General features: G+C 44.2%; 6 protein-coding genes across 19 annotated transcripts; 1 reads left to right on the top strand and 5 right to left on the bottom strand.

Annotated features, from left to right (window-relative positions):
- Positions 1-16,218: 16,218 nt before the first annotated feature.
- On the bottom strand, positions 16,219-22,906 carry LOC124126763 (stress response protein NST1-like). 7 transcript variants are annotated; one of them, XM_048381491.1, is made up of 4 exons: positions 21,005-22,906; positions 17,776-17,811; positions 17,249-17,542; positions 16,219-16,885 (listed from the first exon to the last, which is right to left on the bottom strand). In XM_048381491.1, the coding sequence occupies exons 3-4, from the start codon at positions 17,348-17,350 to the stop codon at positions 16,538-16,540; spliced, it is 450 nt and encodes a 149-aa protein (XP_048237448.1). In that variant the 5' UTR covers positions 17,351-17,542; positions 17,776-17,811; positions 21,005-22,906; the 3' UTR covers positions 16,219-16,537. The 7 variants fall into 7 exon arrangements, with proteins under 7 accessions (XP_048237448.1, XP_048237450.1, XP_048237447.1 ...); XM_048381493.1 differs by lacking the exon at positions 21,005-22,906 and adding an exon at positions 18,100-18,863; XM_048381490.1 differs by having other exon boundaries at positions 17,249-18,690.
- An 8,468-nt stretch (positions 22,907-31,374) lies between these two features.
- LOC125372217 (extensin-like) lies at positions 31,375-33,227 on the bottom strand (the record flags this gene model as incomplete). The annotated part of the gene is made up of 1 exon (XM_048381439.1): positions 31,375-33,227. A coding segment is annotated over one exon (1,770 nt), but the record flags the coding sequence as incomplete, so codon positions are not given.
- Positions 33,228-41,262: 8,035 nt separating this feature from the next.
- Positions 41,263-42,429, bottom strand: LOC124124166 (stress response protein NST1-like). Its single transcript, XM_046487259.2, has 2 exons — positions 42,179-42,429; positions 41,263-41,815 (listed from the first exon to the last, which is right to left on the bottom strand). Exons 1-2 carry the CDS (start codon positions 42,278-42,280, stop codon positions 41,468-41,470), a joined length of 450 nt encoding a protein of 149 aa, XP_046343215.2. The 5' UTR covers positions 42,281-42,429; the 3' UTR covers positions 41,263-41,467.
- A 14,728-nt stretch (positions 42,430-57,157) lies between these two features.
- On the bottom strand, positions 57,158-62,178 carry LOC124124165 (stress response protein NST1-like). 7 transcript variants are annotated; one of them, XM_048381420.1, is made up of 5 exons: positions 61,555-62,177; positions 58,868-58,945; positions 58,558-58,593; positions 58,031-58,324; positions 57,158-57,667 (listed from the first exon to the last, which is right to left on the bottom strand). In XM_048381420.1, exons 4-5 carry the CDS (start codon positions 58,130-58,132, stop codon positions 57,320-57,322), a joined length of 450 nt encoding a protein of 149 aa, XP_048237377.1. In that variant the 5' UTR covers positions 58,133-58,324; positions 58,558-58,593; positions 58,868-58,945; positions 61,555-62,177; the 3' UTR covers positions 57,158-57,319. The 7 variants fall into 7 exon arrangements, with proteins under 7 accessions (XP_048237377.1, XP_048237379.1, XP_048237375.1 ...); XM_048381422.1 differs by lacking the exon at positions 58,558-58,593 and having other exon boundaries at positions 61,555-62,178; XM_048381418.1 differs by lacking the exon at positions 58,868-58,945 and having other exon boundaries at positions 61,555-62,173.
- Positions 62,179-66,820: 4,642 nt separating this feature from the next.
- LOC124124155 (MMS19 nucleotide excision repair protein homolog) lies at positions 66,821-120,713 on the bottom strand. Its single transcript, XM_048381475.1, has 26 exons — positions 120,616-120,713; positions 116,088-116,136; positions 115,172-115,275; positions 113,756-113,841; positions 112,446-112,590; positions 102,837-102,962; positions 98,160-98,221; positions 96,110-96,271; positions 94,422-94,499; positions 94,107-94,196; positions 92,750-92,798; positions 89,765-89,919; positions 89,291-89,369; positions 85,622-85,829; positions 84,884-84,981; positions 84,446-84,586; positions 82,018-82,288; positions 80,379-80,484; positions 79,972-80,043; positions 77,127-77,253; positions 75,396-75,562; positions 74,055-74,241; positions 73,392-73,474; positions 71,179-71,346; positions 70,156-70,316; positions 66,821-69,063 (listed from the first exon to the last, which is right to left on the bottom strand). Exons 1-26 carry the CDS (start codon positions 120,695-120,697, stop codon positions 69,036-69,038), a joined length of 3,084 nt encoding a protein of 1,027 aa, XP_048237432.1. The 5' UTR covers positions 120,698-120,713; the 3' UTR covers positions 66,821-69,035.
- A 173-nt stretch (positions 120,714-120,886) lies between these two features.
- LOC124124156 (ubiquitin domain-containing protein 2-like) lies at positions 120,887-130,304 on the top strand. Of its 2 annotated transcripts, none has more exons than XM_046487246.2 (3): positions 120,887-121,059; positions 127,713-127,949; positions 128,552-130,304. In XM_046487246.2, exons 1-3 carry the CDS (start codon positions 120,993-120,995, stop codon positions 128,932-128,934), a joined length of 687 nt encoding a protein of 228 aa, XP_046343202.1. In that variant the 5' UTR covers positions 120,887-120,992; the 3' UTR covers positions 128,935-130,304. The 2 variants fall into 2 exon arrangements, with proteins under 2 accessions (XP_046343202.1, XP_046343201.1); XM_046487245.2 differs by having other exon boundaries at positions 120,887-121,074.
- Positions 130,305-144,179: the final 13,875 nt, after the last annotated feature.

Below are 144,179 nucleotides of genomic sequence, written 5' to 3'. Positions count from 1 at the left end.
GTAGGAGGAAGGGATAGGTATGGTAGAAAAGGGTGAAGGGATGGGTATGGAAGCAGGAAGGAATGGGTATGGTAGAAGGGGCGAAGGGATTTCTTTGGAAGAGGAACAGGAAGGGATGAGATGGTAGAGGAGGAGGAAGAAGGTATGGGTATGGTAGAGGAGGAAGGGATAGGTATGGTAAAGGAGATGGAGCAGGAAGGAATGGGTATGGTAGAAGGGGGTGAAGGGGTTGTTATGGAAGAGGAAAAGGAAGGGATGGGTATGGTAGAGGAGGTTGAAGGGATGGGTATGGAAGAGGAGGAAGGGATGGATATGGTAGAGGAGGTAGAAGGGATGGGTATGGTAGAGGAGATGGAGCAGGAAGGAATGGGGTGAAGGGATTGCTATCGAAGAGGAACAAGAAGGGATGGGTATAGTAGAGGAGGAGGAGGATGAAGGAATGGGTATGGTGAATGAGGAAGGAATGGGTATGGTAGAGGAGGAGGAAGTGATGGATATGGTAACGGATGAGGAAGGGATGGTATGATAGATGGAGCAGGAAGGGATGGGTATGTTAGTTGAAGAGGAAGGGGTGTGTAAGGTAGAGGAGGAGGAAGTGATGGGTAGGGTGGAGGAGGGTGAAGGGATGGGTATGGAAGAGGAGGAGGAAGGGATAGGTGTGGTATAGGATGAGGAAGGGACGGGTGTGGAAGAGGAAGAGAAAGGGATGGGTATGGCAGAGGAGGTTGAAGGGATTGGTATTGTATAGGAGGAGGAGGAAGGGATCGGTATGGTCGAGAAGGAGGAAATGATGGGTATGGTATAGGTGGAGGAGGCGGAAGGGATGGGTATGTAATAGGAAGAGGAGGATGGGCATGGTAGTGGAGGAGGGGATGGATATGGATGAGGAGGGTGTAGGGATGGGTATGGTAGAGGAGGAGGAAGGGATTGGTATGGTAGAGGAGGTGGAGGAAGGGATGGGTATGGTAGAAGACGGTGAAGGGATGGGTATAGAAGCAGGAAGGAATGGGTATGGTAGAAGGGGGTGAAGGGATTTCTATGGAAGAGGAACAGGGTGTAGGGATGGGTATGGTAGAGGAGGAGGAGGAAGGGATGGGTATGGTAGAGGAGGAGGAGGAAGGGATGGGTAAGGTAGAGGAGGAAGGGATGGGTATGGTAGAGGAGGAGGAGGAAAGGATGGGTAAGTTAGAGGATGAGGAGGAGGAGGAAGGGATGGGTATGATAGAGGAGATGGAGTAGGATGAATGGGTATGGTAGAAGGGGGTGAAGGACTTGGTATGGAAGAGGAAGAGGAAGGGATGGATATGGTAGAGGATGGCAAAGTGATGGGTATGCAAGAGGAGGAGGAAGGGATGGGTATGGTAAAGGAGGAGGAGGAAAGGATGGGTAAGTTAGAGGAGGAAGGGATGGGTATGGTAGAGGAGGAGGAGGAAAGGATGGGTAAGTTAGAGGAGGAGGAGGAGGAAGGGATGGGTATGATAGAGGATGGCAAAGTGATGGGTATGGAAGAGGAGGAGGAAGGGATGGGTATGGTAGAGGAGGATGAGGGAATGGGTAAGGTAGAGGAGGATGAAGGGTTGGGTATGGTGGAGACGGGTGAAGGGATGGGTATGGTGGAAGCGGGTGAAGGGATGGGTATGGTGGAGGCGGGTGAAGGGATGGGTATGGGAGAAGAGAAGGGATGGGTATGGTATAGGAGGGGGAAGGGATGGGTATCGAAGAGGAGGGGGAAGGGATGGGTATGTAATAGGAAGAGGAGGATGGGTATGGTATAGGGGAGGAAGGTATGCGTATGGAAGAGGATGATGAAGGGATGGGTATCGAAGTGGAAGAGGAAGGTATGGATGTCGAAGAGGAGGAAGAGGGGATTGGTATGGTAGATGAGGAGGAAGGGATTTCTTATGGTAGAGGAGGAGGAGGAGGAAGGGATGGGTATGGTAGAAGAGGGTTAAGGGATGGGTATTGAAGCAAGAAGGAATGGGTATGGTACAAGGGGGTGAAGGGGTTGTTATGGAATAGGAAAAAGAAGGGATGGGTATGGTAGAGGAGGTAGAAGGGATGGGTATGGTAGAGGAGATGGAGCAGGAAGGAATGGGTATGGTAGAAGGGGGTGAAGGGATTGCTATGGAAGAGGAACAAGAAGGGATGGGTATAGTAGAGGAGGAGGAGGAGGAAGGGATGGGTATGGTGAATGAGGAAGGGATGGGTATGGTAGAGGAGGAAGTGATGGATATGGCAGCGGAGGAGGAAAGGATTGGTATGGTAGAGGGGAGGAAGAGGGAGGGATGGGTATTTAATAGGAAGAGGAGGATAGGTATGGTATAGAAGGAGGAAGGGATGGGTATGGAAGAGGAACAAGAAGGGATGGGTATGGTAGAGGAGGAGGAGGAGGAAGTGATGGGTATGGTAGGGGAGGATGAAGGGATGGGTATGGAAGAGGAGGGGGAAGGGATGGGTATGTAATAGGAAGAGGATGGGTATGGTATAGGGGAGGAAGGTATGCGTATGGTAAAGGATGATGAAGGGATGGGTATCGAAGTGGAAGAGGAAGGGATGGATGTCGAAGAGGAGGAAGAGGGGATTGGTATGGTAGATGAGGAGGAAGGGATTTCTTATGGTAGAGGAGGATGAGGAGGAAGGAATGGGTAAGGTAGAGGAGGATGAAGGGATGGGTATGGTGGAGACGGGGGAAGGGATGGGTATGGTGGAGGCGGGTGAAGGGATGGGTATGGTGGAGGCGGGTGAAGGGATGGGTATGGTGGAGGCGGGTGAAGGGATGGGTATGGGAGAAGAAGAAGGGATGGGTATGGTATAGGAGGGGGAAGGGATGGGTATCGAAGAGGAGGATGAAGGGATGGGTATGGAAGAGGAAGAGGAAGGGGTGGATGTGGAAGAGGAGGGTGTAGGGATGGGTATTGTAGAGGAGGAGGAGGGAATGGGTATGGAGTAGGAGGAAATTACGGGTATGGTAGAGATGGAGCAGGAAGGAATGGGAATGGAAGAATGGGGTGAAGGGATTGTTATGGAAGAGGAATAGGGAGGGATGGGTATGGTAGAGGAGGTTGAAGGAATGGGTATGGAAGAGGAGGGGGAAGGGATGGGTATGGAAGAGGAGGAGGAAAGGATGGGTATGGTTTAGGAGGAGGAGGGGATGGGTATGGTATATGAGAAGGAGAGGAAGGGTTTCGAAGAGGAAGAGAAAGGGATTGGTATGTCAGAGGAAGTTGAAGGCAGGGATGGGTATGGTCGAGGAGGAGGAAAGGATGGGTATGGTAGAGGGGGAGGAGGAGGAAGGGATGGGTATGGTCGAGGAGAAGGAAGGAATGGGTATGGTAGAGGGGGAAGAGGAGGAATGTATGGGTATGGTAGAGGAGGCGAAGGCAGGGATGGGTATGGTCGAGGGGGAGGAGGAGGAAGGGATGGGTATGGTCGAGGAGGAGGAAGGAATGGGTACGGTAGAAGGGGAAGAGGAGGAATGGATGGGTATGGTAGAGAAAAAGTAAGGAATGGGTATGGAAGAGGAGGAGGAAGTGGTGGGTATGGTAGAGATGGAGCAGGAAGGAATGGGTATGGTAGAAGGGGGTGAAGGGGTTTTTATGGAAGAGGAAAAGGAAGGGATGGGTATGGTAGAGGAGGTTGAAGGGATGGGAGGTTGAAGGGATGGGTATGGAATAGGAGGAGGAAGGGATGGGTATGGTAGAGTAGGTAGAAGGGATGGGTATGGTAGAGGAGAAGGAGCAGTACGGAATTGGTATGGTAGAAGGGGGTAAAGGGATTGTTATGGAAGAGGAACAAGAAGGGATGGGTATGGTAGAGGAGGAGGAGGAGGAAGTGATGGGTATGGTAGGGGAGAATGAAGAGATGGGTATGGAAGAGGAGGGGGAAGGGATGGGTATGGAAGAGGAGGGGGAAGGGATGGGTATGGTATAGGGGGAGGAGGAGGAAAGAATGGGTATGTAATAGGAAGAGGAGGATGGGTATGGTATAGGGGAGGAAGGTATGCGTATGGAAGAGGATGATGAAGGGATGGGTATCGAAGTGGAAGAGGAAGGTATGGATGTCGAAGAGGAGGAAGAGGGGATTGGTATGGTAGATGAGGAGGAAGGGATTTCTTATGGTAGAGGAGGAGGAGGAGGAAGGGATGGGTATGGTAGAAGAGGGTTAAGGGATGGGTATTGAAGCAGGAAGGAATGGGTATGGTAGAAGGGGGTGAAGGGGTTGTTATGGAATAGGAAAAAGAAGGGATGGGTATGGTAGAGGAGGTAGAAGGGATGGGTATGGTAGAGGAGATGGAGCAGGAAGCAATGGGTATGGTAGAAGGGGGTGAAGGGATTGCTATGGAAGAGGAACAAGAAGGGATGGGTATAGTAGAGGAGGAGGAGGAGGAAGGGATGGGTATGGTGAATGAGGAAGGGATGGGTATGGTAGAGGAGGAAGTGATGGATATGGCAGCGGAGGAGGAAAGGATTGGTATGGTAGAGGGGAGGAAGAGGGAGGGATGGGTATTTAATAGGAAGAGGAGGATAGGTATGGTATAGAAGGAGGAAGGGATGGGTATGGAAGAGGAACAAGAAGGGATGGGTATGGTAGAGGAGGAGGAGGAGGAAGTGATGGGTATGGTGAGGAGGATGAAGGGATGGGTATGGAAGAGGAGGGGGAAGGTATGGGTATGTAATAGGAAGAGGAGGATGGGTATGGTATAGGGGAGGAAGGTATGTGTATGGTAGAGGATGATGAAGGGATGGGTATCGAAGTGGAAGAGGAAGGGATGGATGTCGAAGAGGAGGAAGAGGGGATTGGTATGGTAGATGAGGAGGAAGGGATTTCTTATGGTAGAGGAGGATGAGGAGGAAGGGATGGGTATGGTAGAAGAGGGTTAAGGGATGGGTATTGAAGCAGGAAGGAATGGGTATGGTAGAAGGGGGTGAAGGGGTTGTTATGGAATAGGAAAAAGAAGGGATGGGTATGGTAGAGGAGGTAGAAGGGATGGGTATGGTAGAGGAGATGGAGCAGGAAGGAATGGGTATGGTAGAAGGGGGTGAAGGGATTGCTATGGAAGAGGAACAAGAAGGGATGGGTATAGCAGAGGAGGAGGAGGAGGAAGGGATGGGTATGGTGAATGAGGAAGGGATGGGTATGGTAGAGGAGGAGGAAGTGATGGATATGGCAGCGGAGGAGGAAAGGATTGGTATGGTAGAGGGGAGGAGGAGGGAGGGATGGGTATTTAATAGGAAGAGGAGGATGGGTATGGAAAAGGAGGAGGAAGGGATGGGTATGGAAGAGGAGGATCAAGGGATGGGTATCGAAGTGGAAGAGGAAGGGATGGATGTGGAAAGGGAGGAGGAAGGGATTGGTGTGGTAGAGGAGGAGGAAGGGATTGGTATGGTAGAGGAGATGGTGAATGAAGGAATGGGTATGGTAGACGGGGTTGAAGGGATTGCTATGGGAGAGGAACAGGAAGGATGGGTATGGTACAGGAGAAGGAGGAAGGGACGGGTATGGTAGAGGAAGTTGAAGGGATGGGTATCGAAGAGGAAGAGGAAGGGATGGACGTGGAAGAGGAGGAGGAAGGGATTGGTGTGGTAGAGGAGGAGGAAGGGATTGGTATGGTAGAGGAGATGGTGAATGAAGGAATGGGTATGGTAGACGGGGTTGAAGGGATTGCTATGGGAGAGGAACAGGAAGGGATGGGTATGGTACAGGAGAAGGAGGAAGGGACGGGTATGGTAGAGGAAGTTGAAGGGATGGGTATCGAAGAGGAGGAGGAAGGGATGGGTATGGTAGAGGAGATGGAGCAGGAAGGAATGGGTATGGTAGAAGGGGGAGAAGAGGTTGTTATGGAAGAGGAACAAGAACGGATGGGTATAGTAGAGGAGGAGGAGGAGGAAGGGATGGGTATGGTTAATGAGGAAGGGATGGGTATGGTAGAGGAGGAGGAGGAAGTGATGGATATGGTAGCGGAGGAGGAAAGGATTGGTATGTTGAGGGGGAGTAGGTGGAAGGGATGGGTATGTAATAGGAAGAGGAGGATAGGTATGGTATAGAAGGAGGAAGGGATGGGTATGGAAGAGGAACAAGAAGGGATGGGTATGGTAGAGGAGGAGGAGGAGGAAGTGATGGGTATGGTAGGGGAGGATGAAGGGATGTGTATGGAAGAGGAGGGGGAAGGGATGGGTATGGAAGAGGAGGAGGAAAGGATGGGTATGGTAGAGGAGGAGGAAAGGATGGATATGGTAGCGGAGGAGGAAAGGATTGGTATGGTAGAGGGGGAGGAGGAGGGAGGGATGGGTATTTTATAGGAAGAGGAGGATGGGTATGGAAAAGGAGGAGGAAGGGATGGGTATGGAAGAGGAGGATGAAGGGATGGGTATCGAAGAGGAAGAGGAAGGGATTGGTGTGGTAGAGGAGGAGGAAGGGATTGGTATGGTAGAGGAGATGGTGGAGGAAGGAATCGGTATGGTAGACGGGGTTGAAGGGATTGCTATGGGAGAGGAACAGGAAGGGATGGGTATGGTACAGGAGGAGGAGGAAGGACGGGTATGGTAGAGGAAGTTGAAGGGATGGGTATCGAAGAGGAGGAGGAAGGGATTGGTATGGTAGAGGAGATGGAGCAGGAAGGAATGGGTATGGTAGAAGGGGTAGAAGGGGTTGTTATGGAAGAGGAACAAGAATGGATGGGTATGGTAAATGAGGTTGGTTGGTTTGATGTTTAACGCCGCACTCAGCAAAATTCCAGCTATATGACGGCGGTCTGTAAATAATCGAGTCTGGACCAGACAATCCAGTGATTGACAACATGAGCATCGATCCACGCAATTAGGATGGATGACATGCATCAACCAAGTCAGCGAGCCTGACCACCCGATCCCGTAAGTCGCCTTTTACGACAAGCAGTCGTCTTTTACGGCAAGCATGGGTTGCTGAAGACCTATTCTACCCCGGATCTTCACGGGTAGAGGAGGAGGAGGAAGTGATGGATATGGTAGCGGAGGAGGAAAAGATTGGTATGTTTATGGGGAGTAGGTGGAAGGGATGGGTATGTAATAGGAAGAGGAGGATAGGTATGGTATAGGAGGAAGAAGGGATGGGTATGGAAGAGGAGGATGAAGGGATGGGTATCGAAGAGGAAGAGGAAGGGATTGGTGTGGTAGAGGAGGAGGAAGGGATTGGTATGGTAGAGGAGTAGGAGGAAGGGATGGGTATGGTAGAAAAGGGTGAAGGGATGGGTATGGAAGCAGGAAGGAATGGGTATGGTCGAAGGGGCGAAGGGATTTCTTTGGAAGAGGAAAAGGAATGGATGAGATGGTAGAGGAGGAGGAAGAAGGTATGGGTATGGTAGAGGGGGAAGGGATAGCTCTGGTAGAGGAGGGTGTAGGGATGGGTATGGTAGAGGAGGAAGAAGGGATTGGTATGGTAGAGGAGGAGGAGGAAGGAATGGGTATGGAACAGGAGGAAGTGATGGGTATGGTAGAGATGGAGCAGGAAGGAATGGGTATGGTAGAAGGGGGTAAAGAGATTGTTATGGAAGAGGAAGGGATGGGTATGGTACAGGGGATTGAAGGGGTGGGTATGGATTAGGAGGATGAAGGGATGGGTATGGTAGAGGAGATGGGGGAGGAAGGAATGGGTATGGTAGAAGGTGGTGAAGGGATTGCTATGGAAGAGGAACAGGAAGGGATGGTTATGGTAGATTAGGAGGAGGAAGGGATGGGTATGGTTGAGGAGGAAGAGATGGGTATGGGAGACGTGGAGGAAGTGAAGGATATGGTAGCGGAATAGGAAGTGATGGGTATGTAAGTGAAGGAGGAAGGGTTGGGTATGATAGAGGAGATGGGACAGGAAGGAATGGGTATGGTAGAAGGGGTCGAAGGAATTATTATGGAAGAAGAACAGGAAGGGATGGGTATGGTTGAGGAGGAAGGGATGGGTATGGTAGACGAGGAGGAAGTGAAGGATATGGTAGAAGAGGAGGAAGGGATGGGTATGGTAGAAGGGGGAAGGGATTTCTATGGAAGAGGAACAGGAAGGGATGGGTATGGTAGAGGAGGGGGGGGGGGGGAAGGGATGGGTATGGTAGAGGAGGTAGAAGGAATGGGTATGGTAGAGGAGATGGAGGAGGAAGGTATGGGTATGGTCGAAGGGGGTGAAGGGGTTGTTATGGAAGAGGAAAAGGAAGGGATGGGTATGGTAGAGGAGATGGAGCAGGAAGGAATGGGTATGGTAGAAGGGGGTAAAGGGATTGCTATAGAAGAGGAAGAAGAAGGGATGGGTATAGTAGAGGAGGAGGAGGAGGAAGGGATGGGTATGGTAGAGGAGGAGGAAGTGATGGATATGGTAGCGGAGGAGGAATGGATGGGTATGGTATAGGGGAAGGAGGACGAAGGGATGGGTATGTAATAGGAAGAGGAGGATGGGTATGGTGGAGGAGGAGGAAGGGATGGGTATGGTAGAGGAGGAGGAAGGGATGGGTATGGAAGAGGGAGAAGGAAGGGAATGGCCTTGAAGAAGGAGAAGGAAGGGAAGGGCATTGTAGAGGGAGAAGGAAGGGGAGGCATTGTAGAGGGAGAAGGAAGGGAATGGCCTTGAAGAAGGAGAAGGAAGGGAAGGGCATTGTAGAGGGAGAAGGAAGGGTATTGTAGAGGGAGAAGGAAGAGCATTGTAGGGGGAGAAGGAAGGAAAGGGCCTTGTAGAGGGAGAAGGAAGGGCATTGTAGAGAAAGCAGGAAGGGAAATGCATTGTAGAGGGAGAAGGGAGTGAATGGCATTGGAGAGGAAGAAGGAAGGGAAGGGCATTGTAGAGGGAGAAGGAAGGGAATGGCATTGTAGAGGGAGAAGGGAGAAAATGGCATTGTAGAGGGAGAAGGAAGGGAAGGGCATTGTAGAGAAAGAAGGAAGGGAATTGCATTGTAGAGGGAGAAGGGAGTGAATGGCATTGGAGAGGAAGAAGGAAGGGAAGGGCATTGTAGAGGGAGAAGGAAGGGAATGGCATTGTAGAGGGAGAAGGAAGGAAAAGGCATTGTAGGGGAGAAGGAAAGGAATGTCATTGTAGAGGAAGAAGGAAGGGAAGGGTATTGTAGATGGAAAGGGAAGGATATTTTAGAGGGAGAAGGGAAGGGAATGGCCTAGTAGAGGGAGAAGGAAGGAAATGGCATTGTAGAGGGAGAAGGAAGGGAAGGGCATTGTAGAGGGAGAAGGAAGGGAAGGGCATTGTAGAGGGAGAAGGAAGGATGTTGTAGAGGGAGAAGGAAGGGAAGGGCATTGTAGAGGGAGAAGGAAGGGAAGGGCATTGTAGAGGGAGAAGGAAGGGAAGGGCATTGTAGAGGGAGAAGGAAGGGAAGGGCATTGTAGAGAGAAAAGGAAGGGAAGGGCATTGTAGAGGGAGAAGGAAGGGAATGGCATTGTAGAGGGAGAAGGATGAAAATGGCATTGTAGAGGGAGAAGGAAGGGAAAGGCATTGTAGAGGGAGAAGGAAGGGAAAGGCATTGTAGAGGGAGAAGGAAGGGAAGGGTATTGTAGAGGGAGAAGGAACGGAAGGACATTGTAGAGGGAGAAGGATGGAAATAGCATTGTAGAGAGAAAAGGAAGGGAAAGGTATTGTAGAGGGAGAAGGAAGGGAAGGGCATTGTAGAGGAAGAAAGAAGGGAAGGGCATTGTAGAGGGAGAAGGAAAGAAAGATGGTGAAGGTATGAAATATTCAGCATGGGAGGTAAAATATTAGATACTGGTTACATGTTCAATAAGTGTCATGCATATTTGTGAATTGTGAAACTAAAGTGGCTTCAGTCTGTTGAAATTCAGCCAGACTAATAGCTACCCTTATTGGTAGGAATATGTTTTTTAAATATGCAAGCCAGCAGAAAAACACCTTCAAAAGAAAACTATTGCAAAGGTTCGTTGAGTTTTATCTTGCATCTATGTCAGAATGATGAGATCTGATTGGTTCATGTGATTTTGACAAAATATTTTATCATACCTCCATGCCAGAATGACGAGATCTGATTGGTTCATGTGACCTTGATAAAATACAATGTATCCCGCCTTGTATGGAAATAAATTTCTCAGCGGGCGAATAAATCCCTTATACATCGCCAAGAGCAAGTCATGGTGCACGTGGCTTTCTGAGATTCAGAATAAATCCCTTATACCTTGCTTCTAAGCAAAAGGCAGCACGCTTTTTCCGAGTCAATGAAAGCCATGTGATATAGCACAAGCTAACCTCCGCTCAATCAAATATTAATTTTGAATCTGTTTTAATTTTTTGACAATGTCTCACCCAAAGAAATCAGGCTGCACTTGGATTTCTGAGTAGGAGAATTTATCCCAAACACCCAGCTAAGAGGAAACCCGGCTGCACATGGATTTCTGAGAGGGAGAATAAATCCCATATACCCAGCTACGAGGAAAACAGGCTGCACATGGATTTCTGAGAGGGAGAATAAATCCCTTATACCCAGCTACAAGGAAACCAGGCTGCACATGGATTTCTGAGAGGGAGAATAAATTCCAGAAACCCAGCTACAAGGAAAACAGGCTGCACATGGGTTTCTGAGAGGGAGAATAAATCCCTTATACCCAGCTAAGAGGAAAACAGGCTGCACATGGATTTCTGAGAGGGTGAATAAATCCCTTATACCCAGCTACGAGGAAAACAGGCTGCACATGGATTTCTGAGAGGGAGAATAAATCCCTCATACCCAGCTACGAGGAAAACAGGCTGCACATGGATTTCTGAGAGGGAGAATAAATCCCTTATACCCAGCTACAAGGAAAACAGGCTGCACATGGATTTCTGAGAGGGAGAATACATCACTCATACCCCGTTACAAATAAAAAATCTGCAAGAAGTCAAAGAAAGTCATGTGACACAGCACAAGTTATAATTCAGCTCACTTGAACAGCTCCTTTCTGTAGATTTTCAATTTATTTAATACTTTTACAAAGGCAGAATGAAACACGTCAGCAAGATAAATTTGTTGTCACGGTATCATGAGGGGTATAATGTGCATCCTGCATTAGGTTTTATAAATCAAGCCGGAGGAATGGTAGAGGGAGACTGTGTTAACAGAAATTGAAGATGTCTCAGATGCAGCCCACAGGATATCAGATGAGCCATATATATGTGAATAATGACATATATATTGGGTGAACGTAATGATAACAACATTTACGTCAAAGGACCACAGATCCGATTACACTTGTGTTTGCACATATTCATCCCAGCCCTTTGAGCTGGATGATTTCATAACAGAACAGAAAAGTGTTTTTTAAGGAAATCTTGTTTATTCTGTTTTAGATCTCAGATCCTAAAAGATGACATTACTGTTTATATCATTCTACTTCCAATTGTACATTAATATTTACAGCAAAGGTTACAATTTAGAGACATTCATAAACCTAAGTGAGGCAGGAGAGAGGGAGAAGACCTTTATGAAGAGACAATCATCAGTCCATCTACCCAACCATCCACTAAACCAACCTAACTTGAGCCGCTCATCCAAACTCTTACGATTGAAAGTTACCTGCACAGACACCATTCCGCAGCTTAACCACTAAATAGATCCATTCACCCAACTACTAAACATAGCACTGCTAACCCAACTGCTAATGCCAACTGAATAATTATTCCATTCACCTACTTGTCTGAATCATCAACCACCTTAATCTAACTATATAGAATCATGAATCCACCTAGTTTTTACACTGACAACGAAACTCCTTCATGGGGAAACCAATCTAAGCATTGTCATATATATGTCAACCATCAACTAATCCAATGAATCTGAATACTTTGTTTTGACTTCCTAAATATCAATGCTAAATGTAGTCACTGTACCATTAAGGTACCATTAAGGTCAGACAGCAGGCAAGAGATACACAGTAATACATGCAACTTAACCCACCTACATAAAACCACCACTCCACCTACGTAACCCACCTACATAAAACCACTACTCAACCCACCTACATAAAACCACCACTCCACCCACTTAAGCCACCTACATAAAACCACCCTTCCTTCCACTTAACCCACCTGCATAAAAACACCACTCCATCCACTTAACCCACCTACATAAAGCCACCACTCCACCAACCTACATAAAACCACCACTCCACCTACTTAACTCACCTACATAAAACCACCACTCCACCTACTTTACCCACCTACATAAAACACCACGTCACCCACCTTCATAAAACCACCACTCCACCCACTTAACCCATCTACATAAAACACCACTCCACCTATTTAACCCACCTACATAAAACCACCATTCCACCCACTTAACCCACCTACATACTTTCACCACTCCACCTACTTAACCCACCTACATAAAACCACCACTCCACCCACTTAACCCACCTACATAAAACCACCACTCCACCCACTTAAGCCACCTACATAAAACCACCCTTCCTTCCACTTAACCCACCTGCATAAAAACACCACTCCATCCACTTAACCCACCTACATAAAGCCACCACTCCACCAACCTACATAAAACCACCACTCCACCTACTTAACTCACCTACATAAAACCACCACTCCACCTACTTTACCCACCTACATAAAACCACCACGTCACCCACCTTCATAAAACCACCACTCCACCCACTTAACCCATCTACATAAAACACCACTCCACCTATTTAACCCACCTACATAAAACCACCATTCAACCCACTTAACCCACCTACATACTTTCACCACTCCACCTACTTAACCCACCTACATAAAACCACCACTCCACCCACTTAACCCACCTACATAAAACCACCACTCCACCCACTTACATAAAGCCACCATTCCACCCACTTACATAAAACCACCACATCACCCACTTAACCCACCTACATAAAACCACCACTCCACCCACTTAACCCACCTACATAAAACCACCACTACACCCACTTAACCCACCTACATACTTTCACCACTCCACCCACTTAACCCACCTACATAAAACCACCACTTCACCCACTTAACCAACCTACATAAAACCACCACTCTACCCACCTACATACTTTCACCACTCCACCCACTTAACCCACCTACATAAAACCACCACTCCACCCACTTAACCAACCTACATAAACCCACCACTCCACCCACTTAACCCACCTACATACTTTCACCACTCCACCCACTTAACCCACCTACATAAAACCACCACTTCACCCACTTAACCAACCTACATAAAACCACCACTCCACCCACTTAACCAACCTACATACTTTCACCACTCCACCCACTTAACCCACCTACATAAAACCACCACACCACCCACTTAACCAACCTACATAAAACCACCACTCCACCCACTTAACCCACCTACATAAAACCACCACACCACCCACTTAACCAACCTACATAAAACCACCACTCCACCAACTTAACCCACCTACATACTTTCACCACTCCACCCACTTAACCCACCTACATAAAACCACCACTTCACCCACTTAACCCACCTACATAAAACCACATCTCCACCCACTTAACCCACCTACATACTTTCACCACTCCACCCACTTAACCCACCTACATAAAACCACCACTCCACCCACTTAACCAACCTACATAAAACCACCACTCCACCCACTTAACCCACCTACATAAAACCACCACACCACCCACTTAACCAACCTACATAAAACCACCACTCCACCAACTTAACCCACCTACATACTTTCACCACTCCACCCACTTAACCCACCTACATAAAACCACCACTTCACCCACTTAACCCACCTACATAAAACCACATCTCCACCCACTTAACCCACCTACATACTTTCACCACTCCACCCACTTAACCCACCTACATAAAACCACCACTCCACCCACTTAACCCACCTACATAAAACCACCACTTCCCCCACTTAACCAACCTACATAAAACCACCACTCCACCCACTTAACCCACCTACATACTTTCACCACTCCACCCACTTAACCCACCTACATAAAACCACCACTCCACCCACTTAACCCACCTACATAAAACCACCACTCCACCCTCTTAAGCCACCTTCATAAAACCACCACAACACATGCATTAAGGCACCTACATAAAACCACCACTTAACCCACCTACATAAAGCAGCCACTCCACCCACTTAACCCACCTACATAAAACCACCGCTCCACCCACTTAACCGACCTACATAAAGCCACCACTCCATCCACTAACATAAAACCACCACTCCACCCACTTAACCCACCTACATAAAACCACCACTCCACCCACTTAACCAACCTACATAAAACCACCACTCCACCCACTTAACCCACCTACATAAAACCACCACACCACCCACTTAACCAACCTACATAAAACCACCACTCCACCAACTTAACCCACCTACATACTTTCACCACTCCACCCACTTAACCCACCTACATAAAACCACCACTTCACCCACTTAACCCACCTACATAAAACCACATCTCCACCCACTTAACCCACCTACATACTTTCACCACTCCACCCACTTAACCCACCTACATAAAACCACCACTCCACCCACTTAACCCACCTACATAAAACCACCACTTCCCCCACTTAACCAACCTACATAAAACCACCACTCCACCCACTTAACCCACCTACATACTTTCACCACTCCACCCACTTAACCCACCTACATAAAACCACCACTCCACCCACTTAACCCACCTACATAAAACCACCACTCCACCCTCTTAAGCCACCTTCATAAAACCACCACAACACATGCATTAAGGCACCTACATAAAACCACCACTTAACCCACCTACATAAAGCAGCCACTCCACCCACTTAACCCACCTACATAAAACCACCGCTCCACCCACTTAACCGACCTACATAAAGCCACCACTCCATCCACTAACATAAAACCACCACTCCATCCACTTAACCCACCTACATAAAACCACCACTCCACCCACTTAACCAACCTACATAAAACCACCACTCCACCCACTTAACCCACCTACATAAAACCACCACACCACCCACTTAACCAACCTACATAAAACCACCACTCCACCAACTTAACCCACCTACATACTTTCACCACTCCACCCACTTAACCCACCTACATAAAACCACCACTTCACCCACTTAACCCACCTACATAAAACCACATCTCCACCCACTTAACCCACCTACATACTTTCACCACTCCACCCACTTAACCCACCTACATAAAACCACCACTCCACCCACTTAACCCACCTACATAAAACCACCACTTCCCCCACTTAACCAACCTACATAAAACCACCACTCCACCCACTTAACCCACCTACATACTTTCACCACTCCACCCACTTAACCCACCTACATAAAACCACCACTCCACCCACTTAACCCACCTACATAAAACCACCACTCCACCCTCTTAAGCCACCTTCATAAAACCACCACAACACATGCATTAAGGCACCTACATAAAACCACCACTTAACCCACCTACATAAAGCAGCCACTCCACCCACTTAACCCACCTACATAAAACCACCGCTCCACCCACTTAACCGACCTACATAAAGCCACCACTCCATCCACTAACATAAAACCACCACTCCATCCACTTAACCCACCTACATAAAACCACCACTCCACCCACCTACATAAAACCACCACTCCTCCCACTTAACCCACCTACATACTTTCAACAGTCCACCCACTTAACCCACCTACATAAAACAACCACTCCAACCACTTAACCCACCTACATAAAACCACCACTCCACCCACCTACATAAAACCACCACTCCACCCACTTAACCCACTTACATAAAACCACCACTCCAACTACTTAACCCTCCTACATAAAACCACCACTCCACCCACTTAATCCATCTACATAAAACCACCACTCCACCTACTTAACCCACCTACATAAAACCACCACTCCACTTACTTAACCCACCTACATAAAACCACCACTCCACCCACTTAACCCACCTACATAAAGCAACCACTTCACCTACTTAACCCACCTACATAAAACCACTACTCCACCCACTTAGCCCCCCTACATAAAACCACCACTCCACCCACTTAACCCATCTACATACTTTCACCACTCCACCCACTTAACCCTCCTACATAAAACCACCCTTCCACCTTCTTAACCCACCTACATAAAACCACCACTCCACCCACTTATCACAGCTACATAAAACCACTACTCCACCCACTTAACCCACCTACATAAAACCACCACTCCACCCACTTAACCCACCTACATAAAACCACCACTCCACCTACGTTACCCACCTACATAAAACCACTACTTCACCCACTTAACCCACCTACATAAAACCACCCTTCCACCCACTTTCTACATCCAACCAAGCGTACCACCATAAAAAACTCATCTACTCAACCTGAGACATACAAATTCTCACTCACCCACAATTTCTAATTTCACCCAACCATAAATAGAACCATCCACTCTACTACGTACAGACACCTACTTGTATACCTATCCATCTTTCAACAATATTAATGCTAACATGCACACTCCAACTTACCACTGAAGTGTCACTGCGAGGCTGCCTCGGTGCTCCCTGAATGATGGGAGTTGTCAGGCAGTCTCTTTAGTGGGCGTGGCTGGGTGGACGTCTTCTGTGCAGAGGAGTTGCCTTGCTTTCTCCTCCACACCTTGCGTCGGCCACTCTGTGTATCCATGGTAACCTGGAAGGCTGCCCTCTCCTTCCTCTCCCTCTCCTTCACCTCCTGTTTCAGCTCCACCATCTCCTGTCTCAGCTCCTTCAGCTTCCTGTCAATGATGGCCTGGAGTTCCTGACGGGAGGCTTCCACCTTGCGCTGCTTGTTGCTCAACTCCTGCTTCAGATCACCGAGCTTCCTCTTGCGAGAACACTCCTGGGCCTACAACAGACAACATAGCTTTCATCATGGCAGAACAGCAGACTCTCAAATCAGTCTCCTCAAAATTCAGCAATTTCAATATTACAGAAAAAATAGCTTTCATCGTAGCAGGACAGCAGAGTCAAACACACATCTCTATAATTTTGGCCTCTCAATAAACTTGCTGTAAATGATGGTCACTACAGTTCCTATCAATATTCCCAGGTTGTTGTCGAAACTAACAGATAAGCTTCAGTGCTCACATCCCCCCAAATTGCTAAATCTTGAGTACCATTACATTCATTAATGTGATGATTAGATGCAAGACATTTCCATTTGGACACACACAAGTGAGACTCAAATCTAAATCAAACAACTACTGACTTTCTGTGTAGAAGCCTCCTGATTCTCTGAAGCAACATCAGCAGCAGCAGCAGCAGAAGCAGAAGCAGAAGCATCAGACCTGGAGACCTCCTCCAGACTCATCCGGGCAAAGACTGGAACCAGCTGGTTCTCGATGCGGTGGTCTGTCTTTCGCTTGGTGTGGCGGCTCCTCCTTGAGGGAGGAGGCAGATGAGGAGAGTGATCATCTTCCGGAACCAGACTGTCCTCAGCCTGGTGCTCCTTGGGACGGCTATTCCTGCTCGAGGGATGCAGGCGTGGAGAGTCCTTGTCATCCTAGAATGGGCAGAACATCTGGTGATGAGGGCTGAGCTGAGCATATGTATCCAACCCGTGACAAGTCTGTTGTATTGTATTAGAACCATAAGGGGCAACATGTAGATGGGGAATTGCAATTTACCCAAAGCTAATGTGAAGTTAGAGAGGCTTCATATTACAATACATAAATACTGAAGCAAAGACTTCTCATAAAGCCATAGCTAATGCCTTGCATTAATGACAGTACTAACCTTGTCTTCATCATACCAAACCTGGAGACCCCTTTCCTAAAATATATTAAAAAAATTGTGAGAAAATACAGTGAAAGAAAAACACAAAATTCCATTGACCCCAATAAACCCAATGACAGTAATAACCTTGAAGTAAGAAAAACCTTGAAGTAAGAAAAACGCAAACTGCCTCCAACAGGATAAGGTTTTGCAATGACTTATGTTGAAAATAATATTATTAGTTATTGTTGATGTTGATGTTTGAGGCCACAGTGTCATTAATGGAGGTCCTACACTATGGGGAACGACATTCTGAGGTCACAGCACCCATGACTGAGGTCCTACCTGTGGACGTTTAAAGCTGGGTTTGCTGTAGTCCAAGGTGTGAGGGCGGCCAGCAGATTTCTTGACAGAGGGACACTTCTAGGTCATGACAATATCAAAAATTAAATTTAATTATTTACACAATGTAGTTTGGCCTTTTGCTCAGTTGATTTACAGTGTTCTGGTCAAAAGGATAAAGGTCACAAGTGGATTTTTAAGACCTATTTTCGTGAAGGAATTACCAGAAGAAACAGGATCCTTGTGGTATAGAACCGCTACTGTGAGTGTTTAGATAGATTTTACTGATGATTGATTACGTTTTCAGATGATAAAGCCCGGCAGTTTGATAGATTCCATCTTTTCTCTCTAAAACTGATTTCACTGATGCCATATACTGGGTCATCATTTTCCGGAATAATTTCAGTACCTTCACAGCCTTAGGCTTGTGTTTCTGGGTCAGGTCTCTCTGGCAGTTCAGGGAGATTTTACGCTGGGGCTTGGGGATAGGGCGGTTGAGGGGGGAGACGCCTCCTCTAGGCTGACGCTTGTTGGAGGATCGAACATGGGGAGGGAGGTAGTGGTAAGATCTGGGTGTCCCAGAGGGACGCGATCCTGGGGAAGGAGGGATTGTCAGTAGGTATGGGAAGGTGTAGAAAATCAGTTATCAAGTGGAGAGTGTGGAAGGGGATGAGGGCGATGAAAATAATTTAAATATAATCTTATTTTAATATTTAGACGAGATTGAAATTGGTAGATGCTGACTCAGTGACTGCAGTCGTTGTCAATATGGCTTACTTTTGCTTCATGGAAAAGAATAATGATTTTATCACACTTATACAGGGATGTGCACAGGTTTTGCCGAAAAAAGAGGAAAAGTCTAGGGGGGTCTGGGGGTATGCCCCCCCCCCCCCCCAGAAATTTTTAAAACATTTGATTGCATTTTAAGCAATTTCATGCAGTTTGGACAACATTCACACCAAGAAATGTAATAAGTCAAAGGCAAAAGTCAATAAGTAAAATAAACAAGATGGCAGATGCAGTAAAATTTCGAAGTTAAATCAGTACTTTAAAAAAATCGGGCATAGCTTTCGCGCACCTGGCTACCCGCCAGGTCTGGGAGCAATACTGCCATAAACATCAACCCCCATCCCCCAGACACAAGGACAACTGTCACAAGCGTGCAATGTCTGACCCTTTCCCCATGTTGAAGCATATTGAAAAAAACTTACCTTGTACTTACCTTTTGATGAAAAAAACAAAACTCCATTGCAAACATAAGACATTAATACAATATATATCCCAATGTTATGGGGTTTTGGACGCTGAAGAAACATTCATAAATTTCTCGCTTATCACATGAACAACTGTAAAACATCTCATTCACTTACAGGCTAAAAGACAACTTTATCTTAAAAACAAGCCATCAGCTGACTCTGAGTATTTACAATTTCTGTGTGACGCCACACCTCACGTTATAGTGCAAGTATTCGTGACAGAAAACGTATGATGTCCGAAAACCTATGCTGTGAAAGCTCCGATCGAAAACAGGAAAATCCGTGCCAATTGTCCAGTTTTCGAACATATTTTTCGGAGTGTTTTTTTTTATAAATTTTTAATAATTTTTTTCCGCGGAAGATGATTTTTTCCGAGGACTACTGTTTTAAAAAACGCGATTTTCCGCGTTTCCGCGGAGATTTCACATCCCTGCTTATAATCCAATCCTCATATCAAGTATGCATGTTCCAGCTGTGCTTTTTTTCATGCAGATAATGCATTCCGTCATCACTTATTGCTGGAATATTGCTAAACGGGGCATAGAACCATACTCACTCACTAGTCACTCTCCCAAGGAATATGATTTTCACACAATATCTTACAGGTTATGGATACACCTTGTTGCAGTTTATGAGAGGGAAATTCAGTGTAGCTATACTTAAAGGAGGTAAACTTCAGTAATGGATTTGGGCCTAACTAATGAACCAGTGTTTTTGGAAGAAATGCAAAACGTGCAAAACTTATCAGCGATCCTGTCAAATTAACACACAAGGAAAGAATGATTAATTTGTTAATCATAGATCTATGTATCTTATGAGAAAAGTAAATGTGCTATGGAAAAATCAAACATAAACATAAACTAAAAGTAAGGCTCGTTATTAACCATTAAGATTATTTACAACAAGTTATTGGGTTACAATAACTTTATACAAATTAAAAGAAAATCCTACGTTTTATCTCAAGGAATACTTAATTTGGAAGGTTCTCCGTGCGGAATTTCTAGGCCTAACAGGCTTTGGTTTTCATTATAAGTTTATATATGCGGTAAATTTGACTTGATGAGACACGTTCATCCACTGAACATTCCGTCATCGTACAAACAAGATAGGCAAAAAGTATAAAAATTAGATCTACCCTCACTAATAAAATATGGAAAAGGATGACGTTTTTCCACGCCCGACCTAATACATAGGTGGTGAATGAACACGACATAACTTAGTCTAACATTTGTTCGCTGGAAAGCACCAGCACCTCGAAATTATTATAGGCCTAACGGTAACATTTACATTGTTCGAAAGCTAACCAACCAATGTAAAATAAGGGGTAACCACAGTCCAGTTATCCTATATTAAGAAAGAGAGCGAATACCTCTCTCACGGGACTGCTAAAAAAAGAGTGGCGGAACAATCAACTTCTCTACCATGTCTACAATTTCCTTCCATCGATTGTCATCAAAACAAAGATTAACGGAAATACATTCGTTCGATTCTGGTTCGAAAATCTAAATCGTATTTAACATGTTTAATATGTATCCAGCAGGTAGATCTAGCGTGATTAGACTATCTGGTGAAACTAAGAATATTTGAATATGTAAATGTAGATCTAGATCTAAAGGATGATAAATTTTTTTTTTAAAAATATAAAAACTTACCTGAGACAAGTCTCCGAGACATCAGGAAGAATTCAGCAGACAGCTCAGGAATATGTGGTCACAGCGTAGGATTTTTCGAGAGATTACTTCGATGTTTCTCTGACGAGATACAGTGAAGAAGAAGCCGTTGTGCGTCTGTTACGTAATTTATAGAGGATGTGCGGACGGTCGAGAAAGCGATTAGCAACGATATGTGGGTAACTAAGGGCAAGTCCACTTTTCTCATAAGATGGGGTGTAAGGTTGGGTCAGTCCAATTTATAAAATAACTGTCAAGTTCATTCGGTACCTCTCGTTTCTTTCCGTGATACGCGATTCGACTTGATCCGTCACCACTCGCCCCTTTCCGTAACTTAATTGTATGCATCGCATGATGGATACTCATAGACGACTTACACACATCTTGGTTATACATAGAGGCTATTTTATGCATTTTGTAAAATGAGAAGCACAGATTCTATCCGCGGGAATCTGTGCACAAATCTGATTCAAATCGTTCAAACATCACCTTACTTGAGCTTTATGCAAAATTTACAAATGTTAGTCGGATCCATGCATGAAGCAGAGTTTTCTTTAAGGTTTTATTGAAAGACATTATTTTTGTTTGTGTATTTTAAAACTTCCACCTATTCGTCAGGTCGCATGACTTGCAGCAAAATTTATTATGATGAATGAATTTTGCTAAAATGTCTTGCAGTCAGACAGGTCTAAACTTCTAAGTCATGGTTGAGCGTCAAGGAAGTTCTTCTGACATCAGGAATATGTTATCTCCAACTTAAACACAAAATCTACATTTTCACCTTTAAAAGAACTCTGTAGCCATGGATAATAGCCAGTTTTCGGCGAGGAAAATATCCGCCGCCGCCGCTGTAGCGTTACTATAGTGGCGGCGCCATTTTGCTTATCAAACAAGGGACATAACTCCGCCTGTCTCATCTATTAGAGGTGTTTCAGCCGTTCACAGCATGAGCTCTGAAGTTCAATCCCTAAACGGAAATGTCTTTAAATATCGAAATTATCTCTACATGCATGTCTTTCAAGTCAACATTCGAAAAATGAACAAAAAGACGTTCTGTTGTTTTTCATTTTGAAAGGAATCGAAATAAATTAGATACATTAAAATGTCATGTAAGTTATCACAGCACTGAAAATATATCTTTAAAGATATCTTTATTCAAACATAAATTATGTCCCTACATTTATTACGAGCTTTGTTTTCCCATTAAGACCCACACATCCCCATTCCTCCATACGCATATTTCGCGCCGCTGCTGTTTAAAGAAACTCGCAGATTTTTTATTATCTTGATATATTTTCTAAAATAATACAGATTACAGAAGAATAAAAATTCACACCTTAAGCTGTGCTGGAATTCCTTGAGTCGTCAAACCTTAAGAGTGAACCTGATACAGGCCAAGAATCTACCTTGAAACACAGCATTCCACATACATGTAGAAGGTATGTGTTTTATGACTGCAGCTAGTGTATTGTGACCAATACAGACATAGTGATTCAGAACTTACCGTTCTTCTATGACGTACACCACAATAAATGTAGTCATTGCACCAAGGTATTCAATAAACATCGCGGATGGATCGGCGATATAAAAGGACATTTGTGAAAAACGTGATTTGACATGGATGAGGAAAAGCGATTGACAGTGGTGTAAGCCGGTCCAGTCAGTGATCATGATACGCTGTCAGCCAGATGATGCCCTGGAGATCCCACCGCCTCCGTGGTCTAGTGGTAGAGTGTCTGCCCGGAGAGCGGAAGGTCGGAGTTCGATCCCCGACCGTGTCATACCAAAAGACGTTTAAAGATGGCACTTGTTGTTACCCTACCTGGCGCTCGGCCTTATTTGGCTGAACCAAGAACTGGTTGGCTCGGATTCAGTATACTGAGTTGGGTATTCATGTTAAACAGCGGCATGGTATCTCAGCGAGCACTATAACATCGGCATTAGTTCGGACTAGTACAAGCAGTCTCTCTCTCTCTCTTTCTCTCTCTCACACACACACACGAACACGCACACGCATACACGTACAAGCAGTCTCTCTCTCTCTCTCTCTCTCTCTCTCAAACACACACGCACACACACGCACGCATACACACGTACAAGGAGTGTCACACAAACACGCAAGCACGTATAAGTGCAAGAATCTTGAACGCGACATGGATAATTGCATGTCCCCGAACCCCCTGTCGTGTCTGGTCCACACGCAAATATTTAAATGCCGTGGTAGCTGCTGGCCATGTCCTGATAGCGGCGTTAAACAGCATTGTATTCACTCACTCAACAAGAGACGTCATATTGACGAGAGCTACGTCAAGGGGTTACAGAGAAAAGGACACAATGCAAAAATACTTTACAGAAAATGACCCAAGATTTTGGAGACACGAAAATAACAAAATCCATCTCTTCGCTGATCTTTGTGTCACGTGGTCACAAGTTCTCCATCTCCATAGGTATGATAGATGGAGAAGGAAGGGATGGGTGTGGTAGAGGAGATGGAAGGGGTTAGTATCGAAGAGGAGGAGAAAGGGATGGGTATGGTATAGGAGGAGGAAGGGATGGGTATGGTATAGGAGGATGAAGGGATGGGTATGGAAGAAGAGGATGAAGGGATGAGTATGGAATAGGAAGAGGAAGGGATTTGTGTGGAAGAGGACAGTGTAGGGATGGGTATGGTAGAGGAGGAGGAGGAAGGGATAGGTATGGTCGAGGAGTAGGAAGGGATGGGTATGGTAGAAGAGGGTGAAAAGATGGGTATGGGAGAAGAAGAAGGAATTGGTATGGTAGAGGAGGGTGAAGGGATGGGTAGGGGAAGAGGAGGAGGAAGGGATGGGTATGGTAGAGGAGGAGGAGGAAGGGATGGGTATGGCATTGGAGGAGGAGGAAGGGATGGGTATTGAAGAGGAGGGTGAAGGGATGGGTATGGTAGAGGAGGAGGAAGGTATGGGTATGGCATTGGAGGAGGAGGAAGAGGGTGATTGGATGGGTATGGTCGAGGAGGAGGAAGAGATGGGTGAAGGGATGGGTATGGTCGAGGAGGAGGAGAAAGGAAGAAGGAAGGGAATGGCATTGTAGAGGGAGAAGGAAGGGATTGGCATTATAGAGGGAGAAGGATTGAAATGGCATTGAAGAGGGAGAAGGAAGGGAATGGCATTGTAGAGGAGGAGGAGGAAGGGATAGGTATGGTCGAGGAGTAGGAAGGGATGGGTATGGTAGAAGAGGGTGAAAGGATGGGTATGGGAGAAGAAGAAGAAGGGATTGGTATGGTAGAGGAGGGTAAAGGGATGGGTATGGTAGAGGAGGAGGAGGAGGAAGGGATGGGTATGGCATTGGAGGAGGAGGAAGGGATGGGTATTGAAGAGGAGGGTGAAGGGATGGGTATGGTAGAGGAGGAGGAAGGGATGGGTATTGAATAGGAAGAGGAAGGGTTTGGTGTGGAAGAGGAGGGTGAAGGGATGGGTATGGTAGAGGAGGAGGAAGGTATGGGTATGGCATTAGAGGAGGAGGAAGGGGGTGATGGGATGGGTATGGTCGAGGAGGAGGAGGAAGAGATGGGTGAAGGGATGGGTATGGTCTAGGAGGAGGAGAAAGAGATGGGTATGGCAGAGGAGGAAGGGATGGGTATGGAAGAGGAAGAGATCAGTATTGTAGAGGAGGAGGAAGGGATGGGTATGGTCGAGGAGGAGGAAGAGATGGGTATGGTAGAGGAAGAGGAGGAAAAGATGGGTACGGTCGAGGAGGAGGAGGAAGAGATGGGTATGGTCGAGGAGGAGGAAGGGATGGGTATGGTAGGGGAAGAGGAGGAGGAAGGGATGGGTATGGTAGAGGAGGAGGAGTAAGTGATTGGTATGGTCGAGGAGGAAGGGTGGGTATGGTGGAGGAGGAGGAGGAGGAGGAAGGGGTGGTTATGGTAGAGGAGGAGGAAGGGATGGGCATGATAGATGGAGAAGGAAGGGAAGGACATTGTAGAGGGAGAAGGAAGGGAAGGGCATTGTAGAGGAAGAAGGAATGAAATGGCATTGTAGAGGGAGAAGGTAATGTTATGGCATTTGAGGAGGAGGAAGGGATGTGTATGGAAGAGGAGGGTGGAGAGGTGGTATGGTCGAGGAGTAGGAAGGGATGGGTATGGTAGAAGAGGGTGAAAAGATGGGTATGGGAGAAGAAGAAGGAATTGGTATGGTAGAGGAGGGTGAAGGGATGGGTATGGAAGAGGAGGAGGAAGGGATGGGTATGGTAGAGGAGGAGGAAGGGATGGGTATGGCATTGGAGGAGGAGGAAGGGATGGGTATTGAAGAGGAGGGTGAAGGGATGGGTATGGTAGAGGAGGAGGAAGGTATGGGTATGGCATTGGAGGAGGAGGAAGGGGGTGATGGGATGGGTATGGTCGAGGAGGAGAAAGAGATGGGTGAAGGGATGGGTATGGTCGAGGAGGAGGAGAAAGGAAGAAGGAAGGGAATGGTATTGTAGAGGGAGAAGGAAGGGATTGGCATTATAGAGGGAGAAGGATTGAAATGGCATTGAAGAGGGAGAAGGAAGGGAATGGCATGGTAGAGGAGGAGGAGGAAGGGATAGGTAAGGTCGAGGAGTAGGAAGGGATGGGTATGGTAGAAGAGGGTGAAAGGATGGGTATGGGAGAAGAAGAAGAAGGGATTGGTATGGTAGAGGAGGGTAAAGGGATGGGTATGGTAGAGGAGGAGGAGGAGGAAGGGATGGGTATGGCATTGGAGGAGGAGGAAGGGATGGGTATTGAAGAGGAGGGTGAAGGGATGGGTATGGTAGAGGAGGAGGAAGGGATGGGTATTGAATAGGAAGAGGAAGGGTTTGGTGTGGAAGAGGAGGGTGAAGGGATGGGTATGGTAGAGGAGGAGGAAGGTATGGGTATGGCATTAGAGGAGGATGAAGGGGGTGATGGGATGGGTATGGTCGAGGAGGAGGAGGAAGAGATGGGTGAAGGGATGGGTATGGTCTAGGAGGAGAAAGAGATAGGTATGGCAGAGGAGGAAGGGATGGGTATGGAAGAGGAAGAGATCGGTATTGTAGAGGAGGAGGAAGGGATGGGTATGGTCGAGGAGGAGGAAGAGATGGGTACGATCGAGGAGGAGGAAGGGATGGGTATGGTCGAGGAGGAGGAGGAGGAAGAGATGGGTATGGTCGAGGAGGAGGAAGGGATGGGTATGGTAGGGGAAGAGGAGGAAGGGATGGGTATGGTAGAGGAGGAGGAGTAAGTGATTGGTATGGTCGAGGAGGAAGGGTGGGTGTGGTAGAGGAGGAGGAGGAGGAGGAAGGGGTGGTTATGGTAGAGGAGGAGGAAGGGATGGGCATGATAGATGGAGAAGGAAGGGAAGGACATTGTAGAGGAAGAAGGAAGGAAATGGCATTGTAGAGGGAGAAGGAAGGGATTGACATTATAGGGGGAGAAGGATTGAAATGGCATTGTAGAGGGAGAAGGAAGGGAATGGCATTGTACAGGGAGAAGGATGGGAATAGCATTGCAGAGGGAGAAGGAAGGGAATGGTATTGTAGAGGGAGAAGGAAGGGAGTGGCATTGTAGAGGAAGAAGGAAGGGAAGGGCATTGTAGAGGGAAAAGAAAGGGAATGCCATTGTAGAGGGAGAAGGAAGGGAAGGGCAATGTAGAGGGAGAAGGAAGGGATGGGCATTGTAGAGGGAAAAGAAAGGGAATGCCATTGTAGAGGGAGAAGGAAGGGAAGGGCAATGTAGAGGGAGAAGGAAGGGAAGGGCATTGTAGGGGGAGAAGGAAGGGGAGGGCATTGTAGAGGGAGAAGGAAGGGAATGCCATTGTAGAGGAAGAAGAAAGGGAATGGCCTTGTAGAGGAAGAAGGAAGGGAAGGGGATTGTAGAGGGAGAAGGAAGGGAAGGGCATTGTAGAGGAAGAAGGATGGGAAGGGCATTGTAGAGGGAGAAGGAAGGGCATTGTAGAGGGAGAAGGAAGGGAAGGGTATTATAGAGGGAAAAGAAAGGGAATGGCATTGGAGATGGAGAAGGAAGGGAATGCCATTGTAGAGGAAGAAGAAAGGGAATGGCCTTGTCGAGGGAGAAGGAAGGGTATTGTAGAGGGAGTAGGAAGGGAAAGGCATTATAGAGGGAAAAGAAAGGGAATGGCATTGTAGAGGGAGAAGGAAGGGAATGCTATTGTAGAGGAAGAAGAAAGGGAATGGCCTTGTAGAGGGAGAAGGAAGGGCATTGTAGAGGGAGAAGGAAGGGAAGGGCATTATAGAGGGAGAAGGAAGGAAAGGTCATTGTAGAGGGAGAAGGAAGGGATTGACATTTTAGGGGGAGAAGGATTAAAATGGCATTGTAGAGGGAGAAGGAAGGGAATGACATTGTACAGGGAGAAGGATGGGAATAGCATTGCAAAGGGAGAAGAAGGGAATGGCATTGTAGAGGGAAAAGGAAGGGAGTGGCATTGTAGAGGAAGAAGAAAGGGAATGGCATTGTAGAGGAAGAAGGAAGGGAAGGGGATTGTAGAGGGAGAAGGAAGGGAAGGGCATTGTAGAGGAAGAAGGACGGGAAGGGCATTGTAGAGGGAGAAGGAAGGGCATCGTAGAGGGAGAAGGAAGGGAAGGGTATTATAGAGGGAGAAGGAAGGGAATGCCATTGTAGAGGAAGAAGAAAGGGAATGGCCTTGTAGAGGGAGAAGGAAGGGCATTGTAGAGGGAGAAGGAAGGGAAGGGCATTATAGAGGGCGAAGGAAGGAAAGGGCATTGTAGAGGGAGAAGGTATGGGTTTGGTAGAGGAGGAGGAAATTATGGATATTGTAGAGGAGAATGAAGGGATGGGTGTGGAAGAGGAGGTACAAGGTATGGTTATGGCATTGGAGGAGGAGGAAGGGATGTGTATGGAAGAGGAGGGTGAAGAGGTGGTATGGTAGAGGAGGAGGAAGGGTTGGTTTGGCAGAGGAGGAGGAGGAAGGGATGGGTATTGTAAAGGAGGTGGAAATATGGGTATGGCATTGGAGGAGGTGGGACAGGTATGGTAGAGGAGGAGTAAAGGATGGATATTGCAGAGGAGGGTGAAGGGGTGGGTTTTGTAGAGGAGGAGGAAGGGATGGATATTGTAGAGGGGGTTGAAGGGATGGGTATGGAAGAGAAGGATGAAGGGATGGGTATGGCATTGGAGGAGGAGAAACGGATGGGTTTGGAAAAGGAGGATGAAGGGATGGGTATGGAATAGGAAAAGGAAGGGATTGGTGTGGAAGAGTAGTGTGAAGGGATGAGTATGGTAGAGGAGGAGGAAGGGATGGGTATGGTAGAGGAGGAGGAAGGTATGGGTATGGCATTGGAGGAGGTGGAAGGGATGGGTATGGAAGCGGGGGAGGAAGGGATGGGTATGGTAGAGGGGGTTGAAGGAATTGGTATGGTAGAGGAGGAGGAAGGGATGGGTATGGTAGAGGAGGAGGAAATTATGGATATTGTAGAGGAGAATGAAGGGATGGGTTTGGAAGAGGAGGTAGAAGGTAATGTTATGGCATTGGAGGAGGAGGAAGGGATGTGTATGGAAGAGGAGGGTGGAGAGGTGGTATGGTAGAGGAGGAGTAAGGGATGGGTTTGGCAGAGGAGGAGGAAGGGATGGGTATGGTAGAGGAGGAGGAAGGGATGGGTATGGTAGAGGAGGAGGAAGGTATGGGTACGGCCTTGGAGGAGGGTGGGTGGGTATGGCATTGGAGGAGGAGTAAATGATGGATATTGAAGAGGGGGGTGAAGGGATGGGTTTGGTAGAGGAGGAGGAAGGGATGGATATTGTAGAGGGGGTGAAGGGATGGGTATGGAAGAGAAGGATGAAGGGATGGGTATGGCATTGGAGGAGGAGGAAGGGTTTGGTATGGAAGAGGAGGGTGAAGGGATGGTATGGAAGAGGGGGAGGAAGGGATGGGTATGGTAGAGGGGGTTGAAGGAATGGGTATGGTAGAGGAGGAGGAAGGGATGGGTAAGGTAGAGGAGGAAGGTATGGGTTTGGTAGAGGAGGAGGAAATTATGGATATTGTAGAGGAGAATGAAGGGATGGGTATGGAAGAGGAGGTAGAAGGTAATGTTATGGCATTTGAGGAGGAGGAAGGGATGTGTATGGAAGAGGGTGGAGAGGTGGTATGGTAGAGGAGGAGTAAGGGATGGGTTTGGAAGAGGAGGAGGAAGGGATGGGTATGGTAGAGGAGGAGGAAGGGATGGGTATGGTAGAGGAGGAGGAAGGTATGGATATGGCATTGGAGGAGGGTGGGTGGGTATGGTAGTGGAGGAGGAGTAAATGATGGATATTGTAGAGGGGGGTGAAGGGATGGGTATGGAAGAGAAGGATGAAGGGATGAGTATGGCATTGGAGGAGGAGAAACGGATGGGTTTGGAAGAGGAGGATGAAGGGATTGGTATGGAATAGGAAGAGGAAGGGATTGGTGTGGAAGAGTATGGTGAAGGGATGGGTTTGGTAGAGGAGGAAGGTACAGGTATGGCATTGGAGGAGGAGGTAAGGATGGGTATGGAAGAGGAGGGTGAAGGGATGGTATGGTAGAGGAGGAGGAATGGGTGGGTTTGGAAGAGGAGGAGGAAGGGATGGGTATGGTAGGGGAAGAGGAATGGTTGGTTTGGTAGAGGAGGAGGAGGAGGAAGGGATGGGTATGATAGAGGAGGTAGGAATGGGTTTGGTAGAGGAGGAGGAAAGGGATGGGTTTGGTAGAGGGGGGTGAAGGGATGGGAATGGAAGTGGAGGAGGAAGGGATTGGTATGGTAGGGGAGGAGGAATAGTTGGTTTGGTAGAGGAGGTGGAGGAGGAAGGGATGGGTATGGTAGAGGAGGAGGAGGAAGGGATAGATTTGGTAGAGGAGGAGGAAGGTATGGATATTGTAGAGGGGGTGAAGGGATGGGTATGATAGGGGAGGAGGAATGGTTGGTTTGATAGAGGAGGAGGAGGAGGAAGATACAGGTATGGCATTGTAGGAGGAGGAAGGGATGGGTTTGGTTAAGGAGGAGGAAGGGATAGATATGGTAGGGGAGGAGGAATGGTTTGTTTGGTAGAGGAGGAGGAGGAGGAGGAGGAAGGGATGGGTATGTTGGAGGAGGAAGGGATAGGTTTGGTAGAGGAGGAGGAAGGGATGGATATTGTAGAGGGGGGTGAAGGGATGGGTATGGAAGTGCAGGAGGAAGGTATGGGTATGACATTGGAGGAGGAGGAAGGGATGGGTATGGTAGAGGAGGAGGAAGGGATGGGTATGGTAGAGGGGGTTGAAGGGATGGGTATTTTTGAGGAGGAGGAAGGTATGGTTATGGCATTGGAGGAGGAGGCAGGGATGTGTGTGGAAGAGGAGGAGGAGGAGGAGGAAGGGATGCGTATTGTAGAGGGGGTGAAGGGATGGGTTTGGTAGAGGAGGAAGGGATGGATATTGTAGAGGGGAGTGAAGGGACAGGTTGGAAGAGGAGTATGAAGGGATGGGTATGGAATAGGAAAAGGAATGGATTGGTGTGGAAGAGTAGGGTGAAGGGATGAGTATGGTAGAGGAGGAGGAAGGTACAGGTAAGGCATTGGAGGAGGAGGAAGGGATGGGTATGGATGAAGAGGGTGATGGGATGGTATGGTAGAGGAGGAGGAAAGGTTGGGTTTGGAAGAGGTGGAGGAAGGGATGGGTATGGTAGGGGGAAGTAATGGTTGGTTTGGTAGAGGATGAGGAGGAGGAAGGGATGGGTATGGTAGAGGAGTAAGGTATGGGTATGGAAGAGGAGGAGGAAGAGATGGGTAGGGTAGAAGAGGGTGAAGGGATTGGTATGGAAGAGAAGAGGAAGGGAAAGGTATGGTAGAGGAGGAGGAAGGGATGGATATGGTAGAGAAGGGTGAAGCGATGGGTATGGAAGAGGAGGAGGAAGGGATGGGTATGGTAGAGGAGGGTGAAGGGATGGGTATGGAAGAGGAGGAGGAAGGGATGGGTATGGTCGAGGAGGAGGAAGAGATGGGTAGGGTAGAAGAGGGTGAAGGGATGGGTATGGAAGAGGAAGAGGAAGGGACGGGCATGGTAGAGGAGGTTGAAGGGATGGGTATGGGGGAGGAGGAGGAGGAGGAGGAAGGTTGGTATGGTCTAGGAGGTTGAAGGGATGGGTATGGTGGAGGAGGACGAGGAGGAAGTAATGGGTATGGTAGGGGGAGGAGGAGGAAGGGATGGGCCTGGTAGAGGAGGAGGAAGGAATGGGTATGGAAGAGAAGGGATGGGTATGATTTGTGTGTTTGTTTGTTTGTTTGTTTGTTGCCGGACTCAGGAATATTCCAGCTATATGATGGCGGTCTGTAAAATAATCGAGTCTGGACCAGAGAACCCAGCGATTGACCTCATGAGCATTCATCCATGCATTGGGGTCGATGACATGTATCAAACACCTGATCCCGGTAGAGGAGGAGGAGGAGGAAGGGATGGGTATGGTATAGGAGGATGAAGGGGTGGTTATGTTAGAGGATGATGAAGGGATGGGTATGGTAGAGGTGGAGGAAGGGATGGGTATGGTAGAGGAGGAGGAGGAGGAGTAAGGGAAGGGTATGGTGGAGGGGGATGAAGGGATAGGTATGGCAGAGGAGGATGAAGGGATGGGTATAGTAGAGGAGGAAGGGATGGGTATGGAAGAGAAGGATGAAGGGATGGGTATGGCATTGGAGGAGGAGGAACGGATGGGTTTGGAAGAGGAGGATGAAGGGATGGGTATGGAATAGGAAAAGAAATGGATTGGTGTGGAAGAGTAGTGTGAAGGGATGAGTATGGTTGAGGAGGAGGAAGGGATGGGTATGGTAGAGGAGGAGGAAGGTATGGGTATGGCATTGGAGGAGGTGGAAGGGATGGGTATGGAAGTGGGGGAGGAAGGGATGGGTATGGTAGAGGGGGTTGAAGGAATTGGTATGGTAGAGGAGGAGGAAGGGATGGGTATGGTAGAGGAGGAAGGTGTGGGTTTGGTAGAGGAGGAGGAAATTATGGATATTGTAGAGGAGAATGAAGGGGTTGGGTTTGGAAGAGGAGGTAGAAGGTAATGTTATGGCATTGGAGGAGGAGGAAGGGATGTGTATGGAAGAGGAGGGTGGAGAGGTGGTATGGTAGAGGAGGAGTAAGGGATGGGTTTGGAAGAGGAGGAGGAAGGGATGGGTATGGTAGAGGAGGAGGAAGGGATGGGTATGGTAGAGGAGGAGGAAGGTATGGGTACGGCCTTGGAGGAGGGTGGGTGGGTATGGCATTGGAGGAGGAGTAAATGATGGATATTGTAGAGGGGGGTGAAGGGATGGATTTGGTAGAGGAGGAGGAAGGGATGGATATTGTAGAGGGGGTGAAGGGATGGGTATGGAAGAGAAGGATGAAGGGATGGGTATGGCATTGGAGGAGGAGGAAGGGTTTGGTATGGAAGAGGAGGGTGAAGGGATGGTATGGAAGAGGGGGAGGAAGGGATGGGTATGGTAGAGGGGGTTGAAGGAATGGGTATGGTAGAGGAGGAGGAAGGGATGGGTATGGTAGAGGAGGAAGGTATGGGTTTGGTAGAGGAGGAGGAAGTTATGGATATTGTAGAGGAGATTGAAGGGATGGGTATGGAAGAGGAGGTAGAAGGTAATGTTATGGCATTTGAGGAGGAGGAAGGGATGTGTATGGAAGAGGAGGGTGGAGAGGTGGTATGGTAGAGGAGGAGTAAGGGATGGGTTTGGAAGAGGAGGAGGAAGGGATGGGTATGGTAGAGGAGGAGGAAGGGATGGGTATGGTAGAGGAGGAGGAAGGTATGGATATGGCATTGGAGGAGGGTGGGTGGGTATGGTAGTGGAGGAGGAGGAAATGATGGATATTGTAGAGGGGGGTGAAGGGATGGGTTTGGTAGAGGAGGAGGAAGGGATGGATATTGTAGAGGGGTGAAGGGATGGGTATGGAAGAGAAGGATGAAGGGATGAGTATGGCATTGGAGGAGGAGAAACGGATGGGTTTGGAAGAGGAGGATGAAGGGATGGGTATGGAATAGGAAGAGGAAGGGATTGGTGTGGAAGAGTAGGGTGAAGGGATGGGTTTGGTAGAGGAGGAAGGTACAGGTATGGCATTGGAGGAGGAGGTAAGGATGGGTATGGAAGAGGAGGGTGAAGGGATGGTATGGTAGAGGAGGAGGAATGGGTGGGTTTGGAAGAGGAGGAGGAAGGGATGGGTATGGTAGGGGAAGAGGAATGGTTGGTTTGGTAGAGGAGAAGGAGGAGGAAGGAATGGGTTTGGTAGAGGAGGAGGAAAGGGATGGGTTTGGTAGAGGGGGGTGAAGGGATTGGAATGGAAGTGGAGGAGGAAGGGATTGGTATGGTAGGGGAGGAGGAATAGTTGGTTTGGTAGAGGAGGTGGAGGAGGAAGGGATGGGTATGGTAGAGGAGGAGGAGGAAGGGATAGATTTGGTAGAGGAGGAGGAAGGTATGAATATTGTAGAGGGGGTGAAGGGATGGGTATGATAGGGGAGGAGGAATGGTTGGTTTGATAGAGGAGGAGGAGGAGGAAGATACAGGTATGGCATTGTAGGAGGAGGAAGGGATGGGTTTGGTTGAGGAGGAGGAAGGGATAGATATGGTAGGGGAGGAGGAATGGTTTGTTTGGTAGAGGAGGAGGAGGAAGGGATGGGTATGTTGGAGGAGGAAGGGATAGGTTTGGTAGAGGAGGAGGAAGGGATGGATATTGTAGAGGGTGTGAAGGGATGGGTATGGAAGTGCAGGAGGAAGGTATGGGTATGGCATTGCAGGAGGAGGAAGGGATGGGTATGGTAGAGGAGGAGGAAGGGATGGGTATGGTAGAGGGGGTTGAAGGGATGGGTATTTTTGAGGAGGAGGAAGGTATGGTTATGGCATTGGAGGAGGAGGCAGGGATGTGTGTGGAAGAGGAGGAGGAGGAGGAGGAAGGGATGCGTATTGTAGAGGGGGTGAAGGGATGGGTTTGGTAGAGGAGGAAGGGATGGATATTGTAGAGGGGAGTGAAGGGACAGGTTGGAAGAGGAGTATGAAGGGATGGGTATGGAATAGGAAAAGGAATGGATTGGTGTGGAAGAGTAGGGTGAAGGGATGAGTATGGTAGAGGAGGAGGAAGGTACAGGTAAGGCATTGGAGGAGGAGGAAGGGATGGGTATGGATGAAGAGGGTGATGGGATGGTATGGTAGAGGAGGAGGAAAGGTTGGGTTTGGAAGAGGTGGAGGAAGGGATGGGTATGGTAGGGGGAAGTAATGGTTGGTTTGGTAGAGGATGAGGAGGAGGAAGGGATGGGTATGGTAGAGGAGTAAGGTATGGGTATGGAAGAGGAGGAGGAAGAGATGGGTAGGGTAGAAGAGGGTGAAGGGATTGGTATGGAAGAGAAGAGGAAGGGAAAGGTATGGTAGAGGAGGAGGAAGGGATGGATATGGTAGAGAAGGGTGAAGCGATGGGTATGGAAGAGGAGGAGGAAGGGATGGGTATGGTAGAGGAGGGTGAAGGGAAGGGTATGGAAGAGGAGGAGGAAGGGATGGGTATGGTCGAGGAGGAGGAAGAGATGGGTAGGGTAGAAGAGGGTGAAGGGATGGGTATGGAAGAGGAAGAGGAAGGGACGGGCATGGTAGAGGAGGTTGAAGGGATGGGTATGGGGGAGGAGGAGGAGGAGGAGGAAGGTTGGTATGGTCTAGGAGGTTGAAGGGATGGGTATGGTGGAGGAGGACGAGGAGGAAGTAATGGGTATGGTAGGGGGAGGAGGAGGAAGGGATGGGCCTGGTAGAGGAGGAGGAAGGAATGGGTATGGAAGAGAAGGGATGGGTATGATTTGTGTGTTTGTTTGTTTGTTTGTTTGTTGCCGGACTCAGGAATATTCCAGCTATATGATGGCGGTCTGTAAAATAATCGAGTCTGGACCAGAGAACCCAGCGATTGACCTCATGAGCATTCATCCATGCAATTGGGGTCGATGACATGTATCAAACACCTGATCCCGGTAGAGGAGGAGGAGGAGGAAGGGATGGGTATGGTATAGGAGGATGAAGGGGTGGTTATGTTAGAGGATGATGAAGGGATGGGTATGGTAGAGGTGGAGGAAGGGATGGGTATGGTAGAGGAGGAGGAGGAGGAGTAAGGGAAGGGTATGGTGGAGGGGGATGAAGGGATAGGTATGGCAGAGGAGGATGAAGGGATGGGTATAGTAGAGGAGGAAGGGATGGGTATGGAAGAGGAGGAGGGAGGAATGGGTATGTAAGAGTGGTGGAATGGGTATGGTGGAGGAGGAGGAGGAAGGGATGGGTATGGTAGAGGGGGAGGAAGGAATGGGTATGATAGATGGAGAAGGAAGGGATTGGTATGGTAGAGGGAGAAGGAAGGGAAGGGCATTGTAGAGGGAGAAGGAAGGGAAGGGCAGTGTAGAGGGAGAAGGAAGGGAAGGGCATTGTAGATGGAGAAGGAAGGGAAGGGCATTGTAGAGAGAGAAGGAAGGGAATGGCATTGTAGAGGAAGAAGGAAGGGAAAGGCAATGTAGAGGAAGAAGGAAGGGAAGGGCATTGTAGAGGGAGAAGGAAGGGAAGGGCATTGTAGAGGGAGAAGGAAGGGAAAGGGCATTGTCGAGGGAGAAGGAAGGGAAAGGCAATGTAGAGGGAGAAGGAAGGAAATGGCCTTGTAGAGGAAGAAGGAAGGGAAGGGCATTGTAGAGGGAGAAGGAAGGGAAGGGCATTGTAGAGGGAGAAGGAAGGGAAGGGCATTGTAGAGGGAGAAGGAAGGGAATGGCATTGTAGAGGGAGAAGGAATGGAAGGGCATTGTAGAGGGAGAAGGAAGGAAATGGTATTGTAGAGGGAGAAGGAAGGGAAGGGCATTGTAGAGGGAGAAGGAAGGGAAGGGCATTGTAGAGGGAGAAGGAAGGGAATGGCATTGTAGAGGGAGAAGGAAGGGAATGGCATTGTAGAGGACGAAGGAAGGGAATGGGATTGTAGGGGGAGAAGGAAGGAAAGAGAGTGAAGGTATGAAATGTTCAGCATGGGAGGTAAAATGTTAGATACTGGTTACATGTTCAATAAGTGTCATGCATATTTGTGAATTTTGAAACTAAAGTGGTTTCAGTCTGTTGAAATTCAGGCAGACTAATAGCTACCCTTATTGGTAGGAATATGTTTTTTAAATATGCAAGCCAGCAGAAAAACACCTTCAAAAGAAAACTATTGCAAAGGTTCGTTGAGTTTTATCTTGCATCTATGTCAGAAAGATGAGATCTGATTGGTTCATGTGATTTTGACAAAATATTTTATCATACCTCCATGTCAGAATGACGAGATCTGATTGGTTCATGTGACCTTGATAAATTACAATGTATCCCGCCTTGTATGGAAATAAATTTCTCAGCGGGGGAATAAATCCCTTATACCTCGCCAAGAGCAAGTCATGGTGCACGTGGCTTTCTGAGATTCAGAATAAATCCCTCATACCTTGCTTCTAAGCAAAAGGCAGCACGCTTTTTCCGAGTCAATGAAAGCGACGTGATATAGCACAAGCTAACCTCTGCTCAATCAAATAGCTGTTTATATATTAATTTTGAATCTGTTTAATTTTTTTGACAATGTCTCACCCAAAGAAAACAGGCTGCACATGGATTTCTGAGATGGAGACTAAATCCCATATACCCAGCTACGAGGAAAACAGGCTGCACATGGGTTTCTGAGAGGGAGAATAAATCCCTCATACCCAGCTACGAGGAAAACAGGCTGCACATGGATTTCTGAGAGGGAGAATAAATCCCTTATACCCAGCTACGAGGAAACCAGCCTGCACATGGATTTCTGAGCGGGAGAAAAAATCCCTTATACCCAGCTACGAGGAAAACAGGCTGCACATAGATTTCTGAGAGGGAGAATAAATCCCATATACCCAGCTACGAGAAAACCAGCCTGCAAATGGATTTCTGAGAGGGAGAAAAAATCCCTTATACCCAGCTACGAGGAAAACAGGCTGCACATGGATTTCTGAGAGGGAGAATAAATCCCTCATACCCAGCTACGAGGAAAACAGGCTGCACATGGATTTCTGAGAGGGAGAATAAATCCCTTATACCCAGCTACGAGGAAACCAGCCTGCACATGGATTTCTGAGCGGGAGAAAAAATCCCTTATACCCAGCTACGAGGAAAACAGGCTGCACATGGATTTCTGAGAGGGAGAATAAATCCCTTATACCCAGCTACGAGAAAACCAGCCTGCAAATGGATTTCTGAGAGGGAGAAAAAATCCCTTATACCCAGCTACGAGGAAAACAGGCTGCACATGGATTTCTGAGAGGGAGAATAAATCCCTCATACCCAGCTATGAGGAAAACAGGCTGCACATGGATTTCTGAGAGGGAGAATAAATCCCTTATACCCAGCTACAAGGAAAACAGGCTGCACATGGATTTCTGAGAGGGAAAATACATCACTCATACCCTGTTACAAATAAAAAATCTGCAAGCTGTCGAGAAGTCAAAGAAAGTCATGTGACACAGCACAAGTTATAATTCAGCTCACTTGAACAGCTCCTTTCTGTAGATTTTCAATTTATTTAATACTTTTACAAAGGCAGAATGAAACACGTCAGCAAGATAAATTTGTTGTCACGGTATCATGAGGGGTATAATGTGCATCCTGCATTAGGTTTTATAAATCAAGCCGGAGGAATGGTAGAGGGAGACTGTGTTAACAGAAATTGAAGATGTCTCAGATGCAGCTCACAGGATATCAGATGACTTCATCAATTGCAAATATATGAGCCATATATATGTGAATAATGACATATATATATTGGGTGAACGTAATGATACCAACATTTACGTCAAAGGACCATGGATCCGAATACACTTGTGTTAGCACATATTCATCCCAGCCCTTTGAGCTGGATGATTTCATAACAGAACAGAAAAGTGTTTTTTAAGGAAATCTTGTTTATTCTGTTTTAGATCTCAGATCCTAAAAGATGACATTACTGTTTATATCATTCTACTTCCAATTGTACATTAATATTTACAGCAAAGGTTACAATTTAGAGACATTCATAAACCTAAGTGAGGCAGGAGAGAGGGAGAAGACCTTTATGAAGAGACAATCATCAGTCCATCTACCCAACCATCCACTAAACCAACCTAACTTGAGCCGCTCATCCAAACTCTTACGATTGAAAGTTACCTGCACAGACACCATTCCGCAGCTTAACCCACTAAATAGATCCATTCACCCAACTACTAAACATAGCACTGCTAACCCAACTGCTAATGCCAACTGAATAATTATTCCATTCACCTACTTGTCTGAATCATCAACCACCTTAATCTAACTATATAGAATCATGAATCCACCTAGTTTTAACACTGACAACGAAACTCCTTCATGGGGAAACCAATCTAAGCATTGTCATATATATGTCAACCATCAACTAATCCAATGAATCTGAATACTTTGTTTTGACTTCCTTAATATAAGGTACCATTAAGGTCAGACAGAAGGCAAGAGATACACAGTAATACATGCAACTTAACCCACCTACATAAAACCACCACTCCACCTACGTAACCCACCTACATAAAACCACTACTCAACCCACCTACATAAAACCACCACTCCACCCACTTAAGCCACCTACATAAAACCACCCTTCCTTCCACTTAACCCACCTGCATAAAAACACCACTCCATCCACTTAACCCACCTACATAAAGCCACCACTCCACCAACCTACATAAAACCACCACTCCACCTACTTAACTCACCTACATAAAACCACCACTCCACCTACTTTACCCACCTACATAAAACACCACGTCACCCACCTTCATAAAACCACCACTCCACCCACTTAACCCACCTACATAAAACCACCACTCCACCCACTTAAGCCACCTTCATAAAACCACCACAACACCCGCTTAAGGCACCTACATAAAACCACCACTCCACCCACTTAACCCACCTACATAAAGCAACCACTTCACCCGCTTAACCCACCTACATAAAACCACTACTCCACGCACTTAGCCCACCTACATAAAACCACCACTCCACCTACTTAACCCACCTACATTAAACCACTCCTCCACTCACTTAGCCCACCTACATAAAACCACCACTCCACCCACTTAACCCATCTACATAAAAGAACCACTCCACCCACTTAACCCACCTACATAAAACCACCCTTCCACCTACTTAACCCACCTACATAAAACCACCACTCCACCCACTTATCCCAGCTACATAAAACCACTACTCCACCCACTTAACCCTCCTACATAAAACCACCACTCCACCCACTTAACCCACCTACATAAAACCACCATTTCACCCACCTACATAAAACCATCCTTCCACCATCTTAACCCACCTACATACTTTCACTACTCCACCCACTTAACCCACCTTCATAAAACCACCACTCCACCCACTTAACCCACGTACATACTTTCACCACTCCACCCACTTAATCCACCTACATAAAGCCACCACTCAACCCACTTACATAAAACCACCACTTCACCCACCTACATAAAACCACCACTCCACCCACTTAACCCACCTACATAAAACCACCACTCCACCCACTTAACCCACCAACATACTTTCACTACTCCACCCACTTAACCCACCTACATAAAACCACCACACCACTTACTTAACCCACCTACATAAAACCACCACTGCACCCACTTAACCCACCTACAGAAAACCACCACTCCACTCACTTAAGCCACCTTCATAAAACCACAACAAAACACGCTTAAGGCACCTACATAAAACCACCACTTAACCCACCTACATAAAGCAGCCACTCCACCCACTTAACCCACCTACACAAAACCACCACTCCACCCACTTAACCCACCTACATACTTTCACCACTCCACCCACTTAACCCACCTACATAAAGCCACCACTCCATCCACTAACATAAAACCACCACTCCACCCACTTAACCCACCTACATAAAACCACCACTCCACCCACCTACATAAAACCACCACTGCACCCACTTAACCCACCTACATACTTTCACCACTCCACCCACTTAACCCACCTACATAAAACCACCACTCCACCAACTTAACCCACCTACATAAAACTGCCCTTCCACCCACCTACATAAAACCACCAGTCCACCTTCTCAACCAACCTACATAAAACCACCACTCCAACTACTTAACCCACCTACATAAAACCACCACTCCACCAACTTAACCCACCTACATAAAACCACCACACCACTTACTTAACCCACCTACATAAAACCACCACTGCACCCACTTAACCCACCTACAGAAAACCACCACTCCACTCACTTAAGCCACCTTCATAAAACCACAACAAAACACGCTTAAGGCACCTACATAAAACCACCACTTAACCCACCTACATAAAGCAGCCACTCCACCCACTTAACCCACCTACACAAAACCACCACTCCACCCACTTAACCCACCTACATACTTTCACCACTCCACCCACTTAACCCACCTACATAAAGCCACCACTCCATCCACTAACATAAAACCACCACTCCACCCACTTAACCCACCTACATAAAACCACCACTCCACCCACCTACATAAAACCACCACTGCACCCACTTAACCCACCTACATACTTTCACCACTCCACCCACTTAACCCACCTACATAAAACCACCACTCCACCAACTTAACCCACCTACATAAAACTGCCCTTCCACCCACCTACATAAAACCACCAGTCCACCTTCTCAACCAACCTACATAAAACCACCACTCCAACTACTTAACCCACCTACATAAAACCACCACTCCACCAACTTAACCCACCTGCATAAAACCGCCCTTCCACCCACCTACATAAAACCACCAGTCCACCCACTTAACCCACCTACATAAAACCACCACTCCACTTACTTAACCCACCTACATAAAACCACCACTGCACCCACTTAACCCACCTACATAAAACCACCACTCCACCCACTTAAGGCACCTACATAAAACCACCACTCCACCCACTTAACCCATCTACATAAAAGAACCACTCCACCCACTTAACCCTCCTACATAAAACCACCCTTCCACCTTCTTAACCCACCTACATAAAACCACCACTCCACCCACTTATCACAGCTACATAAAACCACTACTCCACCCACTTAACCCACCTACATAAAACCACCACTCCACCCACTTAACCCACCTACATAAAACCACCACTCCACCTACGTTACCCACCTACATAAAACCACTACTTCACCCACTTAACCCACCTACATAAAACCACCCTTCCACCCACTTTCTACATCCAACCAAGCGTACCACCATAAAAAACTCATCTACTCAACCTGAGACATACAAATTCTCACTCACCCACAATTTCTAATTTCACCCAACCATAAATAGAACCATCCACTCTACTACGTACAGACACCTACTTGTATACCTATCCATCTTTCAACAATATTAATGCTAACATGCACACTCCAACTTACCACTGAAGTGTCACTGCGAGGCTGCCTCGGTGCTCCCTGAATGATGGGAGTTGTCAGGCAGTCTCTTTAGTGGGCGTGGCTGGGTGGACGTCTTCTGTGCAGAGGAGTTGCCTTGCTTTCTCCTCCACACCTTGCGTCGGCCACTCTGTGTATCCATGGTAACCTGGAAGGCTGCCCTCTCCTTCCTCTCCCTCTCCTTCACCTCCTGTTTCAGCTCCACCATCTCCTGTCTCAGCTCCTTCAGCTTCCTGTCAATGATGGCCTGGAGTTCCTGACGGGAGGCTTCCACCTTGCGCTGCTTGTTGCTCAACTCCTGCTTCAGATCACCGAGCTTCCTCTTGCGAGAACACTCCTGGGCCTACAACAGACAACATAGCTTTCATCATGGCAGAACAGCAGACTCTCAAATCAGTCTCCTCAAAATTCAGCAATTTCAATATTACAGAAAAAATAGCTTTCATCGTAGCAGGACAGCAGAGTCAAACACACATCTCTATAATTTTGGCCTCTCAATAAACTTGCTGTAAATGATGGTCACTACAGTTCCTATCAATATTCCCAGGTTGTTGTCGAAGCTAACAGATAAGCTTCAGTGCTCACATCCCCCCAAATTGCTAAATCTTGAGTACCATTACATTCATTAATGTGATGATTAGATGCAAGACATTTCCATTTGGACACACACAAGTGAGACTCAAATCTAAATCAAACAACTACTGACTTTCTGTGTAGAAGCCTCCTGATTCTCTGAAGCAACATCAGCAGCAGCAGCAGCAGAAGCAGAAGCAGAAGCATCAGACCTGGAGACCTCCTCCAGACTCATCCGGGCAAAGACTGGAACCAGCTGGTTCTCGATGCGGTGGTCTGTCTTTCGCTTGGTGTGGCGGCTCCTCCTTGAGGGAGGAGGCAGATGAGGAGAGTGATCATCTTCCGGAACCAGACTGTCCTCAGCCTGGTGCTCCTTGGGACGGCTATTCCCGCTCGAGGGATGCAGGCGTGGAGAGTCCTTGTCATCCTAGAATGGGCAGAACATCTGGTGATGAGGGCTGAGCTGAGCATATGTATCCAACCCGTGACAAGTCTGTTGTATTGTATTAGAACCATAAGGGGCAACATGTAGATGGGGAATTGCAATTTACCCAAAGCTAATGTGAAGTTAGAGAGGCTTCATATTACAATACATAAATACTGAAGCAAAGACTTCTCATAAAGCCATAGCTAATGCCTTGCATTAATGACAGTACTAACCTTGTCTTCATCATACCAAACCTGGAGACCCCTTTCCTAAAATATATTTAAAAAATTGTGAGAAAATACAGTGAAAGAAAAACACAAAATTCCATTGACCCCAATAAACCCAATGACAGTAATAACCTTGAAGTAAGAAAAACCTTGAAGTAAGAAAAACGCAAACTGCCTCCAACAGGATAAGGTTTTGCAATGACTTATTATTAGTTAATGTTGATGTTGATGTTTGAGGCCACAGTGTCATTTATGGAGATCCTACACTATGGGGAAGGATATTCTGAGGTCACAGCACCCATGACTGAGGTCCTACCTGTGGACGTTTAAAGCTGGGTTTGCTGTAGTCCAAGGGGTGAGGGCGGCCAGCAGATTTCTTGACAGAGGGACACTTCTAGGTCATGACAATATCAAAAATCAAATTTAATTATTTACACAATGTAGTTTGGCCTTTTGCTCAGTTGATTTACAGTGTTCTGGTCAAAAGGATAAAGGTCACAAGTGGATTTTTAAGCCCTATTTTCGTGAAGGAACTACCAGAAGAAACAGGATCCTTGTGGTATAGAACGGCTACTGTGAGTGTTTAGATAGATTTTACTGATGATTGATTACGTTTTCAGATGATAAAGGCCAGCAGTTTCAGAGATTCCATCTTTTCTCTCTAAAACTGATTTCACTGATGCCATATACTGGGTCATCATTTTCCGGAATAATTTCAGTACCTTCACAGCCTTAGGCTTGTGTTTCTGGGTCAGGTCTCTCTGGCAGTTCAGGGAGATTTTACGCTGGGGCTTGGGGATAGGGCGGTTGAGGGGGGAGACGCCTCCTCTAGGCTGACGCTTGTTGGAGGATCGAACATGGGGAGGGAGGTAGTGGTAAGATCTGGGTGTCCCAGAGGGACGCGATCCTGGGGAAGGAGGGATTGTTAGTAGGTATGGGAAGGTGTAGAGAATCAGTTATCAAGTGGAGAGTGTGGAAGGGGATGAGGGCGGTGAAAATAATTTAAATATAATCTTATTTTAATATTTAGACGAGATTGAAATTGGTAGATGCTGACTCAGTGACTGCAGTCGTTGTCAAACGACTTTCCAATATGGCTTACTTTTGCTTCATGGAAAAGAATAATGATTTTATCACACTTATAATCAAATCCTCATATCAGGTATGCATGTTCCAGCTGTGCTTTTTTCATGCAGATAATACATTTCGTCATCACGTATTGCTGGAATATTGCTAAACGGGGCATAGAACCATACTCACTCACTAATCACTTTCCCAAGGAATATGATTTTCACACAATATCTTACAGGTTATGGATACACCTTGTTGCAGTTTATGAGAGGGAAGTTCAGTGTAGCTATACTTAAAGGAGGTAAACTTCAGTAATGGATTAGGGCCTAACTAATTTAATGAACCAGTGTTTTTGGAAGAAATGCAAAACGTGCAAAACTTATCAGTGATCCTGTTAAATTAACACACAAGGAAACAATGATTAATTTGTTAATCATAGATCTATGTATCTTATGAAAAAAATACAGGTGCTATGGAAAAATCAAACATAAACAAACAAAAAATACATAAACCGCCAACACGAAAATGGTTAAGCCTACATCAGATCGTGAGTAATGGCACGTTTCCCCAACAGTCAACAGTTGATCAATGCGGACTTAGTGACTTCATTAAATTCATTTTAATATGAAATTAAACATTAATCAGAACCTATCAAATATAGTTTTCAGAAGACAACTATATATATATTCATGGCGAATTATAAAAGCTTTTGTTAAATCTTTAATTATCATAGTAGATACAAAATACATTATTAGTAGCATCAAACAAACATGTGTACCTTGCTGGAAATAATAACAGTAAGAAATAACGGGAAGAAGACTCACTGAGTTCTACGAACAATATTTATGATGTAGGTAAAACGAATTTCGGAATTATCCCCCGTTCGTAATATACTCAACATAATGTTCAGCACTGCATGTGCTGTGTCAGTATATCTACATATTGCTTAGTTTTTATATTCACCTCATTTGTCGATCAGAATATGGATCAAAATACTCAATGTATTAGCAAAGTTAAATAAACAGACCTAATTGAGTTAAATTCACAAACGGTGTATTGGTAGTTGGTTCCTTTAGTTTCAACCGCAAAATTTCAAATATCTAATACCTAGAACATGCATCATTCAAGTGTTGACTTTAAACTAAAAGTAAGGCTCGTTATTAACCATTAAGATTATTTACAACAAGGTATTGGGTAACAATAACTTTATACAAATTGAAAGAAAATCCTACGTTTTATCTCAAGGAATACTTAATTTGGAAGGTTCTCCGTGCGGAATTTCTAGGCCTAACTGGCTTTGGTTTTCATTTTAAGTTTATATATGCGGTAAATTTGACTTGATGAGACACGTTCATCCACTGAACATTCCGTCATCGTACAAACAAGATGGGCAAAAAGTATAAAACTTAGATCTACCCTCACTAATAAAATATGGAAAAGGATGACGTTTTTCCACGCCCGACCTAATAAATAGGTGGTGAATGAACACGACATAACTTAGTCTAACATTTGTTCGCTGGAAAGCACCAGCACCTCGAAACTATTATAGGCCTAACGGTAACCTTTAAATTGTTCGAAAGTTAACCAACTAATGTAAAATAAGGGGTAACCATAGTCCAGTTATCCTATATTAAGAAAGAAAGCGAATACCTCTCTCACGGGACTCGCTAAAAAAAGAGTGGTGGAACAATCAACTTCTCTACCATGTCTACAATTTCCTTCCATCGATTGTCATCAAAACAAACATTAACGGAAATACATTCGTTCGATTCTGGTTCCAAAATCTAAATCGTATTTAACATGTTTAATATGTATCAAGCAGGTAGATCTAGCGTGATTAGACTATCTGGTGAAACTAAGAATATTTGAATATGTAAATGTAGATCTAGATCTAAAGGATGATAAAAAAAATATTAAAAAAAAAACAAACTTACCTGAGACAAGTCTCCGAGACATCAGGAAGAATTCAGCAGACAGCTCAGGAATATGTGGTCACAGCGTAGGATTTTTCGAGAGATTACTTCGATGTTTCTCTGACGAGATACAGTGAAGAAGAAGCCGTTGTGCGTCTGTTACGTAATTTATAGAGGATGTGCGGACGGTCGAGGAAGCGATTAGCAACGATATGTGGGTAACTAAGGGCAAGTCCACTTTTCTCATAAGATGGGGTGTAAGGTTGGGTCAGTCCAATTTATAAAATAACTGTCAAGTTCATTCGGTACCTCTCGTTTCTTTCCGTGATACGCGATTCGACTTGATCCGTCACCACTCGCCCCTTTCCGTAACTTAATTGTATGCATCGCATGATGGATACTCATAGACGACTTACACACATCTTGGTTATACATAGAGGCTATTTTATGCATTTTGTAAAATGAGAAGCACAGATTTTATCCGCGGGAATCTGTGCACAAATCTGAATCAAATTGTTCAAACATCACCTTACTTGAGCTTTATGCAAAATTTACAAATGTTAGTCGGATCCATGCATGAAGCAGAGTTTTCTTTAAGGTTTTATTGAAAGACATTATTTTTGTTCGTGTATTTTAAAACTTCCACCTATTCGTCAGGTCGCATGACTTGCAGCAAAATTTATTATGATGAATGAATTTTGCTAAAATGTCTTGCAGTCAGACAGGTCTAAGTCATGGTTTAGCGTCAAGGAAGTTCTTCTGACATCAGGAATATGTTATCTCCAACTTAAACACAAAATCTACATTTTCACCTTTAAAAGCACTCTGTAGCCATGGGTAATAGCCAGTTTTCGGCGAGGAAAATATCCGCCGCCGCCGCTGTAGCGTTACTATAGTGGCGGCGCCATTTTGCTTATTCAAACAAGGGACATAACTCCGCCTTTCTCATCAATGTAGAGGTGTTTCAGTTTCAGCCGTTCATAGCATGAGCTCTGAAGTTCAATCCCTAAACGGAAATGTCTTTAAATATCGAAATTATCTCTACATGCATGTCTTTCAAGTCAACATTCGAAAAATGAACAAAAAGACGTTCTGTTTTTTTTTATTTTGAAAGGAATCGAAATAAATTAGATACATTAAAATGTCATGTAAGTTATCACAGCACTGAAAATATATCTTTTAAGATATCTTTATTCAAACATGAATTATGTCCCTACATTTATTACGAGCTTTGTTTTCCCATTAAGACCCACACATCCCTATTCCTCTATACGCATATTTCACGCCGCTGCTGTACTAAGAAACTCGCAGATTTTTTATTATTATTATCTAGATATATTTTCTAAAATAATACAGATTACAGAAGAATAAAAATTCACACCTTAAGCTGTGCTGGAATTCCTTGAGTCGTCAAACCTTAAGCGTGAACCTGATACAGGCCAAGAATCTACATTGAAACACATCATTCCACATACATGTAGAAGGTATGTGTTTTATGACTGCAGCTAGTGTATTGTGACCAATACAGACATAGTGATTCAGAACTTACCGTTCTTCTATGACGTACACCACAATAAATGTAGTCATTGCACCAAGGTATTCAATAAACATCGCGGATGGATCGGCGATTTCCTAAAAAAGGACATTTGTGAAAAACGTGACAGGACATGGATGAGGAAAAGCGATTGACAGTGGTGTGAGCCGGTCCAGTCAGTGATCATGATACGCTGTCAGCCAGATGATGCCCTGGAGATCCGACCGCCTCCGTGGTCTAGTGGTAGAGTGTCTGCCCGGAGAGCGGAAGGTCGGAGTTCGATCCCCGACCGTGTCATACCAAAAGACGTTAAAAGATGGCACTTGTTGGTACCCTACCTGGCGCTCGGCCTTATTTGGCTGAACCAAGGACTGGTCAGCTCGGATTCTGTATACTGAGTGGGGTATTCATGTTAAACAACGGCATGGTATCTCAGTGAGCACTATAACATCGGCATTAGTTCTGACTAGTACAAGCAGTCTCTCTCTCTCTCTCTCACACACACACACACACACGCACACGAACACGCACACACATACACGCACACACACGTACAAGCAGTCTCTCTCTCTCTCTCTCTCAAACAAACACGCACACACACGCACGCACACACACGTACAAGCAGTGTCACACAAACACGCAAGCACGTATAAGTGCAAGAATCTTGAACGCGACGTTAAACCCTGGAGATTCAGAAGTAGAGATCCATAGTAGAGATCCGAGAATCAAATGGCATAAAACATGGATGATTGCATGTCCCCGAAACCCACTGGCGTGTCTGGTCCACACGCAAATATTTAAATGCCGTGGTAGGTACTGGCCATGTCCTGATAGCGGCGTTAAACAGCATTGTATTCACTCACTCAACAAGAGACGTCATATTGACGAGGGCTAGTCAAGGGGTTATAGAGAAAATGACACCATGCAAAAACACTTTACAGAAAATGACCCAAGATTTTGGAGACACGAAAATAACAAAATCCATCTCTTCGCTGATCTTTGTGTCACGTGGTCACAAGTTCTCCATCTCCATAGGTATGATGGATGGAGAAGGAAGGGATGGGTATGGTATAGGAGGAGGAAGGGATGGGTATGGTATAGGAGGAGGAAGGGATGGGTATGGTATAGGAGGAGGAAGGGATGGGTATGGAAGAAGAGGATGAAGGGATGAGTATGGAATAGGAAGAGGAAGGGATTGGTGTGGAAGAGGACAGTGTAGGGACGGGTATGGTAGAGGAGGAGGAGGGAGGGATAGGTATGGTCGAGGAGTAGGAAGGGATGGGTATGGTAGAAGAGGGTGAAAGGATGGGTATGGGAGAAGAAGAAGAAGGGATTGGTATGGTAGAGGAGGGTGAAGGGATGGGTATGGAAAAGGAGGAGGAAGGGATGGGTATGGTAGAGGAGGAGGGGAAAGGAAGAAGGAAGGAAATGGCATTGTAGAGGGAGAAGGAAGGGATTGGCATTATAGAGGGAGAAGGATTGAAATGGCATTGTAGAGGGAGAAGGAAGGGAATGCCATTGTACAGGGAGAAGAATGGGTATGGTAGAGGAGGAGGAGGAAGGGATAGGTATGGTCGAGGAGTAGGAAGGGATGGGTATGGTAGAAGAGGGTGAAAGGATGGGTATGGGAGAAGAAGAAGAAGGGATGGGTATGGTAGAGGAGGAGGAGGAGGAAGGGATGGGTATGGAATAGGAAGAGGAAGGGATTGGTGTGGAAGAGGAGGGTGAAGGGATGGGTATGGTAGAGGAGGAGGAAGGTATGGGTATGGAATTAGAGGAGGAGGAAGGGGGTGATGGGATGGGTATGGTCGAGGAGGAGGAGGAAGAGATGGGTGAAGGGATGGGTATAGTCGAGGAGGAGGAGAAAGAGATGGGTATGGCAGAGGAGGAAGGGATGGGTATGGAAGAGGAAGAGATGGGTATTGTAGAGTTGGGGGAAGGGATGGGTATGGTCGAGGAGGAAGAGATGGGTATGGTCGAGGAGGAAGAGATGGGTATGGTGGAGGAAGAGGAGGAAGGGATGGGTATGGTAGAGGAAGAGGAGGAGGAAGGGATGGGCATGATAGATGGAGAAGGAAGGGAAGGGCATTGTAGAGGGAGAAGGAAGGGAAGGGCATTGTAGAGGAAGAAGGAAGGAAATGGCATTGTAGAGGGAGAAGGAAGGGATTGAAATTATAGGGGGAGAAGGATTGAAATGGCATTGTAGAGGGAGAAGGAAGGGAATGGCATTGTACAGGGAGAAGGATGGGAATAGCATTGCAGAGGGAGAAGGAAGGGAATGGTATTGTAGAGGGAGAAGGAAGGGAGTGGCATTGTAGAGGAAGAAGGAAGGGAAGGGCATTGTAGAAGGAAAAGAAAGGGAAGGGCATTGTAGAGGGAGAAGGAAGGGAAGGGCAGTGTAGAGGAAGAAGGAAGGGAATGCCATTGTAGAGGGAGAAGGAAGGGAATGACATTGTAGAGGGAGAAGGAAGGGAAGGGCATTGTAGAGGGAGAAGGAAGGGAAGGGGATTGTAGAGGGAGAAGGAAGGGAAGGGCATTGTAGAGGAAGAAGGACGGGAAGGGCATTGTAGAGGGAGAAGGAAGGGCATTGTTGAGGGAGAAGGAAGGGAAGGGTATTATAGAGGGAAAAGAAAGGGAATGGCATTGTAGAGGGAGAAGGAAGGGTGTTGTAGAGGGAGTAGGAAGGGAAGGGCATTATAGAGGGAAAAGAAAGGGAATGGCATTGTAGAGGGAGAAGGAAAAGCACTGTAGAGGGAGAAGGAAGGGAAGGGCATTGTAGAGGGAGAAGGAAGGAAAGGGCATTGAAGAGGGAGAAGGAAGGGAAGGACATTGGAGAGGGAGAAGGAAGGGAAGGGCATTGGAGAAGGAAGGGAAGGGCATTGTAGAAGGAGAAGGGAGGGAAGGGCATTATAGAGGGAGAAGGAACGAACAGGGCATTGTAGAGGGAGAAGGAAGGGAAGGGCATTGTAGAGGGAGAAGGAAGGGAAGGGCATTGGAGAAGGAAGGGAAGGGCATTGTAGAAGGAGAAGGAAGGGAATGGCATTGTAGAGGGAGAAGGAAGGGAAGGGCATTGTAGAGGGAGAAGGAAGGGCATTGTAGAGGGAGAAGGAAGGGAAGGGCATTGTAGAGGGAGAAGGAAGGAAAGGGCATTGTAGAGGGAGAAGGAAGGGAAGGGCATTGTAGAGGGAGAAGGAAGGGAAGGGCATTGTAGAGGAAGAAGAAAGGGAATGGCCCTGGTAGAGGGATAAGTAACGAAAGGGCATTGTAGAGGGAGAAGGAAGGGAAGGGCATTGGAGAAGGAACGAAAGGGCATTGTAGAGGGAGAAGGAAGGGAAGGGCATTAGAGAAGGAAGGGACGGGCATTGTAGAGGGAGGAGGAAGGGAATGGCATTGTAGAGGGAGAAGGAAGGGAAGGGCATTGTAGAGGGAGAAGGAAGGGAAGGCATTGTAGAGGGAGAAGGAAGGGAATTCCATTGTAGAGGAAGAAGAAAGGGAATGGCCTTGTAGAGGGAGAAGGAAAAGCATTGTAGAGGGAGAAGGAAGGAAAGGGCATTGTAGAGGGAGAAGGAAGGAAAGGGCATTGTAGAGGGAGAAGGAAGGGAAGGGCATTGTAGAGGAAGAAGAAAGGGAAGGGCATTGGAGAGGGAGAAGGAAGGGAAGGGCATTGGAGAAGGAAGGGAAGGGCATTGTAGAAGGAGAAGGGAGGGAAGGGCATTATAGAGGGAGAAGGAACGAAAGGGCATTGTAGAGGGAGAAGGAAGGGAAGGGCATTGTAGAGGGAGAAGGAAGGGAAGGGCATTGGAGAAGGAAGGGAAGGGCATTGTAGAAGGAGAAGGAAGGGAATGGCATTGTAGAGGGAGAAGGAAGGGAAGGGCATTGTAGAGGGAGAAGGAAGGGCATTGTAGAGGGAGAAGGAAGGGAAGGGCATTGGAGAGGGAGAAGGAAGGAAAGGGCATTGTAGAGGGAGAAGGAAGGGAAGGGCATTGTAGAGGAAGAGGAAAGGGAATGGCCTTGTAGAGGGATAAGTAACGAAAAGGCATTGTAGAGGGAGAAGGAAGGGAAGGGCATTGGAGAAGGAAGGGACGGGCATTGTAGAGGGAGGAGGAAGGGAATGGCATTGTAGAGGGAGAAGGAAGGGAAGGGCATTGTAGAGGGAGAAGGAAGGGAAGGGCATTGTAGAGGGATAAGGAAGGGAATTCCATTGTAGAGGAAGAAGAAAGGGAATGGCATTGTAGAGGAAGAAGAAAGGGAATTGCCTTGTAGAGGGAGAAGGAAGGGAATGCCATTGTAGAGGAAGAAGAAAGGGAATTGCCTTGTAGAGGGAGAAGGAAGGGAAGAGGGTGAAGGTATGAAATATTCAGCATGGGAGGTAAAATATTAGATATTGGTTACATGTTCAACAAGTGTCATGCATATTTGTGAATTGTGAAACTAAAGTGGCTTCAGTCTGTTGAAATTCAGCCTAATAGCTACCCTTATTGGTAGGAATATGTTTTTTAGATATGCAAGCCAGCAGAAAAACACCTTCAAAAGAAAACTATTTTATATTGCATCCATGTCAAAATGATGAGATCTGATTGGTTCATGTGATTTTGACAAAATATCTTATCGTACCTCCATGTCAGAATGACAAGATCTGATTGGTTCATGTGACCTTGATAAAATACAATGTTTCCAGCCTTGGAGGGAAATAAATTTCTCACCGGGCAAATAAATCCCTTATACCTCGCCAAGAGGAAGTTATGGTGCACGTGGCTTTCTGAGATTCAGAATAAATCCCCTATACCTTGCTTCTTAGCAAAAGGCAGCATGCTTTTTCCGAGTCAATGAAAGCCACATGATATAACACAAGCTAACCACCGCTCAATCAAATAGCTGTTTATATATTAATTTGAATCTGTTTTAATTTTTTGACAATGTCTCACCCAAAGAAAACAGGCTGCACTTGGATTTCTGAGTGGGAGAATATATCCCTTATACCCAGCCATAAGGACAACAGGCTGCACATGGATTTCTGAGAGGGAGAATCAATCCCATATACTCAGCTACAAGGAAAACAGGCTGCACATGGATTTCTGAGTGGGAGAATATATCCCTTATACCCAGCTACAAGGAAAACAGGCTGCACATGGATTTCTGAGAGGGAGAATAAATCCCATGTACCCAGCTACGAGGAAAACAGGCTGCACATGGATTTCTGAGAGGGAGAATAAATCCCATATACCCAGCTACGAGGAAAACAGGCTGCAAATGGATTTCTGAGAGGGAGAATCAATCCCATATACTCAGCTACAAGGAAAGCAGGCTGCACATGAATTTCTGAGAGGGAGAATAAATCCCATATACTCAGCTACGAGGAAAACAGACAGCACATGGATTTCTGAGTGGGAGAATAAATCCCTTATACCCAGCTACGAGGAAAACAGGCTGCACATGGATTTCTGAGAGGGAGAATAAATCCCATATACCCAGCTACGAGGAAAACAGGCAGCACATGGACTTCTGAGAGGGAGAATAAATCCCATATACCCAGCTACGAGGAAAACAGGCTGCACATGGATTTCTGAGAGGGAGAATAAATCCCATATACTCAGCTACAAGGAAAACAGGCTGCACATGGATTTCTGAGAGGGAGAATAATTCCCTTATACTCAGCTACGAGGAAAGCAGGCTGCACATGGATTTCTGAGAGGGAGAATAAATCCCTTATACCCAGCTACGAGGAAAACAGGCTGCACATGCATTTCTGAGAGGGAAAATACATCACTCATACCCTGTTACAAATAAAAAATCTGCAAGCTGTCGAGAAGTCAAAGAAAGTCATGTGACACAGCACAAGTTATAATTCAGCTCACTTGAACAGCTCCTTTCTGTAGATTTTCAATTTATTTAATACTTTTACAAAGGCAGAATGAAACACGTCAGCAAGATAAATTTGTTGTCACGGTATCATGAGGGGTATAATGTGCATCCTGCATTAGGTTTTATAAATCAAGCCGGAGGAATGGTAGAGGGAGACTGTGTTAACAGAAATTGAAGATGTCTCAGATGCAGCTCACAGGATATCAGATGAGCCATATATATGTGAATAATGACATATATATATTGGGTGAACGTAATGATACCAACATTTACGTCAAAGGACCATGGATCCAAATACACTTGTGTTGGCACATATTCATCCCAGCACTTTGAGCTGGATGATTTCATAACAGAACAGAAAAGTGTTTTTTAAGGAAATCTTGTTTATTCTGTTTTAGATCTCAGATCCTAAAAGATGACATTACTGTTTATATCATTCTGCTTCAAATTGTACATTAATATTTACAGCAAAGGTTACCATTTAGAGACATTCATAAACCTAAGTGAGGCAGGAGAGAGGGAGAAGACATTTATGAAGAGACAATCATCAGTCCATCTACCCAACCATCCACTAAACCAACCTAACTTGAGCCGCTCATCCAAACTCTTACGATTGAAAGTTACCTGCACAGACACCATTCCGCAGCTTAACCACTAAATAGATCCATTCACCCAACTACTAAACATAGCACTGCTAACCCAACTGCTAATGCCAACTGAATAATTATTCCATTCACTTACTTGTCTGAATCATCAACCACCTTAATCGAACTATATAGAATCATGAATCCACCTAGTTTTTACACTGACAACGAAATGCATATTTCATTTTTCCAACTTCGAATCCAATCCAATCTTACCAAATGACCTAAATGGAAACCACCCACTAACCTTCTTACATGTCTAGAATCAACCAACACAACCTGTCTATAGCATGGGGAAACCAATCTAAGCATTGTCATATATGTCAACCATCAACTAATCCAACGAATCTGAATACTTTGTTTTGACTTCCTAAATATCAATGCTAAATGTAGTCACTGTACTATTAAGGTACCATTAAGGTCAGACAGGAGGCAAGAGATACACAGTAATACATGCAACTGTCACCATATGAAAGCATGTTTAGAAGCCACTTAGAAATTCCAATATTCTTCTAAATCAATTCACATAGGCGAATTACCTATATCGAGTAACACCTCCAACTGTCCAACTGACAGAAAGAACCTACCTAATAAAAGGCACCCATCCATCCTTTCAACCCACCTACATAAAACCACCCATCTACCGAATAAACTCACCTACATAAAACCACCACTCCACCCCATTAACCCACCTACATAAAACCACCACACCACCTTCTTTACCCACCTACATAAAACCACCCTTCCACCCAACTACATAAAACCACGACTCCACCCACTTAACCCACCTACATAAAACCACCACTCCACCTACGTAACCCACCTACATAAAACCACTACTCAACTCACCTACATAAAACCACCACTCCACCCACTTAAGCCACCTACATAAAACCACCACTCCACCCACCTACATAAAACCACCACTCCACCTAGTTAACCCACCTACATAAAACCACCACTCCACCTTCTTTACCCACCTATATAAAACCACCCTTCCACCCACCTACATAAAACCACCACTCCACCTACGTAACCCACCTACATAAAACCACTACTCAACTCACCTACATAAAACCACCACTCCACCCACTTAAGCCACCTACATAAAACAACCACTCCACCCACTTAAGCCACCTACATAAAACAACCACTCCACCCACTTAACTCGCCTACATAAAACCACTACTCCATCCACTTAACCCACCTACATAAAACCACCACTCCACCCACCTACATAAAACCACCACTGCACCCACTCAACCCACCTACATAAAACAACCACTCCATCCACTTAACCCACCTACATAAAACCACCACTCCACCCACCTACATAAAACCACCACTGCACCCACTCAACCCACCTACATAAAACCACCACTCCACCCACTTAACCCACCTACATAAAACCACCACTCCACCCACTTAACCAACCTACATAAAACCACCACTCCACTTACTTAACTCACCTACATAAAACCACCACTCCACCAACTTAACTCACCTACATAAAACCACCACTCCACCCACTCAACCCACCTACATAAAACCACCACTCCACCTACTTTACCCACCTACATAAAACCACCACTCCTACCACTTAACCCACCTACATAAAACCACCACTGCACCCACTTAACCCACCTACATAAAACCACCACTCCACCCACTTAACCCACCTACATAAAACCACCACTCCACCTACTTAAATCACCTACATAAAACCACCACTCCACCAACTTAACCAAGCTACATAAAACCACCACTCCACCCACTTAACCCACCTAAATAAAACCACCACTCCACCTACTTAAATCACCTATATAAAACCACCACTCCACCCACTTAACCCACCTACATAAAACCACCACTCCACCTACTTAACCCACCTACATAAAGCCACCACTCCACCCACTAACATTAAACCACCACTCCACCCACTTAACCCACCTAAATAAAACCACCACTCCACCTACTTAACCCACCTACATAAAGCAACCACTCCACCCACTTAACCCACCTACATAAAACCACCACTCCACCCACTTATCCTACCTACATAAAACCTCTACTCCACCCACTTAACCCACCTACATAAAACCACCCTTTAACCCACTTACATACTTTCACCACTCCACCCACTTAACCCACCTACATAAAACCACCCTTCCACCAACTAACATAAAACCACCACTTCACCTACATAACCCAGCTACATAAAACCACTACTCCACCCACTTAACCCACCTACATAAAACCACCACTCCACCCACTTAACCCACCTACATAAAACCACCACTCCACCCACTTAACCCACCTACATAAAACCACCACTCCACCCACTTAACCCACCTACATAAAACCACCCTTCCACCAACTAACATAAAACCAGCGCTCCACCCACTTAACCCACCTACATAAAACCACCCTTCCACCAACTAACATAAAACCACCACTCCACCCACTTAACCCACCTACATAAAACCACCACTTCACCCACTTAACCCACCAACATAAAACCACCCTTCCACCAACTAACATAAAACCAGCGCTCCACCCACTTAACCCACCTACATAAAACCACCACTCCACCCACTTAACCCACCTACATAAAACCACCACTCCACCCACTTAACCCACCTACATAAAAGTACCACTCCACCCGCTTAACCCACCTACATTAAACCACCACTCCACCCACTTAACCCACCTATATAAAACCAGCACTCCACCTACTTAACCCATCTACATAAAACAACCACAACACCCACTTAATCCACCTACATAAAACCACCACTCCACCCACTTACATAAAACCAGCGCTCCACCCACTTAACCCACCTACATAAAACCACCACTCCACCCGCTTAACCCACCTACATTAAACCACCACTCCACCTACTTAACCCATCTACATAAAACCACCACTCCACCCACTTAACCCACCTACATAAAGCCACCACTCCACCCACTTACATAAAACCAGCGCTCCACACACTTAACCTACCTACATAAAACCACCACTCCACCCACTTAACCCACCTACATAAAACCACCACTCCACCCACTTAACCCACCTACATAAAGCCACCACTCCACCCACTTACATAAAACCAGCGCTCCACACACTTAACCTACCTACATTAAACCACCACTCCACCCACTTAACCCACCTACATAAAACCACCCTTCCACCAACTTACATAAAACCACCACTTCACCCACCTACATAAAACCACCACTCCACCCACTTAACCCACCTACTTAAAACCACCACTCCACCCACTTAACCCACCTACATAAAACCACCACTCCACCTACGTTACCCACCTACATAAAACCACTACTTCACCCACTTAATGCACCTACATAAAACCACCCTTCCACCCACTTTCTACATCCAACCAAGCCTACCACCATAAAAATCTCATCTACTCAACCTGAAACATACAAATTCTCATTCACCCACAATTTCTAATTTCACCCAACAATAAAAGAACCATCCACTCTACTACGTACAGACACCTACTTGTATACCTATCCATCTTTCAACAATATTAATGCTAACATGCACACTCCAACTTACCACTGAAGTGTCACTGCGAGGCTGCCTCGGTGCTCCCTGAATGATGGGAGTTGTCAGGCAGTCTCTTTAGTGGGCGTGGCTGGGTGGACGTCTTCTGTGCAGAGGAGTTGCCTTGCTTTCTCCTCCACACCTTGCGTCGGCCACTCTGTGTATCCATGGTAACCTGGAAGGCTGCCCTCTCCTTCCTCTCCCTCTCCTTCACCTCCTGTTTCAGCTCCACCATCTCCTGTCTCAGCTCCTTCAGCTTCCTGTCAATGATGGCCTGGAGTTCCTGACGGGACTCTTTCACCTTGCGCTGCTTGTTGCTCAACTCCTGCTTCAGATCACCGAGCTTCCTCTTGCGAGAACACTCCTGGGCCTACAACAGACAACATAGCTTTCATCATGGCAGAACAGCAGACTCTCAAATCAGTCTCCTCAAAATTCAGCAATTTCAATATTACAGAAAAAATAGCTTTCATCGTAGCAGGACAGCAGAGTCAAACACACATCTCTATAATTTTGGCCTCTCAATAAACTTGCTGTAAATGATGGTCACTACAGTTCCTATCAATATTCCCAGGTTGTTGTCGAAACTAACAGATAAGCTTCAGTGCTCACATCCCCCCAAATTGCTAAATCTTGAGTACCATTACATTCATTAATGTGATGATTAGATGCAAGATATTTCCATTTGGACACACACAAGTGAGACTCAAATCTAAATCAAACAACTACTGACTTTCTGTGTAGAAGCCTCCTGATTCTCTGAAGCAACATCAGCAGCAGCAGCAGCAGAAGCAGAAGCAGAAGCATCAGACCTGGAGACCTCCTCCAGACTCATCCGGGCAAAGACTGGAACCAGCTGGTTCTCGATGCGGTGGTCTGTCTTTCGCTTGGTGTGGCGGCTCCTCCTTGAGGGAGGAGGCAGATGAGGAGAGTGATCATCTTCCGGAACCAGACTGTCCTCAGCCTGGTGCTCCTTGGGACGGCTATTCCTGCTCGAGGGATGCAGGCGTGGAGAGTCCTTGTCATCCTAGAATGGGCAGAACATCTGGTGATGAGGGCTGAGCTGAGCATATGTATCCAACCCGTGACAAGTCTGTTGTATTGTATTAGAACCATAAGGGGCAACATGTAGATGGGGAATTGCAATTTACCCAAAGCTAATGTGAAGTTAGAGAGGCTTCATATTACAATACATAAATATTGAAGCAAAGACTTCTCATAAAGCCATAGCTAATGCCTTGCATTAATGACAGTACTAACCTTGTCTTCATCATACCAAACCTGGAGACCCCTTTCCTAAAATATATTTAAAAAATTGTGAGAAAATACAGTGAAAGAAAAACACAAAATTCCATTGACCCCAATAAACCCAATGACAGTAATAACCTTGAAGTAAGAAAAACCTTGAAGAAAGAAAAACGCAAACTGCCTCCAACAGGATAAGGTTTTGCAATGACTTATTATTAGTTAATGTTGATGTTGATGTTTGAGGCCACAGTGTCATTTATGGAGATCCTACACTATGGGGAAGGATATTCTGAGGTCACAGCACCCATGACTGAGGTCCTACCTGTGGACGTTTAAAGCTGGGTTTGCTGTAGTCCAAGGGGTGAGGGCGGCCAGCAGATTTCTTGACAGAGGGACACTTCTAGGTCATGACAATATCAAAAATCAAATTTAATTATTTACACAATGTAGTTTGGCCTTTTGCTCAGTTGATTTACAGTGTTCTGGTCAAAAGGATAAAGGTCACAAGTGGATTTTTAAGCCCTATTTTCGTGAAGGAACTACCAGAAGAAACAGGATCCTTGTGGTATAGAACGGCTACTGTGAGTGTTTAGATAGATTTTACTGATGATTGATTACGTTTTCAGATGATAAAGGCCAGCAGTTTCAGAGATTCCATCTTTTCTCTCTAAAACTGATTTCACTGATGCCATATACTGGGTCATCATTTCCGGAATAATTTCAGTACCTTCACAGCCTTAGGCTTGTGTTTCTGGGTCAGGTCTCTCTGGCAGTTCAGGGAGATTTTACGCTGGGGCTTGGGGATAGGGCGGTTGAGGGGGGAGACGCCTCCTCTAGGCTGACGCTTGTTGGAGGATCGAACATGGGGAGGGAGGTAGTGGTAAGATCTGGGTGTCCCAGAGGGACGCGATCCTGGGGAAGGAGGGATTGTTAGTAGGTATGGGAAGGTGTAGAGAATCAGTTATCAAGTGGAGAGTGTGGAAGGGGATGAGGGCGATGAAAATAATTTAAATATAATCTTATTTTAATATTTAGACGAGATTGAAATTGGTAGATGCTGACTCAGTGACTGCAGTCGTTGTCAAACGACTTTCCAATATGGCTTACTTTTGCTTCATGGAAAAGAATAATGATTTTATCACACTTATAATCAAATCCTCATATCAGGTATGCATGTTCCAGCTGTGCTTTTTTCATGCAGATAATACATTTCGTCATCACGTATTGCTGGAATATTGCTAAACGGGGCATAGAACCATACTCACTCACTAATCACTTTCCCAAGGAATATGATTTTCACACAATATCTTACAGGTTATGGATACACCTTGTTGCAGTTTATGAGAGGGAAGTTCAGTGTAGCTATACTTAAAGGAGGTAAACTTCAGTAATGGATTAGGGCCTAACTAATTTAATGAACCAGTGTTTTTGGAAGAAATGCAAAACGTGCAAAACTTATCAGTGATCCTGTTAAATTAACACACAAGGAAACAATGATTAATTTGTTAATCATAGATCTATGTATCTTATGAAAAAAATACAGGTGCTATGGAAAAATCAAACATAAACAAACAAAAAATACATAAACCGCCAACACGAAAATGGTTAAGCCTACATCAGATCGTGAGTAATGGCACGTTTCCCCAACAGTCAACAGTTGATCAATGCGGACTTAGTGACTTCATTAAATTCATTTTAATATGAAATTAAACATTAATCAGAACCTATCAAATATAGTTTTCAGAAGACAACTATATATATATTCATGGCGAATTATAAAAGCTTTTGTTAAATCTTTAATTATCATAGTAGATACAAAATACATTATTAGCAGCATCAAACAAACATGTGTACCTTGCTGGAAATAATAACAGTAAGAAATAACGGGAAGAAGACTCACTGAGTTCTACGAACAATATTTATGATGTAGGTAAAACGAATTTCGGAATTATCCCCCGTTCGTAATATACTCAACATAATGTTCAGTACTGCATGTGCTGTGTCAGTATATCTACATATTGCTTAGTTTTTATATTCACCTCATTTGTCGATCAGAATATGGATCAAAATACTCAATGTATAAGCAAAGTTAAATAAACAGACCTAATTGAGTTAAATTCACAAACGGTGTATTGGTAGTTGGTTCCTTTAGTTTCAACCGCAAAATTTCAAATATCTAATACCTAGAACATGCATCATTCAAGTGTTGACTTTAAACTAAAAGTAAGGCTCGTTATTAACCATTAAGATTATTTACAACAAGGTATTGGGTTACAATAACTTTATACAAATTGAAAGAAAATCCTACGTTTTATCTCAAGGAATACTTAATTTGGAAGGTTCTCCGTGCGGAATTTCTAGGCCTAACTGGCTTTGGTTTTCATTTTAAGTTTATATATGCGGTAAATTTGACTTGATGAGACACGTTCATCCACTGAACATTCCGTCATCGTACAAACAAGATGGGCAAAAAGTATAAAACTTAGATCTACCCTCACTAATAAAATATGGAAAAGGATGACGTTTTTCCACGCCCGACCTAATAAATAGGTGGTGAATGAACACGACATAACTTAGTCTAACATTTGTTCGCTGGAAAGCACCAGCACCTCGAAACTATTATAGGCCTAACGGTAACCTTTAAATTGTTCGAAAGTTAACCAACTAATGTAAAATAAGGGGTAACCATAGTCCAGTTATCCTATATTAAGAAAGAAAGCGAATACCTCTCTCACGGGACTCGCTAAAAAAAGAGTGGTGGAACAATCAACTTCTCTACCATGTCTACAATTTCCTTCCATCGATTGTCATCAAAACAAACATTAACGGAAATACATTCGTTCGATTCTGGTTCCAAAATCTAAATCGTATTTAACATGTTTAATATGTATCAAGCAGGTAGATCTAGCGTGATTAGACTATCTGGTGAAACTAAGAATATTTGAATATGTAAATGTAGATCTAGATCTAAAGGATGATAAAAAAAATTAAAAAAAAAAAAAAACTTACCTGAGACAAGTCTCCGAGACATCAGGAAGAATTCAGCAGACAGCTCAGGAATATGTGGTCACAGCGTAGGATTTTTCGAGAGATTACTTCGATGTTTCTCTGACGAGATACAGTGAAGAAGAAGCCGTTGTGCGTCTGTTACGTAATTTATAGAGGATGTGCGGACGGTCGAGGAAGCGATTAGCAACGATATGTGGGTAACTAAGGGCAAGTCCACTTTTCTCATAAGATGGGGTGTAAGGTTGGGTCAGTCCAATTTATAAAATAACTGTCAAGTTCATTCGGTACCTCTCGTTTCTTTCCGTGATACGCGATTCGACTTGATCCGTCACCACTCGCCCCTTTCCGTAACTTACTTGTATGCATAGCATGATGGGTACTTATAGACGACTTACACACATCTTGGTTATACATAGAGGCTATTTTATGCATTTTGTAAAATGAGAAGCACAGATTCTATCCGCGGGAATCTGTGCACAAATATGATTCAAATCGTTCAAACATCACCTTACTTGAGCTTTATGCAAAATTTACAAATGTTAGTCGGATCCATGCATGTAGCAGAGTTTTCTTTAAGGTTTTATTGAAAGACATTATTTTTGTTTGTGTATTTTAAAACTTCCACCTATTCGTCAGGTCGCATGACTTGCAGCAAAATTTATTATGATGAATGAATTTTGCTAAAATGTCTTGCAGTCAGACAGGTCGAAACTTCTAAGTCATGGTTGAGCGTCAAGAAAGTTCTTCTGACATCAGGAATATGTTATCTCCAACTTAAACACAAAATCTACATTTTCACCTTTAAAAGAACTCTGTAGCCATGGATAATAGCCAGTTTTCGGCGATTAAAATATCCGCCGCCGCCACCGTAGCGTTACTATAGTGGCGGCGCCATTCTGCTTATTTAAACAAGGGACATAACTCCGCCTGTCTCATCTATTAGAGGTGTTTCAGCCGTTCACAGCATGAGCTCTGAAGTTCAATCCCTAAACGGAAATGTCTTTATAAATATCGAAATTATCTCTACATGCATGTCTTTCAAGTCAACATTCGAAAAATGAAAAAAAGACGTTCTGTTGTTTTTCATTTTGAAAGGAATCGAAATAAATTAGATAAATTAAAATGTTATGCAAGTTATCACAGCACTGAATATATATATATATATATTTGCCGTAAAAGGCGACTATGCTTGTCGTAAAAAGCGACTAACGGGATCGGGTGGTCAGGCACGCTGACTTGGTTGATACATGTCATCGATCCCAATTGCGTGGATCGATGCTCATGATGTCAATCACTGGATTGTCTGGGCCAGACTCGTTTATTTTACAGACCGCCGTCATATAGCTGGAATATTGCTGAGTGCGGTGTTAAACAACCAACCAACCAACCGTTCCTCCATACGCATATTTCGCGCCGCTGCTGTACAAAGAAACTCGCAGTTTTCTTATTATCTAGAAATATTTTACTAAAATAATACAGATTACAGAAGAATAAAAATTCACACCTTAAGCTGTGCCGGAATTCCTTGAGTCGTCAAACCTTAAGAGTGAACCTCATACAGGCAAAGAATCTACATTGAAACACATCATTCCAAATACATGTAGAAGGTATGTGTTTTATGCCTGCAACTAGTGTATTGTGACCAATACAAACATAGTGATTCAGAACTTACCGTTCTTCTATGACGTACACCACAATAAATGTAGTCATTGCACCAAGGTATTCAATAAACATCGCGGATGGATCGGCGATATGAAAGGACATTTGTGAAAAACGTGACAGGACATGGATGAGGAAAAGCGATTGACAGTGGTGTAAGCCGGTCCAGTCAGTGATCATGATACGCTGTCAGCCAGATGATGCCCTGGAGATCCCACCGCCTCCGTGGTCGAGTGGTAGAGTGTCTGCCCGGAGAGCGGAAGGTCGGAGTTCGATCCCCGACCGTGTCATACCAAAAGACGTTAAAAGATGGCACTTGTTGGTACCCTACCTGGCGCTCGGCCTTATTTGGCTGAACCAAGGACTGGTCGGCTCGGATTCAGTATACTGAGTGGGGTATTCATGTTAAACAACGGCATGGTATCTCAGTGAGCACTATAATATCGGCATTAGTTCGGACTAGTACAAGCAGTCTCTCGCTCTCTCTCTCGCTCTCTCAAACACACACACACACACACACACACACACACGCACGCACGCACACCCACGCACACGCAGACACACACACACACACGCAGCCACACGTACAAGCAGTCTCTTACAAACACGCAAGCACGTATAAGTGCAAAAATCTTGAACGCGACGTTAAACCCTATCACCCTGGAGATTCAGAAGTAAAGCTCAATAGTAGCGCTTGTTCCTCAGAGATCCGAGAATCAAATGACATAAAACATGGATGATTGCATGTCACCGAACCCCCTGGCGTGGAATATGTTCAGTGTCTGGTCCACACGCAAATATTTAAATGCCTTGGTATATGCTGGCCATGTCCCGATAGCAGCGTTAAACAGCATTGTATTCACTCACCCAACGAGAGACGTCATATTGATGAGGGCGACGTCAAGGGGTTATAGAGAAAATGACACCTTACAAAAAAAACTTCACAGATAATGACCCCAGACACAATGACACAAAAATAACAAAATCCATTTATTTTTTAGTTAGAAACTGCTCTTCACTGATCTTTGTGTCACGTGGTCACAAGTTCTCCATCTCAAAGACATTTTCCCTTTTGGTTGTATATGTCATTGTCTCAGGCCTCTCTTACAGCGGTTACTAATGCCTCACTTATTGTAATTGAACACCCCTTAACAAAATAACAATTTATAAATTGGACCTTTACTCCAAACTTAGGGGCTATGTTCACTAAAATGTGGGGCCATTTTTGCAAGGGGCCAATTTCCCCACGAAACGTTCAACCAGGCGACACTTGACAGGGGCCATCAATGGTGGTCCGTCGCCCGTCCAGGCGATGTCTTTACGCGGACGAGACACTGGCACAAATAAAGACGAGTGACGTTCCATGACATTTTCAATGTAGAATGCTCAGAATTGTTGAGGTGTAACGTCGATCGAAAAAAATATACATCGCAATCGCCCATGGCGAGATGGCTACACATCAATGTCAAGTGGAGTATCAATAGCTGGCATCGATACCCAGCTACGGTATCGATTGGCGTAATAAGCTGCTGAAACAAATAACGTATTCCGTTAGTTTTGTTCCACTCGCACCTTGCTTGAAGTTACAGTAAATATTCACCAAAGTAAACCAGTCATACGAGGGTAAACCGAAAAGTCCGCGACCTCACAAATACTGCTTTGTGTAATCAGGTTTCAATTGGTGTATGAAGAATATCATCTCGTGGAAGATACAACGTCAAGTTACAGGCTGATACCGGCATTTGTTTTCCGAGAAGTAGACTGGAGAATTTGGAGAAACGAGCTGTGATTAAGTACCTGCATTAAAAGCCATGTCACCAAACGAAATACACCAAGATACAAAATCCTGCTTTAGGGCTATTGCCCTCCATATTCAACAGTTCGGAAATGGTCTGGTATTTAGGAGACAGAAGTAGCACAGATGAGTGCATGTCTGGCCGTCCTACAGATCCTACGTCTGAAAGTCAAGTGGAGGCTGTCACCACATGGTCATGGCTGACAGACATATTACAATTAATTATATCACAGACACTTTGGGGATCAGTTGGGGGATCAGTTGGGGGTACATACAGTCCATCTAAACTAACAAATTCCACATGAGCAAGCAGTCCAAAAGTTGGATAACCAGAATGATGACACCAGCCAGAATGATGACAGCACCCAGCATGATGACACCACCCAGCATGATGACACCACTCAGCATGATGACAGCACCTAGCATGATGACACCACCCAGCATGATGACCATCCAGAATGATGACAGCACCCAGCATGATGACACCACTCAGCATGATGACACCACCCAGAATGATGACACCACTCAGCATGATGACACCACCCAGCATGATGACAGCACCCAGAATGATGACACCACCCAGCATGATGACACCACCCAGAATGATGACACCACTCAGCATGATGACACCACCCAGCATGATGACACCACCCAGCATGATCATAATTGGGTATCTGAGCCAGAAAAGCTTATCCTTGCATATCTAAGGGACTTAACTCTATACTTAGAAATTGAAGTTTTTCAAACCACTGGCCACCCCTTGTGATGGTACTGTTGGCAACTAATTGACACTGTGTCTTCGTCACAGCAGTAAATAGGTATCCAGTATACAAGAATGTGTTGGACAACTCCAAACACACACTGCACAGTTTACTGACCGGGGCCAATGAAGATCGCACTGTATCATCATATTGTACACAAAAGAAGAAAACAGGCTTTACAAGTTTTATTTACAAAATGATAATATGTTATATATGAGAGTCAAATCATATTAACATGACAATATATCAATATTATGCATTGATAAAATGTTTACACCATGCAACGTCCAACATTTCAGACATCAAACATCACTTTGTTGTATCTCAACAAACAAACAATGAGCATCAGAATGTACAACAATGTGACTGTATGAATGTGCACCAGTTGTGCTAGGGTCAGCACACACACATCTCCAGGACCATCCCAGGGCATCGCAGGTTGAGTATCATTATATCATAGAGGTTAGAGATAGGTCTTCAGTTATACAAGAAACCATTTATAACATTGGAATAACTGGAGTACAGGTGTTTAATTATGTTAATCCCTTTATCATCCTCTTTACTTTCATGAACAGTCTGTTTATCTTTGTGTACTGGGGACTTTGTTTGTTTTTTGTTTGTTGTTTTTTAAAACCAGACACAACAATGTTCCAGCTATATGACAGTGGTCTGTAAATAATCAAGTCTGATCCGACTATCCAGTGATTTATATCATAAGCATTGATCCACGCAATTGGGATACAATGACATGCATCACCCAAGTCAGCGAGCCTGACCACCCGATCCCGTAAGTCGCCTCTTACGACAAGCATAGTCGCCTTTTACGGCAAGCATGGGTTGGAGAAGACCTATTCTACCCCGGATATTCATGTGTGAGTGACTGTTTGTGAAGGCTTATGCTTAATACAGTTGGAGTGAGTGAGTTGGGTTTAACGCCGCTTTTAACAGTACCCGGTATTCCAGTTATATCGCGGCGTGTCAGCTTAATGTGGGAGGAAAGCCCGAAGTGATGCAGGTTTCAGACGTTTACCACTTCGGTAAAACCCACGAGCACAGGTATGGTGCTGACAAACCTAAAAACATAATCGGGGCCAACCGGGATTCGAACCCACAATCAAAGGTTTCTGCACAGGGAATCGCAGCGCCTTGGACGACTGGGCCACCCGTGCCCCCCTAATACAGTTGGAGATTTCCTTGTTTGAACTTCTGATAGTGTTATGAAAATGGAAGGTAATAAATTCTATTGTTTCTTATCAGTTTAATTAAAGGTGCCTGCTACAATTGACTTTGTTCAATGATTCAAACGGCCCTATATGTTAGCATCTAGAGAGCCTCACAGTTCACCTTATCAGCTTCCATGTGTACACGATTCAGTGTTGTGAATATGGTAAAGCCTTCACCTATAGTGCAAACCGCACCATCACCACACACAGCCTGTATGCTGTATTCAATGGAGGGAGGGAGTGAGTTGAAGTCAGAGAAATTAAGTCTGCTTTTTACAGTATTCAAGTTATATCACTGCGTGTCAGCTTAATGTGGGAGGAAAGCCTGAAGTGATGCAGGTCTCAGATGTTTACCACTTCAGTGAAACCCCAGAGCATGGTAGGGTGCTAACTGTATTTGTATTCTACAGATAATGCAGCAGGCAGACATTGGAGCGCTCCTTGTGTGTTATTGCCATGGTAACAACAGGCCACGGAGCCCCTGGAACAATATTCACACACATCTGTGTAAAGGGAACTAAACAAGAACAATCCTGGCATAAACTATAATCAGTGAGTGAGTGAGTGATTGAGTGAGTGAGTGAGTGAGTGATTGAGTGAGTGAGTGAGTGAATACAATCTCACTAAAATCAGACCTTTTGCTTTGATATGAAGATACGAGGTCACCTCCATAGGAACTTGGTCAGCCAATCAAGGCCTCTAACTTCTCAGTATAAAGCATTCAGACTGGCATAGCTGATTTCTGTTTCTCGAAATGGAACTAGAACGATGTTTCCAGAATATACATAATGGATGCTGCACATTAGTGTTGATATTTTAGACATCCTATTGTTTTTTAGCTTCTGCACTCAAAATGGTGAACTACATGTATCAAAGTCATAGTTCTAGGGCTGGGACGAGTCCAAATCTACTACCCGGGTACCCACCCCCCTATTACCCAACCCTACCTGGGTACCCAACCCCCTATTACTCGGCCCTACCCGAGTACCTGCTGTAGGTCTCATGAGACAGGTACAAAATGTCTCATTAGGAAAAGTCTGCCCTGGCAAAATGTATTTAGATACACGTATAACACGATCTGGTCATGCATTCACTGAAGTTTACTGCATGAAGTTTGATCTTTATTCCAATATATAAAATTGGGAAAGGAATGGGTGCACAGTCAGAAAGAAATGGGAACAATAGTGACTTGTAGTGTAACCACAGCGTTTTAGATACTTTTTGTCTTTAAACAATATATCACGTGACTAACCACGGGTCCGGGTAGTCCTGTGGGTACCTGGGTCCTACTCAGTACCCACCCGACCCGAGTACCCGAGTTACACGTCCCAGCCCTACATAGTTCTGTCCTGGATGGGTTTGCTTTTGTTAACTTGAAATTTACAAATCAAGGTGGCAAAGATATGAGGACAAATCATTTGAGAGAGCTGACATCTGTTTTGCTCAAGCGTCCACACATCTTTCAGTTACATTGCAACACAAGTTGAAGGTGTGACAGGATTCTCTTAAAGCAACCTTCTATACAGGTGACCTCAGATCTCAGAATGCAGAGAGGTATACTATTGGAGGTGAAACATCTGACGTTAATGAGATTGCGAGTGAATATTGCATAATGCTGCATCAACTATCTTGTGTTATTACTGAGTCATTATTTCTTTGTGTACAATTTGTTTGTTAAAATTCTTGAATAACATAAAAACTGACATTTAAGGTTATTACTTTTAGAAAAAGTATCTAAATATGTTGTCATGTGCGCAGTATTAGTTTAGCTTGTCTTGCTGTTTACCCTGTTGTAGCCTGTTGTCTTGCAGAACAATCTAGCCAGACCCCACACAGATACATACAGGTGTATAGCCAGACCCCACACAGATGAACAGCGACAACAGATCATTGTTCATTCAAATTTCTTTCTCAGCTCCGTGTAAAGTTGTACTAATGTCCACATGCTCACACACTATTCCACAGATATACACGTTATACTCCTGTCCACTCTGGGATATGCTAAGGTGATTCTTGATTTGGTCTACTGGATCGCTTGGTGGGTCACTTGCCTGGTTCTCCAATCAGAAACCTGCACAAAAGAGAAGCAAGAGTTATCTCCCTTCATAAAAACATCTCACTTGGTTTATTTGTTTGTTGTTTAACATCGCACTCAGTGATATTCAAGCGATATGACAGCGGTCACTAAATCATTTCATCTAGACTTGACAATCCAGTGATTGACATCATGAGCATTGTTCTCTGTAATTCGGATAAAATGACATACATCAACCAAATCAGCAAGTTGAGAGAAGAGAGGAGTATTCAATATATCCTGCTCAAAATAAGTGAGGGTTCATGAATATTTTTTTGAACATTTTTATGAAATAGTGTGCTCTGCCTTCACTACAAAAAAATTCATGATCCCTCACTCTCTGAGGCTTTTTTTTGTTAAGCGATGAGTTTTAAAAAAAATATATAATTCTTCTGCTATGGTGTTTCAGGTAACTTGTAATAGGTACCTGCTCGTGTGGTGCCCCAAGTGAGTGAGTGAGTTTTAACGGTTTAACGCCGCATTTAACAGTATTCCAGTCATATCACGGCGTGTCAGCTTAATGTGGGAGGAAAGCCCAAAGTGATGCAGGTCTCAGACGTTTACCACTTCGGTGAAACCCACGAGCACGGGTATGATGCTGACAAACCTAGAAACAAAATCGGGGTGAACCGGGATTCAAACCCACAATCATAGATTCTGCACAGCGAATCGCGGCGCCTTAGACGACTTGGCCACCCGTGCCCCCGGTGCCACAAGTGAGTCACATGTGGCATATAACAGTGATATATGTTGAAGACACAATAAGCAGGACGTTGCACATGATTCACGGCAGTTGGGTTCATATATGTACATGAGGCCTGAGATGGGTACAGACATACCGGTACGCAAGCAGTTTAAAATTAACTGGGTTAAGGGGATTTAGTTTGTATATTTTACACAAATTCACAGCTTAGCTGGAGCTCTTGCTTACTGAAAGCAGTTCCGCCCGGTGACCTCATTTGCATATTTATTGGATTATCACACCGCAGTTATCCCATTGACAACACTCCCCAATATACCGGGTATCAGTTGATTATTTATTGGCAAAACAATGCAACAGCTGAAAACATCTGTAAACAAACTGCCTACCAGTTTCCCCGTGTGACGACAGCTTGTCGTCTGACGAGTCTCTTCTTGTCGTCAAGTGTACTCTGCAGTGACTTTGTGACCTTTGACTTGAGGGTCAAGGTCACATGACTAGGCAGCACCGTCAGGCAGTTGAGGCACTGCAGAGCTGCTATTCTAACTCGCTGTTGAAAAAAATACTTTGTGAGAAAATACCTTTCAACTAAATCCCTAAAAACTTACAAAAATATTTTACATACTATCTAATCAGATCATAAAAAAGAAGTTTGAAAGAATTTATGATGGAATCAAAAGCAGCAAGACAAACCATGTAGAATAGAGGTAAGAGCATGGGTATGGTGCCTACAAACCTAAAATCACAATCGGGGCAGACCAGGTTACGATCCTACAAGAATAAGTTTCTGGCATGCCCAAGGAACACTACTCTGCACAGCGAACCGTGACGCCTTAGACAACTGGGCCTCCCGTGTCCCCAGATTATAGGTAAGAAATGACAACAACAACAGTGTGTGTCAATAAACCATGAACAGATTATGAAACATATACTACTCTGCTTTTAATAGTGATATTTTTTTATCTTCTCTGGATATGCCAAACTGATGCTCACAATATGTCAAGGGTATATTTAAATAGAATGATATATCTGATTATCCTTGCCAAAAGTTGAGTCATACATTTGCTGTTGTCATGGGCGTCATGGCATCATGTCATGTTGTCATGGGCTGTTGTTGTATTAACTGTATTTGTCTCTAAGTTTTCTGTGTACATTAGCTCTTTAGCTATGAGATGAGAAGTGCATGGGAAAGCAGGGAGATTAGGTTGAAAAATATAAAAAACACTTTCACAATTTGTTTTGTTTTTGTCAGTCTTAGAACTTTTGGACCAGTCCTTGAACAGCGTATCACAGTCATTGGCACATCTGTTCTACCCGCCCACCTCTCCATAAACACTCCATGGTGGCAGAACTCAGCCGGAAGTCGGAGTCCCCAACTTGCCATTGCCACTTACTTTACCTGTCAGACTTACCATGGAAGCGGAATTTGTTGTCAGTTTGAGAAGTTGAGGCACCAGCGTGTCTATATATTTGGTGATGATTTCAGGGGCATCACTTGTGAGCTCGGTGACCTTGGTCAAGGTTGAGGTCAGGAGGTCAGGCTCCGCACACGACAATGACTGCATCATGATTGGCATCAGCTAAACAGGGAGATTGACAGACGTTCAGCAATGTCATGAAATATTTAATTCAGTATTTATTTCCCCAGAGAGTACTGTTAAGGACACAATTTGTCAAGAATTCAGAGTGAGGGAGGAAAAATTAACTTTGTTTAAGCATCAGGCCATCGAGGGGTGTGCAGTATCACTGGTATACTGGTCTATTGCAATATGGCCTTCAGCAATACTCGTATCACAATGCAACCCTCGTGTACAGATATTTTCCAATACAGTCACAGAAGAATTAATATATCATTGTATAAATTATATCTACTATCTTGAGGCATTTGGATGGACTGGGTTCCATCTTAACCATACAAACAGCACACGCTTCAAGCTGTTCACATTAACATTCCATATTGACGAAAACATAGGAAGTCTTGTTTATCCATACCACCCATCTCTCAATCTAAGGCTGGATTATTGAATGAAGATGTACTATTTTAACCGTATAAATATATATAATTTGGGCCCATTGCATGTTGCAATATGTATCGCATATATGTACAGCTTTCCGTATTGCGATATGTTGCAATACGATTTAAGTGCCAGTACGCCGACCCTAATGACGTCTGTGAAAACTGCAACACAGTCAGGTCACAAAAGGTGAGTTTTCTCCAGTGGGCCATCTCTACAAGTACTCAACTGATTGAACAAGCTGATGGTCCAATCTCAAGAACATCAGATCCTAGAAATACTCCACATGAGATCGTGTCACGTTAACTTCCTAATCCATCAACCAGTGTCAAGGCTTCTAAACTCTTGGCACAATGGTGCAAAGCATTCAGAGCAGCATTTAATATTTTTGTATCTTGAAAAAAGACAGGCAGTTCTGAATGGAAACTAGTAATGGTTGCATTTTTTTGGGTAATATTTTGTTGCCGTTTTGTTGATAAATCACGTCATTTCTGACAGCTGTGGCATCTACAGCCAAAAGAGTTTACTAAAGTACTCACGGAAATGAAAAAACCCTGTTTTTTCGATCTCAGATTTTAAATAAATGCAGTTAATATACAAAATATATAAATATTCAAACAATGTTAGTACTAATTGGGCCTTGGCAAAAATACAGCGTATCAAAGGTTTTTATGTCTTTTTACACGTAAAAGTGTGTAAAAATATGAACAAAACAGACTATTGTGAAACTGAGCATAACCAGGTGTTAGAAGATCAAGGTGAATGTCCATGACCTATGACACCTTGACGACAGGTAAAAACAGGTGCTTGAAACCCACGTGCATGTGATTTGTCAGTGGTTAGTGATTTTGGAGTGGCATTGTGGGATAGTGAATCATCGTCAAAATATCAGAACGTAAAAGTAACATATTCCCTTCTTAAACAACAACTTACATGTCATTATTATTATGTACATTAACATAGCTGTTATTTTTATTGTTGTTTTGATAACTTTTTTCCATGCTATAATTGCCTATAGCCTGTTTCTGCCATGTCAGTTTGGACTTAGTTTTATTTTTGAAGGTTGAAAGTGCCTACAAATTACCTCATGTAAAGTACATTTTGTATTGAGCACTGAGCACTAGCAAATCCAACTAGTACTTTTCCAGTTGTTTTGTTATTTCGTATTTACATCTACGTAATGCTTTGTCTCGATTATTAAATCCAGCAAAACAGTTTTTTTCCATTTCCATGAGTACTTTAATAAAAGGTGTATTTGTGTTTTGTGTGAGTTTTCTTTGGCTAAGATTGAAGTGTCTGAATGGAGGTGGTTGTAACATGAAACTGAATTGTTTCAAGAAGCTGGAATCTGACTGATTCAAGAACGTGTCCATCCTTTAGTTAGATTGTGGTCAAAGTTCACAAAATACATTCAACAATTTGATTGAAAAATAAAGAGCCTTGCACCTCTTGCCCTTTTATAAAATTTGGACAAACATTGAAACATTTATTTATTGTAGCCTTGTGTAAGTGCAAACTTCCAATATGGCCCCTTCAACATGATGCCAGATAGATTAAATATCTCAGTGTTAATGTCTAACTATAAGGGAGAAGTACTTGGAAGCACTCACAGCCTTCACCTCGGCCAGCAGCACCTGTTTAGGCAGGAACCTCAGCAGGTGGGAGATGGCCATGAGGTAACAGGACTTCGCATCTGTAAACACAATGTTACTTCTCATCGTCAACAAAAACAGTTTACAAAAGTTCACATATTTTGAAGAGTGAGTGAGTATAGCTGCACTCTACTTTAAGCAGTATTCTCATTGCAGAGGGACACCAGAAATAGGTCGTCTACATTACAGGCTGGGTCTTTGGTGAGATGAGAAAACACTTTAACCCCACGGCTACCCCACCACCCTGAAGCTGTTCCTTGTTCAGTGCTGCTCTCAGCAATATTCCGGCTGTATGATGGTGATAGACAATGAAGATTTGGAATATATAAGTTGACATTAAATTGATGGTATACATGCTTTACAAATCTTGCAATCGACCGAAATCTGCACGGCAGTTTACGAACCCGGATGTCAATTTCATTTTTCATTGGACTATGCATAAGCTTGTTAGTCCTGTCAAAATATTACTCCATACATCGGCAAGGATTTAAACTGGATTTTTCTAGTCAGTTAACTCCATTGCCTCGGGAAGATCGAATTGGGGCATGTTAGACCAATGAGTGCCTCCTCTGTCCTGTATCATAACAGCCTAGAGATATCACGTGATACCACACCCCTTACCTTTACTGACAGACCTGAACTTGTCTGTAAGCACAGCTATATTCTGAATAAACAGCTTCTGTCTGTAGAATAGCTGGATAATGGCTGACATCTCGCAGGTCATCACATCGTCATGGTCAGACACAATCGTCAGGAAGCCGTTAGCAGCAGATACGCCAAGGTCAGGGTCGTCCAGGAGAGATATCAACTAAAATGATGAGTGAGTGAGTGAGTGAGTTTGGTTTAACGCTGCCTCGAACAGCCTTTCAGTTATATCACGGCCTGTTCGATATTTTCCACTTTAGCTAAACCCAATACATAGGCACGGTGCAGACAAACCGAGAATCATAAACTGGGATTTGAAGAAACAATCATAGGATTCTGTCATGCCAATGGAACACAACTCTGCACAGGGAATTGAAGCACCTTAGAAAACGGGTCAACCATGACACCTTAGGCTGTTGACAACAGGTTGCCTTGTCAAGGGAATTATTCCAAGGACCAGTTTTAATACATCAAACACTCCACCCTAGTAAATACCATCCACATGGTTTGAAAACAAATTTGATATATAATCCAAGCAATTTGAGATTTTAACCCATGATCAATGGTTTCTGGCTGCCTTAGGTACACGATGCTGGAATTAAAATGTGGTGCCTTATATATTAAATGATGAAGATTGTTTTAAGAATGTTTTGGAATAATAACCATTCGATCAAATTATCTCTGAGGGGAGTTTCTGACCTGAAAGATGGAGATGGTGATGGAACAGAATCCAGATCCAGAGTTTATATAATTGTAGCGGCCATAAAATTTCCAAGTCCCTTGATGGGATTCGAACCATGGACCTTCTGATCAGAGGCCGGACGCCTTGTCCACATGACCAAAGAGGTTAACCCCGTCAGCAAGCTGACAAGGTAAGGATGTCATCTGTGGGATGACTCCACGCCCTGCTACATACTTCCCTGTCAACAGAAGGCACGTCCCGGGCCGCATAGTAGGGTACTGAGGCTTATTTTGCTCAAATTTAATATGAACGAGCTCAGCCCCATTTTATGGGCGCCAATGTAGCGGCCATAAAATTTCCGAGTCCCGTGATGGGATTCGAACCACGGACCTTCTGATCAGAGGCCGGACGCCTTGTCCACACGACCAAGGAGGTTAACCCCATGCCCTGCTACATCATAATAGAACAGACATAAAGTAACTGGATAACCGAAGATACACAAGTTGGAAATGTTTCGTGAAACCACAACCATGGTTGTCAGGGCAAATGAAACCAAAGATCAGAGGATCCTGGCACAGGCAAGGGATGTAACTCAACCAGCTATGCGTTCCATTATTGGCCCTAGAGAAACATACCTTCTGGATGAAGATGTTGGCCTCAGAGTGTCCCCGCAGTACAAGTGCCTTCGAGAGCCACACCCAAATATTCAGGGCTTTTTCACGACTAGGATTGGGAGGTGAGAGTTCAAGGTCACAGGTCAGTACGTCTCGGGTCTTCTTTATGAAAGACTCAAGGCTGTCATCTACAAAACAGTAAAACAATACAGGATTCTTACGTGGTAAGTCAAGTGTGTGATGAGTCGTTTGAAACTCATGACAGTGAAATATTCCAAGTCCTGTGTAATGACTACAAACTCTCTTAGTTAGATAACTGTTGATAAACAACCTGGACTCTGAACTGTGAAGCCCCACTGGCATCAACTCTTCTCCCAGGTTCTGTCCTAACAGGTGGAAGGATGGAGCATATTATGAACCATGAAAAGGTAAAAACAAGTTGATTGTTGAAACAGCATTGGAACTAAAACTAAGTTGTCCCAAAACCTTTCTTTCCTAATTTGCAATCTTTTTCATGTAATTTGATTCTGCTAAGAGAAACATTATGCTTCCTTCCATTACATTCTTTCTCCAAAACCAAGACTTAGCACTACCAGGTGCGGTAAAATGGGGCTTAACGCTGCATGCATGAGTGTGTGGCTGCTTGTTCTAGTCAGGACTAATGCCGATTTTATAGCACTAGCCCACTGAGATCCCATGCAGTTTAACAGGAATACCCCACTCAGACACAGTATATACTCTGTGCCGATCAGTCCTTGTTTTAGCCCCTTATTGCTTAGTGCCAGACAGGGTAACAAGTACCATATTTTAACGTCTTTTGGAATGGTATGACGTGGCCAGGGGTTCAACCCCCCGACCTTAGACACTCTATCTAAGCACGGAGGCGGTCCCTAAGTTCTTAAAACTTGTGTTATGCTGAATTACATATTAGAATTTATGTGTAAAATACACTAAAGGACTACCATCACACACAGCTTAGTGACCTACCTACCACATACATACACCTACCCACAATGCCGTATCCTGCTGCATCTCAATAAAAATACAAAGTTTTCATTCCCTGATTACCAGTTTTTACTGAGAGAAATGGGAGTCAAGCCGTCTGCTACAGAAGGGGCTCCATTATTCAAGGAAGAGCATGTCCTGTGTCATGTGCTTAGCAACAGTTGGAAACAAGGGAATGTTGACAATCTTTACCTGTATAATCAGAGTTGGTCCATACACAAAAAAGATGAGAAACTAAGTTTCTCTGGAATGATAAAATAAGTTATCATACCTCCATGTCAGAATGACAACATTTGATTGGTTCACGTGACCTTGATTAAATACGATGCATCCCGCCTTGGAGGGAAACAAATTTCTCAGTGGGCGAATAAATCCCTTATACCCCGCCATGAGCAAGTCAGGGTGACATAGATTTCTGAGGTAGAAAAAAATCCCTTAAACCTTGCTTCAAAGCAAAAGGCCGCATGCTGAGTCTATGAAAGTCATGTGACATAGCACAAGCTGACCTCCGCTCAATCGAACAGCTGTTTTCAATCAATTTTGAATTTGTTTTAATTATTTTACAATGTCATATTAAAACATGTCGGTAAGATAAATTTGTTGCAGCAGGATCACTCGGGGTACATGGGGTTTAATGTGTCCTGTGTTAGGTTTTATACCACAAGCCTATTAAACCCCATGTTCCCCTGTGATCTTGCCACAACTTATATTGTTTTTCATGGTGTTTAGATTCACGAGGTGACTGACCTGCTGGGAGTTTGTTCACAAGGCCAGCACAACATTTGGTTGTGCAGATCTGCGTGAAGCTGTGCCCCGACTCGCGACACAGTTGCAGCAGGGACTGTAGCAGTGTCATCACCTCTGGGATCTGTGTCTGCCACACACAACACAGACATTGAAAATACACAGGGTGGGTCATCTATATCAGGTAACAGACAGACACAGTAGTTGAATACACAGGGGTGGGTCATCTACATCAGGTAACAGACAGACATTGTAGTTGAATACACAGGGGTGGGTCATCTATATCAGGTAACAGACAGACATTGTAGTTGAATACACAGGGGTGGGTCATCTATATCAGGTAACAGACAGACATTGTAGTTGAATACACAGGGGTGGGTCATCTATATCAGGTAACAGACAGACATTGTAGTTGAATACACAGGGGTGGGTCATCTATATCAGGTAGCAGACAGACATTGTAGTTGAATACACAGAGGTGGGTCATCTACATCAGGTAACAGACAGACATTGTAGTTGAATACACAGGGGTGGGTCATCTACATCAGGTAACAGATAGACATTGTAGTTGAATACACAGGGGTGGGTCATCTACATCAGGTAACAGACAGACATTGTAGTTGAATACACAGGGTGGGTCATCTATATCAGGTAGCAGACAGACATTGTAGTTGAATACACAGAGGTGGGTCATCTACATCAGGTAACAGACAGACATTGTAGTTGAATACACAGGGGTGGGTCATCTACATCAGGTAACAGATAGACATTGTAGTTGAATACACAGGGGTGGGTCATCTACATCAGGTAACAGACAGACATTGTAGTTGAATACACAGGGGTGGGTCATCTACATCAGGTAACAGACAGACATTGTAGTTGAATACACAGAGGTGGGTCATCTACATCAGGTAACAGACAGACATTGTAGTTGAATACACAGGGGTGGGTCATCTACATCAGGTAACAGACAGACATTGTAGTTGAATACACAGGGGTGGGTCATCTATATCAGGTAACAGACAGACATTGTAGTTGAATACACAGGGGTGGGTCATCTATATCAGGTAGCAGACAGACATTGTAGTTGAATACACAGGGGTGGGTCATCTATATCAGGTAACAGACAGACATTGTAGTTGAATACACAGGGGTGGGTCATCTATATCAGGTAACAGACAGACATTGCAGTTGAATACACAGGGGTGGGTCATCTACATCAGGTAGCAGACAGACATTGTAGTTGAATACACAGGGGTGGGTCATCTACATCAGGTAACAGACACTGTAGTTGAATACACAGGGATGGGTCATCTACATCAGGTAACAGACAGACACTGTAGTTGAATACACAGGGGTGGGTCATCTACATCAGGTAACAGACAGACATTGTAGTTGAATACACAGGGGTGGGTCATCTACATCAGGTAACAGACAGACATTGTAGTTGAATACACAGAGATGGGTCATCTACATCAGGTAGCAGACAGACATTGTAGTTGAATACACAGGGGTGGGTCATCTACATCAGGTAACAGACAGACATTGTAGTTGAATACACAGGGGTGGGTCATCTATATCAGGTAGCAGACAGACATTGCAGTTGAATACACAGGGATGGGTCATCTACATCAGGTAACAGACAGACATTGTAGTTGAATACACAGGGGTGGGTCATCTACATCAGGTAACAGACACTGTAGTTGAATACACAGGGATGGGTCATCTACATCAGGTAACAGACAGACATTGTAGTTGAATACACAGGGGTGGGTCATCTACATCAGGTAACAGACAGACATTGTAGTTGAATACACAGGGATGGGTCATCTACATCAGGTAGCAGACAGACATTGTAGTTGAATACACAGGGGTGGGTCATCTACATCAGGTAACAGACAGACATTGTAGTTGAATACACAGGGGTGGGTCATCTATATCAGGTAGCAGACAGACATTGTAGTTGAATACACAGGCAATCTCACCTGGGGGTTGTGGTATCAACAATATAAGAGCAATTCCAGACTTTCCTGAGGAGTTTTGCTCGTTTGATCTATCAAGTTTTTATATTAAATAGACACAAAGGGCGAGGTAGTAATTATTACTCAGATATCATTCTGAAGCATAACTTATGCCAATATAGTAGTACTTTACAGTTTTGTGTTAGAGATTAAGTTTGGTAAAGAAATATTGTACGGTTATCAAGAGTCAAAGGTGTTGCTGTGGAAACTTACAAAAGTATTTTTTCCAAAACTCCCAAATCATGAAAAGGTGCCATTTTATCACTAGACCTATCAATGTGCCAAGTGTGGTGAAGAAATATTGTACAGTTTTGAAGATCTGTTCAGGAAACAAGCTCCACTACCATTTTCAGACTAAGTCAAATTTGTTGCCCAAAACTTGAAAATATTTTCTAAAAGAAATCCCAAACTAAGGCACCAGTTCACCACGAGTCCTATCTATGTACCAAGTCTGGTGAAGAAACACTGCTCTGCTCCGGAAGCGTCATCTTGCAAGGATCAACACACAGTGTCCATTTTATAAAACATGCTGCAGAGGATGATAACAAAGGATAACTACACAAATAGAAATAGTTTCTCACTCTTGTTTTCTCAGTGAAAAGTTAACTATTTCATGACATATGTTTACCTAAATGAATAGATTATTCAAAACTAAAACAGGTGAAAAACACGTTAATTTGTCGAAAGGACTGAGTTAGATGTGACGAATCATCACATCTCGCTGGCCTCTGACAGAGGTACAAGCTTGACGACCAGGTACTCTGGGTAGGCAAGTGTGATGGTTCTGCATATTGAGACAGTGAAAGAGAGGTTGAAAAGCTCCCTACCTCCCTGGGTAGCGAGCACAACACTGCCATGAGTACAGCCACCAGCCGAGTCTGACCAGGAGGAGACGTGTGCTGGAAACAAGTTGGTCAGGTTAACAAGGCAGAAGATGTGATAGTTCATAATGAGTGTCAAAACATATTTGTAAATATCTAATGCTTTAAAATGAAAAGGAATCAAACTGACTTGAGGTTCTGTCATATGTCAGGAAACTTCTGTGTTAAAAATTGTCCACCAGTCAACCATGAGGGGTCTGGTGGACAAGGAATTTATCTTATTGCACACTTAATTATATTGCCGGTACATGCAGGCTGCTTACACATTTTTTAAATGAACCAGATGGTGATACAATTTTGGGGCTGTTCCTAATGTCTACAACACAAATCTTGCAACACAAACATCCCCTGACCTGCAGCGGTTTGAAGCTGTCAGATTTGATGTCTGCTCTTGGTATCACAGCCATGTTGCCCCGGACCAACAGTTCACACACGGTCTGCAACAGCTCCTCAGCTTTCCTTCAACACACAACACAGCAGGGGTGCAACGATTCACGTGACGCTCGGTGCATCGCTATACTGATTTACATGACGCTCAGTGCATCGCTATACTGATTCATGTGTTGCTCGGTGCATCGCTATACTGATTTACATGACACTCGGTGCATCGCTATACTGATTTACATGACGCTCGGTGCATCGCTATACTGATTCAGGTGTTGCTTGGTGCATCGCTATACTGATTCAGGTGTTGCTCGGTGCATCGCTATACTGATTTACATGACGCTCGGTGCATCGCTATACTGATTCATGTGTTGCTCGGTGCATCGCTATACTGATTTACATGACGCTCGGTGCATCGCTATACTGATTTACATGACGCTCGGTGCATCGCTATACTGATTCAGGTGTTGCTCGGTGCATCGCTATACTGATTCAGGTGTTGCTCGGTGCATCGCTATACTGATTCAGGTGTTGCTCGGTGCATCGCTATACTGATTTACATGACGCTCGGTGCATCGCTATACTGATTCATGTGTTGCTCGGTGCATCGCTATACTGATTTACATGACGCTCGGTGCATCGCTATACTGATTTACATGACGCTCGGTGCATCGCTATACTGATTCAGGTGTTGCTCGGTGCATCGCTATACTGATTCAGGTGTTGCTCGGTGCATCGCTATACTGATTCAGGTATTGCTCGGTGCATCGCTATACTGATTCAGGTGTTGCTCGGTGCATCGCTATACTGATTCAGGTGTTGCTCGGTGCATCGCTATACTGATTCAGGTGTTGCTCGGTGCATCGCTATACTGATTCAGGTGTTGCTCGGTGCATCGCTTTACTGATTCACGTGTTAAGTGGGATATGTTTATCGTACAATAAAACACTACAGAGAGAATAAACCATGCACCCCTCAGGGGTTTATTCTCCCAGCAGTGTTTTATTGTACAATAGCCCACTCCCACTCGTGTTTTGTTTGTTATACCAGACATCAATCCGCAAAGAGAATGGTAATAAAATGTAAAAGCCTAAAAATATTAACCCGTATTTAGATAATGATGACTCCCTGAACACAATCCAACCTCGGCAATGTCGGACAAGTCCATTTTATAAACTGGGGGTTAAGTTTGGTACTTCCTAGACATTCTCACAATTTTCATCTGTACCTTTTCTCCCAATACTGATTGTCGCACTTTTGGATGCAATTGTTCGGCCATTGCTTTTATCTGTGTTGCCTGGCTACATCTATGGGAAACAACTCACTAGACACTTCCCTCTCAAAAATAACGTCATTCAATTTGCGACGTCACCAAGTTGCGAGCATATGTTCGAATCTCCAGAAATGACTTCATGATAGAACAATGTTTAATTGTGAAACAAACAATGCTTTGTTCTTTATTGTTCTTTGCAATTTATCATATAGCTATCTTACACTGTATCTTACATTATACCACGACCAATTGCAAACCCTTGAGATACGTATATGTAACAAATTGTATTGGGATAAGCTGTAAACTGCCCTCTGGTGGAAGATTAGAATACTCACCTTCTGTCCAGGGAGCCAACTGTGTATCTGAAGACTTTGGCAAGCTCTGTCACAACCTCATCACTGACTCCCCCGCAGTCCCCATCTGAGCCGTCTGCTCCCCTACCGTCTGCTCCCTGACCGTCTGCTCCCTGACCGTCTGCTCCCTGGAGAAGCACCAAGAGCACCTGCTTCAGCACTGTCTCATACACATAGGCCACAATCTCCTGGTGGGATCGATGATCTCGGGCAAGAGCACTCAGACACTTGGCAGACACTAGGGACAGGTTGTCTGAAAAAAAATATAAAAAAATAGTCATTTGTATTGGGACATTTTGCTTCAGGCTGCAATCAGCAATATTCTACCTTTGTATGATGGTGGTCTGTAAATAGTGGGGTCTGGGTTTGACTAGGTTCAAAGCATCAGCAAAGACTAACACTGCACTGTAAGTGTACCGTATATGACCGCGTATAAGCCGAATTTTGAGGACCAGAAAAAAGATTATGTAGAAAGGGGTCGGCTTATCCACGGGATACACTTTCATGATAGTATTTTTCAGATCACACAAACAGACAGATCACAGGGTTTTACACGACATACAAATGTATAGAATGGATGCAGAAGATTTTGTTTGTTTATTTGTTTTGCAGCACTCAGCATTATTCCAACTATATGACGGCTGTCTGTAAATAATTAAGTCTAGACCAGACAACCCAGTGATTGACATCATGAGCATCGATCCACACAATAGGGATACGATGACATGCATCACCCAAGTCAGCGAGCCTGACCACCCGATCCCATTAGTCGCCTCTTATGGCAAGCATGGTTTGCTAAAGACCTTTTCTACCCCGGATCTTCGGTTGTACCAAATTATTCACCGCAAATATAAAGGTCTTGTAACTGAAGTAAGCACCAAATCTTCCTGTAAAGTACACAACACCATTTAACTACCTTAATCATTCAGAGTCCCTTGGACCCCCAGCTTTGTAAGTCAAGTAACAAACCTACTGACACCTTTGCCTATTGTATTCATGTATCATCTATCTCATAGAAACCTTGTGAGAGGTACGACTTACAAGCGAGACGTGCTCAGAGGTTACATTGGAATTGTGAGACCTAGGTCTTACAGTTGAAGGTTTGTCCTTTCAAAACCTGCTTTGATGTTTATCATTTGAATTGTAAAACCTAGGTTTACAAATAACTGGCCTTTTGACATGAATATATTGTTGATTTTTGATTGGTTAAAAGTCACTGGGTTTTTTCACATGAAAATTCCATGACATAATCAAACCTGCAACCTTGAATATTGTGTAAAGTTTTGTTTTGTTTTTCCACTGAACCACCGGGGCAGGCGATGAAAGGATGTTCAATTTTACATGTCATGACTTGAGCTGTGTGCATGCTGCATGTGGTCTTTCTCTTGCACGCTTTGTTTGAATTGTTACATACTGTGAAATACTGTATCTTTTCACTATAAGGTATCCCGATGATTTCTTATTTGTTTTTGGTATTTCTTGCATTTAGACAGTTTATAAGTTGTATAAAACACTGCTCCTTGGTTTTGGTTGACATTGTAAAACCTTGAGCTCACAGTTCTATATTTTCAACCAAAACCTCAGAGTCGTGTTTTATCCTTTACATAAAGCCATGAGATCACATGCTGTGACCACACAATCTTCAGTTGTCAGTCATCTTAATTCCAGCTCACTAACCAACTCACTTTAATGCTCTCACAACAAGCTTGGGAAATGGTAGCTTATTCTGCCACAAATGCCCAACAGGGAATTTTATATATGAGATTTTTTATTTTTTTGTTTAAAGTTCCTTGTTTGTAGGTGATTTTTGTTGTTGTAATTAATCAGATGAAGTTTTTGGTTGTCAAGAAAGTTATCTAGAAATTTGCTGTGGGTACAGCATGTTTTCTGCAGAAAAAAAGAAAAGGTGATCTTAACAATTCATTTCTTCCACGTTTCATTTTTCACAGGAATATGCATAAAGCAATTTACAGAAATGTAATATCATGCTCTGTGAGTTGACTGTGAGTGAGTGAGTGAGTATGGTTTTACGCCGCTTTTAGCAATATTCCAGCAATATCACGGCGGGGGACACCAGAAATGGGCTTCACACATTGTACCCATGTCGGGAATCGAACCCGGGTCTTCGGCGTGACAAGCGAACACTTTAACCACTAGGCTACCCGACCGCCCCGAGTTGACTGTGAGTTGACTGTGGGGAGAAACACTGACGTGATGCATTTCTTGTTTGTCAGATTGGTGATCCAGTCAGCACTGGTATGGTGATGACAAACCAAGAAACAGAATCAATACGAAACTGGGATTTGAACCCATGCTTAAAGGATGCTGGCATGCCTTAGAGAATCAGCTCTCCACACAAACTGCTGCACCTCGTCTGAGCCACCCTTAGGAACGAACTGCTGTGACTTACCAGTCGGACTTGTGAGGAAGCGCATGATCTCCATAGCAACGACCTGCACGACACTGATGTGTGTAGCCAGCGACGTCAGTGTTGTCAGAAGGTACTCCTTGGTCGGTACAAATGTACAGGGAGCGTTGGTCTCCATGGGCTCTGCAACATGTCCATATCGTCCAGTATACCTACATTCACAAACACTAATCCCTGCGGCCTTTGCCTCACTCTGTTGTTTAACATGCTCAAAACTGACTTCAACAGACTTCAACTTTGTGTTCATGAAGGTATAAACGTAAAAATCAGTGTGCACACTTCGCATAAATCCACAAATTGTCTAATTAAGGGATAAACACAAAGAATCTATCATTAATAAAAGTGGTTTAACTAACAATTCGGTTTTCTTATCACCAGGTGAAACAGGGTTTAATGCCAAGTCATGATTATTGCACTTACCATTTTGCAAATGTGAGATTATTTGCGGCAGCATCTTATTTTTCATGACTTCCACATTAAGACAAGTGATGGTCTGGAGAGTGGAGACACATTCAGCTCTGAAACAGAAAATAAACAGAAAATATAGAAAACAATCACAGTGGAACATGCAGCAGCATCATGATGCTGACAACTTGTGTATGGCATCAATGTGTATGGCATCATTGTGTATGGCATCAATGCTGCATTTAGTTTGATGATGAGTAACCACAATTTTGAATATTGTAACGTATAGTTGCACATAACATTAGTTCAAAATGCCTACCATAAATGACCGAGATAGAAGTATACTTCTATGAATAGAAGCTTCTGAGGTGAGTCTGTTACTGTGATTTGAAACCTCTGACTGACCACTCTGAATTGAATATTTCCAAAGTCCTGGTAAAATCGGTAATCTCATATTATCCCCTAAGAGACCAATACATTGTTTGTCTGTTTGTTGTTTTAACACAGTACTTGAGCTATATGATGGCTGTCTGTAAAATAGTCAAGTCTAGGCCAGACAATGCAGTGATTGATGTTATGAGCACCCTCCCATGCTGTGTTGGTACGTTGACACACGTTCAATCAAGTCACTGAGTCTGACCCCCGATCCATTAAGTTGCATCTCATCGCCAGCATGGTGACCTGTTCTAATATTGAACCTTCCCAGGTGGTGCTACACACTGGATGCTGTACAGGACACCTAGCTTCTCTCACCTGATGCTGGTGTCAGAGTCTGACAGGAGGTGTTTGACCACCTGGTGTCCCAACTGCACCACCTCATCTCCACTCAGAACCCCCGTCAGGGACAGCAGCATCCTCTGCATCTGCACTGCTGACAACCTCAGCGACGGGGAGGAATCCTCAACAGCAGCAGCCAGTACTTCAACTACAGGAGCCTTGAACTCCATCAGTGGGCTGGGAGCTGGGACACAGACACGGATGATTAGAGACCTAATCATCAAAGTCGTAGTAGCTAATCATCACTATGGGGTGGAGATAATGCTGATAAGACGTCAAACTTTTAACTGACTACTTCAATACCCAAGGTTCGTACAATACTTCAGCCACAAAATTATTGTCACCTCTTACAACAAGCATGGGGTACTGGGGACCTAGTCAGCTCTTACAACAAGCATGAGGTACTGGGGACCTAGACAGCTCTTACAACAAGCATGAGGTACTGGGGACCTAGTCAACTCTTACAACAAGCATGAGGTACTGGGGACCTAGACAGCTCTTACAACAAGCATGAGGTACTGGGGGTCTAGTCAACTCTTACAACAAGCATGGGGTACTGGGGACCTAGACAGCTCTTACAACAAGCATGAGGTACTGGGGATCTAGTCAACTCTTACAACAAGCATGGGGTACTGGGGACCTAGACAGCTCTTACAACAAGCATGGAGTACTGGGGGCCTAGTCAACTCTTACAACAAGCATGGAGTACTGGGGGCCTAGTCAACTCTTACAACAAGCATGAGGTACTGGGGGTCTAGTCAACTCTTACAACAAGCATGGGGTACTGGGGACCTAGACAGCTCTTACAACAAGCATGAGGTACTGGGGACCTAGACAGCTCTTACAACAAGCATGAGGTACTGGGGACCTAGACAGCTCTTACAACAAGCATGAGGTACTGGGGACCTAGTCAACTCTTACAACAAGCATGAGGTACTGGGGGTCTAGTCAACTCTTACAACAAGCATGGGGTACTGGGGACCTAGACAGCTCTTACAACAAGCATGAGGTACTGGGGACCTAGACAGCTCTTACAACAAGCATGAGGTACTGGGGACCTAGACAGCTCTTACAACAAGCATGAGGTACTGGGGGTCTAGTCAGCTAATTAAACAAGAATGGGGTACTGGGGACCTAGACAGCTCTTACAACAAGCATGGAGTACTGGGGGCCTAGTCAACTCTTACAACAAGCATGAGGTACTGGGGGTCTAGTCAACTCTTACAACAAGCATGGGGTGCTGGGGACCTAGTCAACTCTTACAACAAGCATGAGGTACTGGGGGTCTAGTCAACTCTTACAACAAGCATGGGGTACTGGGGACCTAGACAGCTCTTACAACAAGCATGGAGTACTGGGGGCCTAGTCAACTCTTACAACAAGCATGGGGTACTGGGGGCCTAGTCAACTCTTACAACAAGCATGGGGTACTGGGGGCCTAGTCAACTCTTACAACAAGCATGGGGTACTGGGGACCTAGACAGCTCTTACAACAAGCATGGAGTACTGGGGGCCTAGTCAACTCTTACAACAAGCATGGGGTACTGGGGGCCTAGTCAACTCTTACAAGCATGAGGTACTGGGGACCTAGTCAGCTCTTACAACAAGCATGAGGTACTGGGGATCTAGTCAGCTCATACAACAAGCATGAGGTACTGGGGACCTAGTCAGCTCTTACAACAAGCATGGGGTACTGGGGGTCTAGTCAACTCTTACAACAAGCATGGAGTACTGGGGGCCTAGTCAACTCTTACAACAAGCATGGAGTACTGGGGGCCTAGTCAACTCTTACAACAAGCATGGGGTACTGGGGGTCTAGTCAACTCTTACAACAAGCATGGGGTACTGGGGACCTAGACAGCTCTTACAACAAGCATGGAGTACTGGGGGCCTAGTCAACTCTTACAACAAGCATGGGGTACTGGGGGCCTAGTCAACTCTTACAAGCATGAGGTACTGGGGACCTAGTCAGCTCTTACAACAAGCATGAGGTACTGGGGACCTAGACAGCTCTTACAACAAGCATGGAGTACTGGGGGCCTAGTCAACTCTTACAACAAGCATGAGGTACTGGGGGTCTAGTCAACTCTTACAACAAGCATGAGGTACTGGGGACCTAGTCAACTCTTACAACAAGCATGGGGTACTGGGGGCCTAGTCAACTCTTACAACAAGCATGGGGTACTGGGGGCCTAGTCAACTCTTACAACAAGCATGGGGTACTGGGGGCCTAGTCAACTCTTACAACAAGCATGGGGTACTGGGGACCTAGACAGCTCTTACAACAAGCATGGAGTACTGGGGGCCTAGTCAACTCTTACAACAAGCATGGGGTACTGGGGGCCTAGTCAACTCTTACAAGCATGAGGTACTGGGGACCTAGTCAGCTCTTACAACAAGCATGAGGTACTGGGGATCTAGTCAGCTCATACAACAAGCATGAGGTACTGGGGACCTAGTCAGCTCTTACAACAAGCATGGGGTACTGGGGGTCTAGTCAACTCTTACAACAAGCATGGAGTACTGGGGGCCTAGTCAACTCTTACAACAAGCATGGAGTACTGGGGGCCTAGTCAACTCTTACAACAAGCATGGGGTACTGGGGGTCTAGTCAACTCTTACAACAAGCATGGGGTACTGGGGACCTAGACAGCTCTTACAACAAGCATGGAGTACTGGGGGCCTAGTCAACTCTTACAACAAGCATGGGGTACTGGGGGCCTAGTCAACTCTTACAAGCATGAGGTACTGGGGACCTAGTCAGCTCTTACAACAAGCATGAGGTACTGGGGACCTAGACAGCTCTTACAACAAGCATGGAGTACTGGGGGCCTAGTCAACTCTTACAACAAGCATGAGGTACTGGGGGTCTAGTCAACTCTTACAACAAGCATGAGGTACTGGGGACCTAGTCAACTCTTACAACAAGCATGGGGTACTGGGGGCCTAGTCAACTCTTACAACAAGCATGGAGTACTGGGGGCCTAGTCAACTCTTACAACAAGCATGAGGTACTGGGGGTCTAGTCAACTCTTACAACAAGCATGGGGTACTGGGGACCTAGACAGCTCTTACAACAAGCATGGGGTACTGGGGGTCTAGTCAACTCTTACAACAAGCATGGGGTACTGGGGGCCTAGTCAACTCTTACAACAAGCATGGGGTACTGGGGGCCTAGTCAACTCTTACAACAAGCATGGAGTACTGGGGGTCTAGTCAACTCTTACAACAAGCATGGGGTACTGGGGGTCTAGTCAACTCTTACAACAAGCATGGGGTACTGGGGGTCTAGTCAACTCTTACAACAAGCATGGGGTACTGGGGGCCTAGTCAACTCTTACAACAAGCATGAGGTACTGGGGATCTAGACAGCTCTTACAACAAGCATGAGGTACTGAGGACCTAGTCAACTCTTACAACAAGCATGGGGTACTGGGGGCCTAGTCAGACCCTGGTAGGATAGTGCAGCATGAAAATGAGAGTCACATCTGAGCAATTCTGCCTCGAGGCTATGAGCGTCTCGAATGCATCATTAATAACCTTAAAACTTAAACACCCTGTCCCAAACATTCGAAGGGAGATATCACAGGAAAACTGTTTTGTATGTTTGATATGGATGAGTAAATCTTCAGAATGCCAGGTTACCTTCATCAGTGTAGGTGAACGATCCACTGGCCTCCAGGAAACCCTTCAGATTATCCAGGATAACCCTTCTCTGATTATTCTAAAAAGTAGGAACATAAGGCATCAAAATACAAGCAAGGTTATATCCTGAAAAAACAAAAATCAATGTGGCCAATCAATGTGACCAATCAAATTAAGGAATCACAGTTAATCACAGTAACCTACTCCTCACTGTGTGACACAGTGACCTACCTGGTTGTGTGTGACACAGTGACCTACCTGGTCGTGTGTGTCACAGTGACCTACCTGGTCGTGTGTGACACAGTGACCTACCTGGTTGTGTGTGACACAGTGACCTACCTGGTTGTGTGTGACACAGTGACCTACCTGGTTGTGTGTGACACAGTGACCTACCTGGTTGTGTGTGTCACAGTGACCTACCTGGTTGTGTGTGTCACAGTGACCTACCTGGTTGTGTGTGTCACAGTGACCTACCTGGTTGTGAGTGGCGTACTGCTCCAGCAGTGTTGGAATGACGGTTGTCAGCACTGTCCAGCATGCAGGGTCAGATGCCTGTGCCACGGACTGAAGCAGCTTACAAGTGGGCGAGATCAGGCGAAGATCGGGCTCTAGCAAGTACCGCTTACACTCTGGGAATATAAGGAATTAATATGGCATCTTATGAACGCTGTAATGACTGTCTGTTCAGTTTCTACATTAGATACTATCTGTATTATTTTTATATTTAGGGCTTCATCGCTAAACTGCAAGAGCCCTATTGTAATTGTTTGAATTATTATTATTGTTATTCAGACGTTTTTTGCATCATTCACAACTTCCAGAACCTGTGCCGACTGTTAGTCAAAACGGTCCAGTGAAATATCAGATTATTAGTTGGTTGGTTGGTTTGTTGTTTTATGCCGCACTCAGCAATTTTCCAGCTATATGACGGCGGTCTGTAAATAATCAAGTCTGAACCAGACAATCCAGTGCTTGATATCATGAGCATCGATCCACACAAGTAGGACCATAACATACACGTGTACACTTTATTTCTGAAGTGGATACAACTGCCCTGAAACTATAATACTTTGTGGTACGATTTCCAACAGCTATATTTAAAATTTTTACTTGGTATTTTACACCCCTCTCAGGACTATTCCAGCAATATCATGGTAGCTTGTTATAATCAGTCTGGGCCAGACAAGCCAGTGATTTACAATGAGAATATTCCATGAGGCAATCAACTCGGTCACTGAGTGATCAACAAGTTAGTTGCCTCTCAGGACAACCCTCAAATGGTGGCCTGTTCTAATCTGGCGCATATCACAAAAACCACACTCTCAATAACAGTGATGAAACAGAGCTTTGGGTAATGTGTCCATGTTGATCTGAGGCCATTAATTTTCTACAACTAAGAAACATATTTCATATTGTGCTGGTTTACTGGAGTATGATCGTTTTGAACCGTGCAAGTTAAAATTGTGTAAATGCTGGAGAACGATTCAAAGCATTCCCACTGCAGTAATACCAAATTGATTTGTAATAAAATGTGTTTTTGAGGGTAAAAATATTTTCTATACTTATCCTGACTTATGCTTATTGCGTATCTCTACTCATTTCCAAAAGGTAGTACATTTTCCTGAACTGTGTTCCCGGAGAACAGAGAAAACATCTCACCCAAATGGGCCTCTGGACCTCGCATACGCACCGGAGACACGTGACTATGCCCACTTACTCGTCACTCTCTCATTTTCATGCCAACTGGGGGGTTGGGGAAGAATTTCCTGAGCCTGAATTTCTGATCCATCCTATCAATATTAACCATGTTCCATTACATTTTTTGCTCGGATTACATTCTTCAAACCTTCTAGTATCATATCTAAGGATTATATTTTACATCTGGCTTAAATTTGGGAGAAGAAGATGGACCATAAGAGGAGAGAATCTGGGTTATCCACAGAGCTGACTAAGGAACAGAAAATTGACACATTGCCTGTATCCTCTTGAGAGAAAGATAGGGGCAGTATTTCCTTCTCCACCTTCTTTACAGATTATCCCTGCGGTGGCTTACCTGGGCAGCAGAAACGTTGACACCCCTGTAAAGGGCCCAACCAGACTGAAGAAGAAATCGTCTGGGGCTGCCTGCATCACAAAGAAGAATCTACAATCGATGGCGAAGAAAAAGAATACATCTTCTACTTGATCGAAGTCCAAGCCGATGAAGAGTCAACATGTCAATGCTAACATGAACATCACGAAGCTGACTGCTGCAGCTGAGAAGGGGTTACAAAGTCTACATGGAAGATGCAGAAGGAGTGGGTTCACAGCTATCTCCCAATACGCAGCAGACAACATGTTCATGCAGGCCTCAGCCTTTGAGCAGCCTCCAGCCTGCACACAGCCCCCAGGGTTCACGCAGACCTCAGCCCTTTCGCAGCCTCGCAGCCTCGCAGCCTCAAGTTTTGTTTGCAATGGGACAACATCAGACATCAGCTGTGGATTCCAATCAGCATACGCTAACTTCATCCTGCTCGGAAGACTTCACATACCTCCAGCTGTTGATCTACAGCTCTGAACGCTATGCTTCATTTTTGTTACAGGACGTGTTCGAGCCACCTTTTGATGAAGAATCACAATCTACTGTGCATACCTCCGTTTATCTGGGTCATGAATTGCTTGCCTGGAATGCAGATAGATTACCTTCCTCGTCACCATCTAGAGAGTCATCACCGGCAGATACTTCTTGTATAAAAGGAGAAGAGATTGACACTCCACAATCAAACCTGTCTCTCAAGTCGCCAAGAATCTTGATACATCGTTCACCAAGCCACTAGATCAAAAGTGCTACCAACTCCAGGATTTAACATAAAGAAATACCCATTACACAATATGTCACCCCTTCCTTGGGCGCCGACAGGACCTCATGACATACATGATTCGACATAAGCAATAAGTATGAGTCAGGATAAGATAAAAATATAGCGAGATGTTCCTAATTTTCCAAGGTCATTGTCAGTAATTTTCCTTTGCCTCAAATGACAGTGGATATCACAGAACAAGGAATTCCCCACAGAATTGAAAACCTTGAAGTGTATTTGAGTGCATGACATGTTTTGAACTTTATTCGACTTCATCGTGAGGTTTGAAGAGAAGGGACATATTTGTCCCTGTGGCATCCTGGGGGTAAATGCGAATATGTAAATAAGTGTATAACAAATCCTTGAGTGAAAAATAAAGGTTAATGTATTGTACTGCCTGATCCCAAAGACTGGAGAGACAAGAGAGAAATATTCAACTCGGGTAAAAAAATGTAAACATAACTTTTCGAGGTTTGTTGAAAAATGACTGGGTCATGTGAGCAGCAAATAAACCAATCATATCACCAGAAATCCCCTAAACTTCAAAATAAGAATGTATATGTCTGGGCAATCGTCCACACCTCAGTGTTCACGCAACTGTTTACAGGATCCAGCATACCTTTGAATATTTCTTGCAGAAATTCAGACATGTATGTTTTGGACACCCTCTGCAATATAATATAAAGACACTTGTCAGCAAAAACACTCCATTGACAAAGCAAAAAGTAACATTTCTGAAGAATATACATTCAGTAGCATGTGACAATGTTTTCACTAACCTCAGTGACACCCTGTGACAATGTTTTCACTAACCTGTCTGTCCTCCTGTGACAATGTTTTCACTAACCTGTCTGTCCCCCTGTGACAATGTTTTCACTAACCTGTGTGGCCCCAAGTGTGACAATACTTTCACTAACTTCAGTGACACCCTGTGACAATGTTTTCACTAACCTGTCTGTCCCCCTGTGACAATGTTTTCACTAACCTGTGTGGCCCCAAGTGTGACAATGTTTTCACTAACCTGTCTGTCCTCCTGTGACAATGTTTTCACTAACCTGTCTGTCCCCCTGTGACAATGTTTTCACTAACCTGTGTGGCCCCAAGTGTGACAATACTTTCACTAACTTCAGTGACACCCTGTGACAATGTTTTCATTAACCTGTCTGTCCCCCTGTGACAATGTTTTCACTAACCTGTGTGGCCCCAAGTGTGACAATGCTTACACTAACTTCAGTGACACCCTGTGACAATGTTTTCACTAACCTGTCTGTCCTCCTGTGACAATGTTTTCACTAACCTGTCTGTCCCCCTATGACAATGTTTTCACTAACCTGTGTGGCCCCAAGTGTGACAATACTTTCACTAACTTCAGTGACACCCTGTGACAATGTTTTCACTAACCTGTCTGTCCCCCTGTGACAATGTTTCCACTAACCTCGGTGACACCCTGTGACAATGTTTTCACTAACCTCAATGACACACCCATGAAAATTTTTCACTAACCTGAGTGACTCCTAGTGACAATGTTTTCCATAACCTCAGTGACATCCCTTTGACAATGTTTTCACTAACCTCAGTGACTCCCTGAGACAATAATTTCACTAACCTGTGTGTCCCCCCGTGGCGATGTTTTCACTAACCTGTGTGAACCCGTGACAATGTTTTCACTAACATCAGTGACTCCCTGTGACAATAATTTCACTAACCTGTGTGTCCCCCCGTGACGATGTTTTCACTAACCTGTGTGAACCCGTGACAATGTTTTCACTAACCTCAGTGACCCCCTGTGACAATGTTTTCACTAACCTCAGTGACTCCTAGTGACAATGTTTTCACTAACCTCAGTGACCCCCTGTGACAATGTTTTCACTATCCTCAGTGACTCCTAGTGACAATGTTTTCACTAACCTCAGTGACTCCTAGTGACAATGTTTTCACTAACCTCAGTGACCACCTGTGACAATGTTTTCACTAACCTCAGTGACTCCTAGTGACAATGTTTTCACTATGGCTGTGAGGGCAGACAGCGCTGCCTTGATGAGTTCTTCAGAGTCACCAGAGAACACCTGCAACACACAGGAGTACAGGAGGGCCGCCCCTGTTATATCTCAAACAGCAAAGTACACAAATAGAAAACAAATAAGAACAAACAAGCACATTTTAACCTGAACAAAAGTCTTAGTTTTGCTTGAACAAGGAAAGACAATTTGGACATTTGTTAGCCATCATCCAGGAAAATAAGGCTAGATATTTCAATCATGTAGTATTGTCTACTAATTATGGTACCTCACCTCTCTCTTGATACACGACAACAGAGTCCCTGTGAACTCATTGACGCACTCTGTCCCATACACATCACAGCACACGGCCTACAACAGCAACAGCAAGTTAGAGTCAGTGACCGCTGTGGTGTGAGTAGAGGCTTAGGCTGTTGTCAGCATTGCTGCTGTAACATGACAACACTTTGGAAATGCATATTCAATTTTTGCAATATTTGGCAAAATGGGCACAAAAATCAAATGACTTTATTTTGTGTATTAAACATGTTAAGCCAGGAGGTAATCAAACACAACAATGTTGTCGTTGAGGTCCGAATCTCTTTCGATGTGTTTCAAGATGGACTTGAGCACAAAACACACATTATGGCTGATGAAAACCTGATCAAGCATGTTCTTTGTGTGTCAGTATGTTGAACGTTGCTCTAGCCACAGTCAGCTATGTTCCAGGTGTCACAATGATGTGTGAACATACATGAGTCTGGGTCAAGGAAACCAGGTGATGATAGCATGATCAACATCCAGGGTGAGGTAGGGTGAGGTGAGGTGAGGTGGGGTGAGGTGAGGTGAAATGAAATGAGTTGAGGTGAGGTAGAGTGAGGTGAGGTGAGGTGAGGTGAGGTGAAATGAGTTGAGGTGAGGTAGAGTGAGGTGAGGTGTGGTGATGTAGAGTTTGGTGAGGTGAGGTGAAATAAGTTGAGGTGAGGTAGAGTGAGGTGTGGTGAGGTGTGGTAGAGTGAGGTGAGGTGAGGTGAAATGAGTTGAGGTGAGGTAGTGAGTGAGTGAGTATGGTTTTACGCCACTTTTAGCAATATTCCAGCAATATCACGGCGGGGGACACCAGAAATGGGCTTCACATATTATACCCATGTCGGGAATCGAACCCGGGTCTTCGGCGTGACGAGCGAACGCTTTAACCACTAGGCTACCCGACCGCCCGAGGTGAGGTAGAGTGAGGTGAGGTGAGGTAGAGTGAGGTGAGGTGAGGTGAGATGAGATGAGGTGAAATGAGTTGAGGTGAGTTGAGGAGAGTTGAAGTGAGGTGAGTCAAGTCAGGGTGAAATGGGGTTAACATTGCGCTCAAGATTGTTGCACTTACATAGTGACGTGCATGCACGTGTGGGTGGGTGTTTTTTTACACTAGAACAGACAAATGAGGGCTTAATAATGCTAGCCCACAAGGACACAGTATACTGACTCCAAACCAACCAGTCCTTATTCATCCTCCTAATGCTCAGCACTAGGCAGGGTAACAACAAGTACTACATTTCAACATCTTTTGGTATGACGCATCCAGTGGTGAATACCAGTGTCCGAAATAACTGAAAATGGCTGCTAACTTTTCTGTCAGGCTGCGTGAAATTTTACTCCACATGCCCGACTGTCTGGCAGATAATTTTAAGACTACTTACATATTCATTTTTATCAGTACTCATCATAGATTCTCAAGTAATTGTTTGCATTATTTCAACTGAATCAAGACGCAATTTATCTCTTATTTCTTGCAATTTGTCAGTATTTATAATGTCTGAATGTGGCCAGATAACTTTGAAGATGGTCAGGCAACATTTATGGGTCACCTGCCTGACTGTCTTGTTGGATTTTAAAATTATTTCAAACACTGGTAGTACATTCTTATTTCCAGGACTTCATAAACATTTCAACAAGGTAATAACAGAAAAATGTGAATGAGTTTTACTTACAAGGGTCTCTAGTGAATCAATTTTGGCACTCTGAATGTCGGAGGAGATTTTCTCTATGAGGAGTGGCAGACAGTACTGTCCGAACTTGGGGGAGGCTGTCATACAGCCACGGAGTGCGCTGATCAGATCCCCCCGGGTAATACCGCCTGGGTCTTTTGCAGACTGAAATACATTTTTAGCCTATACTGTTAATAACATATCAAAAAGAAAATCCTTGGGGTTAAATAAAGCAAATTATAAAATACTGGTATCTCATTTGCTTTCAAAGATTTAAGAATTGACCTTCACTTTGTGTGAGTTCATTGGAGTATGAACCTTCATAGAGTGAGGGCCAAATTGTATGAACATCGGAGTTTGGCCCTGCATTTTTTCGTTTGTTCATTAGGATGTGCCGTAGCGAGAAAATTCGTGAACAATCATGCAGTCAAGCTCTCTTACGTTTCCCAATGTATACTGAAATGCTGAGACCAAGATTAAAGGTTCTAAATGATCAGAAATAATGCTTATACATATGTTTTCGTGCTAGGGAATTCCCAGGGGTTTCCCCAGGAATGTGGAAGTAGTCCGTCAGTGTTTACGTCATTTCAAGAACACAGTTTCGTAAAAAACGTATCAACGTCAAATTGTGTCGTTCATACATTTATGAACGTCAATTTCGCGGTCATGTGACCGACCTCTCATCCAATGGAAAAGCTGTATATCATGTAAACGTCAAATTAAAAAATTATAATAATGTGAACAGTTTGTGTCCTGTAAAACTCTGTCTAACAATAACAAACACAATCAGCTATGCATGCTGGTATACCTTTTCTTAGCAAAGAGTATGGAATGGACAAGTTTATTAATTGGTCATTCATTTAATAAACAATAATAACAAGTAATGGTGTGAGCCCCTGGATCCACGTAGGCATGTCACATACAATACTCCAAGAAGTGACCCGTGAAGAATAGGTCTTCACCAACCCATGCTTGCTGTAAAAGGCGACTATGGATGCCGTAAGAGGAAACTAACAGGATCGGTTGGTCAGGCTCGCGGACTTGGTTGATACATGTCATCGTATCCCAATTGCTTATGATGTCAATCACTGGATTGTCTGGTCCAGACTTGATTATTTACAGATCACCGTCATATAGCTGGAATATTGCTGAGTTCGGCTTTAAACAACAAACAAACAAACTTTAGGAAAGACTGCAGTCTTGCATGAACAATCTAAGAGTAGCAGCTGACAACTGAATCAAGAACACTGGGGTTCCAACTTTTTGAAGAAGGGAAGATAACTCTGTAAGTGAAGCAACTTCATCCCTCATCCCCCATGGATAGACACACTGAATCCACGTACAACTGTCAGATGAACGAGACTGTTGATGCGTGATTTCAGCAATCCGTTACAAAATAGGTGTATAAGATGCGCACTGTAAGACTGTCGGATTAACGAGTCTAAATATCACTGATTTATTGAGACTTGACTGGTGGCACTATGATCGCACCCAGAAATTCTGGCCTAGTTCAGCAAGGGTGGAAACTGGACTTTTCCAGTCAGTTAACTCCCTTGCCTCGGGAAGATGTATTGCATAGATTCATAAGATGGTTTTGCTGGGAATTTGTTTTCATGGACCTGATGATGTCAAAGCATCCAAGTCCTCATACCAGATTTTCCCAGTACGTATTAGTGGCGTCCTGCATACATCAGTGCTTGCTTCCATTTTGAAGGAACTGTGTAATTTGATTGGATGGCCATTTATATCTTTCTTTCATTTGGAATGGACTCAAAACAAAGTTATATTTGAAGGTCATGTTATAACAGAGATATGATACACTGAGTAATCACAAAGGCATGAACACAGGAAGGGTGATAAAAACAATATTACCTATTTGAATTTATAAACAATCATCTCAAGACTTGCTCTACTTTAAGTTGAGTTTAGAAAGAATTGAAAACAAGCTCCGACATTTTCCAGACATAAGGGACCAGTCATTTATTATAGAGGGTTGTGGGTCAGGCTGAATCAAGAGGGGTCACCGAAACAGATGACAGTATCTGCTACTCACCGGGTTAAAATCGATCGGGAAGTAACAGGAAGTTACCTCAAACATCTCCTCCACAAACACTCCTGAAAACACAGCAGTCATATACACATTAAACATCTCCCCCACAAACACTCCTGAAAATACAGAAGTCATATACACATTAAACACCTCCTCCACAAACACTCCTGAAAACACAGCAGTCATATACACATTAAACACCTCCCCACAAATACTCCTGAAAATACAGCAGTCATACACACATTAAACATCTCCTCCACAAACACTCCTGAAAACACAGCAGTCATATACACATTAAACACCTCCCCACAAACACTCCTGAAAATACAGCAGTCATACACACATTAAACATCTCCCTCTAGAATCAATCACATCAGTCCAAAGGGGCAGTGGAAGCCCAGTCGTCTAGGGCACCACAACCTGCTGTGCTGCATTGCCTCCCTTGGGTGTGCCAGGATCCTTGGATCATTGGTTAAAGTCCCAGATTCACCCAGGTTATGCTGAAGTCACCAAAGTGGTAAACGTCCAAGACCTGCATCCCTTTAGGATTTCCTCCCACATCAAGCTGACATGCTATGATATAACTGGAACACTCCCACATCAAGCTGACACACTGTGATATAACTGGAATACTCCCTCATCAAACTGACACTCTGTGATATAACTGGAAAATTCCAACATCAAACTGACACGCTGTGAAATAAAGGGAATACTCCCACATCAAGCTGACATGCTGTGATATAACTGGAATACTCCCACATCAAGCTGACACGCTGTGATGTAACTGGAATACTCCTACATCAAGCTGACATGCTGTGATATAACCGAAATAATCCAACATCAAGCTGACACGCTGTGATATAACTGAAATAATCCCTCATCAAACTGACACTCTGTGATATAACTTGAAAACTCCAACATCAAACTGACACGCTGTGAAATAAAGGGAATACTCCCACATCAAGCTGACATGCTGTGATATAACTGGAATACTCCAAAATCAAGCTGACATGCTGTGATATAACTGGAATATTCCAACATGAAGCTGACATGCTGTGATATAACTGGAATACTCCAAAATCAAGCTGACATGCTGTGATATAACTGGAATACTCCAACATGAAGCTGACATGCTGTGTAAAACTGAAATAATCCCACATCAAACTGACATGCTGTGATATAACTGGAATACTCCCACATCAAACTGACACGCTGTGATATAACTGGAATACTCCAACATCAAGCTGACACGCTGTGATATAACTGAAATAATCCCACATCAAGCTGACACGCTGTGATATAACTGGAATAATCCCACATCAAACTGACATGCTGTGATGTAACTGGAATAATCCCACATCAAACTGACATGCTGTGATGTAACTGGAATAATCCCACATCAAGCTGTCACGCTGTGATATAACTGGAATACTCCCACGTCAAGCTGTCACGCTGTGATATAACTGGAATACTCCCACATAAAGCTGACATGCTGTGATATAACTGGAATACTCCCACATAAAGCTGACACGCTGTGATATAACTGGAATACTCCCACATCAAGCTGATACGCTGTGATATAACTGGAATACTCCAACATCAAACTGACACGCTGTGATATAACTGGAATACTCCAACATCAAGCTGACACGCTGTGATATACCGTAAATTGCAGTGTTTTATGTGAGTTTCTATGTGAATGAGCGGGTCATAAAAGACGGCAATATACGGTAACTGAAATACTGCTCAACCAATACAGATCACACCTTAGAGACCATAGATATTTTCATCAAATTCCAATCATAAATGCTCAAAATGTCATGTACACAAATGTTTTTGATGCATAGTTTATACTGAGTGACAATGACATTCAATGTCATCCAACGATACGTCAGAACAATTGCCTGAGATATATAGGAGGTATATAGGAGGTATATCAAGTATGAAGACTCCAACATCTCTCACATGCACATGGTTGATAAACACACAACAACAATGGTGATGGCAGAGACCATATACCGGTATATGGTCTCTGGTGATGGAGATCAAATTTGAGCAAACACATTTAGCTACAAAACCACAAACTAAATAAGCAGTTGTTTGAAATAACAAGAAACACAGATAAGCATGTAGACTTCCGTTCATGTAACTTCAGTAGTTTCTGAGATAACTTGTCCCCATTGCAGAGACTATACAGTAAGCTGAAAGCATGGAGCAAGGGCCATAACTCTGTAATACATGTATTTAAGACATTTTTTCAAACTCTTTAAAGATCATGACCAGTAATATCAGTATGTATAATTTCACTATCTAAATAGTTTCTAAGAAAATTTGTCCCCTTTAAGAGGACGGACAGACAGACGAACTCTGTTCCTCCATCCCCATCCCAGTTCGTGGCGGAGGATAACAGAGGTTTAAATAAAGAATTGTATATTTGCTAATAGATTGTATATTTAAATACTTATCCTATCTCACACTATGCATTTATTCTTATTCTTAGATCCTGGCGTGGAAACGTCCTAGAACAAAGTTTCCCGCTTCAAAAAATACCAATCACCCCAACACATCCCAGACATCACCAAGTCACCACTTTGATCATGGGTCACGCACCACTAAAATCCCGTGTGACACGACCCCAGTGACCTGATCACCTGACATGTCCAGCAGCCTCATTCTCAATCTAGAGCGTAAAGACTGGTGTTACTGTGATGCGGGGATGGTTGGGTGGGCTTTTAGAGTGTGAGATAGGATAAGTATATGAATATACAATTTATTAGAAAATTTACAAATTTTTAAACTTATCCTACCTCACACTATGCATTTATCCCATGGTTCGATGGTGGTGTGCAGATACCCTAGCCTGTAAGGACCTCAACCGTGAGATGTACCCGAGAAAGCTGGAACTTGTCCCGAAAATTTAAAGGATTTCACAAGGATTAGTGATAAACTCGTGTAAGGGTTGATTAAAAAACCCTGTTTGTGCTACCAAATGATATATCATGACATTGGGGGAATCATGTGTTCCATGGTTTCACACATGACGCTGTTCCAAGAAATGACCGCGTAACCATGACCCAGGCAACACCTACTCAGTCACGACTTAAACCTCACCCCAGAAAGGAGGAGGTGTTTTGTTACAAATACTCTGTCCCCAGACAGCAGGTTCTACAAGACAGACCTCACACATACGCTTCCAAGGACGTAAGGCGGACCAGCTTGACATCTCTATTTTGGCTTCGTGAAACCAATCAAGCTCAAGTAAGGATTGAATAAGGTCAGAACGAGAAGAGGAAACTATCAACAATACCCGTTTTTCACACAGGTCTTCAATCAACTACTGAGACATCACATGCACAAGACAGGTGAGCAGGTAGAGGATCGGGACACCATTTAAACAACTGGCCGCACTGGATGGTGACTTCTATGACTGAACGAACAGACAAGCAAATATACCCTCCCTCTGGGAGCTTGTCTGGGAAACCTGATTAACATTAGCAATAAAGAGAATATTTTAAGTATATATAGGATACCAGACGCTGGACTTGTAGTCTGCCGGGCATCCTCATCTGCGCTGTCTGGCTGTGGGAAGTATTGGGCCAAGACAAGAGGGCCAAAGTGACCTTGGACGTTGGTGACTGAGATATCCCAAAAGTAGTGGGAGGCAAAGACCACATCAGAAAGCCAGAAGGAGCCCTCCATGATGGCTGAAAGTGTGCAATAACTATGCATCGCCAAGGTGGAAGCCACTGCCCTCGTCTCATGAGGATTGGAAGCAGCTGGGGTGGTAGTCCCTCAAAGGAGTAGGCCCTGAGGATGATAGAACGCAGCCGATGATAGATCTCTGAAGTTTTCAGCCATCGATAAGTGGATGAAAGACACTTGCGCGAGCGACAGGAGGTCTGATTTGCCTTCAAGTGGACCTTCAAAGCTTGGACAGGGCAAAGCGAGAGGTCTTCCATGTCACCAGCTCCCAATATCACTGAGAGTGGTGGAGGGTGAAGAGATGTCAGGTTGTCCTGGGAGCTGAATCTTAGCAACAAAGTACCAGCGCAAGTCCAGGAATACTTACCTAGTTGAAGACTAGGAACCGGACTATACTGATATCTAAGCACGATTCCCACTAACACAGGCTGCAGTAGCAAGCATGAGTTCAGGGTCTTATCCACAAGTGCTTCAAACTCGGCCAGTTTCACTAGGAAGATGGTGAGATCCAATGCTGGAGCGCTAAGTCTGGATAATTGGTCCACAAGGCATTTTTTTTCTCTGTTCGGGTATACATCCGATCACCAGGCAATAGAATTGAGAATGAGGGTGCTGGATATGTCAGGTGATCAGGTCGCAGGGGTCGTGTCACACGGGATTGCAGTGATGCATGACCCATGATCACAGTGGTGACTTGGTGATGTAAGGGATGTGTTGGGGTGAGTGGTGTTTTTGAAGCGGGAAACTTTGTTCTAGGGCGTTTCCATGCCAGGATCGAAGAATAAGAATAAATGCATAGTGTGAGATAGGATAAGTTTAAAAACCAAGATTTTGCATATTCCTTATTGCTTATACTAAGGGTAGCCTTAATCCTCTTTAAAATAAGGAAAATATATTGATAGGTCCTGACTGTGTCTGTCATGGCAACAAAAGGAATGTAGTGACGTTGGGAACAACCCACTGTTCTCAGTTCCTCACCTAGAGGGAAGTTCCTGATGACCGTCTGGGCAAGCTGGAAGGCGATGATGAGATTGCGGGGGTCTCTCTCTGCATCCATCGCCTGGATGTACCCACACACAAAGTCCCCCTCCATCTTCTGCAGCTCTGGAATAAGTCATTGTAAGACTGAAGCCTTATGCTTATAAAATTTCTAATGATTTAGTAAGGTCGACTAATAATACAATATACCAACATGAGGATCATCTGAAAATGATGCCAATCGACAATTTAAGGAAGGCAGCTAAAGTTTGCAATATATGGATTGATCCAGGTAAGTCAGGAAATATACTCTAGAAAAAGTAGGGGATAGTTAGAATCATCAAGACATATCTTCTGATCAATATGGCCTTGGCAAATGACAACAGAACGCAATTGGAAGATAATAAGAAATAGGATTGCTTAACCTTATGTACTCTCTCACACAAGCCCACTGAGGTACCATGCAGCAGTTAAACATTGACACCCCACAGTATACTGAATCGGTCCTTAATTTATCACCCTTAAGCCAAGTGCCAGACAGGTTAACAAGTACCATCCTTAATGTCGAAACCCCGACCTTCCACTCTCAAGGAAGATGCTCTATGCACCACACCATGGAGACGGTCATACAGTCGTTTTAAGCAGTGTGTTGCCACTACTGGCAGTGAGACAACACCAGCCCCAGTACACTACCTGGCAGTGAGACACCAGCCCCAGTACACTACCTGGCAGGGAGACAACACCAGCCCTAATACACTACCTGGCAGTGAGACACCAGCCCCAGTACACTACCTGGCAGTGAGACACCAGCCCCAGTACACTACCTGGCAGTCAGACAACACCAGCCCCAGTACACTACCTGGCAGTGAGACACCAGCCCCAGTACACTACCTGGCAGGGAGACACCAGCCCCAGTACACTACCTGGCAGGGAAACAACACCAGCCCTAATACACTACCTGGCAGTGAGACACCAGCCCCAGTACACTACCTGGCAGTGAGACACCAGCCCCAGTACACTACCTGGCAGTCAGACAACACCAGCCCCAGTACACTACCTGGCAGTGAGACACCAGCCCCAGTACACTACCTGGCAGGGAGACAACACCAGCCCCAGTACACTACCTGGCAGGGAGACAACACCAGCCCCAGTACACTACCTGGCAGGGAGACAACACCAGCCCCAGTACACTACCTGGCAGGGAGACAACACCAGCCCCAGTACACTACCTGGCAGTCAGACAACACCAGCCCCAGTACACTACCTGGCAGTGAGACAACACCAGCCCCAGTACACTACCTAGCAGTGAGACAACACAAGCCCCAGTACACTACCTGGCAGGGAGACAACACCAGCCCCAGTACACTACCTGGCAGTGAGACAACACCAGCCCCTGTACACTACCTGGCAGGGAGACAACACCATCCCCAGTACACTACCTGGCAGGGAGACAACACAAGCCCCAGTACACTACCTGGCAGTCAGACAACACCAGCCCCTGTACACTACCTGGCAGGGAGACAACACCAGCCCCAGTACACTACCTGGCAGTCAGACAACACCAGCCCCTGTACACTACCTGGCAGTCAGACAACACCAGCCCCAGTACACTACCTGGCAGTCAGACAACACCAGCCCCTGTACACTACCTGGCAGGGAGACAACACAAGCCCCAGTACACTACCTGGCAGTCAGACAACACCAGCCCCTGTACACTACCTGGCAGGGAGACAACACAAGCCCCAGTACACTACCTGGCAGGGAGACAACACCAGCCCCAGTACACTACCTGGCAGGGAGACAACACCATCCCCAGTACACTACCTGGCAGGGAGACAACACCAGCCCCAGTACACTACCTGGCAGTGAGACAACACCAGCCCCAGTACACTACCTGGCAGGGAGACAACACCAGCCCCAGTACACTACCTGGCAGGGAGACAACACCAGCCCCAGTACACTACCTGGCAGTGAGACAACACCAGCCCCAGTACACTACCTGTCAGTAAGACAACACTAGCCCCAGTACACTACCTGGCAGTGAGACAACACTAGCCCCAGTACACTACCTGGCAGTGAGACAACACCAGCCCCAGTACACTACCTGGCAGGGAGACAACACCAGCCCTAATACACTACCTGGCAGTGAGACAACACCAGCCCCAGTACACTACCTGGCAGGGAGACAACACCAGCCCCTGTACACTACCTGGCAGGGAGACACCAGCCCCAGTACACTACCTGGCAGGGAGACAACACCATCCCCAGTACACTACCTGGCAGGGAGACAACACCAGCCCCAGTACACTACCTGGCAGGGAGACAACACCAGCCCCAGTACACTACCTGGCAGGGAGACAACACCAGCCCCTGTACACTACCTGGCAGGGAGACAACACCAGCCCCAGTACACTACCTGGCAGGGAGACAACACCAGCCCTAGTACACTACCTGGCAGTGAGACAACACCAGCCCCAGTACACTACCTGGCAGGGAGACAACACCAGCCCCAGTACACTACCTGGCAGGGAGACAACACCAGCCCCTGTACACTACCTGGCAGGAAGACAACACCAGCCCCAGTACACTACCTGGCAGTGAGACAACACCAGCCCCAGTACACTACCTGGCAGTGAGACAACACCAGCCCCAGTACACTACCTGGCAGGGAGACAACACCAGCCTCAGTACACTACCTGGCAGTGAGACAACACCAGCCCTAGTACACTACCTGGCAGGGAGACAACACCAGCCCCAGTACACTACCTGGCAGGGAGACAACACCAGCCCCAGTACACTACCTGGCAGGGAGACAACACCAGCCCCAGTACACTACCTGGCAGTGAGACAACACCAGCCCCAGTACACTACCTGGCAGGGAGACAACACCAGCCCCAGTACACTACCTGGCAGTGAGACAACACCAGCCCCAGTACACTACACTACCTGGCAGTGAGACAACACCAGCCCCAGTACACTACCTGGCAGTGAGACAACACAAGCCCCAGTACACTACCTGGCAGTGAGACAACACCAGCCCCAGTACACTACCTGGCAGTGAGACAACACCAGCCCCTGTACACTACCTGGCAGGGAGACAACACCAGCCCTAGTACACTACCTGGCAGGGAGACAACACCAGCCCCAGTACACTACCTGGCAGTGAGACAACACCAGCCCTAATACACTACCTGGCAGTGAGACAACACCAGCCCCAGTACACTACCTGGCAGTCAGACAACACCAGCCCCAGTACACTACCTGGCAGGGAGACAACACCAGCCCCAGTACACTACCTGGCAGTGAGACAACACCAGCCCTAATACACTACCTGGCAGTGAGACAACACCAGCCCCAGTATACTACCTGGCAGTGAGACAACACCAGCCCTAATACACTACCTGGCAGTGTGACAACACCAGCCCCAGTATACTACCTGGCAGTGAGACAACACCAGCCCCAGTACACTACCTGGCAGTGAGACAACACCAGCCCCAGTACACTACCTGGCAGTGAGACAACACCAGCCCCAGTACACTACCTGGCAGTGAGACAACACCAGCCCCAGTACACTACCTGGCAGTGAGACAACACCAGCCCCAGTACACTACCTGGCAGGGAGACAACACCAGCCCCAGTACACTACCTGGCAGGGAGACAACACCAGCCCCTGTACACTACCTGGCAGGGAGACAACACCAGCCCCAGTACACTACCTGGCAGTGAGACAACACCAGCCCTAATACACTACCTGGCAGTGAGACAACACCAGCCCCAGTATACTACCTGGCAGTGAGACAACACCAGCCCTAATACACTACCTGGCAGTGAGACAACACCAGCCCCAGTACACTACCTGGCAGGGAGACAACACCAGCCCCAGTACACTACCTGGCAGGGAGACAACACCAGCCCCAGTACACTACCTGGCAGGGAGACAACACCAGCCCCAGTACACTACCTGGCAGGGAGACAACACCAGCCCCAGTACACTACCTGGCAGTCAGACAACACCAGCCCCAGTACACTACCTGGCAGGGAGACAACACCAGCCCCAGTACACTACCTGGCAGTGAGACAACACCAGCCCCAGTACACTACCTGGCAGGGAGACAACACCAGCCCCAGTACACTACCTGGCAGTGAGACAACACCAGCCCCAGTACACTACACTACCTGGCAGGGAGACAACACCAGCCCCAGTACACTACCTGGCAGTGAGACAACACAAGCCCCAGTACACTACCTGGCAGTGAGACAACACCAGCCCCAGTACACTACCTGGCAGTGAGACAACACCAGCCCCTGTACACTACCTGGCAGGGAGACAACACCAGCCCTAGTACACTACCTGGCAGGGAGACAACACCAGCCCCAGTACACTACCTGGCAGTGAGACAACACCAGCCCTAATACACTACCTGGCAGTGAGACAACACCAGCCCCAGTACACTACCTGGCAGTGAGACAACACCAGCCCCAGTACACTACCTGGCAGGGAGACAACACCAGCCCCAGTACACTACCTGGCAGTGAGACAACACCAGCCCTAATACACTACCTGGCAGTGAGACAACACCAGCCCCAGTATACTACCTGGCAGTGAGACAACACCAGCCCTAATACACTACCTGGCAGTGTGACAACACCAGCCCCAGTATACTACCTGGCAGTGAGACAACACCAGCCCCAGTACACTACCTGGCAGTGAGACAACACCAGCCCCAGTACACTACCTGGCAGTGAGACAACACCAGCCCCAGTACACTACCTGGCAGTGAGACAACACCAGCCCCAGTACACTACCTGGCAGTGAGACAACACCAGCCCCAGTACACTACCTGGCAGGGAGACAACACCAGCCCCAGTACACTACCTGGCAGGGAGACAACACCAGCCCCTGTACACTACCTGGCAGGGAGACAACACCAGCCCCAGTACACTACCTGGCAGTGAGACAACACCAGCCCTAATACACTACCTGGCAGTGAGACAACACCAGCCCCAGTATACTACCTGGCAGTGAGACAACACCAGCCCTAATACACTACCTGGCAGTGAGACAACACCAGCCCCAGTACACTACCTGGCAGGGAGACAACACCAGCCCCAGTACACTACCTGGCAGGGAGACAACACCAGCCCCAGTACACTACCTGGCAGGGAGACAACACCAGCCCCAGTACACTACCTGGCAGGGAGACAACACCAGCCCCAGTACACTACCTGGCAGTCAGACAACACCAGCCCCTGTACACTACCTGGCAGGGAGACAACACCAGCCCTAGTACACTACCTGGCAGTGAGACAACACCAGCCCCTGTACACTACCTGGCAGTCAGACAACACCAGCCCCAGTACACTACCTGGCAGTCAGACAACACCAGCCCCAGTACACTACCTGGCAGTGAGACAACACCAGGCCCTGTACACTACCTGGCAGGGAGACAACACCAGCCCTAGTACACTACCTGGCAGTGAGACAACACCAGCCCCAGTACACTACCTGGCAGTGAGACAACACCAGCCCTAATACACTACCTGGCAGTGAGACAACACCAGCCCCAGTACACTACCTGGCAGGGAGACAACACCAGCCCCAGTACACTACCTGGCAGTCAGACAACACCAGCCCTAATACACTACCTGGCAGTGAGACAACACCAGCCCTAATACACTACCTGGCAGTGTGACAACACCAGCCCCTGTATACTACCTGGCAGTGAGACAACACCAGCCCCAGTACACTACCTGGCAGTGAGACAACACCAGCCCTAATACACTACCTGGCAGTGTGACAACACCAGCCCCAGTATACTACCTGGCAGTGAGACAACACCAGCCCCAGTACACTACCTGGCAGTGAGACAACACCAGCCCTAATACACTACCTGGCAGTGTGACAACACCAGCCCCAGTATACTACCTGGCAGTGAGACAACACCAGCCCCAGTACACTACCTGGCAGTGAGACAACACCAGCCCTAGTACACTACCTGGCAGTGAGACAACACCAGCCCCAGTACACTACCTGGCAGTGAGACAACACCAGCCCCAGTACACTACCTGGCAGGGAGACACCAGCCCCAGTACACTACCTGGCAGTGAGACAACACCAGCCCCAGTACACTACCTGGCAGTGAGACAACACCAGCCCCAGTACACTACCTGGCAGGGAGACAACACCAGCCCTAGTACACTACCTGGCAGTGAGACAACACCAGCCCCAGTACACTACCTGGCAGGGAGACAACACCAGCCCCAGTACACTACCTGGCAGGGAGACAACACCAGCCCCAGTACACTACCTGGCAGGGAGACAACACCAGCCCCAGTACACTACCTGGCAGTGTGACACCATCCCCAGTACACTACCTGGCAGTGTGACACCAGCCCCAGTACACTACCTGGCAGGGAGACAACACCAGCCCCAGTACACTACCTGGCAGTGAGACAACACCAGCCCCAGTACACTACCTGGCAGTGAGACAACACCAGCCCTAGTACACTACCTGGCAGTGAGACAACACCAGCCCTAATACACTACCTGGCAGTGAGACAACACCAGCCCCAGTACACTACCTGGCAGTGAGACAACACCAGCCCTAGTACACTACCTGGCAGTGAGACAACACCAGCCCCAGTACACTACCTGGCAGTGAGACAACACCAGCCCCAGTACACTACCTGGCAGGGAGACAACACCAGCCCCAGTACACTACCTGGCAGTGAGACAACACCAGCCCCAGTACACTACCTGGCAGTGAGACAACACCAGCCCTAGTACACTACCTGGCAGTGAGACAACACCAGCCCCAGTACACTACCTGGCAGTGAGACAACACCAGCCCCAGTACACTACCTGGCAGGGAGACAACACCAGCCCCAGTACACTACCTGGCAGTGAGACAACACAAGCCCCAGTACACTACCTGGCAGTGAGACAACACCAGCCCTAATACACTACCTGGCAGGGAGACAACACAAGCCCCAGTACACTACCTGGCAGGGAGACAACACCAGCCCCTGTACACTACCTGGCAGGGAGACAACACTAGCCCCAGTACACTACCTGGCAGTGAGACAACACCAGCCCCAGTACACTACCTGGCAGTGAGACAACACCAGCCTCAGTACACTACCTGGCAGTGAGACAACACCAGCCCCAGTACACTACCTGGCAGTGAGACAACACCAGCCCCAGTACACTACCTGGCAGTGAGACAACACCAGCCTCAGTACACTACCTGGCAGTGTGACAACACCAGCCTCAGTACACTACCTGGCAGTGAGACAACACCAGCCTCAGTACACTACCTGGCAGTGTGACAACACTAGCCCCAGTACACTACCTGGCAGTGTGACAACACCAGCCCCAGTACACTACCTGGCAGTGAGACAACACCAGCCCCAGTACACTACCTGGCAGGGAGACAACACAAGCCCCAGTACACTACCTGGCAGGGAGACAACACCATCCCCAGTACACTACCTGGCAGGGAGACAACACCAGCCCCAGTACACTACCTGGCAGGGAGACAACACCATCCCCAGTACACTACCTGGCAGGGAGACAACACCAGCCCCAGTACACTACCTGGCAGTGAGACAACACCAGCCCCAGTACACTACCTGGCAGGGAGACAACACTAGCCCCAGTACACTACCTGGCAGGGAGACAACACCAGCCCCAGTACACTACCTGGCAGTGAGACAACACCAGCCCCAGTACACTACCTGGCAGGGAGACACCAGCCCCAGTACACTACCTGGCAGGGAGACAACACCAGCCCCAGTACACTACCTGGCAGGGAGACAACACCAGCCCTAATACACTACCTGGCAGTGAGACAACACTAGCCCCAGTACACTACCTGGCAGTGAGACAACACTAGCCCCAGTACACTACCTGGCAGGGAGACAACACCAGCCTCAGTACACTACCTGGCAGGGAGACAACACCAGCCCCAGTACACTACCTGGCAGTGAGACAACACTAGCCCCAGTACACTACCTGGCAGTGAGACAACACCAGCCCCAGTACACTACCTGGCAGGGAGACAACACCAGCCCTAATACACTACCTGGCAGTGAGACAACACCAGCCCCAGTACACTACCTGGCAGGGAGACAACACCAGCCCCAGTACACTACCTGGCAGGGAGACACCAGCCCCAGTACACTACCTGGCAGGGAGACAACACCAGCCCCAGTACACTACCTGGCAGGGAGACAACACCAGCCCCAGTACACTACCTGGCAGGGAGACAACACCAGCCCCAGTACACTACCTGGCAGGGAGACACCAGCCCCAGTACACTACCTGGCAGTGAGACAACACCAGCCCTAGTACACTACCTGGCAGTGAGACAACACCAGCCCCAGTACACTACCTGGCAGTGAGACAACACCAGCCCTAATACACTACCTGGCAGTGAGACAACACCAGCCCCAGTACACTACCTGGCAGGGAGACAACACCAGCCCCAGTACACTACCTGGCAGTGAGACAACACCAGCCCTAATACACTACCTGGCAGTGAGACAACACCAGCCCCAGTATACTACCTGGCAGTGAGACAACACCAGCCCTAATACACTACCTGGCAGTGTGACAACACCAGCCCCAGTATACTACCTGGCAGTGAGACAACACCAGCCCCAGTACACTACCTGGCAGTGAGACAACACCAGCCCTAGTACACTACCTGGCAGTGAGACAACACCAGCCCCAGTACACTACCTGGCAGGGAGACAACACCAGCCCCTGTACACTACCTGGCAGGGAGACAACACAAGCCCCAGTACACTACCTGGCAGGGAGACAACACCATCCCCAGTACACTACCTGGCAGGGAGACAACACCAGCCCCAGTACACTACCTGGCAGGGAGACAACACCAGCCCCAGTACACTACCTGGCAGGGAGACAACACCAGCCCCAGTACACTACCTGGCAGGGAGACAACACCAGCCCCTGTACACTACCTGGCAGGGAGACAACACCAGCCCCAGTACACTACCTGGCAGGGAGACAACACCAGCCCCAGTACACTACCTGTCAGTGAGACAACACCAGCCCCAGTACACTACCTGGCAGTGAGACAACACAAGCCCCAGTACACTACCTGGCAGGGAGACAACACCAGCCCCAGTACACTACCTGGCAGTGAGACACCAGCCCCAGTACACTACCTGGCAGTGAGACAACACCAGCCTCAGTACACTACCTGGCAGTGAGACAACACCAGCCTCAGTACACTACCTGGCAGTGAGACAACACCAGCCCCTGTACACTACCTGGCAGGGAGACAACACCAGCCCCAGTACACTACCTGGCAGGGAGACACCAGCCCCAGTACACTACCTGGCAGGGAGACAACACCAGCCCTAATACACTACCTGGCAGTGAGACACCAGCCCCAGTACACTACCTGGCAGGGAGACAACACCAGCCCCAGTACACTACCTGGCAGGGAGACAACACCAGCCTCAGTACACTACCTGGCAGTGTGACAACACCAGCCCCAGTACACTACCTGGCAGTCAGACAACACTAGCCCCAGTACACTACCTGGCAGTCAGACAACACCAGCCCCAGTACACTACCTGGCAGCTTCTTGTACAGCATGTTGGACAGGAGGATGTACAAAGATCGCCGATCTTCCTGCGCCAGAGTTTGATTCTGGACTTCTTTGAAAATCTGTCGACATATTTTCTCTGCCACGCCATCTGGTGGTTCACTACACTTGCTCTGAAGACGAAATAACTGATGTGAACAAGATGCAGAGATACACCATCCTAACGGTAAACATTATGAAACATTCATGAACAAAGTCTTATTTGGCATATAACATGAGGTTAGTTCAAGAAACAATCACCTTCACTTACCATTATGATTATTGTTAGTAGCAGAAGTAGCATTAGTAGTAGTAGTAGTAGTAGTAGTAGTGGTAGTGGTAGTGGTAGTGGTAAATGTAGTAGTAGTGGCAGCATTAGTAGTAGTAGTAGTGGTTGTGGTGGTGGTAGTGGGAGTGGTAGTAGTAGTAGTAGTAGTGGTCATAGTAGTGGTAGTAGAAGTAGCATTAGTAGTAGTGGTAGTGGTTGTGGTGGTGGTAGTAGTAGTAGTAGTAGTAGTAGCATTAGTAGTAGTGGTAGTGGTTGTGGTGGTGGTAGTAGTAGTAGTAGTAGTAGTGTTAGTAGTAGTAGTGGTCGTAGTAGTGGTAGTAGTAGTAGTAGTAGTAGTGTTAGTAGTAGTAGTGGTCGTAGTAGTGGTAGTAGTAGTAGTAGTAGTGGTGGTAGTGGTAGTGGCAGTGGTGGTGGTAGTAGTAGTAGTAGTAGTAGTGGTAGTAGTAGTGGTGGTCGTAGTAGTGGTAGTAGTAGTAGCATTAGTAGTAGTAGTAGTGGTAGTGGTAGTGGTTGTGGTAGTGGTAAAGGTAGTAGTAGTGGCATCATAAGTAGTAGTAGTAGTAGTGGTAGTAGTAGTGGTAGTAGTAGTAGTGGTCGTAGTAGTGGTAGTAGTAGTAGTAGTAGTGGTAGTGGTAGTGGCAGTGGTGGTGGTAGTAGTAGTAGTAGTAGTAGTGGTAGTAGTGGTCGTAGTAGTGGTAGTAGTAGTAGCATTAGTAGTAGTAGTAGTGGTAGTGGTAGTGGTTGTGGTAGTGGTAAAGGTAGTAGTAGTGGCATCATAAGTAGTAGTAGTAGTAGTAGTAGTAGTAGTAGTAGTAGTAAGGCTTAAAATATTACACAAATTTCTGAACTTTCAATCTGCCTCTTTTAAACAAAGTAAAATGATATTTTGTCACCAGCCATTTGGATCATCTTGACTTTACATTAGTATTCCTGGCATTTGTCAAATGGACCAGCGTTTGGTGGAACCCTGAAGTTGTTGCCAGGGTTACTGGTGTGCTGCTTTCACTCACCAGGGCAAGAAGGCCGTTGAGAGCACATGGTTGGATGGAGTGATGATCAGTCAGCTTCTCACACAGATACGCAGCCAGCAACTCCACTGAAATACAGATACCGAATTCACTGTAATAAGTGCCCTGCTCCAATAAGTGCCCCCCCGATCAACTTCTAAACCAATCTGTATTGTTTGTTGTTTACCACCACACTCAGCAATATTCCAACTACATGACAGCGGACTGTAAAAAATTAAGTCTTGACCAGACAAACCAGTTATTGACATCATCAGCATCGATCCACGCAATTGGGATACGGTAACATGCATCAACCAAGTCAGCAAGCCTGACAACCCGATCCCTTTAGTCACCTTTTACACCAGTATAGTCGACTTTTATGGCAAGCATGGGTTGCTGAAAACATATTCTAACCTGGATCTTCACGGCAGTGTGACCAACCTATGAGTAATCTGTATACATGGTATAATCACCCACTACAAAAAACAATCATTTTCCTTTGATTTTATGGATTTTTTTTTAACAGAAAACAGCCACAAAGAAGGGCTATATAATTGGCTTGTAACTATTATGGAAAAGGTTTTGGTTTGATTGATGTTGGAAGTTTGTTGACTACCGCTCGATCTCTGAAAAAATTATACTTGTACTATGGAAATTACACTAAATTACTAAAACATTGACACTGAACAATAAAGTGTGACAGGAATTCAGCAAGCAACTGGGGTTTAATGATGCCTTAAACAGTATATCTAATATATCACAGCATCAGTTTTGATTTGGGGGATTGCTTGATTTACTTACCTCTACAATCTCATTACAATCAGATCCGTTTCTCAAAGATACCTGTATGATTCAAGATCGGACAAACCACCGTATGAGGTCACGTCATTGATCTTTCTAATCAGCCAATCAATGTCATGGGTCCTATATTTTCTGTTTGAGTTCAGAAGAGCCTTTTCTGCAGCATATTTGATTTCTATTTCTTGAAATGGAATATAATCAGGGAGTTCCAAATGCAAAAAAATAAACATGACAGAGCCATGCTGTCATATTGTTTGTGGATATTTTTATATATCTGGTCGTTTAGGAGCACCAGCCAATTGGCAGCAGGATCAAGGGAGTTTGAGTGAGAATGGTTTTACACCGCTTTCAGCAATATTCCAACAATATCACGGCGGGGGACACCAGAAATAGGCTTCACACATTGTCCCCTTATGGGAAATTGAACCCGGATCTTCGGTGTGATGAGCAAATGCTTTGACCACTCGGCTACCCCACTTTTGTTAAAAAAAGACGTGTGCGAATCAAGGTGCTAAAGAAGGTGATTCCTCGGGAAAAAAACAAATTCAAAACAGGAATTAGAAAAAGAAGGGAAAGACTATGACTGCCAGTCTCTGTATCAGGGAAACAATTATTTACCTTCTTTATCCTGTAGGAAGTCTGGGGTGAGATGGTGTAAGATGTCTGCCAACAGCCTTGTTCCTCGACAACGTACGCTGGTGTCAGGGTCAGTAAGGTACTTCCTGCAATCGTATCAACATGGACTTTCACATCTTACAAATCTTATTTCTTGTTTTTACAGACATTCTGTTTGAACAAAAAAACACTGAGTAAAACAGGCAGATCTTCTCCTGGTCAGACTATTGTGTAATCTTGGTAAATTTTTAAGCCAGTTCCTAGTGTTCCTTGTTATCATATTGCTGGCATGTAGCTAAAACTATACTCGCTCACTACTTATAGTGAGTCTTGTTTAATGTTACTCTAGAGCTTTATGTAAAGCACAAATGTGCGTCCATTTCGCAGAAATGTGGAGAATGGATGCAGAGAAAATATATACTGCATCCTGAAGGACGCACAATGATATTCATTGTACCTCCAGTGCATCAAGAGCAGTTATCGGTGTCTGTCATTTCATCCATCAATCATGACCACTGTCTACATGATCACTGATTCATTCCAGGCTCTGAAGTAATCATCTAGCTGTACAATACACTATGCAATTTCACTTCCTCACTGGATCCCCATATCGCATGCAAGGACCTTTAAAATTAATTATTGGGATCCCCTTGATCCCTACTTTCATGAGTCAAGGTAAACCCCTGTTACTTTGAACTGTATTTCAGTATTATTACAGCATGTCAACTTGATGTGGACGGAAAGCATGAAGTGATGCAGGATGTTTAAAGTTTACAGACTCTGCACAGTGAATTGTGGCGCCGAAGGTGACTGGGCCACCCATGCCCCATTAATAATTATATTATAAATATCACATACAGTCACAACTAACTAATCATGACAAAACTGTGCTGACTTGGCTGTGTTGACTGATGCTTACCCTAATCCCTCCACAATCTCCAGTAGCTTGGCTTCATTCTTCAACAGTACTGCAAGTAAACAAGGAAGAAAGCGCTATACTGATCAATATATGTGCTCACTTTGAAAATGGAGGGTTGCACATACAGAGTCAGATCCCCATCCCTCCACAGCAACTGTTTAAGGGTTTCAGTTGGCGTGAAGCAGCCCCTATTACCAATAAGAGAAGAAATAACAAAAATACTCGAATACATTTTTGTCCTCATCTCTGGGGTGTTCTGAATGCATGACAACTCTGTTTGTCCAGCCACTATTTCATAACTTTCCATGGGAACAATGTCCAAAGTTGTTTGGTTGCATTTTGCTTGATTGCTTTTTCAATGCCATGCGAGAACTTTTTTACAGTTTATCATAACTGAATGGAAGCTGATTCAGCCTAAGGTTGCACAAATCTATGGCACATAGTCAAACGATAGTGTCCCATAATTAAATAATATTCATGTGACGCATGGTGTAAGTGTCTGCATTTGTAAAACACATGTTGAACATGATTAAGTATAAATTACAACTTTAAAGCTTGAATTCTAACTTTCAGTTGGGAGAAGAAGATTTTTTTACCCTGATCATGAGAGAATGAAAGTTTTTTCAAGTATATTTGCTTGGCTGACGAGATCATTGTCGGCATGGGTACTAGGGCTGTTATGATTCAGTCGTGTATTCATTGAATCGAACCGTATCCCTTCATGAATTGAATTTGTTCTTCGTGGCCACTAGAATCGAAAATGTTCAATATTTTGTAAAGAGTGTTTTTTTTAATGAACTTGTCAGTTATTTATCAAAGCGTGATATGAAAAATGGAATATATACAAGCCATGCAGTAGTGTAGCTTGTGTCGGATTGTCAAGGCCCCTAGTGGTACAGATTGTCAAGGCCCCTAATGGTACAGATTGTAAAGGCCCCTAATGGTACAGATTGTCAAGGCCCCTTGTGGTACAGAATGTCAAGGCCCCTAATGGTACAGATTGTAAAGGCCCCTAATGGTACAGATTGTCAAGGCCCCTTGTGGTACAGAATGTCAAGGCCCCTAATGGTACAGATTGTAAAGGCCCCTAATGGTACAGATTGTCAAGGCCCCTAATGGTACAGATTGTAAAGGCCCCTAATGGTACAGATTGTAAAGGCCCCTAATGGTACAGATTGTAAAGGCCCCTAATGGTACAGATTGTCAAGGCTCCTAATGGTACAGATTGTCAAGGCCCCTAATGGTACAGATTGTCAAGGCCCCTAATGGTACAGATTGTCAAGGCCCCTAATGGTACAGATTGTCAAGGCCCCTAATGGTACAGATTGTAAAGGCCCCTAATGGTACAGATTGTAAAGGCCCATAATGGTACAGATTGTCAAGGCCCCTAATGGTACAGATTGTCAAGGCCCCTAATGGTACAGATTGTAAAGGCCCCTAATGGTACAGATTGTAAAGGCCCCTAATGGTACAGATTGTCAAGGCCCCTAATGGTACAGATTGTAAAGGCCCCTAATGGTACAGATTGTAAAGGCCCCTAATGGTACAGATTGTAAAGGCCCCTAATGGTACAGATTGTCAAGGCCCCTAATGGTACTGTCAATCAAATCATGAGGCTATAGTACAAGCAGCATTGCTGCAATGTGTTGCTTGTTTCAACCTGAGCAATAACATGATGTACATTTACATACATTTTAAATAAACTCAAGTTTTACGCTGACACAATGTTTTTCCCCAAAAGCAAAGACAATACTGGCTGATTACCGAGAGAAGTAACTTGTTATTGTTTTCGTGAATAAATATTTTTATCATATATATAATGTGTAGGTTTCTCAGCAGGATAAAGCCAACGGATAAAAACGATATCTGTTGGGGTCATATGCGGATAGAGATGCAAATATCAAAGGTCAAGTAGGGACTACTTTCAGTGTTCATAAACAAACATGGCGTCGCCCTTGTCATTTGGCAATCGAGTAAGAATTAACCTTCAGGAATCTGGATAAACTACAGAGGTAATTGCTATCATTATCAAAAGAACAGTCTAATATACTGAAAATCAGTGTCTAACTGTGACGTCGCTAAGGCATTTTATAAGTTTTGGCAACTTTGGAGATATAAATTTCGAAACAATTTTGCTAGGGCACTAGGGCTAGCCAAGCGGGATCAGTAGCCATATCTGTGCTTGTAGACCTCAGCGGCTTGAAACCTTTTCCACAAATTAAAATAGTTGGATTTGGCCGAAATATGTTTGAATTGTTACCTTGTTTTGTTTTGTCGCTGTGTGTACATCTGATTGCACCAAGATTTTGACAGGACAGGCCGGCTGTCAACAACGTCTGAACGTGGCCATGACATCGCATAGACTAGGGTTAGAGTAGCTTCCCTTTCACAAAGGGCAGTTACTCTAGTGGACTGACTGATGGATTGCCGCTCAGCAAGTAAAAACAATTGTTGTTTTGCATATACATGTTGTATGTTGCTTCGCCACTGTATAAGAAACAGCTTTCAGTTTGAACTATATTGGCTACTATCACTGTCCGACTGACACATCACTTACCCTGTGACGTAATAAATATTAATGCACGCATTCCAGGAAAACACGTAATGTTTAGGTAATGTTTGTGAGAGAGGGAAAGCGATTTTCAAGCACAGAATTAAAGAATGACATTATATGATAAAGAGGTTATCACGCTTGTGTGTTTGGGGATGGTAAATATCCTGTATTAGGAATAAACACTATGTATTTATATCTGTGATACGTATCATACTTGCCTCATAGTGTATTCGTTGCAGCCCTAATGGGTACTAAGTAAGAAACGAGGCGACACAGTGATCATGGTGATGAACGTAGGCTACACTAATATTCTTACACTAATACACTAATATTAATGCACTGCATTATCCAGCATGCACTCGTAATCAGATGAACCAGAATTATAACGTGAACCGTTTTTTGTTTTCTTGGAGAATATGGACTTGTCCCCTGTTTGGGGTACCGGGTACCTTTCTGTATTCTGATAAAGGCAGCAGAGTGTAAAGTATGGAATGGATTTTGGGTTGGAATACTGCATTGGAATTTGGAATGAGATAAATGGAGCATACCCTGTTTACAAACAAGTCTCCAGTCTAACAAGCTAAGACAGTTTATCAACAGATGTCACTGATATTTGGCAGATAAACTGAGGGACTTGGGTGTGAGCTTCTCTCATCAGCCATTGTCCACACCAGTGCTGAATGAGAGGAGACATACCTAGACGAGGAAACAGTTTATTCAACACAGTAATCTATGACTTACGGTAATCTAATGAAGCACAACAGAACACCATGTGAACAACAAAATATATATTCTGTTATATATTTATATTCATCATGTTTATCATCTTCATCCCCAAAAGAGCAATCTATAATGTATATCCAATATCACAAATGTTACTGAGACTTGCACAAGTCTCTAGGGCAATGGGACGAGTTTTTTACTTGTACTGTCAATGTAATTCACGTTGTTGTGTCAATAAGGGTACGTACATCAATGGGGAGTAGTGCACTTTACCGGGCACACTTTTTCAGATCCAATTAGCGCTGTGGGGGCTCGAACGCGCCTCGCCGGCTCACCGGTTCTGCTAATTAATGCATTAATTAGCCGACACTCTACCACTGGACCACAGGCGCTATCACATGTAATCAGTGCTCGTTTAACGGGTCATTAGAATCCCCATTGACATGCACACGTAATCAGTAAACAGTGAATTGCGCATGCGTGTGACGTCACGGTCCGCGCTCCCATTCATCTTTTCTTGAAACCACACCCGCAATTGTTTTTGTCAACATGACCGACCAATGGGATTAACTGGATTAACGCTTGAAAAGGTAAGAATTTATGTCTAACCCTTGCCCAAAGCAGGCTAACCCTAATGACCGAAAACGGGTGTTGGATCGTAAAGACGTGTAAGTTTCCCTAAGACCGAAAAACGGGTGTTGGATCGTAAAGACGTGTAAGTTTCCCTAAGACCGAGAACGGGTGATTGATCGTAAAGATGTGTAAGTTTCCCTAAGACCGAAAAGGGGTGTTGGATTGTAAACATGTGTAAGTTTCCCTAAGACCGAAAACGGGTGTTGGATCGTGAAGCGAGAGTCACCAGAGCGTGAGGCACGGTAACCGTATAACGAGACAGCGCTGGCACTATAGCGCGGTAATTGAGCGGATGGTAGAGCTCGGGCTGTGCCCGGTAAACTGCATTGTTGCCCATCAATGGGTTTGTTTTCAGTGTGAGATGAGGATATTCCATTTTTTGGTTCATTCCTAATTCCATCCAGTATTCCAATCCAAACTCTATACCAAAATCCATTCCATACTGTTTAAAGTGCCGATTTTGGCTTGGGTACATTTCTACAGAAGACAGTAAACAACATAGATTCTTTGTAGATCTAGTACCCGTGCCGACAACGGACACACAATTTTATTACACAATCCATATAGGTTCCACAGGCGCTCCTGGGCCCTCGTTAAAAAACGGACAATGGTACGCACACTGACTGATGTCTGACGCCGCAGAGTCATCGTTTCCACGAACAAAATTTTGAACAGATATGCTCCACATGGGCGCCGCCATCTTTCAATACGGCAGTAAACAAATACAAGTTCTAAATCGTAATAATAAATTTTCAAAATCATATAACTACATACAAACATAACATATGTGAATATGTAAGGAATAGTTTTCAAGTTCGTTCCAATCTGGATCCCCATAAATATTTTCGACCAATCAAACGTGTCTTTGACAAGCAAGCACCTTGTTTGTGTGACGTCACGGCCGAGAGAGAAGGAAGGTGATCAAAAGTCCATTGTAATCTTCAGGGAATCCCCCAAAATATCTGCCAGAGGCTTATTCCCCTCCCCCAGTTGTCATGGGAGGGTGTATAGGGGCAAACCGAGACAATGGCCCACCTTCTAGGGAGTCATCGGATGTGACAGGTATGGTACAACATGGTAGGTGTTGATTTGTTTATCTTGGGAGTGAGACGAGGAAATTTGCTTTTTCCACACCAATACACTAACTCAACAGCTGATCTTGAACATCCGGGTGCGGATACACTGCCGAAGCTCACCGTCTGCAGGGTCTGCGTGATTGTCATCGCTTCTCGCCCTGTCCTGTCCCTGCTCTGCGGCTGCTGCCTGATGTCCACCCAATCCTTCTCCATGTTTAACTTGAAATTTAATGCTAATTAGATTCCTAACTTTCCAGTGGGTGTTATCCTAAACAAACTGTTTGGTGATCAATTTCATGAGAAGACTTTGCATTGCAGTCTGTATTTATTTTTACATATGAACAATTTTAATGATCTATACACCAAGAAATTGTTGAAATTTGGAGTTATTGCAGCTTTACAGATTCCATTCCACCGCTTCATAAGCAGTCATTATCATGATGATGAAAATGATATAGTGCTGCCTATCATTTCAAAACTGATGGAAATCTATTTTCTATAGCATCATGATCATTATAACTGTTATTTTGTTGTGCATGTTTTTGGTGATGTCAATATAAGTGGTTATAACTTGTGAATACTACTTAATTTCTATGATGCCCATTACATGAGGCAGAGATACAAGGTTGTGGTGACCTGGTCTGGTACCATATTCCTGTCTTTTGGTTTTAAGTGGGCCTACAAAACTATGAAATATGAGGGTCCTGTTTAATAATGAAATGGTGTAGTGTATTGTACTGTAAGATAAGATAATTACTTTTAAAACAGGACCTTTATATATCTTGACAAAAATTGGTACAATGAATATTATTGTGAGTCCTTCGGGATGCAGTATTTTGGTTTTTGTCTGCGTCCATTCTATACATTTGTGCATACTGGACACACATTTTTGTGTGCACATTTCAGCATCCTCTAAAAACCTGCAGTCTATCTTGTTTTAGAATTAGGGTAATGACAAGAAGCCCTTTACTTACATACCTAATTTGACACTGCTGACTACAGCTGACACTGGGGATACCATATTTCCTCATATATTAGCCAGAAATCTGATGTAGATACTGTGTCAAAATAAAATAGAGGCAGGACCTCTAATCATGCTAAAGCATGCAGTGCCAAGTAAACCAGTAACTGAATGATCCCCATATTGAAACCTTGTTGTGAATAGCTCTTTCATTGATTACATTGGGTAAAGAAATGGATGTCAGTCTTTAAAACATACCAACTTTGCCCAGGTTCCAATGTACGGTGGATCATCATCTGGTCCAATTAAACATGTCAAACAGGGTTATTGTCAGAAGAAATACCCACTATTAGAGGAAATAGTGTGTGGTGAGAGCTTGCAGGAGCATTCCTCCTCTGCCCCATGTATTACAGCTTACATGCTTACATGCTTGTATTGGTTTAACATTTTTATCCTCATTAAGTTTGTTTTTACTAGGGCTGGCTATCCATAAAGATCATAGAGATTGACAATCGTTTACTAAATATCAATCAATTATTGATAAGTATCGGAGAAGTAACTTTGAGCAAATACACAACAAAAAAGTCTGAACGAAAACAACTTGTTTCACCCCACTGGTGAGTGGTGGCACATTTATGCATGGATTACTTTGTGGACATTTAAGATATAACAGAAACAGCTGCTTTCCTTGTTCGGCAATTGACATGATTGACAATAACAAGTCTGTTTTGGTAAATCTAAACTTTATTTCATCACAATAATTCATGTGAGAATGTTATCGATGACACAATTTTCATATTGATAATTGTTGATATTTCTTCCCATCAACAATAATTCCAATGCTACATCTTTTTAGCCAGCCCTAGTTTTTTCTCATATCATATTCTCATTGTTGATACCAGACATAAGTACATGTAGACATGAAACTTTGATGGATATCCACTTCCTTGTTTGTAATGATGTTTTGGGGCTACCTCGTGCTTCATTCAGACAAGCATTAGATGATAAACATGGTGACAATCAGTCTGATTTAAGTCACTGGTCATAATGTTGATGTATACTGTCTATACCAATAATTACTCAGGGATGCAATTGGCACAAATCTGCTTGCCTGCTTGTGTAACCCGTGGTATCCTGAGGTCCCGTGAAGATTCCGGGTTAGATCTGGTCTTCAGCAACCTATGCTTGTTGTAACATGTGTAAGAGGCGACCAACGGGATCGAGTGGTCAGACTTGCTGACTTGGTTGATGCATGTCATCGTATCTCAGTTGCGTAGATCGTTGCTCATGATGTCGTTCGCTGGATTGTCTGGTCCAGATTCAATTATTTACAGACCGCCGTCATATAGCTGGAATATTGCTGAGTATGGCGTTAAACAAACAAACATGGTACCCTGAGGGCTAGTGGAATTTCAGGCTCTTTAGGGTGTCCTAGGTGCTGTCTCTCTTTGGGGCAGTAAATGTTTCAGGTTATGTTGCATAAATCTTTGGAAATCTTCAAAATTTTAATCATTTTCACCTGTCTATTGCATGTACTGTGACAATGTTTCCAATATGGCTGAAATTTCGCTGATGTGATATGACATTTTAATCGTTGGCCTCTATTTGTGCCCTTGCGGACTGTGAATGTTGTGAAAGGTAGCAAGGGATGGCGTCACGCTTCGACTATTTTTGAAAATCATAAAGTGATTGTTATGCATTATATGTTTAAGTGTAGATATGATGGTTATGTTTAATGAGGTAAGTGAAGCATGACTCTCCTTCCAATTAGTCAATAGTCTGGCTGTAACCAACTTGTATAGGAGAATGTCAGACACTGTACACCCTAGGCTGATCTGGTGGACCTGGATGTATATTACAAGTTACAATATCAACGTGATCAACAATCAAATGCATGCTATGTGACAGACACGATCATAATAATGTCTTCAGCGATAGAAACAGTTTTAGTCCACTATTCCTTATAATTATAACATGTAGCAAAACCCTTACAAAGGGCAGATTTCTACTATTATGATACCTTACTATTGGGCAGTTTGGCAAGGACTACAGGACTTGTGCCAATTTCTAACACTGATATTCAATATGCTGTGGCAGATGGTATGCTTCTGTCACGTCTTTTCTTTCATATTTTGCTTTTCAAATCAGTGGCCTCACATGACTTCACATTGCAACATGTTTCATATGTAGACCACTGTATGCATATGTGAGCCATGATACGTGAACCCTACATATTGCTACGTATTGCAATACATATCATGTACATATGTAAATATTTACTTTGCGTGAGATGTTTCCATATGGCTTGCCTGACAAGCAAATGACAAGAAGTTTGCTATCTGTGAACCAGTTTGTGTTATTTATGGTTTATTCTCCCTGCAGTGTTTTATTGTATGATAAACAACTCCCACTCGTCGTTTATTTCTTATATGAGAGACCTGTGAAGATCCAGGGTAGAATAGGTCAAAAGTAACTCATGCTTGCTGTAAACGGCAACTATGCTTGTTGTAAGAGGCGATGAACGGGATCAGGTGGTCAGGCTCACTGACTTGGTTGATGCATGTCATCATATCCCAATTTCGTGGATCGATGCTACTGTCAATCACTAGATTATCTGGTTCAGACTCAATTATTTACAGACCGCCGTCATATAGCTGGAATATTGCTGAGTGCGGCGTTAAACAAGAAACAAACACAACAAAATCTTATAAATGAGATATCAACATTATGTACAACCACTTTAATGATGATAGTAAAAAGTAGTAGTTAGTAAAAATATTTACCCATAATTAAATAATAATGACTCCCTGAATCATGTGAATAGAATCCGACTGCGGCTATGTCGGACAAGTCCAAATTATGAACAGGGGGTTTAAATTTGGTCTTTCCCGCATATTCCCACAACTTTCATGTCTATAATCTGTACCTTTTCTCCCAATACTGCTTGTAACATCTCTCCCACTTTTGGGTGCGATTGTTCGGGCATCACGTTTAACTGCGTTGCCCAGCTACATCTAAGGGGAACAACTCACTAGACACATCCCTCTCAAAAGTAATTTGATCCAATTTCTGTCACCAAGTTGCGAGCCCATGATCGAATCTCCAGAAGTGACGTCATGCTAGAAGTTCATGCTATTCCTGATAAAATATTAATTTCACATACAATTTCTTCCGACCATTGCATCAAAGTTCTTTGAAGTTGTATCAATGGGTACGTTTTAACTGAATCACCGGTAGATTGGGAGGAAACGTGTGCACAGCTGATTGCTATTTCCAGCTTAGTTTACGAGAAAACACACACGGTAATCTTAATCTCTGCATATAAAACAATGCCTTGGAGAGCAGGATACATTTTAAATGGTAAATCATCATGTCTAGTGATGTTTTATATCAAATTTCATGCTTTGATTGACCAAGTTTGTTATACCTGTTTATTCACCTGAATTGGCTGAAGAGATACGATAACGCTCATCAATTATTTGGACCCCGTTTGTTTTTTAAAATGTCCGGACAGAAAAATTTAAATGTCCGGTAAGCAATATCTTAAACCTGACATTTGAGATTCCCAATCAGACATGTCCGGCGCATATGACTGTTTCCAGACCCCTGGCTAGAACAATGTTTTATCGTGAAATAAACCACACTTTGCAATTTGTCGTGTAGCTATCTTATGTCACATGATAATTTAGTCTCTTTCTAAGTATTATCATGATCATGCAGTCAGATTCAGCATGTTTCCTGACAGGCAGGGAAGTAAGGTTAACCTGGGCAGTTATTGTAAAACTTTGTCAACATTAGTTTTTGAAAACCAATACAGAAACCAGTGACGCTATGGCCAGGTCTACCATGTGTACTGTAAGATGCTCGGATTCGCAGTCACATGGTTACCCTTCTCACCCTTTTGACCCCCAGATGACCGGGGACAATAGCAGGGAGGGGCGTATTTGTCACACATGAAAAGCATGGCATCTGAAGAATGTGTGGCAAAACTATTTGTAGAAAACAATTAAAAAGCTAATAATGAATGAATTTTTGCAAAATTACATCATAATCAGAAAAATCTTTGCTTTTGGAATTTCGTCTCTTGGGACCTTTAACTTGTTTCACCGATATGAATTGTTTTAAAGCATTTTTAGAATTAGCCATTTTTCACAAATTTCATATTTTTCGCAAAAACGAACATTTTACATGCACCAATAATGACGCTCAACCAGGAACTAAGATCCAGAAAGAACAATGGTAAAAACAAGGAAACGAACAGTACTGTACACAATCATGTATGTAAACATGATAATCATTTAGGTCATGCTTGTTTACTTAATGGCTGCAGATACTCAATAACTGGTTGGGACAGTATAAATATACAACCTATAAATATACAACCATAGCATTCTCACGTAGATATTACACCAGTGTAACCTTATCCTCTTGCGATGAGCGCTTGGCTTCCGTGGTAGGTGGTGTGTAAATACAAGCTGGTCATGATAACAGCCTTTGTACTTGTATGCATCTTGCAATCGTAAGCCTTGTTAAGCCTTGTTAAACCTTGTTAAGCCATGAAATATGGAGATGTGGGTATAAGATGAGGTGATGAGTTGGTCATGGTGATATGGCTGATGAACAGTGTCTTACAAAGTTGGTAACCATGGATTTTATCACAGGGAATAATATTTTCTTTCTGAACATGGTGAATGTTCAAGATATTTCTCCAGTTCGAATTAGGAATTCCAATTGTGTTTGGGATAAAACTGTATCTGACCTTTCATTGGGGTATGATGTATCGTGCTCACTGGTTCCATGCATCTTCTACTTCATGTTAAATTTATTCAAATAAAGACTATACTCTATTTCATCTTTCTGAATATTATAATAATTTCCACGGGTGCAGGGTGGGTGTGAAGTATACTTAACTGTCATACATTTTAAGTTTTATAGGTCACTAGTATCCTAAGTGTTACTTCACGGTAATGTGTATAATAATAACATGACAAATTGTTTCGCAGATTATTTGCATTCCTTTTTGGATTTCCATTAATTGCGATCACAGAATGCTGATTCTGAGGTTATACATGTTATATGAAAACATTTCTCTTTTGATCACCAGCTTACCTTGTTGTGAGAATAATACGTTCAGTTTGACAATGAAAAGTTGTATTTCATACTCCCTAAGCGAACAGTTTGATAGGTAAATAATAATAAGATCCAGTGATTGACATCATGAGCATTGATCCACGCAATTGGGATACGATGACATGCATCAACCAAATCAGCGAACCTGACAAGCCGATCCCGTTAGTCGCTCGTACAACAAGCATAGTTGCCTTTTACAGTAAGCATCGGTTGCTGAAGACCTATTCTACCCCGGAATCTTCACGGGTTGTAAATGGACTGACCTAGGTGGACGTGCGAGGTGGACATTGGAGGTTGCCGTGGGGGGTGGCTGTGAGAAGTGGCCATGGGAGGGTGGCTGTGGGGGGTTGCTGTGAGAAGTGGCTGTGGGGGGTTGCTGTAAGGTGCACACTCACTGCTTTCACGTCAAGATCCACCTGTACTCAGTGTTCATCAATCTATCCTGTTATTACGGACAATTTCACTGGAAATGATGCTGTCCAGGGAACCAGATTCAGTGTTAGGTTTTCAAGAAAACAACCTGTAACAGCGTTTGTTTATGTTGACAGTCTCAATAGGAAGGAACCAACCTCTGAAGGCAGAGAAGCCCAAATGGAAGAGTGACGTGCAACTGACCGAGGGCCAGCTCCGCAGCAAACGAGATGAATTCTGGGACACGGCCCCCGCGTTCGAGGGCAGGAAGGAGATCTGGGACGCCCTGAAGGCAGCTGCCTACGCCCTGGAGACGGGAGATCACGCCCTGGCTCAAGCCATTGTTGATGGGGCCAATATTTCACTACCACATGGTGAGTTTGTGATGCCAGAGAAGTGTTGAAGACAAGCAGGAACTATCAGGAACTGTATCGAGCATGGCTTAGACTAGTCGACTTGTTAATCATTGTTTGGTTGTTTAGTGACACTGGGGTGATGGCGAGGGGGGCTGTTATCTGCTGTTGCTGTTCCCTGTACAGAGTAGAGCCAGGATCTGCTGATCAGTGTCCATTGTTTGGTTGCTTAGTGACACTGGGGGATGGCAAGGGGGCTGTTAGTGTTATCTGCAGTTGCTGTTATGATTAACTGTAGTCATATTAAAAAATTGGATGTTCTTTGACTTCTTTTAAGTGGTATATATAACGAACAGCTGATGTTTTTGCTTTGAATAGATAACCTGTATTACGAGGACCAATAAAGCGGAAGAGGTTTTAGTTTTTAGTTTTATTTATTGCATTGAATACAGTCTTAAAATACAATGTTAAAATACCCCTGAATTTAACATGTTTAAGAAAATAAGACATTGTTTTTTCCCTAAAAAGATTTGTCACAAAATTGTGATTTTTTTTTGCCAATTTGCCTTCCAGGGGCCCTGACTTTATAACCTTCCCTAAATCCCTGCTCTTGTTGTTACCAGGAACACTGATGGACTGCTACGACGAACTGGGTAACCGTTACCAACTTCCTGTGTATGTTTTGAGTGCACCGACCAATTTGATTGAGGAACTCAGTGAGAGTGACAATGGGCAAGACACAGACAATTCCTCACCTGGGATTGAAATTCCAATCAAATTCCGCCTTTCTCACACAAACAAGGACATCAAAATGCCTGTTCGTACAACAGACTCTGTCTATAAAATCAAGAAGCGAATCTGTGAAGATGAAGGGATTGAGGTGGTAAGACAGCGATTCTTCTACTCTGGGCGATTGCTCAATGATAAACTACGAATCGAGGACGCAAAAGTTCCAAAAGGACATGTGATTCAAGTTATAGTGACCAAGAAGGAAGAAGACCTTTAAGGCATGACATGAGTTATCTCCCCTTAATTGACTTGCGTTGAAGTGGAGCAGTAATTTGAGTGTATTCAAGGTAACTTCCAAGATGCAAAATGATACATATATATGTCTTGGTAGAGGAATGAGGGTATGAACTCCCCTTTATCAACATGGATGTACATTAGGTAGGGGGTCCACTTGAAAACCCATGGTTATAATTCCATGTGACTCTGCACATCATGAATAAGATGTTTTGGTGTCCTCCAATGTCACTGTGTCATCTTGGATTGGGTGATGTTACAAAGTAAATTGTGTTTTTTGTAAAATAATAATTCCTATGGAATGTATCCCAGGGAGTTGAGATTGCTTTATTCTCATTGGTCCTTTGATAATAATGTCCTCACTTTGAGTATGTCCCTCCATGGTCTTGTGCTGAGTAAGAGGCCAGTTATTAGTAGTGAACTTTAGGCAGACCGAGAAACCACTTGATCTTGTTGCAATATCTAGGGGAATTATTGGGTGGGATTCATTTTGTTTGGGGAGTGATAACATGCCTTCCTGTTGATACATGTCAAGATACTTGGGTCATGATACGATGTGCATCATAACACTGTTTTTATCTGAAATTCTCTACTTTCCTTGTGGCCTGGCTCTCAAGCCAAGTTGTGTTCAACTCAGATGACCTGTTAATAGGGGCTTCTTCATGCACTCACGTAGTATCATGTAAACAGATTTAACATTTCATAGCTTGTTAGACCAGTAGTTATCGTGGAAGGTAATTGCAACACTTTTGCTACCCTTTCAAAAATTCAGTTTTGAAATAAGACATGAATCAGTACGTGAGTAGGCGTAATGGTTACATCCACCAAGTATTGTTAGACTTTCGTGTTATATTTAGGTTAAGGGAATCCAAATTTTCTTGTATATTTCCTCACAATCTCATTAAAATCAGATCCTAGTTCTCACTACTGCTAAGCAAAGATCAGAGGACATCCCTTTACAGGTCATGTCAGAACAACCTTTTGCGAACTATGACCGACTAATTAAATGACTAACAAGAAGTTGTTATTAGCCAATCAGAAAGCTGCTTTCTCGAGCAGTATGACACAGTTCAAACTGACGACTTGCATTCCAGATTGTGCTTTTATCAAGATTTTGACATCGTTTTCGGTTCAAAATTGAAAACTAAACAAAAGAACGTTCTGGAATGTCTAATAGATGGCCGAGATTGTATGGCAATACTTCCCACGAGCTATGGAAAGTATCTGCCATTCAAATGTTTATTGGGGGCAAGGGGGGCCCAGTCGTCTAAGGCGACACAATTTGCTGTGCAGAGATGCATCCCTATGATTGTGGGTTCACCCCAATTATGTTTCTAGGTTTGTCAGCACCATACCCATGCTCGTGTGTTTCACCAAAGTTGGAAACGTCTGAGACCTGCATCACTTTGGGATTTCCTCCCACATTAAGCCGACACGTCATGATATAACTGGAATACTGTTCAAAGCCCTCACTCACTCACTCAAATGTTTATCCCATTGAAGCGAGAAATAGATGATGATTTTGACGGAATCAGTCGTACAGCCTGTACCTGTTGTTCAGAATACCATGTGTTAACTTTATCAGAGTTGCATGGTAAGAAAACACACTCCGACTGTCACTTTCCTGATCGCTTTGATTGGTCGGATGAATGGTCGTTCTGACATGACCTGTAATGGGATGTCCTCAGATCTTTCTTTAGCGAAATGCATGACTTCATTCTTGTCTGCTGTAGTAAATGATGCTGTCTATGGTTGCTGATCAGCTGTCACTCGCCCATCCCTACATGGCTTGACATTCCAGTAGCTTGACTTCTCAGCCATTTGGACAGTTTTCTACTAGGGGGAGAATGAACTAGCTAACATGTAATCTGAAACACTAAAGAAATGCAACAGTTTTTTAATTTTACATGTTTTTAGCAATATCATGATAATGGAATAATTTCATCTACAGGACAATAATTTTGTAAATAGTTCAATGATTGGTTGGGAAGTATGTATTTAGAAAATTTGAAGTTACTGAAGCATTTCTTCAGTGTTCCAGCAGTTGAATGGCCCACACGTTCAGAACACAAGAATTCCCAGATGTTGAGGGCACATGGCGTCGACTAATGCATTCCTGATAGATATGTCTGCTATCATTAATGTCATATTACCGAACAAACCCCCCCTCCTCATTTGGTGGAGTCCTCTGATCTCATGTTGCCTGAGGTCAGTGAGGAGACCAAAGGCGTGAATGCCTTTTCATTGTGTGTCCAACAAATAATTATATTTCCATACTATTATTATAAGTACCATGGACCTACTCACCACCATTGTTTTGTTTGTGAAGTGACGTCACCTTCTTCATTGTATTGTCTTAGCTCAGGGGGGCGCGGGGGGCCCAGTCAGCTTAGGCACCCCAATTCTCTGTGCAGAGTTGCGTCCCTTGGGCGCGCCAGAAACCTATGATTGTGGGTTCGAATCCTGTGTTGCCCCGATAATGTTTCTAGGTTTGTCAGCACCATACCCGTGCTCCTGGGTTTCACCCAAGTGGTAAACGTCTGAGACCTGCATCACTTCGGGCTTTCCTCCCACATGAAGCTGACACACTGTGATATGACTGGAATACTGGTATAAGCAGCATTAAACCCAACTCACTCTTAGCACAGAATTTTCTCTCGCTCATGAGCTTGCATGAGCTGAACGAGAGCTTGGCATAGATCTGTATACAAAATTGTGACATTGTACCTGCTTGCCTTCAGGATGTTAATCAGAAGACTTAGTAAATGAACTGTTTAGGTGGATAAGATGTTTTCATGAATATTAGGGCTTAAAAAAATATAAGAATTGGTTCCCAGGCGATGACTTTCGAAAATATTGTGAGGACAGGCAGTGTTGTTTTGTTTTTGTTTTTTCTTATTCATAACAGTATGTAACAAAATAAACAGTTGTGTACCATCAACCTGGGAAAGGGCCTCCCTACATAAACAAGCATACAAACTCCTATTGCTGCCAACCTATAACACGAGAAGCGCAGTAAAGCAGGGTGCATGTAAAGGGAAGTAACTGTGTGCTGTATTGGATCACATTCTTTTTAGTATTAGGTTATATTTTTTTTGGGAAAGTGGAAATAAGAACGAAACCTGCATCCAACTTTATGATGATGCGGGGGGTGCCTGAGAACCAAGACTTATTTGTTTAGCCCAAGTGGGGGGAAGTGTTCTGCTTCATGACATTCCAATTTATGTTTCTGTCAAGTACTGATTGTGAGGCTGCTGGATTCAGTCATGCAATTTGATTGGTTGGCTATTTTTAGCATCCATTCTTTCAGTCCAAACTTGTAATGAAGAGTGACCAAATGGGTTCAGGGTATTTATGATAATAAAATGGAGATATAATACACAACATAATCGAGGCATATTTGTGTGGTTCCCTCGTTATGTAATGATTAAACTAAGTTACAAAATGCAGGACTCTCACTGTATGTTTGTTTGGGTTCTGCATTTGTTTTAATGGGGAAGGTAGAGTCTCAGTGCATGTTGTTGGCCAAAGATGTTTCAAGGGTTTGCTTTTGATAATTAGTTGATAAACCAAAGAATAACAAAGAAACACACATTTCATATCCAAGGATCTTTTGAACAAGAGGCTGAAACAATAGGTAGAAATAGGAAGAGCTTTTGCTACAGACATATTATTATTATTATTATTACATGTAGTATTATTATTATTGCTGCTGCAATGCCTTATTCTAATGATGATGCATGGTTTATATTCAACTATATCTAGTCAATGTTCAGTAATGCTCTGGGGATACATGGCAACAAGCCAAGAAAGTGTTCATCATTTTCAGGAAATAACATCCGACGGTTTACCAGGGATTTATCTAGTGTTTATAACTAAGTAGGCAGGCATATGTGGAGAAAGGAAATTGTGATTCGGGGGATTATCATGATTATGACATAGTATTGAACACAATATGTCCTCCCCATGGTCATCATGTTTATTGGTCCATTTGTCAGAGCATACCAGCCACCTCCATGAAGCCATCACATAAGTTGTAACAATAATAATGTCATTGGGAACAGGTTTAATGTCAATTTGGGACGTTTTACTGACATTTAGGCAGAATATCTGCCTTTGAGCAGGTCCAGATGAAACCCTGACTACGGTTTGTATCATTTGACTCCAATCAGGTCCATGAAATTTTACCCTTCTTTCATCATCCATTGTAGAGAAAGAAAGTTGTTAGTGTTCAAGTCCCACACATGATGTAAATGTTTCTCTTAATGTATGTGTACTATGATAGGGGAAATACAAATGGGATCATTATTGGTTTCTTGAAGTACTGCTATTTTGCTTAAAAATATCAGCTGTTGTGCAGGGCAAGAACTTCTACTGGGTTGGTTGATTAAAGGGAGATAACTCTTGTAAGATGTGTGAAAGAACCAATTACTGTTTCCACTGAATGCGAGATACTTTTGTTTGTTTGTGAAGATTTCCTCCTGTGTATGTGACCATGAAACACAAAGTTCTTTTCATTGCAAATCTTTCATTGTTATGCTTCATTAGGAAAATCCTTATTTGATGATATTGGACATTTAGTTCATCCGAAGTACTTGAAACTTCACAATTTCCATACGCATCCACTTTGTAGCTGTTGTCAGACATAGAGAAACTTGGACATGAAATTATACCTTAGTTGTAGACATTTTGAAACCTCCATTGAGACTGGTGATTGGGATTGTCATTGATGATGTCATATGTAACCTCTGCTCTGATTGGTGGGTTAATTTTTTCAGCGCATCTGGTTCATGTGTCAGTTCATTAATGATTTCCTGTCAGGTGGTATGTGAATCATATTGTTCATGAACTATTGTCCACTGCCAGCTGATTGTGAATCATATTGTTCATGAACTATTGTCCACTGCCAGCTGATTGTGAATCATATTGTTCATGAAACTATTGTCCACTGTCGGCTGATTGTGAATCATATTGTTCATAAACTATTGTCCACTGCCAGCTGATTGTGAATCATATTGTTCATGAAACTATTGTCCACTGTCGGCTGATTGTGAATCATATTGTACATGAACTATTGTCCACTGCCAGCTGATTGTGAATCATATTGTTCATGAAACTATTGTCCACTGTCAGCTGATTGTGAATCATATTGTTCATGAACTATTGTCCACTGCCAGCTGATTGTGAATCATATTGTTCATGAACTATTGTCCACTGTCAGCTGATTGTGAATCATATTGTTCATATGAATCATTCTCTTGTCCACTGTCAGCTGATGAACAATATGACCATGAACAAAGCGATTCACATGATCTCATTGTTCACAAACTATTGTTCCCTGTCAAGTGATACATAAGTCATATTGTTCGTATGAACATGATGAATCATTAGTCTACACTGTCAGCTGATATATGAATCATTTTGAACCATTGCCCCGTGTACACAGAACACTGCTTGGAGGTATACCTGTATACAGTTTATCATCACATCACATTGTGGGTTCAGATGTCACAACTTACTTTTTCCTTTTCATCTTTGAGAAGCTCATGTTTGGTATCAGTAGTGAATTGTATACAAATGGTTGGTGTCTTTTATAACCCATGGGCCTTATTTAAGGTTTATGGCACTATGACTTACATAGCGGCGACATACGACTATACTATGACTTGCGTAATTGTCATAGATTATTATAGGTTTATGCCATTCTGAGTGTTGCGATTGTCATAACTCAGTTTGTTTAACAGAAACTTACAACTCTCAGCACTAGGTGTGGAGTACTTGCCACAGATTAGTATAGACTAATGCCAGTCATTATGCTACGACTATCGTAGAGCTTATAGTTTATCACAGACTTACATCAGTCGTGCACTACCATCACGATGTGAAACCAGGCTGTTCTTTGGGACTGCGATGACCTGAGCTGGACTTACTTAAACATATTTTGTTGAAAAAAGGGATGATCAGGATTGTTATTCCACATTGTACAATAATATTCACATCTGATGTACTTTTGTCTTAAATTTATTCATGAAATGATGAATATTTCTAAAAACCTCAAATTTGGACATGTTGGACTTGTACGCCTGAGGTTTGTGTCGTAACTATGGTGACACAGAACATATAATGTTGTGTATGGAGAGGTCCTGTTGACTAAGGTAGTGAAAGATATTAAATTATTATTTTTATCGTCAGAGCTCAGCATGAGTCGAGTCGAATGTTGTTGAATAATGGTGGAGTACTTTTAAAGGAAAATGGTCACATTTTATTCGGTTACTGTTTTCGCTACTAGATGTGCAGGACAAGGTTTCTGACAAGCCCGTGCTCTTCTTGGAATAGATTTGGTTATATGTGACTTCTTATATTTTGTACAGCATCGTATGTTTTTTTGTTGGTTAAATTGGTTAATTTGCTGTTGTCTCTTTGCTTGTAAATAATTTTATGGCAATAATTTTGTTATTTCATAGTTTTCCCACAGCCAAATTGTTTACCTTTTGTTAATTTAAATTCAACAACATGTTCATATGCCATGTTTATAATGATCTGCATTGAGGGGAATATTTCGAAGCGGGGATCTGTCAATAATAAAGAGGACAGATGTTTGTGTAAATTTCCAACATAACAGCTTATGGGGGAATGGGTGACCGAATTGGCTAAGGCACCACAATTCGCTGTGCAGAGTTGTGTCCCTTGGGCAGGGCAGAAACCTGTGATCGTGGGTTCGAATCCTGGTTCGCCCCAATTATGTTTCTAGGTTTGTCAACACCATATCCTTGCTCGTGGGTTTCACTGAAGTGGTAAACGTCTGAGACCTGCATGGCTTTCATCCCACTTAGCTGACATGCCGTGATATAACTGGAATACTGTTAAAAGCCGTGTTAAAAGTGGCAGGGTAGCCCCACTCATTCACTCGTCATGCTGAAAGCCACGATTCATCACATGGGAACAGTGTGTTTGGCCATTTCTGGTGCCGTCCCTGGAATATTGCTAATGAGGCTTTAACCCTTACTAACCCACACAGGCATACACCAACCATGCAGGTGCTTGTGGAGGTGTGCAGAGTGTAGCAGTCTGAAAGACTACAAACTATTTAGATACATATATCAAACAATCAAATTATGCGTACACTGAAGTTGACTGAAGCTTTATCTTTACTCAAACATTTACAAGTCAAAGGGAATGTGCGCATCATCAGAAAGAAATGCGAACATTAGCGACTTGGAGTGTAACCACCGAGCTATAGTAAGTTTTTGTCATTAAACAATATATCACGTGACTAACCCCGGGTCTGGGTAGTCCTGTGGGTACCCGGGTCCTACTCAGGACCCACCTGACCCGAGTACCTGCGTTACCTGTCCCAGCCCTAAAAAGGACTATGTTCTAATGTTTGGATTTATTTGTTTGGGGCCATCATGGAAAGTGGATATCATGGATGTTTTTATTCTTTTATCAAAATTAATATTCAGAAGAAAGTGATCAAAATGATTTTCATTCAGTGATCTTTGTTTTGTTCATTTTATTATTTAGAAAAATAGCCATGATATATTTCAGGCTGTCTTGTGCATTTAATATGTATATTTTGTTTCTAAAGCACATAAAACACCCATACGCATGATAAAAATTGAAAATATCATAGATATTATGTATGTCACCTGAGGAGTGTAGTTATTATTCAAACAGAATTACTGGAAATGCCGTAGGGCAGACTTTTTTGCTCAATCAAGAATAAAGTGCATGTGCACCCAAGCCACTGTCAGGTTCATTTCAAGTTTTTGATGTTGCTTGCAAGTGATACCAGATTTGATGAATTTTTCCAGAATGTAGATATTGCTTTGTAGAACAAGAGCAGTGCATGTAGAAATCTGCTGTTATTGTCTCAGAATATTTCTTGTTTATAGTCAGATAACATAACATGTTGGGCTAAGTATGCATCGAACTATGTGAATTCATTTCTGCCGGAATTTAATGGACTCCTGTCGAATGACAGTTAAATTGAATATAGTCTATAGAATTGTCTTTTGAATATTATTGTTTCTTTAAATAGTATTTTCTGACATTTATTTGTTGATGATAATGTACATATCAAGAGTGCACCAGTGCAATTCAACTAGTCAACCTTGAGTTATGCCCCTTTGTTTTCTCTGACTCTTTTCTGTGGAGAACCTATTTGCTTTTGTATACCTTTCCAGACTTTCTTTTCATAGATAGCACACAGGCAGAGTAAGTTTCATCTTTGAAACTTGGAGCTTGGTTAGCACTGATTGATTTTGCTGCAGTATATTGCATGGTTTTCATTCTGTTACCATCAGTGCAACAGCCACGTAGAAAACTCTTAAACTTCCTCAATCTCATTAAAATAAGATCTCAGTGCTCGCTACTGTTACCGTTCTGTATCAGTAGTGAGCACTAAGATATGATTGTAAGGAGATTGAAACTTCTTATTCAAAAGGATCCTAAATGGTACATTTCTAACCTTGTAGACATTATTCTATTTTGGTAGAATGTGTGTGTTTTTGAAAGTAATAATCTTAATTACCCCTTTGAGGACTGTTCTCTAATAATGTCTCATGCTTTTACAGTCTTTGTTCAAGAAGGAAGACCCACTTTAAGAAAGAGTGATATCTTATTTTGAGTTTATTTATACAAATGTGATATCTTCCGTGTTTGCAACTGAAATGAGTAAGATACTTCTGCAGGTAACATTCAGTCATTGTCTGGAATCTGTGATGACTAGGAATCAGTCTGTGACTTAAGCCTATTAAAGTTTCTTTTGCTCTGGTAAGGTTTGCTACTAAGAATCCATACATTAACCCAAAGATCTACTGAAAATGATGTGAAGAGACAGGCTCAGGCTAATAGGCTCCAAGGCGTTTGGCACAGACTGTTATGTAACATGTACTATGAACCATAGTGCAGCTTGCAGAATGAAAGGTCGGACATCTTGGATCGTGGAAATCAAAACGCTGGTACACTTCACCTTCCTGTATGGTAATCTTGAAGTGATGCCAAGCCAGCAAATGATTACTGAAGTCTATAGTTGGGCAATATATTGATATGCTTACGTTTTTGGCCACCTAACTGAGATGTGACCCTGTGATGTTTATCACAACTGCAACTAGTTGTCAGGACAGTGTCATCTTAACAATTAACAGATCTTTAATTTGACTAATATTAATAATGTTTAAGCTGTTTAGCAGCTTTAGAGCAGGTGTTCTAAAACACAAGTATCTGCTGGGGTGAGCTTGTATCCAGTGTGACTCAGTTTGAATCAGTCTTGTGATCAAATATCTTGCCAGTCTGTCAGTAACCTGTTGAATAGTGTTCAAATAACAACCATAAAGAGAGACACATAACGTTAAGTCTTTGCCAGGCCATCAGTTTGATAGAGTGTAACTTGAAATACATCTAGTGTGAAAGATGACCCTGAGGCCATTAGTTTTATTTTGGGAGGTTTACGAATCCACCAACATGAAAAATAGAAAATGATATTAAAATGACTTATCTGATATTTTTAATACAGCCAACTAATGTATATGAATAAATAAAATATAATATAACATGAAATATCACTCAGATTAGTTAATGTTAAGAAGACGATTCATTGCTAAAATATGAATTACATGCCGAAGTGTCTACCAAAGCTATACGAATTGATGAGTTGCAGTTCTATGATATGAGATATCGGATTGCGCAGTCATATAGGCGGAACAATGGCATCATTCATGTACATTATTAGGGCAGTTGAGATTTATTTCATTTCTTGACCACCAACATTGTGGAACAAAACAAAATTCCGTTACCAACTTAAAAAAAATATAATAGAGCTAAAAACGTTTAATCAAATCATTTTCCATGCAACTTCTTCAGTGATTATTTGTTCCCTGATAAATTGACATTGAAAAAAATTCCTGTTCTATAAAATCTTTGTCTTGATAAGAATGTTACTATACATATCAATGCCAAAATACTTGTCAGTATTTCTCCAACAAGTCTGTCCTTTGCCTTCTCTATGAGTAATCCAAGTTGTGCTTTCAATTGAGTAGGTAATAATGCTATTCTGTAACCATGGTAACATGTTCTGGTCATGATATATGTATTAGAGATGTGATGTAAAAGGCTAGATTGATGTGTCACTTCAGCACATATTTAGGTCATAATATCTACAGTTGAGTCAAACCTATTTTCTTCAAACAATGAATCGCATGCCGTATTTGCCATAACAAGCATCCGGCTCCAATGTCTTCAATAATCCCCCCCCACCAACTTCTGGACCAGTCTATAATTAATCTTTATAAGCATAAATGTAAAATAATATAATGTGAAAAGCGGCGTTAAACCCAACTCACTCACTAATACTATCAATAATTTCAATCATTCACAGTATTTTGTATGCATTCTCAATAATGATCATGTGTAGCTGGTCAAGTCAAGTTTTGAAATACGTATTTGGAAAATCAATGCTACATGGAAAAGATTCAAAGATGGTTTCAGTATCAAAATATTCGACATGACGATCAATATATGCTTTTATCATCACGCCTTTAATGTTCATGAAGTGATACGACAGACAGAAATGATGGGAGTTCGATTTTGTATGTTTAACATCGTACAGCAGAGCCTCTGAAACTATGTACTGTTATCCAGAGAACAAATAGCGGATCCTTATTTTTTTCAGTTTCAGGGGTTGTGCTGTATGTACTGTGATGTGAATATTGATGTTTTTTTGACATATTACTGTATAAAGCGATTGTAGGACACAGAAACATTAATCACAATATCATCTAGTTTTGTGGAATTCATGGACGTAAGCAAGGTTTAGGGTGGTATGTTTTGTGTATTTTTATGTCTCTTTGCTGCAGACCCAGTAAACATCACTGGATTCCAACAATCCTTGGAAAAGCTTATTAAGAAGAAACACAAGAATTAAAAGACATGTTCCTTTAACGTAAATAGATGTACTCTGTATACTGTTTATTGCTATTAATCAAGAAAACAGTTCAACCAGTAATGTGTAATTTTGTATTTCCTTTTTTCTGACCCAAGTCCATCCCAGTGTTTTACGCTGAGCACTGCACTATACACACAACAAGTAGTTACCTTTAAATTTGTTTATGAAATAGTTTAATGATTGATAGTTATGATTCTAAAATGTAATAAAATCTGGACTTTGAAGATGACATTTCCTTTGAACATATGTTGAGCATATAGGTATTTTGGTTATTGGGTGCTAGATTGAAGTCATATTGTCTTGAAATGGCTGTGCATTGAATTAAGAAAAGAAATTAGAAAATAACACTATTTACATTAAAATGATAAAGAATGATTTCCTTATGCTGGAACAAATTGTCAAATAGCATAAAATATTATGTTATTTAAATCAAAGTGTTGTAAGTTGTTTTTGGTGTTTGTTTCATGTCTTAGATGTAACAGTGAGGTGAACACAAGGAATTTGTCAGGTTCCTGTCTTGTGTTCTTTGTCGTCTTCCCGCGGCAAGGGCATCAACAGACTATTAATGTCCAGGTTCCCTTGCTGAACTAAGCTGGAATTCCCAAGTTCGTCTGGACTAACGAGTCCAATCAAAATCGTGTAATGAACTGGACATCCGGTTTGTAAACAACATGGAATTCAACGTGCACATGTGGTCAACTGCGGGATTTTCAAAGCATGTGTACCTCCAACTGGGCGCCGACAGATGTTTTGCAAATCTTTTCAATTTTTTTAACAAGGTGCTCAAGTGATTTGATGCACTTTGCGAGGTAAGAACCGTTTTATTACAGCATAGATCTTGATTATCAATCAGGTCATCTTGACTGGGCCCCGCCAGTTTGCTTAAAGCAAATGCAAGTGATATGAGAGGTGGAATCTGATTGGTCAATACGAGGGACATAACTCGTAATAACCACCTATGGCGCTATGAATGAGCCTGGAAATTCCAGCCATGTTCAGCTAGGGTGGAAACCTAGACTTTCAGAGTCAGTTAACTCCCTTGCCTCGGGAAGATGGTCTATGTTGAATGACATGTATACAAGCTTTAATATCTGAGTGATTGTTGCTGGCGGTATATCTTCCACAAATTTATATGATGGTGTGATTACAGTTTCTGTGTTGACAACCTGTACATATTTGAGACACACTACATTCAGTGCTACTTGGCTTGGGAACCAGGCATCAAAGGCATTGGAAGTATATTTTTAATAGCAATCATTTTAGCAATCTGTGTACAGTTGATGTAATATATTTATTCATTGTGTTCATGTTTCGTTGCAATCTCATTGTGCGTAAGCCTGGATATTTTATCTGTTTGTGGTTACATATTTCATGATTCCCTTTCCCATCTTAACTCCAATCGATTAAAAACTGTTGAGTTTATGCCATGTAATTTTATTTGCCTTTTTTTTAAAAATATGTATGAATATCATGCTGGATTAAAATATTTCATGAATCATCTCTTGGCTTTTGAATTTTTTTGTCGTTCCTGGAGTGGAACAAACTATGAAAATCATGACGCATAGAGTGAGGAAATAGAAATGGAGGCCAGACAAACTTGATTGCCCCCCCCCCCCCCCCACACACACACCCCCCCCACACACACACACCCCACACACACACACAGGGCTGCTCAAAAAGTTATCAACCTGACTAACTTCCAACTATGGGAAATAACAAAGTGAACTAGTCAATGTAGTACATTGTTTGAGTAGTTCATTGCAAGTGTATTTGGTCTGTAGTGGCGGTTTGTATATTTGTGACAGCCAGTTGAACGTGATAGGGGTCAAAATGGACACAGAAATGGAAAAGAACTGAGCAGTCATCAAGTTTTTTACTTTAGATAAAAGTTCTCCCCAAGAAATTCATGACCTCATGTCACAAGTGATTGAGGATAAGTGCCCAAGCTATTCCACTGTTAAACTATTGATTCCAAGATCAGTGAAGAAAGTTATGGCCACTGTATGCTGGGATGCAAAGTGTGATCCCGTTGATTACTTAGAAAGTCAAAAGATGATTACCGGTGCCTACTATGCTGATTTGCTTTATCGCCTGAGAGATTCTATCAATGAAGAGCAGTGAGGAATGCTGACTGCTGGAGTTCTACTACTTTATGACAATGCCTCTTCTCACACCTCTCGACTTGCAAAGGCTGCTGTGCGACAATGTGGGTTTGAAGAACTTCCTCACCCTCCATACTCGCCAGACCTGGCAAGTGATCTCCACCTGTTTCCTTGACTGAATGAACACCTTCATGGAAAGCGCTTTGACGACAATGATGACCTAAAAGCTACCGTGAATGGGTTTTTCAGGGTGGCTTCAGGAAATTTCTTCCTGACTGGAATTGAAAAGCTTCACTTTCAACATGAGAAGTGTATTGAAAAGCAGGGAGATTATGTTGAAAAAACATGAAAAACACTTTCACAATTGTTTTGTTTGTTAGGCATAGAACTTTTTGACCAGCCCTCATACTGTGTTAATTTTCTGAGGTAACACATTTGAGATGCATACAGAAACACTGCAGTCATTCAGCTGGAATAATGCTGAGTTAATCTCAAACAAACAAACTGAAACAATTCAATTATGTAATGACATATTTTGTAACTTCTCCATGGCAAGAGTTATTTGATGACCTTGCTTCCCCTAACAATATACCATGACCCTTTCCTTGCTTCCTCTACTTCACATAACAATATACCATGACATGACCCTTTCCTTGCTTCCTCTACTTCACATAACAATATACCATGACACGACCCTGTCCTTACTTCCTCTACTTCACATAACAATATACCATGACATGACCCTTTCCTTACTTCCTCTACTTCACATAACAATATACCATGACATGACCCTTTCCTTACTTCCTCTACTTCACACAACAATACACCATGACATGACCATTTCCTTACTTCCTCTACTTCACATAACAATATACCATGACATGACCCTTTCCTTACTTCCTCTACTTCACACAACAATACACCATGACATGACCATTTCCTTACTTCCTCTACTTCACATAACAATATACCATGACCCTTTCCTTGCTTCCTCTACTTCACATAACAATATACCATGCCATGACCCTTTCCTTACTTCCTCTACTTCACATAACAATATACCATGACCCTTTCCTTGCTTCCTCTACTTCACATAACAATATACCATGACATGACCCTTTCCTTACTTCCTCTACTTCACATAACAATACAATGACACGACCCTGTCCTTACTTCCTCTACTTCACACAACAATACACCATGACATGACCCTGCCCTTACTTCCTCTACTTCACATAACAATATACCATGACATGACCCTTTCCTTACTTCCTCTACTTCACATAACAATATACCATGACATGACCCATTCCTTACTTCCTCTACTTCACACAACAATATACCATGACATGACCCTTTTCCTTACTTCCTCTACTCAGTGTGTGGCCTGACTGGTGAGGTCTGAGTTGTTAGAGTGTGTGGCCTGACCTGTGAAGTCTGAGTTGTTAGAGTGTGTGGCCTGACTGGTGAGGTCTGAGTTGTTAGAGTGTGTGGCCTGCCTGATACGGTCTGAGTTGTTAGAGTGTGTAGCCTGACTGATGAGGTCTGAGTTGTTAGAGTGTGTTGTCTGGCTGGTGAGGTCTGAGTTGTTAGAGTGTGTGGCCTGGCTGGTGAGGTGTGAGTTGTAAGAGTGTGTGGCCTGGCTGGTGAGGTTTGAGTTGTTAGAGTGTGTGGCCTGGCTGGTGAGGTCTGAGTTGTTAGAGTGTGTGGCCTGGCTGGTGAGGTCTGAGTTGTTAGAGTGTGTGGCGTGACTGGTGAGGTCTGAGTTGTTAGAGTGTGTTGTCTGACTGGTGAGGTCTGAGTTGTTAGTGTGTGTGGCCTGGCTGGTGAGGTCTGAGTTGTTAGAGTGTGTGGCCTGCCTGATACGGTCTGAGTTGTTAGAGTGTGTTGTCTGACTGGTGAAGTCTGAGTTGTAAGAGTGTGTGGCCTGACTGGTGAGGTGTGAGTTGTAAGAGTGTGTGGCCTGGCTGGTGAGGTTTGAGTTGTTAGAGTGTGTGGCCTGGCTGGTGAGGTCTGAGTTGTTAGAGTGTGTGGCCTGGCTGGTGAGGTCTGAGTTGTTAGAGTGTGTGGCGTGACTGGTGAGGTCTGAGTTGTTAGAGTGTGTTGTCTGACTGGTGAGGTCTGAGTTGTTAGTGTGTGTGGCCTGGCTGGTGAGGTCTGAGTTGTTAGAGTGTGTGGCCT

This window comes from Haliotis rufescens, unplaced genomic scaffold (assembly GCF_023055435.1).
Source record: "Haliotis rufescens isolate VD_foot unplaced genomic scaffold, xgHalRufe1.0.p SCAF_39, whole genome shotgun sequence".
NCBI classification, from domain to species: domain Eukaryota; kingdom Metazoa; phylum Mollusca; class Gastropoda; order Lepetellida; family Haliotidae; genus Haliotis; species Haliotis rufescens.
Note: the sequence above shows the minus strand (reverse complement) of the source record. Positions and strands in the feature narration are given on the sequence as shown.

Bases quoted from the DNA above. Each gene is read 5' to 3' on its own strand.
- LOC124126763 (XM_048381490.1), bottom strand. From the start codon at position 17,350: ATGAGTCTGGAGGAGGTCTCCAGGTCTGATGCTTCTGCTTCTGCTTCT. The intron at 16,886-17,248 runs GTCAGTAGTTGT...TGTCTGTTGTAG, and splicing joins AGGAGGCTTCTACACAGAAA to GCCCAGGAGTGTTCTCGCAA.
- LOC124124155 (XM_048381475.1), bottom strand. From the start codon at position 120,697: ATGGCGGCGCCCATGTGGAGCATATCTGTTCAAAATTTTGTTCGTGGA. The intron at 92,799-94,106 runs GTTAGTGAAAAC...ATTATATTGCAG, and splicing joins TGTCACTAGGAGTCACTGAG to AGGGTGTCCAAAACATACAT. The intron at 75,563-77,126 runs GTCAGTCACCTC...ACTGTTTTGTAG, and splicing joins TGTGAACAAACTCCCAGCAG to ATGACAGCCTTGAGTCTTTC.
- LOC124124166 (XM_046487259.2), bottom strand. From the start codon at position 42,280: ATGAGTCTGGAGGAGGTCTCCAGGTCTGATGCTTCTGCTTCTGCTTCT. The intron at 41,816-42,178 runs GTCAGTAGTTGT...TGTCTGTTGTAG, and splicing joins AGGAGGCTTCTACACAGAAA to GCCCAGGAGTGTTCTCGCAA.
- LOC124124156 (XM_046487245.2), top strand. From the start codon at position 120,993: ATGGGAGGGTGTATAGGGGCAAACCGAGACAATGGCCCACCTTCTAGG. The intron at 121,075-127,712 runs GTAGGTGTTGAT...TTATGTTGACAG, and splicing joins GACAGGTATGGTACAACATG to TCTCAATAGGAAGGAACCAA. The intron at 127,950-128,551 runs GTGAGTTTGTGA...TGTTGTTACCAG, and splicing joins CAATATTTCACTACCACATG to GAACACTGATGGACTGCTAC.
- LOC124124165 (XM_048381422.1), bottom strand. From the start codon at position 58,132: ATGAGTCTGGAGGAGGTCTCCAGGTCTGATGCTTCTGCTTCTGCTTCT. The intron at 57,668-58,030 runs GTCAGTAGTTGT...TGTCTGTTGTAG, and splicing joins AGGAGGCTTCTACACAGAAA to GCCCAGGAGTGTTCTCGCAA.